This window comes from Mesoplodon densirostris, chromosome 7 (assembly GCF_025265405.1).
Source record: "Mesoplodon densirostris isolate mMesDen1 chromosome 7, mMesDen1 primary haplotype, whole genome shotgun sequence".
Lineage (NCBI taxonomy): Eukaryota > Metazoa > Chordata > Mammalia > Artiodactyla > Ziphiidae > Mesoplodon > Mesoplodon densirostris.
In genome coordinates, this window is record NC_082667.1 from 23,449,151 (window position 1) to 23,593,329 (window position 144,179).

General features: G+C 39.5%; 4 protein-coding genes and 1 non-coding gene across 12 annotated transcripts in view; 3 read left to right on the forward strand and 2 right to left on the reverse strand.

Annotated features, from left to right (window-relative positions):
- Window positions 1–23,101: 23,101 nt before the first annotated feature.
- On the reverse strand, window positions 23,102–84,121 carry IFTAP (intraflagellar transport associated protein). 5 transcript variants are annotated; one of them, XM_060103712.1, is made up of 7 exons: window positions 84,017–84,121; window positions 67,223–67,377; window positions 45,559–45,713; window positions 44,240–44,311; window positions 42,858–42,918; window positions 31,629–31,768; window positions 23,102–23,339 (listed from the first exon to the last, which is right to left on the reverse strand). In XM_060103712.1, exons 2-7 carry the CDS (start codon window positions 67,362–67,364, stop codon window positions 23,181–23,183), a joined length of 729 nt encoding a protein of 242 aa, XP_059959695.1. In that variant the 5' UTR covers window positions 67,365–67,377; window positions 84,017–84,121; the 3' UTR covers window positions 23,102–23,180. The 5 variants fall into 5 exon arrangements, with proteins under 5 accessions (XP_059959695.1, XP_059959693.1, XP_059959694.1 ...); XM_060103710.1 differs by having other exon boundaries at window positions 42,852–42,918; XM_060103711.1 differs by lacking the exon at window positions 84,017–84,121 and adding an exon at window positions 83,896–84,010 and having other exon boundaries at window positions 42,852–42,918.
- Window positions 56,320–56,427, forward strand: LOC132494558 (U6 spliceosomal RNA). Its single transcript, XR_009533134.1, has one exon. It is a non-coding gene; the product is annotated as a U6 spliceosomal RNA (small nuclear RNA).
- Window positions 84,122–84,492: 371 nt separating the features above from the next.
- Window positions 84,493–86,076, forward strand: RAG2 (recombination activating 2). The gene has a single exon (XM_060105316.1). It carries the CDS (start codon window positions 84,493–84,495, stop codon window positions 86,074–86,076), a length of 1,584 nt encoding a protein of 527 aa, XP_059961299.1.
- Window positions 86,077–98,498: 12,422 nt separating this feature from the next.
- RAG1 (recombination activating 1) lies at window positions 98,499–101,630 on the reverse strand. Its single transcript, XM_060104389.1, has one exon. It carries the CDS (start codon window positions 101,628–101,630, stop codon window positions 98,499–98,501), a length of 3,132 nt encoding a protein of 1,043 aa, XP_059960372.1.
- A 29,177-nt stretch (window positions 101,631–130,807) lies between these two features.
- The window catches only part of TRAF6 (TNF receptor associated factor 6), a 24,873-nt gene continuing 11,501 nt past the window's right edge, over window positions 130,808–144,179 (forward strand). Inside the window, exons 1-7 of one of the 4 annotated variants that reach the window (XM_060104997.1) lie at window positions 130,808–131,017; window positions 132,704–132,760; window positions 134,933–135,139; window positions 136,532–136,879; window positions 141,077–141,227; window positions 142,158–142,316; window positions 143,642–143,713. In XM_060104997.1, the coding sequence (XP_059960980.1) occupies window positions 135,105–135,139; window positions 136,532–136,879; window positions 141,077–141,227; window positions 142,158–142,316; window positions 143,642–143,713 (765 nt within the window). In that variant the 5' untranslated portion in view covers window positions 130,808–131,017; window positions 132,704–132,760; window positions 134,933–135,104. The remainder of the gene's footprint in view (window positions 131,018–132,703; window positions 132,761–134,932; window positions 135,140–136,531; window positions 136,880–141,076; window positions 141,228–142,157; window positions 142,317–143,641; window positions 143,714–144,179) is intronic. The other 3 variants (XM_060104998.1, XM_060104999.1, XM_060105000.1) reach the window with 3 other exon arrangements.

Consider the following 144,179-nt stretch of genomic DNA (forward strand, 5'->3'; position numbering starts at 1 on the left):
TCTCCTCCTTCTCCTCCTTCTTCTTCTTCTTCTTCTTCTTCTTCTTCTTTTAAAATCTATCTGCTGTTTGAAAGAAAAGCACTGAAGCAGAGAGAAAGCAAGCAACCACTGCACGCTAGTGTCTGCAGACAACCCTATTGTCAGGAACCATCAGTTCCCCAGGGGAACAGAGGAGTGGATGAGGACATCTACTGGGTCTCAATTTTGCATATGTAATTTGTGCCCATAATTATGTTGATTACTGCACGGGTCACATAAAGCTTGACCAAGCAAACAGCCACTAATTAAATGCTATGCAGAATGTCTCATTCCTGTGCAGGTTTCTATATGTGAAATATAGTCTACTGAAAAAGAAATCTCACATCAAGTGATTTTTACCTGTCTGCTCTACCTGACCTCTCTCTTAAGAGGTCAGTAAGACCTCTTAAGAGAATGGTAGACAGAGATTTTTTTTTAAGTCAACTTTCATAGAGAGAAGACTTAAAAGGACAGAACTAAATATTGCCAATAATTACTCTGGATCACATGTGTGTGTGTGTGTGTGTGTGTGTGTGTGTGTGTGTGTGTTTATGCTTTTAAGATTAACATCAACATTTATTTATTTATTTATTTATTTATTTATTTATTTATTTATTTATTTATTGTCTGTGTTCGGTCTTCATTTCTATGCGAGAGATTTCTCTAGTTGCAGCGAGCAGGGGCCACTCTTCATCGCGGTGCACAGGCCTCTCACTGTCGCGGCCTCTCTTGTTGCGGAGCACAGGCTCCAGACGTGCAGGCTCAGTAGTTGTGGCTCACAGGCCTAGTTGCTCCGCGGCATGTGGGATCTTCCCAGACCAGGGCTCGAACCCGTGTCCCCTGCATTGGCAGGCAGATTCTCAACCACTGCGCCATCAGGGAAGCCCTAACATCAACATTTAATAAGCCAAATAGAGCATGAAAAAGAGTAACATTCAGAAATCGAAATCTTAGGCGTTGCTGATACTGGTGTTATAAGGGTAAATACAAATTAGAAATAAGAAAAAAAAGCAATTCACCCTGAGGCAAAGAAAATGGAAAGACACTGTCCTCCAACGCCCTTTTTTCTTTGAGCGTTTACCTTAAAACTCATCATTGTAAACTCTTTCTCCGCCTCCTCGAAATGTATGTAAATCTTTTTAGAAGCTAAATAAGGCTCTTGCCAATTTTACAATCCAGGGATGTTTCCTCGAGGACCAGGGAGCCATCTCTTTAAAAAGTAATTATTGAGAAAGATAGGGCTGTGATTTATGTCATAGAGTGTTCTGCCTATGTTTTCCTCTAAGAGTTTTATAGTGTCTGGCCTTACATTTAGGTCTTTAATCCATTTTTAGCTTATTTTTGTGTATGGTGTTAGGGAGTGTTCTAATTTCATTCTTTTACATGTAGCTGTCCAGTTTTCCCAGCACCACTTATTGAAGAGGCTGTCTTTTCTCCATTGTATATTCTTGCCCCCTTTATCAAAAATAAGGTGACCATATGTGCATGGGTTTATCTCTGGGCTTTCTATCCTGTTCCATTGATCTATCTTTCTGTTTTTGTGCCAGTACCATATTGTCTTGATTACTGTAGCTTTGTAGTATAGTCTGAAGTCTGGAACCTGATTCCTCCAGCTCCGTTTTGCTTTCTCAAGATTGCTTTGGCTATTCGGGGTCTTTTGTGTTTCCATACCAATTGTGAAATTTTTTGTTCTAGTTCTGTGAAAAATGCCATTGGTAGTTTGATAGGGACTGCATTGAATCTGTAGATTGCTTTGGGTAGTAGAGTCATTTTCACAATGTTGATTCTTCCAATCCAAGAACATGGTATATCTCTCCATCTGTTGGTATCATCTTTAATTTCTTTCATCAGTGTTTTATAGTTTTCTGCATACAGGTCTTTTGTCTCCTTAGGTAGGTTTATTCCTAGGTATTTTATTCTTTTTGTTGCAATGGTAAATGAGAGTGTTTCCTTAATTTTTCTTTCAGATTTTTCATCATTAGCATATAGGAATGCAAGATATACCCTGAGAAAACCATAATTCAGAAAGAGTCATGTACCACAACGTTCATTGTATCTCTATTTACAATAGTCAGGACATGGAAGCAACCTAAGTGTCCATCCACAGATGAATGGATAAAGAAGATGTGGCACATATACACAATAGACGATTACTCGGCAATAAAAAGAAACGAAATTGAGTTATTTGTAGTGAGCTGGATGGACCTAGAGTCTGTCATACAGAGTGAAGTAAGTCAGAAAGAGAAAAACAAATACCGTATGCTAACACATATATATGGAATCTAAAAAAAAGAAAAAAAAAGGTTCTGAAGAACCTAGGGGCAGGACAGGAATAAAGATGCAGATGTAGAGAATGGACTTGAGGACATGGGAATGGGGAAGGGTAAGCTGGGATGAAGTGAGAGAGTGGCATGGACATATATACACTACCAAATGTAAAATAGATAGCTGGTGGGAAGCAGCCACATAGCACAGGGAGATCAGCTTGGTGTTCTGTGACCACCTAGAGGAGTGGCATAGGGAGGGAGGGAGGGAGACACAAGAGGGAGGAGGTATGGGGATATATGTATATGTATTGCTGATTCACTTTGTTATAAAGCAGCAACTAGCACACCATTGTAAAGCAATTATACTCCAATAAAGATGTTAAAAAAAAGAAAAGAAAGAAAGAAAGACAGGGCCCCTATCTCTCAGTTTCCTGGGAGGACAGGAGCCTACCTTTCGGGATTCATGTTGCAAACTTACCTCCTGTCATGAAGATATGAGAAATTTACTTTTCCTCTGGGTAAGGGCAACTAGCAAACACAGATGGTTATCCCAACTATGAGGTGAAATTAGGGCGAACTACGTGTGGCAAATAGTGCTGTCAAGTCCTCTTACTTGAGTACTAGTTATCGTTTATCTTGAGAAAGTGTATGGAACAGGTTGTATCCGCTTGGCTATATAAAATGATGAGATTTCTTTCTGTTTTTGTAATGTCTTAATGGATTGCCTGCATTAATGGATGTGCATCACGTTCTGGTTTAATGCTCATTCAGTTAATAAAACTGTTTTTATCTCTTCTATCTTTGTGGAGAGGTTTTCTGGGTTGGCAGGAGGTTTTGTATTTCCTATGTGTTTTTTTCTTATACTCCAAACTTTCTGTATTGAATAATTAGTACATTTGTGATTTTTAAAATATCTTAATGTTGCACCATAGAATTAATATAAGAATTAAACCCATCTGAATGCTATTTAATTGTCTTGAATTGAAGAAAAACCAAATAGCAATTAAACATCAGGAAGGAGGGATAATTCTGGAATATTCTGGATAATCTTTAACATGATTGATTAACTATTATAGACCTTGGTTTCTCCATCTAAAAAATGAGGATTATGTAACTCATGTATTAATCAATTACAGGTTTTGGAAGATGTTTAAACATCTTTTCAATATGTCCCAAAGTATAGTAAACCTCTGGTTTGATAACATACCTATAACTCCAGGCCCGCCTGTCATCTGTAAAAGTTTTCTTGGATGCAGTAAGTCTTCTTTTAAAACTATGGCTTCTGTTAAAAAAAAAAACAAAAAGAGTTCAGGATTTTTCCAGTGATTTCCAAAGTAAGGATACAAAATGTTTTTAAAAACAATGGGTGTCTTTGACATTGGTGTAAATTCATCCCTGTACCTTATCCACATTATCTATTCTATTTCTATCAGCAAAATATTCAGAGATTTGGTCATTGGGTATATTCAGTTTCTTTTTTTTTTACACATGTATTTTAAATCCTAGATATAAATACTTCCTATACTTTTACTTACATTTATAGAATGCCACAGCAATGAATAATGGCCTCATAATAAAGATTGATAATGCTTTCTATTGCATTAAATCTTTCATCAACCCTAAATTTGAATACCATCATGCTAAGATAATTATGAGCAAACAAACAAAAGGCTATCTGGTATCTAAGTCCCTACATTAAAACTCATAGGTAGACCTATAGACTAACCATCATATATATCTTACAAGGTATACTTTGTTATTTACACCACTTAAGATTAATGTTAGCAATTTAGCATTGACCACTAATCATACAAGAAGTCCCCAGATTCCTAAGATCTCAAGACCTGAACAATTAAGAGCATAGATTTGAAATCAAACAGATCTGGCTGAACTGTGAACTAACAGAGTGACCTTGATTAAGTTATTTAACCTCTCTGAGAAGTTTCCTCAGCTTAAAGTGAGTTACAGTTAAATGAGATAATACCCTTAATAAAGTTTAGCCATTAGAGATTGTTACATAATTGATCTGTCCAGCTCCGTCTTTCAGAGTTCTTCTTTGTAGCTGCCAGTGTTTCGGCTTACGACCTTGGTAATTTCTTGTTATCGTTTTTTAAAAAAAGAAATTAAACAGGAGAAGTTTGTAAAATGCTCTCACAAATTCTCAGGCAACCAAAAGCCAATAAAACTCAGCCTGACTTCCAAATAAAGGACAGATTTTTCAGTTTGTCCCTTTAAGAAATCAGAGCTCCGAGTCCACCACTCAGCCAAAAATAAAATAAAAATACAACTGCAGCTCACTCCTTTCAGAACGACTTATAGCTTTCAACTCAATTTCTCATTCTATGGTAAAAATCAGCATCATGACAGCATGTTTCAAATTAATTAAAAGACATTCCTTTCTATCCAATTTATAATCAAGGCAATTTACTTCCAAACATAATCAAGAAACTATGTAAAGGAAGATAAACCATATGAAGAATTTTTTCATATGTGAAGTTAATTGATTTTCATAACTTTTTTAATGTTTCAGATAAGGATTCTAAAAGACTGGGTTTTCTGAAATAACTCAGCAGAGTTTTGAAAAAAGCTCTTCAAAGGAGATTACACTTTCCACCAAAAAGAGCACCCAGGCTACAGGGGACAATGGGGCACTTAGTGAATTTGTTATGGACCTGCAGCAGCTACATTCAGAGTTCCTGGAACTCTTGGCCAGAATTTCTTTGAATAGTCAGAAGATGGCAAAAAAAAAAAAAAGGTTAAAACATGTTCTTTCAGTAAAGCTTGGAGCTGTGTATTGTAACAGGCCAGGTAGCATTATGGAGAGAAAACTGCGGGCCATGTTGGCTCGTCTTGGATTCACTGGGAAAACAAAACAAAACTGTTCACCTACAATATTCACTTCCATAAAGAGGACTGGTCCCCTCTACTGAAAGTCAAGTAAGAGCCTTATTGAGACAGCAGACACAGATGCCTCTATTGCAAATGGGGATTGTAAAAGCTTTCCCAGTCCCAGGTCTCTATGTTTGCATTTCCATGGTCCCTTAAATTTACTTCTGAGTCCTTCCAGTGAACCCCCCTCCGACATAAAAATATTGCAGAAGGGCAACATTATGGTCCCATGAGCAGTCATCACCTACATTTGCCCAATATCTTCACAATTAAGGATCCTTTTTTTTTTTTTTTTTTTTGTGGTACACGGGCCTCTCACTGTTGTGGCCTCTCCTGTTGCGGAGCACAGGCTCTGGACGCGCAGGCTCAGCGGCCATGGCTCACAGGCCCAGCCGCTCTACAGCATGTGGGATCTTCCCGGACTGGGGCACGAACCCGTGTCCCCTGCATCGGCAGGCGGACTCTCAACCACTGCGCCACCAGGGAAGCCCAAGGATCCTTTTTATCATACCCTTCCCTGAACCTCCATGGAGTCGATGTATTGAAACATCATGCTAATAACTAATAATAAGCTCATAGCGTTTATTAACAATCCTTTGTTCCCCATTTTTTTTTAATTAATGAAGGACACAGAAAATGACAATTTAAATTCTGCTCAGCACAGGATTACCAACATAACCACAGTGAGTTGATATAATCCCAGCCAAAATCCAGTAAGGGTGGTTCAGAGCCCAGACTCTGGAGCCAGGACACCTGGGTTAGAATCCCAGCTCTGCCACTTGTCATCTGCACAACTTTGGGCAAGTTATGCAACCTCTCTGTGCCTCAATGGTCTCATATGTAAACTTCTAGTAATAATAGTACCTATCCCTAGGGTTGTTGGAGAGACTAAATGAGCTCAAATATTTAAAGAACTTATAATGGTGCCTGAAATGTAGTAAATGTTAATTTATGCTAGCTTTAATTTTCTAAACAGATTTATTTCTAGAAATGACTCCAGGAAATACTTCTAGAAACTTGTGTCCCTGGATGTCTGGATCTAAGTGAAGGACTTTACATTAAGGCCTTTTAAAATTTCATCTTGTTTTCATGTGGCCACAATTCAGCTGTCACCATAGAATTAATCGCAGCTTTAATACCATCATTCTGCATCAGGTGAGGTGAAAATAATAAAAATTATCTGTAATATACTAACTGTGTTAGTTACACTAATGTTAATCATTTAAACTCTAGATCTTTAAAAATAACTATTTCTTCATTCATAAAGTGTCACTAGGACATACATATTATTTCCATTTCCTTCACTTTATTTGGAGACTCAAGATAGAAGCATTTGTCTGATAAAGGCAAGCACTTCACAGGGGGCAGAGGGGAGATAATAGGAAACAGAAGGTCAAGAAAAGTCAACTGGGGGAAATAAGTCAAAATGCCCTAAATGGACAACTATATCACTATGCTCAGAAAAAATGAACAATGCAATAATCTTAGCATAAGGGAATAACTCTGAAAATGTCAGTAGCCCAATCTTTCCAAGTGAAATGGATAACCACCCAGAGGGTGAGAGAGTTGGGTTATACAATCCCCATACCTGCCATCCCCAAGGCCATCAGCACCTGGGACACTTTTCCCAAGTACTACCTTCTAGACAGACACCACCCTCACACCCCAATCAGTTTCTAATACTGGCTCTGTGACCTTAAGAAGTTACTCTGTGGCTTGATTTCCTCATTTGTAAAATAGAGATAATATCTGTATCCACCTTATAGGGTTTTATAAGGATTATATGAGTTAATGTGGGGAAAGCTCCTAGAACAGTGTCTGGCACAAATTGTTACCTAAGTCTAAAATATTATCTCTATTTTTTTAAAAATACAGTTTCCTAAACTTCTCCCCAGTCCTAATGAGTCAGAATCTGCAAATCTTCCCTCAGGCGATTCTGATGTGGATGAGCTTTGAGAACTATGAATGGGCAACTTTATTATTTTAAGTGAGATTATCACTTAGTTATCTCATTTACAATAACTCCAAATGAGTCAAAAGGTACAAACTTCCACTTGTAAAATAAATATGTCATGGAGATGTAGTGTAAAGCACAGTGACTATATTAATAATTTTGTATATTTGAAAGTTGCTAAGACAATAGATCTTAAAACTTCGCATCACAAGAAGAAAAATCCTGGCTGTGTATGGTGATGGATGTTAATTTGTGGTGATTATTTCAAAATATGTACAAATATTGAATTACTATGTTGTACATCTGAAACTAATATAATGTTATATGTCAATTATACCTCAATAAGAAAAAATTTTAAAACCACAACCTCAAAAAACAAGGCACTTAACAGGAATAACAAAAAAAAGAATCTCCAAGTGGCCCAGGAACAGAAATATGAGACAATCTGATGGATCTAGACTAGTAGTTCTCAGCTGGGTAAGTTTTGCCACACAGAGCATGCTCGTCAATTCGGGCAGAAATTTTTGCTTGTCACAGTTGGAAGGGGAATGTTACTGGTGACCAGTGAGTAGAGGCCAGAGATGCTGCTAAACTTCCTACAGTGCCCAGGGCAGCCTCCACAGCAAAGAATTATCAGGCCCAAAATATCAACGGAGCTAAGATTTGAGAAACCCTGATGGACCAGTGCTTCCCAAACTTTTTTGTGTATACGAATCACCAGGGGATCTTGTGAAAGTATGTGTTTTGACTCAGTAAATGTAGGGGGAGAACCGAGACTCTGCTTTTCTAACAAGTGTCACCAGGGAGCTTGTTAGAATCATTCCAGGCTCCACCCCAGGACTGTTGGATTATAATCTGTATTTTAACAATTTCCCTGAGGGATTTGCAGGCACATTCGAGTTTGAGAATTGCTCTAGAAAATCCAGTCAGATTCAATCTAATCCATAAAAGAGAAAGCTATTTTTTGGACCTATTGACAAAGAGTAAGACTGGACATTATTCTCTGGGCAATTTTTTAATATTTAAATAAGATGGAAAACTACAAGGATTTTATTACATGACTTTATTAGATTTTATTATATTAAATAATAATCTATAATTATTTGTAAAAAATAATTTTATAATTATTGGGTTATTCATACATTCAAAGTAAGTCTTGGTATTCCTTAATCAAAACACTTCAAAGCTTAGAAGTGTTCTGGGTAACAGGAAGGGCAGGGGAGGGTAGAGGAGGGACAGATGGGGAAGAGAGAGGAGGATGGGAAGGGAGAAGGGAAAGAAGAAAGCAGGGAGGAAGGAGGAAATGAAGGAAAGAACAAGAGAGGGAGGGAGGAAGTAAAGAAAGAGAGAGAAGGGAAGGTTATAGAGAGGAAGAAAGGAAAGAAGGAGGGAAGGAAAAAGAAAAAAGACTGAGGTTTGGTAAATGCTCCATACAAGATTAAGCAAAATTATCTTTCTTTACTGCAGTAATTCTCAGAGGCTTTAATGTTCTCATGTGCAATATGAAATTCCAAAGGGAGGTATTATCAACATTTGACCATAGAAGCTTTTTTTTTTTTTTTTTTTTTTCTTTTTGCGGTATGTGGGCCTCTCACTGTTGTGGCCTCTCCCGTTGCAGAGCACAGGCTCCGGATGCGCAGGCCCAGCGGCCATGGCTCACGGGCCCAGCCGCTCCGTGGCATATGGGATCCTCCCGGACCGGGGCACGAACCCGTATCCCCTGCATCGGCAGGCGGACTCTTAACCACTTGCGCCACCAGGGAGGCCCTAGAAGCTTTTTATTATAGAGCATCTCAAGGCCTTGATATTCTAATGAACTCACCTTTGGAAATGTTGGTCTAAGTAAACCATTTTCTTTCCTTGAGCTTTGAAAGCACTGCCCCACTCAATCTCTAGGGACTTTTGTACCCTTAGGAACCAAAATAGGCACTAATAGATTAAAATAGCAGGTACCATTTTAACCATCTTGCACATACCAGGCACAGTCCTAGACATTTGATGTGCATTTTCTCTTGTCCTCACAACAAGTCTGCAAGGTAGGACTTACTCATTTTATACCTTAAGAAAATGAGACATAGAGAAGCTGAGAAATTTGCCCCAAACCATGCCTGCTGGTGAAGCCTGATGTGCTCACCCAGCTCCACTTAATGAAACATTGTCTTCCCTGACATGAGGGTTAGAAACCAAGAGTCTCTCACCAGATTCAAATCCTGGCCGTAGACATCTGTTCTCCTTAGAGATCTGACTTCCTTTTTGCTAGTAATTGGCCTGGCATCTGTCTCTATTTCTAACCCACATCTCCGTCATCCTCACTTTCTTGCCTTTAACATTTCTACTTGGCTCAGTGCCCTCTGCTGTGACCGACTTTCAGAGACACACCCACCTCCTTCTTTCCCACAAATGAGCCCCTCGGATGGAGACCCATGCCCTGGAGCTCAGGCTCACTCAGATCTCCCGGATGCGTTATGTCACCACTTCTAATTCCTTGCTTGGGAGGAAGTCCACCAGCAGATGAAGGTATTCGTGGACCCATAGCTCCTCTCTGGTGTTCTCCCTCCCCCATTCAGTACCTAGTAAGCTTTGGAGAGTTGGCCTGTGCTGTCATGTTGGAGAAACAGGTGGTCCTCACACTGGACTTGACTGAGCAGCCCACCTCCTCACCTGATCCTCTGCATTCATTACCCCCTTCCCACATCAGATAACATCTGCCTACAACAACCCACGATGGAGTCATTATTTTGTTCCAGGCACCATGCTAAGTGCTCATATGTATCGTCCCTTTTTAACCGCACAACGCTGTGAAGTAGGTAGTATTACCCCTACTGGAAGAAGCATACATTAAACCAATAGAGCTGACATTATTCACACGATCACCCAACTAATGTGTGCTTAACTCAAACTCTATTCCTCCTGACGCCCAAACTCATCCTCTTACCTGCTAAGCCCTGACGACCCTCAATAAAACAATTAAATGCTCATAAAATCCTACTGGAAATGGACAAAGACGGGGTGCAGACAAATCACGCCGGTCGCTTTGTTTCCTCGTGAAAGGCACCTCATGAAGTTTTCTTGGCAAATATTTCCAACGACAGATGTGCAAACTCAGGAAAGCTGTTAGAGCACGTGGTTGTATTTTTCCAGCCCCAATTTACAACTAAACAGAACTTTGGTTTATGTGAAAACAAGAGGCTAAAAATGGGTTCCCAGGCTCCAGTTTTACAGAGATATGGTTTTTTGAAGAAAGTTGGTCCAAATCACAACACTGAAAAATGAGCCTTGTGCAAAACTACCCACAAGCTCGGCTTGGTTCGGGGTGGAAAAGATCAGCCAGTGCCCTTTATCCTTAATTCTGGACCCTACGAGACATTTTCACCTCAAAACATATCCTTAGGATATGAGTTACTTATCTGTAAAATGAGGGAATGGAACTAGACAGTCTCAGAAAGTACCTCCTAACTCCATGTTTTATGGCTTTCTGAAATGCAAAACCAATTTCAAATTGCCCCTTGGGAGCAGCTCATAGAGGAGAAACAGATAAAACTGGCCTTGTTCACACATAGGGTTTCAATCATCTATTCAAGCTCAGTTTCACGCTTCCACACAATGCACACTCCTGGAATTCCTTCACTCGCTTCCTGTTTCAGCGTTTCAGAGGTTACATACATCAGGAGAGTCCTGGACATCCCAGAATCCACTTGTGATTGGAAGTAGCCAAAGCAAGAAAGAGCAAGAACCAGCTCTGTTTCCCCCTAATACCTGACCTGTCACGTGACATCACCACACTTTTCTCCTTGGAAAGGCAATGATATTGTCTATTGTCTTCAATCAGTGCTTCTTAAACTGTTTGGGTGTGAAAACTCAGTTTCGTCTTTTTGTCTGATAATTTCCAATACATCTTAGATGGCTATTTTATAAAACAGAATAAAAGTAAATCACTAGAAAAATGAAATGCTGCTTGGATGTCACAGCAATTTCAATTTGCTATAAAAGTTTCTAAATGTTTGCTCTTATTTCCAGACTTTTCTTGCCATGGACTTGTAACAAACAGTTCACAGAACCACGTGGGACTACAGACCACACAGAGAGACGTTGCCCTAAATCCCTTTTCAATTCAATTCCAGACATTTATTAGGCAATTTCTAGGTCTATGCTAGGTGCTGTGGCCACCACTGATATTTAGATGACTGGCTTAAAACCTCTTTCAGATGCTGAGATGAATGAGAATGAGGCTGGGCTATTGCAAAGTGATAGTGTAATTAAATAATCCATAGGTTTCAAATGGAAAAGAGGGAAAATAACACTTGGCTTGAGAAGTATCACAAGTCAGAAAGATGATGTTTCATAAAGAATGAAACCTCCTACAGTATCATAGTGTTATGTTTGGAAGTTCCAGACACATCTCAACCCCCCATCAATATGTTTTCTTTATCCTAGCTTTAACCCTCAGAGGTTGGAAGAGAAAACTGTGAAGCATAAACTTAGGATTCAGCCTCAAGTCTTCTCATCCACTCAGCCTCCCCGTATGTAATCCCTCACTGAGTCCCATCAACCCCATTTCCACTATAGGTCCTGAATCCATCCACTTCTCTCCACCTTTGCTATTAACACCCAAGCCACCATCACCCCCCACTTGGATGACTGCAAAACCAGCCACATAGCGGGTCATCTTGCTTCTTCTCCTGACCCCATCTCAACACCAGCAAGCAGAGTTGATCTCTTAAAATATAAAGCACATCAAAGACTTCAAAAAAAAAAAAAACGTCCATGGCTTCCTGCAGCACAGAGATTAAAATCCAACTCCCTACCATAACCTCCAGTACCATACAATCTCAGGACAACCCTACCTGCCTCAGTCATCTCCAACAAACTTTGCTTTCTCTCAAAGATTTTCTCTCAAATCTTTGCTTTCTTTTTGTTTCTCTGGTCATCAAGCTTTTCCCACTTTAGGGTCTTGTCCTAGCTACTGGCTGAAAAAAGAACACACTTTCTCCTGGTCATTGCAAGCCTGGCCCCATCTTGTCACTATGGTCTCAGCTTACCTGTAACCTCCTTAACAAGGTTTTCCCTTTTCACTCAAATGCTCTCTTTCACTTCATCCAGGTTGGCATTCATCACAGCAGTTATCAGCAATACGCATTCTGTCTTTGCTGCTGCAACTCCAGAGTGCCAGTGCCCTCCCTGCTTATCAGAGGCACTCAATAAATATTTATTGTCTGTAGGAAAACTTTCAGAGCCATCCAGGAGCTTGTGCTTAGTTGCTACCTAGTATGAAAAATAACAAATTCACTCCAAAAATCAAAAGTGCAATAAAAGAAACTGAGGGATTTGTTTGCTGACTTACTTGGGATTTAATTACATGGAGGATTTTGATGAAAAGAAGGGAAAATATTGTAGTACATTATGGTGCTAATGTGTGGGAGTTTTCATTGTTTACTCCTATCTCTTTCCTGGGGTATTATTAATGAGCCAACTATCTTGTACGTGATAATGTATTACAATGAGTTGTGTTGGGTTGTGGGTCAAGATAAAATAGCAGAGTCCAATTTAAGCAAAATGACATTTGCTTGGTGAATGGCAGACCCATTTCACGCTTGCTTCTCTTCTTCTGCACTTTAGCTGTGCTCACCCTGAGTTGAACAGAGCCAGCCTCCCTCCTGTCTAGCTGATGGGAGGAGGTAGATGAGCCAGCTGCTCAGCCATCGAATTTGACTTCTGAAAAAACAAGAATCAAGGTGGCCCCTCCAACGGCCACTCATCGCAAAGGCTCACCACCTTGCCTTTGAATGATAGAGGGATTCTTGACAGCCACCTCTGATCTTCTGAAAATACGGGCAGGTATTCACCACCTGGTTGCTCTCAGAGCAGCTCCTGGGCCAAAGCAGGGCACTGACCCCAGGGAGGTGGCCTTCTAGTTCAACAGACGACCTTCAAAAGACAGGCAGCCCCTTACGCCCACCTGCATTAACTGTCAGCTGCCCACAAGAGAGTACGGTGGTGGGAATGCCCCTCTTATCTCCGGCTTTCATCGCTGTGGCAGAGAGAAGCTGTTCTTGTGGGCCGAGAGGGATGGGTTTCAAGGGTTTCTTTGCTTTTGATGTCAACCCTTCACCACCGCAAGATGAACATGTGCCATCTGTGGTGTAGTGTCTGACGGGGGAGGGGGATGGGCAGGGAAATACATACAGATACTGGTATGTGCCACTGATGCCACATGATCCGGATGAGCCATCTCTCCCCAAAAGAACACAGGGCTCAACTTCTAGAAAGTAAGGTCTATTTACTTCTCCCCTTAGCTATGGAATGTCAATAACTTATTTGAAGCAATGAGTCTAGCTGGGGTAGTACTAGTTCACCACTGGGTTCCCCAGGATACTGCACTGACTTCTCTTTCCTGTGTCAAAACTGGCCTCTCTGTGATGTTACTAAGTATTTAGCCATTCATTTTTCTTCTCCCACATCTCATCTAATATCATGGTGAACATGTGGTAAACACTCAGTTGATGCTTAGTGTTTTCTTAATACTTTCTATTTTGATTAATTATTACTTAAAAGGTAATGACTGTCAAATTTGGGGAAAATGAACATGGGAGCACACTTTTAGCAAAATGTAATTCATTTCTCATTCTAAACTATGGTGATGGCATTGGACAGGTTATTTGTTTGATATATAGCATATTAGAGCTTAATTTCACCATAATAAGAAGTGATCACTTTGGTTACCATCTGTATAAAACCCTTTGTGATCCTTGAAAATTGAGGACAATAACTAAACAGGATATAGTAGACTCATTTAGGCCAACAAATACAGAAGCCATTACGTAAGTGAAGAACTTTTCCAGAAATACTCTGACCAGCACTGTACCCAGTCCCTGACTTGTAAGGGACTCACATTTCCTTATTGTTTTGAACACAGAAACATCTCAAGTCCAACACCCAAGCCCTCATCTGCAACTTGCACGTATTCTTCTTGTTTGTCTTAAATGAAACCCCCTTCTCCAGAGCTCTGGGCACCTGCACACCAGTAGCCAGGTGTTCAGCTGTTCAAACACGAAACATCCACCAACGTGTACCTGTCTCTGTTACACTTACACTCGGTGGGATGGGGGAAGCAGAAACCGATGCTATAGGCAAAGCTCACAGGGTAGAACAATAACAGGAATAGAGCTGAAGAAACAAATGCTGCAGGTTTTTTCCCCAAAAAAAGGTTAGCAAACTCAATTTTAGCAAAACAAAAAGGTAACACAGACTAACCAAACTGTGGATTTCATTCACATTTGAAAATAAGTTGGATTCACTGCAAAATAATATAAATATATATACACATGAAATATATATCATATATAGATAGATAGATATAAAAACCTCGAGTCATCAGAAGTCATTAGAGTCAATACATCAATAACAGGATAATACTATAACCAAAGCATTTAAAGAAAAGCATAAACTACTCTCTGGAAACTAAAGTCTCCTCAGGAATCAGTTGACCTTTATTTTCAAGCTAAGTCCTCTATAAGTTCAAGACAATGACCTTCTTAAACCCAAAGGACTTAGGAAATCATTTTTGCAAAGACATCTGATACCATGGGTTTTTTTCCCCAAAATATGCCCCAATATGTCTGTGAGTCAAATACTTTCCAGGTTTTCCTATCTTTGTGGGTAAAAATAAGAAGAATTAGCAGTGTTTTCTGAATGGTTGTTAAACACCCTAATTACTTCATGCACCATTACCACCACTTGCACATAAGCCATCCTTTGAAAATACTTCTTAACCTAAACTAAAATTCATGCTAATTTCTTCTGAGAATATAGCTATTATTAACACAATTTGGAGAGTTATTGGATTTACTTTTTTAATCTTAACAGGGATATCAATATTCTAAATGCACACAATGGAGATAATCTACTACCATCTGAAGTGGAGCCAACAACAAAAATCTCTTTAGAAAGACTGCACATTTTTATACAGATGCAAAGTATTATAATTATTTATCATGTACCATAACCTTTATTATTGACTTGCCATTATTTTGATACTAAAATGTCTTCATACATTCCTTCATGCAAAATTCACTTACATTAGAATCATATTGTTGGGTCTTTTTTTCCTCCCATTTTTGTACTGGATGGAATTACTTTTTCTGATTGTTCTCTCAATAAATCAACATTCTGGTGCAGCTTGTGCAGACATTTTGCATTTCGTTTCTTTATCATAAATTCAATGGATTAACAAATCATGACATGAACTATTTGTTTCTAAAAACAAAACGCAACAAAAGAACCAGACAGTAGATAAACGTTAGTTGGATGAATAAATCTTAATGGGATCCATTTTTGTGGCACTCTTCCTGGACTTTGTAAGTAAATGAAGCCAGATAAGAACCATAATACGTAAGAGACAGTGCTTCCTAAAGTTGCAAGAATGAATGAGATTTGGTTGTTTGCCTTTGGAGTCGGTGAGGGGGGTGGGTTCCAGTGAGGGGGGAACATGTACACAAGGCAGAATGTGACAAGTAGCAACAGTGTTACAAAGTGATATCCAGGTTCTGGGGAAGATGAAATTATACCTGGTGCATCTTAAAGGATGAGGAGAAATTCACTGGGCAGAAATGAAGGGTGACCATCCAGAAAGAAAGAACAATAAGAAGAAAAGCATGGGGCCTCCCTGGTGGCGCAAGTGGTTGAGAGTCCGCCTGCCGATGCAGGGGATGCGGGTTCGTGCCCCGGTCTGGGAGGATCCCATATGCCGCGGAGCGGCTGGGCCCGTGAGCCATGGCCGCTGGGCCTGCGCGTCCGGAGCCTGTGCTCCGCGGCGGGAGAGGCCACAACAGTGAGAGGCCCGCATACCGCAAAAAAAAAAAAAAAAAAAAAAAAAAAGAAGAAAAGCATGAAGGTGGGAGGCAACATTTGGGAACCGCGTGTAGTCAGTTTCGTCTGTATCATGGGGGTACAAGGGAATAGGGCCTTGGATGCTAAATTGAGAAGTTTTTAATAATCAGTAGGCAATGAGCAGCTAGTAGTGGTTTTGAAATAAGATAGTAACATTAAGATGAATATGAAAATGTGTAAAACAAGCCAGAATGGAAAGAATAGAGGCATTTAGAGACTAATTGGGAAGTAGGAAGGCTTCCTGGAGGAGATAAGTAAAAATGAAGTCTTGAATAATGGCCAGGGGGGTACAGAGGAGAGATTGGAACAAAAAGGTAGCACAGAGGCCAAAATAATAGCCTCTGGCAACCAATGTGGTGCCATAAACAGAAATAGGAACATCAGGAAGAGAAAAAGGGGCTGCTTTAGAGGATGGAGTGCCTAACACATGAATGCCTCGTACATTCCAAAGGCAACCCAGCCAAAGACCCAGCACCTAATGCATCACTTCCCTCTCTCAGTGTTAGGGATCCTAGAACTTACCTAGCCTCCACTTGTTCACACCCGACGCTTTCTACAACATGCTGGGAATACCCAAGTCCCTCTTGGCATCTCCAGCTCTTATGGTTCATTCATTCAGCATCATGAACACAAGTGCTTCCCATCAAGGGGCACCATGCTCATCCTTATCAAGGATAAGACGCTACCTTCATTCTCTCAATTCTAATTGCCTAGCCCTGATGCAGCTCTGGCATGCTGTCTTGATCACTCTGGATGTGGTTTCTTGGTGTTTGTTTGCTTTTCATGGAATTGGCTTTACTATTTAGCAGATTTAAAAATAATACAAAATTCAAAAGAGAAAATAATACACACCTTGCAATAAAAACGTGGAAGATAAAGTTGAGAAAAATCTCAGAAAACAGAGCAAAAGAAAACAGAAGAGTATGAAAACATTGTAGTAGCATCTAAGTTCAATATCCAAAAAACGAACATTCTAGAAAGAAAGAAAAGAGGAAATGGAAGGAAGCAAGTCACCAAAAAATAATTCAAGACAATTTCCCAGAACTAAGGATGTAGCTTTCCCGACTAAAAGGCTACTGAGTGCCCAGGAAAAAAATGAAAATAGACCTGTGTCAACACAGATCATAGTAAATTTTCAGAATACTGGGCATAACCAAATCATAGAAACTTCCAGAGAGAGAACAATATAGCCTGGCACACACATCCCTCCAGTGGTCTTCCCCCAATACAATACAGCCCTATCCCCTTTCTACCATCTTCCCCCAAATGTAAGTCAGATTATGTCTCTCCTCTGTTTAAAAACCTCTTGTGGCTTACATGACACTCAAAATAAATAAAGTGTAATGAAAATGAGGGAATTAGGCTTTAAGACCACCTCGAAAATGTGATGACTCTTATGAACATTAACATTTTTGAATGAATGGATAAAGCCTTCTGCTTTACAGACAGCTACCAAAATGGAATTTTCCTCCTTCCTACCTCTCTAAGTTCTGTTTTCTTTTTCCCTTTCCAGTTTTCCTTTAGTCATCAGTCCACACTTTTTAATGTAGAATGTTGGCAATATCAGTATTGTTATCACATGAATGGCTCCTCAATAGGGTTTTTAATGTTAAGAAGTCATAACAAGGTTTCAAAAGAACAATTGAGAAGGTGGGTCAAGTTTGCATGTGAACCAAAGATCTCTCAATTTTCCATGGAGTTATGGAAAGGAACAGATTGGATGGAACAGTTCAAGCCAATCAGGTGAGGCTTCCCAAATTTGCATGGGCCACCGGATTGTCATGAGTCTAAGAAGTAAGAATATATACCAAAAGTGCTCAGTATATGTCTAACTAAACTGCATCAATGAAATGGACCTCTGGGTTCTTCAAACTAATAAGCTCATACTTTAGGTGTGATTCATTCAGTAAATATTTATTGAACACCTACTTTATTGCAGGTCCTTTTCACGTGTTGGGGACACAGCAATAAAAAGACAGAGGAGGTACATGCCCTCTTGCAGTTTATGATCTAATAGAAGAGTCAGATAAGACACAGACAAGGTAAGGTAATAGGATAAATCAGGATGGAGTGAAGGTTATAAGAATGGGATTAGATAGGGTGGTCAAGAGAGAGACTGGGGAGACACATTTCACCTGAGACCTGAATAATGAGAAAGACCCAGCTACACCAAGACCTGGGAAGACCAATCAGAAAGAAGAGTGAGAGCAAAGGTCCTAAGGTGGAAACAAGGTGGAGTGCTTAAAAAACATAAAAGAATACGAACTGGTTAGAACATAATAAAAAATGAGGAAGAAGGTACAAGATGAGATTGGAGAGGTAGGTAGGGGCCATAGGGTGTAAGGGCTGGGTAGGCCAGGGTGAAAAGTATCTATTTCTTTTCCACATATGGAGAAATATTTTTCTAGGAAATTCTAAGATTGTCTCTTTCATGTCATTTCCCAAGCTGTTGTACTCATGTACCTTCGACCTCCAAGAAACAAGCCAATGAAATGAAAATTTTTTCTTTTTCATATTTTAATTCATCCATACAAGTACCTAGCACATAAGGAAAATTTATTCTTTTAAATGAGGCTACAGCTCTATTTCATTCATGGGAAAAGAAATTTCCTGATGAAGGAATCAAGGAAGTTCAATATCAGGTCTAAGTATTTTTTCTCCTTCTTGTGCAACTCCCCATAAGGTGGATCCTGAAGGAATAAGATTGCTTGCTGTGCCACCACACTGAACAAGCTAGGGCTGGTATTGCAGGCTTGGAGTGAAATGTTCTCCATTCAAGTTTGTTCGTGTTGTAACTGCTACATTATTTCAAGATACTTTTTTTCTTCCCTCCCATTTTGGTATATACATGCAGGAGCTTCTCCTTATCTTCTACTCTTTCTTATCCTCAATGCCACTACCTAATCCGGGTAAGCATTATCTATGAATACAAGCTCAGGCTTCTTCTAAAGGCACTTGGTTAGGGTTTACCAACCAACATAAAATAAACCATTCACATCGATTCAAGGGACCCATAAAGCTGAAAGTCATAGAGGAGTATTTGCTAGTCAGGGGAAGAGTAATGGTACAGTTGAGACAAAACTATTTCATTCAAAGGCCTTAAGGGACCCATTTTCCAGTGTCACTTTTGCTGTAATGCACAATTGCCCCAAATAATGTAGGAATCAAAAATTTCCAAAGGGGGGGACTTCCCTGGTGGCGCAGTGGTGAAGAATCTGCCTGCCAATGCAGGGGACACGGGTTCAAGCCCTGGTCCGGGAACATCCCACATGCTGTGGAGAAACTAAGCCCGTGCACCACAACTATAGAGCCTGTGCTCTAGAGCCCATGAGCCACAGCTACTGAGCACACGTGCCACAACTACTGAAGCCCGCGCACCTAAAGCCTGTGCTCCACAAGAAAAGCCACCCCAATGAGAAGCCTGCGCACTGCAACGAAGACCCAACGCACCCAAAAATAAATACTTAATTTAAAAAAAATTTCCAAAAGGAATGAAGCCCAAAATACACCAATTCTACAGATAGAACACTCTACAGTAACGTTCACCTGCCATCTACCCTGCCTAGTTAATGGAATACTCCACCAAAGTGTACTTCTTTTTGAATACTTAGTTTTGTTTCTTCTATTATAAAACTATTTAAGTCCATAGAATTGGGATGTCTTAAAGACGGTGAAGTCTTTCTTTATCTAAAATACCAAAATGCTATGTGTATATGTATTGAGTCAAGAGATCCTCTGGTCTTATGAACAATTATGTCACAATGCAGTTGTCTCCTCAAGTCAGCATGTGTATATAGACTACATGCTAAAATCTTGTTTTAACCTCACAGTTGCTCCCTCGTCCCCTCATTGCATCAATCAAAAATCCTTGCTAGTTCTACCTCCAAATCTCTAATCAAATCCATACTTTCCACATCCACTTACACTGCCTTAATTCTGGCTCTTGTCTCTCACACAAACTATTCTAATAGCCTCCAATCAAGAAGTCCTACTGATTCTTCCTGGCCAGCCTCAAATGTCACCTCCTCTTTGAAGATTCTCCAGCTCTCCAAGGCATAATTCAGTAACTCCAACTTGCTTTGCCCAGTAGCTCTTAGTACACATTACTCTTACAAAACTGATTACACTCTACTGCAGTGCTGTCAAATAAAAATACACAAGCCACATGTATAATTTTAAATGTTCTAGTAGCCTCATTAAAAAGGTAAAAAGAGGGCTTCCCTGGTGGCGCAGTGGTTGAGAGTCCGCCTGCTGATGTAGGGGACATGGGTTCATGCCCCGGTCCGGGAAGATCCCACATGCCGCGGAGTGGCTGGGCCTGTGAGCCATGGCTGCTGAGCCTGCACGTCCGGAGCCTGTGCTCTGCAGTGGGAGAGGCCACAACAATGAGAGGCCCACATACCGCAAAAAAAAAAAAAAAAGGTAAAAAGAAATTGGTAATGTTTTATTTAACCAGATAGACCCAAAATATTATTTCAACATGTAATCAATACAAAAATACAAGATAGTCTATAATTTTTCATATTAATTCTTTGAAATCCAATGCGCATTTTACATTTATAGTATATTTTAGACACTAAGTTGTCATCAAAAATAAATGATCTGTATTTAGATGTCATAAAATTTACAGCTGAAAAAGTAGATTCACATACCCAAGCTGTTCCAAATGGACTTGAGAGTTTTATAATAAGTGCACCAAATATCAACTTTGTATTTTAAATGAAAATAAAATTAACATTTAAAAATCAGTTCCTCAGTCATACTAGTGGCTAGTGACTATGATGTTGGACAGTGCAGCTCTACCATAATTATTTGTTTATACATTTGTCTTCCCCACTGTGTCAGACCATGTCTAATTTACTTGTATCCTCCCCATTGCCTAGCATAGGCTTGGCACATAAATGGTGTTTTGTGAAAGTCTTTTGACTAGACAAAGAAAAATAGATGTGGAAATCACCTGACAATAGCAATATTAAATCAAGAGCGTTTTTTGTAAGGAATATAAATGGCAGTTTTTATGAATATATACACACACACAAGCACAGGCCTGTATGAAAACTAATTAAGACTAAGTACATTTGAAATTGGTTCAGCTGGTATGGAAAACAGTATGGTGGTTCCTCAAAAAACGAAAGAGTTGCCATATGATCCTGAAATCCCACTCCTGGGCATGTATCTAGACAAAATTATAATTCAAAAAGATACATGCATTGCAATGTTCACAGCAGCACCATTTACAATAGCCAAGATACGGAAACAGCCCAAATGTCTATCAACAGATGAATAAAGAAGATATGGTGTATATATATAATGGAATACTACTCAGCCATAAAAAAGAATGAAGTAATGTCATTTGCAGCAACATGGAGGGACCTAGAGATTATCATACTAAGTGAACCAAGTCAGAAAGAGAAAGACAAATACCATATGATATCACTTATATGTGGAATCTAATATATGACACAAATGAACTTATCTAGGAAACAGAAACAGACTCACAGACATAGACAACAGACTTGTGGTTGCCAGGGTGTGGGGGAGGGCAGGGGAGGAATGGATGGGGAGCTTGGGATTAGCAGATGCAAACTATTATATACAGCGGCAGTCCCTAACATTTTTGGCACCAGGGGCCAGTTTCGTGGAAGACAATTTTTCCACAGACTAGGATGGGGGGGATGGTTTTGGGATGATTCAAGCACATTACATTTATTGTGCACTTTATTTCTGCTATTATTACATTGTAATGTATAATGAAATATACAACTCACCATAATGCAGAATCAGTGGGAGCCCTGAGCTTGTTTTCACTTGCCACTCACTGATAGGGTTTTGATATGAGTCTGCAAGCAATTGATTTATTATGGTCTCTGTGCAGTCAAACTTCTCTGCTAATGATAATCTGTATTTGCAGCCGCTCCCTAGCGTTAGCATCACCGCCTCTACTCCACCCCAGATCATTAGGCATTAGATTCTCATAAGGAGCTCACAACCTAGACCCCTCACATGCACAGTTCACAGTAGGGTTCACACTACTATGAGAATCTAATGCCGCCGCTGATCTGACGGGAGGCAGAGCTCAGGCAATAATGCGAGCAATGGGGAGCGGCTGTAAATACAGATGAAGCTTTGCTTGCTCACCTGCCCACTGCTCACTTCCTGCTGTGCGGCCCGGATCCTAACAGGTCACAGATGGATACTGGTCCGTGGCCCAGGGGTTGGGGACTCCTGATATATAGAATGGATAAACAAGGTCCTACTATATAGCACAGGGAACTATATTCAATATCCTATAATAAACCATAATGGAAAAGAAAAAATAGAAATAAAATATATAGTCAAAGAAAAAAAAGACTAAATACATTTGATTTGTTACTGATTCCTTCAATGATAAAAATTACTTCATACATACTATTCCCCCTTCGTCTGTGCCTTCACCACTTTTTCTCCTCCCTTTAAAGCATTTGTGGGTATTTTACAAAATTAGCACTTCCTAATAGTTTTTACATTCTCTAGTTTTCTTCTCTATCTACGCCTTGCCTTCTCAAATGATATTGTAAACTTCTGGAAATAAGAGATCATTCCTTGTACTTTGTAACTTTCCTCACACATGGCTGAATAGCAATAACAAAATGCAAGAATTTAATATATGACATATAATCAATTCTCAGACGCTTTCTTTTTCAGTAAAGTCTTTTCCCAATCAATCCTAGAAGCCCAACCTCTCAGCACTCACATTCATACCACTATCTCTGGATAGCTGAGACCAGTGACCTATCACATAATCAGTTCTTTGTGTTTTGCATGTTCAATTGCCCTTCCTCCCCAAGGAGGCGGGATGAAATTTCCAGTTTTTGTTACAATACCCCACATTACCTAGTTTCCGCGCTCTCATCAGATGGACCCTTCTGTGGGCATTGCTTCCTGTCCCCATTTGCCACCTCCATCTCCCCCTATCAGCCATGGATGCAGCCACGTGACAGAAGAGAACTCTGTAAGGGTAGAGGGCTCTTTGGTCTTTTTAGTCTCATCTCCCTACTGACAAATAACTCTGATAAATCAATGCACACACAAATCTCCACAAAAGGGATTATAGTAGGTATATATTTTATTCTAATGTTGCTCGAATAAGAACAAGATAAAAATAAACACGAAGATGTCTTGGTGGATCAGTCCCGGGGTTTCTCTAAGTCTGTGCTCTTTTTCTTTTGCTCACATAGCTCTTTGATGGCATCTATCTCTGCAGGAGTGAACTTGGGGGTTAGCATCACAGCGTCATAATCAAATTCTTCATCAAGTGAGAACGGCCGAACTTCATCTCCGACTATCTATAAAAGGTAGCAAAGGAGGAAAATAACATATAATCATTGTAAATGAAGATAAAGTTGAAAACATAAACTCTCTATTAATATTTAATTAAACTTTTTTAGAGTTCAGCACTCTGAGCTGATTAAGCTGTTTTTAAGTAAAGGAATAAATTCAATTATTCAATTTGACCTAATTTAAGCCTCTTAATATGCTCCATTTGTACCATCCTGCATCTGAATGAATATCATTAACTAATTCCGCCCACGGCAAGAAGAATCAGAAAGTCTCTCTTGCACACATTCATTACATTTTTACCATTTGTAGTGTTAGGGCTACAGGCATATGGAAAAACTAAGAGTTATATTCAAATGTGAGAAAATATACCTTAAGATTTTGGTCAACCTTAAGGACACTTTTATCATTTACTAAAAAAGACCTGTAGCAATAAAACATCATTTTCAAAGATAAAAATACTCTCTGCTTAATATACTTACTTCTTCAGATAATACTTAGGCCAATAACAGCAGGAATTAAAACACACAGTAGCACCCTAAATTAAAAAATCCAGGATCCTTTCTTCCTACCAATAATTTTTTAAATATTACAGAATTTATCTGCAACTCAGAGTAGCTGCAAAGAGATGTAATAATTTTGTATCTACTTATGCAAAATCTGTCAATTTTAAAGACTTCCTAAAGGAAGGCAGATTAAAAAAAGCATATTTTCCAATAAACAAAAGAGATTTAATGCCTTAAATCTCACTGTATCACCCCTTAAAACGCCTCTCCAAAAGCAAATGGTGTGTGATACAATGAAATCACCCAGCACCTCTGTGTAGCTCTCTATTATGTATGGTGATGCTGAAATAATTGAAAAGGATGGCTTATGCAAGAATGAAAAAAATGCCCTGAAGCTATAATCAGCTTTCAATATTCTTGCATGGAAAATGATCTCGTTTAGTGGCTTCTGCAATGTTCTTGAAAATGGAGCATCTAGTTCAGCAACTGTGTACTGATACCAAAGGTGCAAAAAAAAAAAAACACCCCAAAACATGAAAAGCAGGTATCTCCTATCTGTTTAGCAAGTTGCATCTTGTAGTTGGGTGTGCAGTGCTAACAGCAAACACCCAGCCATCCATCATCCTTTCTCAGTAAACAAGCACGAGAACAAATTTCAGAGACTTGCTCACTTCCTCTTTGTTAGAAAGTGTCTGTGTGCTTTCCTGACAAAGGTAATGATGGGAGCGGCCACTGAGTGAGTCCCCACCACGCGCCAGCCCCAGTACTAGGAACCGTGCAGGCATTAGCAGTAATCTTCAAACAACCCATCTTGCAAAGCTCTGAAAGGTTAAGTAACTTGCCAAGGCTACACAGTTAGTAAGGAAAAGAAGCAAGATTTGAATCCCGGGCGACCGGTAGATAAAGCTTCACCTTCGCAACAAAAAACACCAGCAAAGATCGACCTTGAAGTTTTCACTAAGCCAAGTCATAGCTCTTTGGGAGAAAAGATATTTTCTAAATAAGTTAAAAAATTCTCACAGCCTATCATAAAAAAATGCACTCGAGGATCCACATAATACCATGACTATCTTTAAAAGAGCAGCTGTACCCTGGAAGCAAATCAGTCTGCCGAGTGGCTAATCTGTCCATTTAGATAACTTTCTGAAAATTAAATTTATCATCACCACAAAGTGACAGTGGGGTAATATGGCTAAGACCAGCTTAAATGAAGAAACATGTACACAAGGACACAGTATGCTCATTTCCTGAATAGAAGCATCCTTGCCGTCTCTAACTCTATCCAGCAGTAAGCACTGAGGTTTGCAGGCCTGGTCCTGGCAGAAGACGAGAAAGAGCCCCCTATCTGCCAGTGCTTCTGTCTGAAGGGATTCTTGCTGCCCATGGACACCCAGTTGAAGACCTGCCATCCACATGTCCACCAGTTTCAGGCTGCCCATTGCACTAGGACTTTGAACCCTATCCTGAGGCCTCTAAAACCTGCCTAGACCTTACTAGCCACTCTCACTAGATGCAGTCACTTTGCCTTCACCCAGCTCCCTCTGAGGCTGGAAAGCAGGTTCAAATTAGACAAATCCCTTTGCTGAGCTAAAATCCCAGCGAGACCATCATACCATCCTCCCTGCTCCCTCACACAGCCCGAGCAACCCTCACATGCCCACCTCCCTGCCCTCTACGTGTTCACTCCGTAAACACTCACTGAGCACTTAATGTGAATTAGATACTGGGAACACAAGGATGAAAAGAAGCAAAATCTGTGCCCATGAGGTTTTATAACTTCAGGGAGAAGACGGAAGTAAATGAGTGATTTCATTATCATGCTCTATGCTCCCCAACAGAGGGATGCAAAAAGGGCTAAAGGAGCACAGAGGGTAAAGTGCTGAAGCTTAACTTACCCTCAACTGAGTATGGCCACTCTCCAGAAAATCCTACTCACCTCCCCACTCATCACCCCACTCAGGACCCACCTTTTATCAGCAACCCAGACGAAGGCTTGTATGTTGAACTTCCAGACTCTCTGACAAGGGCTAACTCCTGTGACCAAGTTAGTCCTTTCTCCCAGATAGGGTCCAACCCACCACCTTCTTACTCCTCTCCCTTCCCCAGGGTCCCCATACACCTTTCGGCCATAATATCCAACAGTATGGAACTAGAGATATAGAAATTTATCCTTAAGTGAAAAGTTTTTTATTTTCCTTTAAGTTCTTTTTCATACAGTGAAATTTTTCTCTATTGTGGAGCATGATTTCCTTCATCAGTCATTTGTTATTAACCGAAACAGCAACAAGGAATAAGTTTCTAGCTAGCCAATAAACATATGAGGCCAACACAATAATTATTCATTTACAATACACTTAAAAATATAAAAATAGGGCTTCCCTGGTGGCGCAGTGGTTGAGAGTCCACCTGCCGATGCAGGGGACACGGGTTCGTGCCCCGATCCCGGAAGATCCCACATGCCGCGGAGCGGCTGGGCCCGCGAGCCATGGCCGCGGAGCCTGTGTGTCCGGAGCCTGTGCTCCGCAACGGGAGAGGCCACAGCAGTGAGAGGCCCGCGTACAGCAAAAAATAAAAATAAAAATAAAAATAGGGCCTCCCTGGTGGCGCAAGTGGTTGAGAGTCCGCCTGCCGATGCAGGGGATACGGGTTCGTGCCCCGGTCTGGGAGGATCCCATATGCCGCGGAGCGGCTGGGCCCGTGAGCCATGGCCGCTGAGCCTGCGCGTCCGGAGCCTGCGCGTCCGGAGCCTGTGCTCCGCAACGGGGGAGGCCACAACAGTGAGAGGCCCGCATACCGCAAAAAAAAAAAAAAAAAAAATATATATATATATATATATATATATATAAAAATATACTTATAAATGTCTTCACTTAGAAACTCAGTTATTAACAGCAGCTATCACTGTTAGATTAATTCCTTAGGCAATCAGTTAAATGCTGAAATATAAAAGCAAGAAACCAAGAATAATAATAATTTCATATCTGCAATGCCAAAATATGATACTCAAGACCTTTTAAAACATTCTGGGGGTACCACTGTCTCTCTATACTGCAAGGTGGCCAGTACATCTCTGGATCAAAACGTCAGAGGAATAGTCTCCTGCAATCATTCAGATATATTCCATTCTTCCCACAAATGTTTATTAAGATTTAGGGACTGTGTAGGTGCTGAGGATACAAAGATGCAGACTTGTATGAAATCACAGAGAAATGAGATAGACACATCAACAGATCATTGTAGTAAAATGTAGTAAGTACACATGGTATAGTTAGAAGGTGACAGGAACAGAGAAGGAACACCTAACCCAGCCCAGGTTGGAAGGCACTGGGAAGGATTCAGAGGAGGCTTTCTGGAAGAGGTGCTGTCTAAGCAGAATCTTCAAGGGTAATATTATTTAACAAGGTTGAGGGAAGATGAGCTTTGCAGACAAAAGCAGGTCTCATGAACAGGCCAAGTCAGAAACAAACAGAATTTCACATATGTGTATCTGCGAGTAGTTCAGTGTTGTCAGAGCAGAAAATGTCAGGTAGAGAGTGGCAAGAGACGAAGATGGCGCCAGATCATGACAGGTCTTATATGCTACTTTTCCCAGAGATGATGAAAAGTCACTGAAGGGTTTTTTGAAAGTAGGTAGATACTTGGTATCTGTGCATTTCGAATAAATTCCTTCCTTCATTCAAATGTTAACTGAGCACCTACAGGGAGACACAGGCGTGAAGAGAACAGAAGGAGACCCTGCCCTCTTGGAGGGTGCATCAAGAAAGATCACTCTGAAGACTGAACAGAGGGTAGACTGGGAGTCAGGAGACTAGTCAGGAGCCTGCTGAAGCAGTCCAGACAAGATAATGAGAACAGGGCATTGAGAGCAGATATTTTAAAATATTAGAAAGTGAAATTAACAGCACTTGATGACTGATTTGGATATAGGAAGGGAAGAAGAGCAAGAATGCAGGAAGAGAAGTGGGTAAAGATAAGCTCAGTTTTTAACATGTTGATTTGAATGTACCTCAAGGAATCCAGATAGAATTGTCAACAGGCAATTGAACCCACAAACCTGAAGCTCAGCAAGAGGTCTGAAGCTGGAGATACAGATTTGGAGACATAAGCACAAAAGGTAGTAACCTATAGATGAAAACAGATCCAAGTATGCAAGTGGGAAGAGCTGTAGGTTTAGCATGGAACCCTGAGGAATACCAACTCCTAAGGGAAGCATGGAGGGAAAAACCCCAAAGGAGGCAGGGAAAGAACACTCAGAGAAATACACAAAGAATCTGAGAAGAGCTGGGAAGAGAGAACCAGTGGACCACGAGTGTCAGGGAAAATCAATGGTAAAAAACACAGTAGAGAGTCCCATTGAAATAAAGACTGAAAAGTGTCCTTTGGGATGACTGGCAATGATACCTTTATTCTGAATATGTCCAGGCAGGTGATTAGACCAAGGGCATTTTGCAATGAACTGAATGAGGAGTGAGGGGAAAGGAAGCAGAGTCAACTAGAGGAGTCGAGTCTGTTGGTTTCTGAAGTCTGTATGAAAAGGGAGAAAAAAGACCAGACAATAGCCAAGAGGGGTCCAAGGTAAAGGGAAGGTTGTTTTTTTAGTTTTCTTTCATTTCGTTAAGGATGCGAGAGACTTAAACATGTTTACACGTTGAGGGCAATGAACCAATAGAGAAGGAAAGAGACAATGACCCTAACCATCTTATTATACCAGAAAATCACTCCCGGTAGTGAGGAAAGTTTCCTGATTATTTGTTCATTCAATACTTATTGCATGTCTCCTATACGCAAAGCACTTAATTCGGCACTAGTTCTGACTTTTTTGCCTTTTAATTAAGTAACCTTATAGAGACACACATAAGTGAATGTAGGGTCTTCTAAGACAAGGGGCATATATGTAATTCAAAGTGAACCCTGATGTACACTGCAGTTCAGAACACATCACTGTGATCTTCAAAACGACAGCTTTTCAAATACTGTAAAGCTGCAGTTCTATTTATGCATTTCAGCTGTTGGCTACTGTGGCACACTTTGGGAATTCTCTTCTTTCAAGTTAGGTTCATTTTGAGGTTCTACGGTATAAGGCTCCAAGTTTTTTAGATTGCAAACTGAACTTCTGACTTATTTCAAAGAGCAGAATTTGTGCAATGGAACACCAAATCCCCTGCTACTAAACAGAAAACAACTGTGAATTAAGTTATTAACTTGTTATTTTTGCCTAAGGAGCTGAGAGAAACATGTGGATTTCAGGTGTCTAATTTCAAATCTAACTGAAATCCTTTTGTAGTCTCTCAGGGAATAGAATTTGTACACTATTAGAAAATTGCTAGTTTTCTTAAAATTGCTCACGTGATTTATTCTAAGAGGGACACTATTACAGAAGGAATCATTTTCATTCATCGTACCATGCAGGCAAGTTAAAGTAAATAGAACTAATGCTCAAATCAATAATAGCAGCATTTAGCTGTAGGTTATCTTACACAGTAATATGATAAATAAACTGTCTATACAGGTGAAAAATTTTAGAGTCCCATTTTGAAATGGAAAAACAGGCAATCTCCCATTAAAATACAACAAAAGTTTCTTCAGTGACCTCTTCTATATTTTGCGAAGTAGGACAAGAACTCACAATTTTTCATCTTCTTAATGTGAATTCTTTTTGTTCAGTAAAGCTGTTCAAAACTTCCAAAATTCATCAAAAGAGAGTAACTACGGCAAGAAGTTATTCACAAAGGGAAAGTGGAAGGCTCTTGAAAAACGTTTGACTGTAAGGAGGAAATGCACATGTATAAAAGCAGTGATAAAATTAGGAAAAAATTAAATGGGTCCAGTCCATATCAGGAAGTTATGGATTCTCATTAGGCAATTAAGAGGAAGTCAGGACATCCAGGATAAGTTTCATCTTTTGAGATTGACATCACAGAAAGCAACTACCATCTCTCACCCAAAATAGCCCGTTGGTAGGTCCTTAGAGGATGTATGTGCTGGAAATTGGTGAGTATGTTCTATTACCTACATTGGGTATTTTAAAATAAGATTAATACTATTAAACCAAGGCAGAGTTGGTGTGGTATTGTGATTCTAGACAGTTCTGAAACATTTCTCTAACAAACAGTGGTTAGAAATTAAAATCCCACCCAAAATATTACTCTGATATTTAAAAAGCAGCAAATTATTCATTTATGTCTCATTTTTGCCAACACAAAAATTGTTCATATCATTTTGATTCGAACATTTAAAAATTTTCACATTCTCTGGGAAGAAATTTATACTCCTTTTAAAGATACAACCATACACAGGATTTTAACTAGCATTTTACTGGCTATATGATTGATTCCAGAAATCATTCTTTTTTTTTTTTTTTTAAACCCATCAACTAAAACCATTTTGTAACAATTTCTATAATGGCACTAGGTGCCACTGACCACTGGCTGGTCCAATAATTTGTATGGTCACAACTGAAGTCAAGAACATGAACAAGTCTTTAAAAGAAACTGATTCCTGCTAGGAATCACCTTGCAATTATAGTCTCTTAATACTCAGAGAAAGCAATCTATAATTCAAAAAGCATGTTGAAAAGTGGCTATCTCTGCAAGTTTATCTGGTAAACAATTTGGGGTTTAATATAAGTCTGCAAGCATCCTAGATAGACTTCTGTGATGTCAGTGAACAAAAGTTCTATGAAAAAAGGGCAATTTAAAATTGAAATGTGTGGATTACTTCTGATTGAATGAATGCTTCCATAACATCAAGTGACAAGACTAGTACCCAAACAACTAAATAATCATGAAACACCCTAGTGTTTTTATTAGGAAGCAATAATAAAGAGCCCTTAACAACTTCCTGTGCCCGATCCCCTTTTATGCTAGAGTAATAAAGGTGATAAAGGCCACTGCCGAGCACCATCAGCAGCCTTGGCTGGTACATGTTTGTTAAGTATATGTAGATGAGTTGCAAATGATGGTGAAAGATGGCTTTCAAGTTGTGCATTTGGGAGCGTTAACATGTGGCAGATTCCATTCTCCCGTGCTGGTGAAGTGCATGTATAGATGACATTTCCCAGCCTCCCCAGGGACCAGATAGGAACATGTGACTAAGTGGTTGCCAATGGAATGTGAGCAGAGATGAAGAGCCCTGAGTCCTATGCCTTGGGGGAACTTGCTGCCCCCATGCTCTCATCTCTTGCCCCTCCAGGTAGGACAGTGACCTGACTTGGAATATGCACATGAGGACAATGTCCTGAGGTGCAGTGGAGATCCAGAGAGAAGGAACCTGGGCCCTGGTGACCCCAGGGGACAGAAGCACCTGCTCACTTTAAAGGCTCTCTACAGACTGTTACATGAGAGAAATAAACTTCTATCTCCTTTCAGCCACTGATTTATTGTTGGGATTCCCTACTATAGCAGCCTGGCCTTACCTTAACTAATGCAAAATGTTTTTAGGACCTTGGAAACAATAAAAAAAACAAAAGTGGCCAGTGCAGACTAAAAGAGAGAAGAAAACTTTCCATCCTTTCTCTTGCAGAGTCCCCAAGTAGCACTGTCCTGTAGCATGGCGAACATCATGACACAAACATAGTTTCCACGTAAAAACATAATTGCTCTGTGTGTTTAAAAGGGATTATACACATTAGAGAGAGATGGCAGTGAGAGGGACCCAATTAAGCAACCTGAACTGTAAATCTTCCCAAATCTCAGAAAAATACAGAAGCACACGGGTATAGTGGCATTTCTCTGAAAGGACTAGTTACAAAATCAAGGCAATTTCAAGAGGACTGAATTCCCTGTGGAGTACCTCTTCCCTTTGTTTGTCTGCTCCTTTTCCAGTGGGCCTTGGCTTCACTCCAGAGGTAAGAGGCTGGGCCACAGAAGGAATGTAAGAAGGAACACTCATGCTCATGTCCTGCTCCACCTCTCCTGGAAGCAGCAGCAAATCTGTCGAATACAAAATATTTCACTTGATCCCTTCACCAAGTCCACAATTGACCTAAGTCATCTAAAAGTCTATGATAGTCCAAAAAATGAGCAAATATGCTCAAGTAAAGTAGGTCCATTTCACAATGCCTGTCCTCACTTGGGAACTTGACTCAAGGGATTCTCTTTTCTATAAAATAGAAGTCGTCAGTGCATTAATTTTTATTTTATAGTTGCAATGTTACAATCCATCCAAAAGGTCTGGGAGAAATGTTGTTTTGGGAATAACTTGATCACGCCTCTCACCCTCAACCCAATTTCTACTTCTACAGGAAAATAAGTCAAGAAGATGCTACTTTTGCCTCATTTTGTCATATTTTCCTGAGGGGGTGAAGAGAAAGAAAATGGAGTGCTGATTTCATCCTGTAACAATATGGCAATATTTCAAAAAAACATATTAAAAAACAATGATGCCAGAAGGAAGGAACTTTAACTTCCAGCAGAAAAATGAAATACTCTGTCATACTCAGAATGCATGACTTACTTCTCAATGCATGCAAACAACAACAACAATGTGTTTCCGGCTTGTTTAGCAAATCACAAGAATTCAAAAGCCAATCTTGGTTTTCTGATCGATCCATTAGAAGTGGATGTGTTTCCTTATTTTTGCACGTGTGACAGAACATGGATGCATCACAGACAACTGATGACCTTCCGCAGCTTTCTCTGAAGACAGAAAAACAAACAGAAGCACAACAGGATCCTTCCTCCGTCTAAGTTTTCGCAGGACCAGAAGGGCTGCAACCAATAACTTGCAGCTGGCGCAAGATGCTGCTGCCTGCTATTCAATGATGATCCTAATTAAGACACTAATTAACTTCTCAGTGGAAGTGATTAATTAACAACAGGCATGCCTTGGTTGTTGCCAAGGGCAGCATGTATGGGGAGATAACTGAGCAGGTACTGATATTCAAAAACTGAAACTTATTTGAAATACGTCTCTCTTCACTACAGCTATTACCTTCACAAAAGACATGATTACAAAATTCTTAAGACTTCAGCAACAGGGAACATGACAAACAGCCTAGAAACTGAGCACGTGGGCAGGGGGATGGTGAAGAAGGAAGTTCTACTATGATTAATTATTGAAATCATAGAATATGACCTGATTAATTAGGAGAAATAAAAACAATAATAATAGCCAGCATTTTACATGCATTAACTCTGCCAATCCTCTCAACAAGTCTGTTATTTCCTCTTTTACAGGCAATGAGCTCTAACACTGAGAGTCACCCAGCCACCTCACTCACGGCGCCACAGCTGCAGTCTGTCTGCGGAGCCCGTGCTCCTAGCTCATGATGTCACATCATGAACTTACTTTTTTTTTTTTTTTTTTGTGGTACGCAGGCCTCTCACTGTTGTGGCCTCTCCCATTGTGGAGCACAGTTTCCGGACGTGCAGGCTCAGCGGCCATGGCTCACGGGCCCAGCCGCTCTGCAGCATGTGGGATCTTCCTGGACCGGGGCACGAACCCGTGTCCCCTGCATCGGCAGGTGGACTCTCAACCACTGCGCCACCAGGGAAGCCCATGAACTTACTTTTAAGTAAGCATTTTCATCACATATATTATTTAAAATCTATCAGATTGTACCTACAAACTCAGGGCCAAGAAATGTCACTACGATAGCACATTAGCGTGATTAGTAAGTGTTCAGGGCATTTTACAATTTTATAACCAGAAGTAATATTTATATATATATATATATTTTAATTTTTTAAAATTAATTAATTAATTTATTTATTTATTTTGGCTGCGTTGGGTCTTCGCTGCTGTGTGCGGGCTTTCTCTAACTGCGGGGAGCGGGGGCTACTCTTCATTGTGGTGCGCGGGCTTCTCACTGCGGTGGCTTCTCTTGTTGCGGAGCAGGGCTCTAGGCGCACGGGCTTCAGTAATTGCAGCATGTGGGTTCAGCAGTTGTGGCGCACGGGCTTAGTTGCCCCGCGGCATGTGAGATCTTCCTGGACCAGGGATCAAACCCGTGTCCCCTGAACTGGCAGGCGGATTCTTAACCACTGTGCCACCAGGGAAGTCCCAAAGAAGTAATATTTTTAAATTCAATAAGGTTGGTGGAAAAACTGGCTTTCTAAGATATTCCTTTATGAGTCCAAAGCTAATCTCCCTCACTGGTTAGGGGCCTGCCAACAAGAGAGGCAAGAAGAGAAAGGTTCAAGCCTCTTAATGTGAAAACCAATATCTACCATACCCATTGGCTGCCAGTGCAAACATCCCTTTGAATATGAAATCAAAATCAATTCTGCTTTCAGAGCTATTTAAAATCTGATGGACAGTACTGTGCACGAAGAGGGACAACTCTGCAATTCCTTTGCTGAAACTCTTGACATCCCTCATATGTTTGCGAAGAAGGTAGGGTTTTCAACAAAAATGGTTTATTTCATAAGAATTCCACTGCCATGGGTACAATTCTTTCAAAACAATATGACTCAGTATCCACTGCATTTCCCATTCCTGTCATTTGTTTCTCCAGTGTAAAAGTAAAATGCACAAACGCATAGCTGTTGGAGCCTAACACGACACCTTATATGTAGTAAATGCTCAGCACATACTTGCAGAAAGGAAATTAATTTCCTGCATCTCAACTTTTAAACTGAACAGCAAGTATGAAGAGTCTACCTATCCATAGGACATTGTGAATGATGCAAAATATGTATAGTCCTTTCCCTCAAAAACTAAATTTTTTTTTTACAGGAGTAGGATTTTTATACGTAAAAACAGACAATAATCAACACAAAAATTGAACTGCTTTAACTCTAAATAGGACAGATTTATAAAAGAGTGAAACCTATATGCACACGAATAGTCTGATAAGACACAAGTTATAAAGAAAGATACCTTATCTTTTAGCCATTTTATAATCACTGATGGGTTATTTAAATATTCATTCTCTCAGGGAGAAAACGATTGTATTCATTGATGGTGGGGAATGGAATTTCTGAAGTTTTCTGCAAAGCTTTCCCAACTAAAATCTTATCTTTAAGACACTTCATCTGACCTTATTGTTTCTAAAACAATTAGTTTCCTTCTTAGCTAAATACCACCATCTTGACTGATGTGCTTTGTAGAGTGAAGGCACCTCTCGAAAAACGAATCTTGATGTTGGATGGCAAGCCTGGTTGAAAGCATTTCAACCTCTTTCTCAACTACATGACAAAATGTCCAGCGTTTATATACTATGTGTTTGTGCCATTTGTCTTTCTGCATTTAGCCAATGACCAGCAAGTCAAAGGTTATAATCATGTAATTTAATACATTAAAAAGTAAGCCATCTACCTGGCATCTGATAATCTAGACAATAATAATATTTAGTCTGCCTGTCATGTTTATAAAAATTAACCAATCCATTCCTTTGTTGCCATGTAGAAATGGCCAAAATTTCCTGAAATTTCAGGTGTTCCTCAAGACCAAAAAGGATACAGATAAGAAATGCACTCAGGCCTCCTCTGCACATAGCTTCCAGCTATGATAGTTTATATCAGGTGGTTCTTGTTCTTAAAATTTTTTGAAGACCCCAAAGAGCTTTTGTTTATGGGAGTGATATCTATCAATATTTACCATATTAGAAATTAAAATTTCAAATATTTGCTTATTGAATCATTAAAATACAAATTTTCAAATATTTGATATTGAATCATTAAAATAATACTCATATATTAAAATAAATATTTTTATTTAAAAAACCTCTTTTCCAAAATCAAAGAAAATAGAAGAGAAGCATTGTTTTACATTGTCTGAATCTTTTAAATGTCTGTCTTAAATAGAAGAAAGCTGGATTCTATATTTGCTTCTGCACTGAATTTTTGGAATATGCTGTTTCAGTTGATGAAAATGAAGAAACTCTAGTCTCACACAGATATGTAGCTGGAAAGGGGAGGACTATTTTAATACTCTTTTTATGTAACTGGGGATATTATTCTTTGATACACACTAGATATTGAAAAATGATAAAGTTTTTAAAAATAATTTCAATGTGCAATATGAAAAACCCTTTCAGTAAATTTTTCATACTCTTATGTTAAAATCCATTGGTCTATCTTACATGTTGAATGGATTGCGCTCCTGTGCATGATTTTGTAACATCATATATTGGTTATTTGGAAAATGGTGGTTCACTGTGTTATGCAGATTTTTCAAATGTTGACATATTTCATTATGCAATATAAAAATCACATTAGTTAACATTACCAATTTTATCAGAAAAGGCTTTAAATATTGGGAAGCTGTCAAGCTCACAGTACTGGATATAAGTTTTCCAAAAATCCAATTTTCACTTGATCCATTGCCAATTTTATCATTGGCAATGAATACTGTCAGCTGTTGTCTTGTAGAGACGGGCTCACTTCATTCCTTTTTGAGAACTATACTTTGTCAGTCATTCTTTCAAGTAAAAACGTTGATCCATGAAAGAAAAACAAAACAAAACAAGTTCAGCACACCACTCAATTGCACAAGTGTTTTTTCATGAAAAACTGTTTTTCATTTTTTCCATGAAAAAATTTTCATGTATTTCATGTATATATGAAATATAACTGTTGTATTTCAGTATGCAGCAGAAGAGGTATACTCAAGCATCAGGGTTTAATAAAATTAATAATTTTTACCACTTCATCAAGGACATCTGCAATGGAAACTGGCATTTGCTTTAACTACAATTCAGGACAGTAAAGATTACAGTGACTACTAGTATAGTTTGGTGCTTCTACCTTGATTCACACTAAGTTACTAGCATCTTTACCCATCATTGCTTTTGCAACATCAGTGCAAACGTCAACTTATTTGACCTTCAGACCTTGGGGTTTTCCAAGGAGCTCCCAGACCACATTTAATATGAGTCTGACCCTCCCACCAAGAACATTAGAAAAGCTGAATAAATGATAAAAAATCAACTACTTAAAGGCATTAGAGAGCTACCAGGGAAGCCCAGAACTTGAGGGGCCAAGATCCTGGAGAGAAGGAAAGTAGTGAAAGTGAGTCTAAGAGTCTAAGCTGTTTTTCAACTTATGGCATTTACTGATTTGTAAGCAGAGGCTGAAACACCAAGAAGTGAAGAAGAAATAGACTAAGAGGCTGAGAAGCTTAGCAGAACTACCAACAGCTTCACAGTGCTGTGAAGATAAAAAATAGAGTTTGGGATCTCCAAGAAGGAGGGGCTGTGATTTACCTTGAAGGGCTACACCCTAGCAGTAAGCAAGAACTAGAAGTAGAGCAGCCCTCATAAAGCTGTCACCAAATCAGCTCAGTCCCATATTGGATTAAGATGACCTATGACTACTCTAACTGCTAGCAAAATGTTGAAAAGAAGATTTCTAAAACAAGATTAAGATAATCATCCAGAGCCTATGTAATATTTTATATATAATGTTCAGCATTCAAACGAAAAGTACCAGGTATACAAAGATATAAGATCAAAAGGGAAAATTAATAATATAAATGGACTCACAGGACATCTCAGTTATTGGAATTATGAGACAGGAACTTTAAAATAATTGATTAATATATTCCAATAAATATATTACAAAAATGGAAAATTTTGGCAGGGAACTAAAATCTATAAAAATAGATATTCCAGACCTCTTGAAAACTATAATAACTGAAATATTGATGGCTTTAACATCATATTTGATACAATTCAAGAAAGGATTACTGAACTAGAACATAGATAGTAGAAAATATTTGGACTGAAGAAAGAAAGGAAATAAAAAAGGATGGAAAATGCAGGAAAGAGCATAAGTGATATGTGGGACATGGTGAAAAGTCTAGGCACAGGTAATATTTGAAGACATAAGAACTGAGAATTTCCTAACATTTACAAGAATCTACAAACCCCACGCAGAACAAATACAAAGTTAACAATGCCGGGGCAGAGTGAAATTACTGACAAACAAAAACAAAGAGAAAATCATGAAAGTAGTCAAATGAGGTAAAAAACATATTACCTTCCAATGTACAACCATCAGATTAACACTTGGTTTTTTGACAGTTTTCAATAGAGAAAAAATTAACACCATAACAGAATAGAATAACGTCTTAAAAATTCTGAAAGAAAGTAATTAAAAACCTAGAATTCTCTACCCAGCAAAAATAGGGGGCAATGAAACAATAATATAATACTCGATTAATCCAAAATAGGCAAAAAATGAGTGAAGAACATATAACTGGCAGGACAAGTAGAAAACAAAATAGTAAGATAAGAGATTTAAAGCCAAATATATCAGCAGCTACATTAAATGTAAATGGATTAAACACACCAATTAAAAGATGAAGTTTTATTTGTGTGTGTGTGTGTGTGTGTGTACATGCATATGAATAAACCATATGCCACTTTCAAGAGACACATTAATGAAAACTTACTTTGAGAAAAAAAAAACTGCAAAATAAATAAAAGTGGAAATGTAAACAGAGGAAGATTACTGCCCATTCAAGGGGAAGATCAGGAAGATCAGGGAAGAGTTACTTCATGGGCAGAGTTGGCATTTGACAGTGATAATAAATCATATCCCTCTACTTTAAATACAGAAATAAAAGAAAAATCCATACAGAAGTCAAAAAGATGGGGATCAAAATATGAGCTTTATAACTAATAGAGCTGACTTTGAAAACAGAGCTTGTCCTGCAGTCACAATTTGCCCTCTTATTTATCAAACTTTCCTTCCAAGTCTAGACCTTGGACTAACCCACCTGACAGGGAGTCTGCACAGATGACATGAATCCGGCCAGGTATAAGGAGAACCTCTTCACATCCCTAGAGCCCTTAGAGTAGGGTCTCAGAGAGTGATACCTCCAGACATTTGTCTAGAGATGGTTCTCAGCTTCAAATGCATGTTAGAGTCACCTGGGAAGCTTTAAATACTGCCAGTGCCCAGGACACACACCAGACTACTGGGAAAGGATCTCCAAAGGCAGGATCCAGGTATTGTCGGGTTTTTTTAAGCTCCTCAAGCGATTCCAATGTATCTCTCAGGTTGAAAACCACCATGTAAGGCAGACCTGGGCCCCTTTTAAAGTGTGTCTACTATAAGAAAGGTGACACAGGTACAGAAGAGAGGACATACACCTTCCAAACAGCATGAACCCAAAAGAAGAAACAAAATGTCTCATCCATACACATCAGTTTTTTTCCCTAATCTCTCCAATTAGATAATGCCTTCCTTTACCCTTGGGGAGAAATAAATAGAGGAATTATTGAAAGGGTGGAATTACCATCCCAATTCTGTTCTCTTCTCAGGAATGCAGTGGAAGCATTTGCCTTTGTGGTTGATATGGCTTTCAAGTTTGAATTTAATAAATGGATAAGTTTGCACATTAAAAAAAAATTGGAGGAACAGGGATAGAGGAACATTTTGAAGCAAGGATTTTTCCCTCTCAATGATCTTTTAGTGATCTTCTAAGCAATGAAGGAATGATTTTTAACAGTCCCAAGTGGAAAGTAAATGAAATGCCTAAACTGTGTTGGCTGAAATATGCCATCTTCTCCTAGCTCAGAACCTTTACACACACTGTTCTTACACTGTTCCTATACTCTCTTACTCACCCCTCACCCAGTTAATAATTACTCATCCTTTAGATCTCAGGCTCTCAGCACTTTCTCTGATCCATGGACAAATTAAATTCCCCTGCCATATGCTCTCATGAGATCTAAAGCATATGTAATTGTATATTTGTGATATGTCTGATTCTTCCAATAAACTACAAATTTCCAAGGACAGGAACCAGATCTGTTTTATTCTTTATTTTATTCCAGGATCCAGTCACAGTTGTTAAATATCTTTGAATAAGAGTCCAGGTCATTCATAGGCTACATAAAGCCTTAAAGTTGCAGATAAGGAAAGAATTTTTTAAAAAAAGAGGGAGAGAGAGAGAAAATGATGCCTTCATTAGAACTGGGAGTACTGGAGAGATTGAAAATGAAAATCAAATAAGGCTGCCAATCTTTGAGCAGGAATCAATTGCCCATTTTCATCCAACACAATCAACCATAGCATAAGTATACCCACTGGTCAAGAAACTTGTATAAGACAGTATAATTCTGAAAACTAGGCCTCAAAAAAGTCTCTTTGACCTTCTGCACTCATCCAGAGAACATGCTGGGCCAACTGAGGGGGTAAAAAATAAAGACGACCAGAAGATTCTTTCTACTCCAATGGCCAAAGCATAATAACTAATACCTATTCCAAATAATAATATTTTCGGGTAACAGTCTGGAGCATGACAGTAACTAACCATCAGGTTAACTATCTTATCTCAAAGGAGGAAAAAATGGTTAATGTGACGTCAAATAAACACAGGGCACCAAACTCTGTGGCCAAGGTTCCCTCCAACAACTGGTCAATAGCACAGCACTGAGTTGTCTGCTTGGAAAAACTGTCTCCACCTGGGCTGCCAAAACAATAAGCCAAATACTGGGACAGAAACAAGTGCCTGAATCTTGGAGAATATTTATGAAAATGAAAAAGGTGAACAAATAAAGTCAGTGGTAGAAAAACAATATGCAACTCACTTCCTTCTTGCCCCAAGCAAATCTGTTGCTTAAACAATAACAACAGAATCTAATCAGTAAACCCCTCAGCTGCCAAAATTATATAAGCAACTTGTCTGTTTAAAATGTCACGTTTCCCATCTGATATAAATATTCGCCTTCTGCTCCCACTCCTTAAGTGTAATACAAATCAGACGCAATCTAAAATTCACCCTGGCACAACTATTTCTTTTTTCTTTCCTTTCAAATGACCCAGATTGTGCATTATGAAAATTGTGAAGCTTGGTGGTCTTTTTGGTAATTGGAATAGATCACTGAAGCCTAGGTTGCTTTTTAGCCTTGGCTTTTCACATTATTTTACACCTGAGAAGGTACTGACTACCTCATGCAAGTCCACTGAGACTTGGTTCAGCCTCAGTAAGCTTTTATACACACAAATGCAAAACTACCTGTTATCTGATTTCCAGAAAAATCATACTAGTGAGACATTTCTTTGCAATTTTTTAAACAACAGAAACAGATCTGGTAAAAAAAAAAAAAAAAAAAAAACTTAAAAGATGGTTAAAGAGGGACTTCCCTGGTGGTACAGTGGTTGAGAATCCACCTGCCAATGCAGGGGACACAGGTTTGATCCCTGGTCCGGGAAGATCCCACGTGCTGCAGAGCAACTAAGCCTGTGTGCCACAACTATGGAGCCTGCACTCTAGAGCCCATGAGCTACAACTACTGAGCCTGCCCACTGCAACTACTGAAGCCTGTGTGCTCTCGGGCCTGGGTGCCACAACTACTGAGCCTGCGTGCTGCAACTACTGGAGCCTGCACACCTAGAGCCTGTGCTGCGCAACAAGGGAAGCCACCGCAATGAGAAGCACATGCACCACAGCAAAGAGTAGCCCCCGCGCACCTCAACTAGAGAAAGACCCAACGCAGCCAAAAAAAAAAAAAAAAAAAGTTTAAAGAAAACAATGTGAAAATAATGGAAAAGGTAAGAAGACTAATTTAAAATATTGATACAACCAAAATCAGATTCGCTGGCTATGCAGGATTATGTCAGTATACAGACCTTCTCATTACTGGCAGAAATCAAGAAGTTTAAACCATCACAAAAATGTTCAACCTGTGCACTTCTGTGCCCTCCTATGAAATTAATTTTATGTTGTAAAGGTATACATGCAGACTCCAAGTATCATCCACATGAACTATATCAGAATCCCCTGGGGGTAGTGGTTAAAAATGCAGATCACTAGATGCCATAAAAGACCTTCTGAATTAGACTCTTTCTTAGGAACAGGACCCAGGAATATGTTCCCTTTCCCAAAATCACCCAAAACCCAGAAACAGTGTGCTTGCTCCACAAATGTGGCTTCCTCATAAATCCTCAGCAATCCCTTCTAATCCAATCAGAGCCTCTAAACTGCTCTAATAAAGAAATTCAGAGCTGCCTAAGGCATTAAAGTTAAGAGAACCTCTGTGATTCTGTTAGATCTCTGATCTCCCTTGAACCAAGCAAGTACGGAAAAAAATCTGCGAAGTCTACTGGTTAATAGAGTGCTTGAGTAACAGAGCCTTCAATGGAGTAGTGTGCTGTTTGGAAGCAGAAAAGAAATGTTAATTGCTTCCAATTACCAAAGCCTCTCAAATTCAGGCAAACAGAGAAGCCAAAGCAGAGGCTTATACAGTCAGTTTACAGACAGTGGCCATCCCCCAACCAACTACACCCTGCACTTTAACTCCTGTGTGATTATAAAGAAGCCCCCTTCCCCAACAATAATGACCATAATCGCTGTTTATGACCACCTAAGGACTGTAAACAACAATCAAACACCAACAACCAAACCCCCATGGAAACTGCCCCTTCCCTAACATTCAACTAATTTTGAGAATTCTTGCATATTAAATTAGGAAGGAGAGTTTTCAAAACAAGTAACTCAAATTTTGAACATATTTCAAAGCCCCTTTGAGCAACAAAGGATACCTAGGCTTACACAGAAATATTAACCAAGAAAGGAAAAGGCCTCATCTACATAAACCTCAGGGAAAGCCCCAGAAAAAACATTCACACTATATCTTTAGTTTTAATTGTTTGGTTCACATATTAATAAATATATATAAAAGCAAAGATTTGGATTTTATTTTTTTGTTTATTTTATGATCAATTCTCATAATTTTTATGATCAACTGATATTTTAAGTAGCACTCAAAAATAATCTCAATTTACATGGTGCTTCTAAGAAATAAGGGTTTGACTTAAATGACTCTGAGACAATTATCCAAAAATCAATCACATGGTAAATGGGGGGGGGAGGAAGAACACCTTTCCTTCATTTAAGACCAAAGATGTTACAACCTTCAACAAGTTTTGTATGACCTTTCAGCTGAAATCTTTATTATCGAAAAAGAGACTGCAGGACTCCAGTTTTTCCTATCTCAGGGAAAGTAGAGGTAAGGATTGCCCCAAAAAAAAGAAAGAAAGAAAAGAAAAGCTGTCTAAAGTCTTATTTGTAGTTTCAAGAAAGAGGTCAAGCAGTGTAGAAAGGAAACAGAAAGCATACTCTTACTCATTTGGGGCTTAATGTCTTCATCCAAGTCCAAATCTTCTAAATCAAGGAAGTTGTCTACCTAGAAAAGGATTAACATCATCTTTATGCAAATTAGACCTAGAGAAAAATATGCAATTAAGAATCAGTGAATCCACTTCCACAACACTCAAGTGAGTAAATGAATCTCCTTTTCTCATTAACTTTTGAGTCCCAGATAGAGACCTTTGTGTTCACTGTGCTTTCCCAGCGACATGTGAAGGAAGCACTAAATCTGGAAGTTGGCCCGGATTTCTTGGGCACCACAGTAAGATCTCTATACTGAAAGGGAAAAAACAGACTGGGAAGTTTTTGAAAAGTTTTTGTTCCTGATTCAGAATATATACCACCATCAAGACAGTCTGAAACAATGTTTCTGGTTTTTGGTTTTGTTTTATTGCTTTTGCTCCTCAAGCAAATGATGGTAGTGGGTCTGGCTATTCTCACAACAGTGTGCTTTAAATTCCAAAGAGAGAGTAGAAACTAAAGAAAGCAGGGAAGAAGGTTCATTCAAGACAAAATCATCCTGCCCCAGGTAATCACAAGAGAGGTGAACAGGGCAAAAAATCAAGTGTTCTCTCTTTTGAGCAAATAAAACTGAAAATTACTTCAACGGTAAAAAGCAGAGCAAATGACCTTTACAGACAGTAGCAGCTTTTCAATGTTGCTTTCCACTGCAAGCTGACAATGAGACATTTTAGATTAACAAAATGGTAACACTTCAGACATGAACCAATTTATCTCAGGTGAATATCAAAGAGTTTGAATAAACAAATGATTTCACCACTGGCAGGAAGGCAGATCTAGTAAAGGCATGATGTCAAAATGCCTTTTATGCTTATGACCTAAAACATGTACATAACAAAATACCGTCAAATTATAAATTTAGATCTCATCATTGGAATTCAAAACACAGCCTGGGTCTTTCTTCCCCACTCTCTACCTGCCAGACCATGGCTTGTAGCTTCCATTACTTGGAAGTACATAACTACAGTTATTTTTTGACTTCCAAGGGACAGCAAAAATTTATCTTCCATATGATGGTTTCAGTACTAAAACTTGAGAATCTGTTATATTGTCATTTCTCTTAATTAACGGTATAGTTCAAGGGGACGAGAGTCATGTTTCTCTACTGAAGCACCCCTTCCATTTGTAAAGCTTTGAGGAAAAAAGATCCAGAACCCAGGCAACCAAGGACAGTTTAAGATAATCAAACACCACGTTTTCTTTTTAAAGCATATAGACAAAATCTGCTGAATTCTCCAAATTTGTATGACAGACAGCAAATGAGTCCTGTGAGGTTTTTGTTGTTTTTATGCTCTTTCTGGGTTTTGCCCATGGAATAAAATCGAATCATGCCTTACCTTCACCTTTCCTGCCCGATTCAGATCACCTTGAAAGGAACTGCCAACTTTTTGGCCTTCATCCATCACTATCTGGGAAAACAAACAAACAAACAAAAAACATTGAGGACATATTGATGGGAACATGAAACAAGTGAAAATAAAGGAGCTGATCTTGTAGCCCTTCAGGAACTAAAATCCCCTTTCCGTTTTCTGTTAATTAGCTATGCGTGACAAACCATGACACCTTAGTGACAGCAGATTCACTAAGTCATAGCAGCCATCAGGGAATAGGTTCCAGGAGGTCTGACTTCTACTTCTGTCTTCTAGACTCATCTACAGTGTAACCTAGGGTAAATTATTTAACCTCAATTTTTTCATGTGTAAAATATAACACTCCGCACCTCATTACCCCAGCTCCCGTCCCATCCCATCCCAATGAGCCTCTGAAGGACAAATCAGAGAATGCTAATACAACATTTTCAAGTCACTAGGAAAAAATACCGTGGAACAATTCTTTGCCTCTCACACACTGGTTAAAGTCTCAATAGAAAATGTAATTCCAATTGCCAATGATGGCCAGTAGACAGTGAATCCTCTAGAAAGAAAAGTTCTTGTCCCATAATCACCTCACTGGAAATAAGTTATAGAACTAAAGAATTATAGCCCTTCGCTGTATATAAACACACTTCTAACATGGAGATTTTTCTCCCTTGCATAAAACCATAATCTCATATACAATTCTGTCCACAATATCACAGGGAATACACGATGAGATAGAAAGTAGAAACTCAAATGGCTTAATAAATAGAACAGCTTCCACTAGGATTCCTTGATAGTTAAAAACCATAGCTAAAGATAATGTGAATATAGTCTATGAAGTCTTGAAGATTAGGAAGAGAGCATCTAACATTTATTTATTGACCAAATCTTGGAAGAACCAAGGTAACATATTCTACTTTAAGTCTGAAGGACATGAATTCAGGACAGGTAAAAGAAACTCTCATTTACACAGAGAATTATAAAAAGGAACTCTTTTGTCCCAGAGGACAAGCTAAAATATAGACATAATTTCAAGAAAAATCTGTAGATGGCAGATCCTTAAGAGGTTTTTAACAAAAATTAGGGATAATTAAGTTACTATCATAAAAGTTGGCTGTTGAAATCATGAAATCTAATGATGATTTTCATTAAAGTATCCCAAAGGCACTCCTTCTAAAATTAGGAGTCTGAGTTACTGATCCAATAGCTGTCCGATGTTTCTTATTATGGTCTCTTTCTTTTTTTAAATTCATGATGAATTTTTTTTCTCTGTTTCTGTAAATGTGCTATCGTATTACCTGTTCCTCTTCTGAACACTGTGACGAAGTACGAAGAAAGACGGCTTTATTGCTAAGATGGTGATCATTTGGTTCATTTCTCTGAGTAAATTTTACTGAAGGAAAATTGTTTTCTGAAGAATTGGTTCCAAAGGCTCCTCTTTTGGTCACATTATCTGAAATGATATTAGAAAACACCCACCACATCCAGTCTAGTTTATTTTGTGTTTATTGAGAATCTTTCTTCCAAACAAAAAAAATACTTTTCAAAAAAATCTACAAACTGAATGCTTGAAGCATTAAACACTCTTATTTCTAAAAATGCATAGAAAGATAACACTATTTCATTCACTATTCAACAAACATTTATAAGTTTGTATCCAGCACTGTTCTCAGCCATTGTTAAGAGGTCAATAATGTATTTGCAAGACTCTTGGACATTACCGATCTCATTTTTTTTCTAAATTTGAGGGGTTTTTTAAAAATATGGAGGCAATGTATGGATGATTTTAGAAAATTTGTAAAAGAAAAAGATTAAAATTAGAATATCACTCATAATCCTACAAAACAGAAAAGCTGCAACAAAATTTTTTCAGTGGCTATTTTTCTCATTTTTTATCTATTCACCCATAAACTTCTAAAAGTCAATTGGAATTGTACTGTACATACCATATTATAAGTCAACTTGAGAGCAATATTTTTTCATACTATTGCGTATTCTGCATAATTTTAATGATTACAGAGAATTCCAGTGTATATATTTAACATAGTTTATTTAACCAATTCTTATTCTCAACTATTTAAAACTATAAACAATGAATACGTTTGTGCTAAATCTTTGCACATTCATGATTATGTCCTTAGGATAAGGAAAGAGTCTAAGATTCATCCTAAATTAAGAGAAAATTATAACATGATGACATTAACAGAAATGTGGGTGACAAATTCAGATGAGAGAGAATGAATTAACCTTTGTCCATGCTGTATTTGAGGTGCCAGTGGAAACTGTGAGGGAAATGTCCCAGAGGCAGCTGCAAATGTAGGCTAAAATGTGGGAGAGAGATCACAGCGATAGGTAAAGAGCTGGTAGTTGATTACACTGGGGCGGTGGTTTAAGCCATAAAATTATTTTTAATATTAGCAGCAATATTAAAATAAATAAGAGTTAACACTTACTTGAGGGTCAGACTGTCTTTTATTATGCATCTCATAAATCTCATTTAAGCCTCACAACAACCCTAGAGGTACGTACTGTTAGTATCCCCATTTTACAGGTGAAGAAACCAAGGCCTACAGAGAGATTAACTAATTTGTTCAAAGTTACACAGCTGCGGGGACTTCCCTGGTGGTGCAGTGGTTAAAGAATCTGCCTGCCAATGCAGGGGACACGGGTTCAACCCCAGGTTGAGGAGGATCCCACATGCAATGGAGCAACTGTGCCCATGTGCCACAACTACTAAGCCTGCACTCTAGAGCCCACGAGCCACAACTACTGAAGCCCGCGTGCCTGGAGACTGTGCTCCGCAACAGGGGAAGCCACCACAATGAGAAGCCCATACACCGTAACGAAGAGTGGCACCTGCTCGCCGCAACTAGAGAAAGCCCGCGTGCAGCAACAAAGACCCAACGCAGCCAAAAATAAAAAATAAATAAATAATTAAAAAAAAAAAAAAAAAGTTACACAGCTGGTAAGTAGCAGAGTGGGGATGTGAACCCAGGCCCTCCTAATCCAGCACTCACTGCTGTGCAACTTAGAACAGTACAGTACATGAATGGAAAGGGTTCTTAGAGAATAGAAGAATAAAGCAGAAAAAAAAAAGAAATTTTGAAAAGCCCAGAAAGGAGACAAAGAAGAAAAGTTTACAACAGTACAAGAAGAACCCAGGGAGCATGGCACATACTAAAACTAGAACTCCCTTGGTGCAAATGACAATAGCAAAACACAGGAATCTACTTCAAGGATCACTAGAAGAGTGACTAAGGGGCTCAAAAGAGGCCAAGCAGCAGAAATCAAGCTACTGTCAGATTAGGGCACCCTGTTCCATCCCCTTACAATACTCCACCATGGAAAGATTCTGGAGACATGGGTTTATTTGTGAACAACCTGGGAAGGTATCTAACTGAAGGGGTTACAAAACAGCCTAACCCACCAAAGTGGCATGTTTGTTTCTCTAGAGCCACTGGTTTCATGGCTTCAAAATCGGTAAAGATTCTTGTTGTTCTAATGATCTCGGCCTGGTGCAAGGCAGCCAGAATCCTCTGTTTGCTTCTGCATACCTCATCATTGGTAGAATTAAGACTTGTAGGGGGACTTCCCTGGTGGCACAGTGGCTAAGAATCCGCCTGCCAAAGCAGGAGGCACGGGTTCAGGCCCTGGTCCAGGAAGATCCCACATGCCGCAGAGCAACTAAGCCCGTGCGCCACAACTACTGAGCCTGCACCCTAGAGCCTGTGAGCCACAACTACTGAAGCTCACACGCCTAGAGCCTGTGCCCCGCGACAAGAGAAGCCACCGCAGTGAGAAGCCTGCGCGCCGCAACTAGAGAAAGCCCGCGCGCAGCAACAAAGACCCAACGCAGCCAAATAAATAAATAAATTTATTTTTTAAAAAAGAAAAAAAAAGACTTGTAGGGATATCTATAGGACATTAACACAGAAATACTGTTGGGGAGCAGAGATAAGGTAGCCTAACCTATAATACAGCATTAGCTCAGTAAGCCAGAGAGGGAAAACACAAATATTTAATGCACCACTTTTTCTTTCAAAGGGATTTATTAGCAAACACTACCAGCTCAGGCCAGCTCTCTCTACTGCCTCCTGCACCAGTACCCATCTAATTAGCTACTACTGGGACGGGTGACCCCTGCCTTGTGCCACAACGAATCCCTGCAAACTCTGATATGAAGCACTCACCTTGGCTGCTGGGGGTGGAGGGGCTGAGGGTCTCAGTCAGGAAGGTGATGGGAGGGTTACAGGAACACTGCTGGAGTAACCAGGACGATGCCAGGCCACAGAAGTAAGGACAAAATGGTCTTAGGACTTACCCTCTCTGACTTCTTCCTCTTTTACAGCCACAATTATGGCTGTAAAATCATCAGTCCTGGGGCAGAGACAAGCCGTGGCAGCAGCGTGGAGCAAGACAGGCATGGAGGTGCTTGGAAACAGGAGTGAGGAGGAATGAAAGGTTCTTCAAACTTCATCACAGTTAGAGGCAAGCAGACTTCCAGGGGCTCCCTGCCATTCCTCAGTGCCCCGTTCTAATAAGAGGCGGAACAGTTTCAGTTCTTGCTTATCCTTTAAGTCTAGCACAACCTAAACCTAGTATTTCCTGAGAAAATACCGTGTACTCAGCACAACACTACTGTAATAATCTACTGACTTACATACTTGAAAACCACAGTGATGTCTGGGAAGAACAGATGTTCCATAAGGACAAGTTCTGTTTGTTCTTATAATCACTCAGTGCACTCCTCTGCCATTTCCAATAAAACACCAGGTTATGTGACAAATAACCAGATGAAACTCCTTCAAAATAAAGAGCAAAACGTAATGAAGTCCCAGCTTCTGATGCTGACGTGGAATGATGGTTGAGGTCTCAGATCTAACACAGTTTCTTGTTTACTCTTTCAAAACTTCGTCCTTTCATAAACATAAAGCTTTCATTTTTAAAATATGGAAAGATTCAGAAAAGAACTTGTTCCCTCTCTGACTGAACCTACAGTTTAAGACTCCTTTCTAAACCTTGAAAGCAGTTTCACAAGAGTAAGTACTATTTCACTCCAAAGGCCCCGAAGTGCTTCTTACAAATGCTTTTATCATTTTTTTAAAAAACAGCAAAAAAAAAAAAATCTCTTGGCAGCAGAAGATAGGAAAAAAGTTCTTTTTCAATATGATAATGACAAAATGGCAGATGTTGGCACAGCCCAGAATCCGAAGTGGCCTAAAGTCTGATTAGAGTGCCAGATGCTGCTTCCCAGAGTTATCCTGGTGGCCATCCAAACATGCCACCCAAGTGTGCGTTTCATCTTCTTCTGTTTCTACTTTTCATCAGAGTCCTTTTCTACCTTTTCATCTTATCCCTAATGTTCCTTGCTTTGAAATAAGTGCCAGACATAATACACTTTGGAAATCTAACAGCAATATTTCAGAGAACAAGTCGGTTACTGAGACCTGAAAGAGTGTTTCTTTGGGCATTTCTGAGTCAAAACTTCAATACACATGAAACAAAGGTTTTTGCTAAAGGTTTCATTATTCTGAAGCAATGGAATTCCAATTTTCTTTTGATACCAAACAGACAAGTTTCCAACAGATCTCCCTTACAAGGTCACCAACTACACCTGCAATGTCTAATGTCAGGCCAAAGAAAAAGGTTACACTCCTGCAAAAGGTTGAAACTATGGACGCCTTGATAAACACCAATTGTAAATTGACTGTACATCTTCCAGAGGAAAGCGGTCAGTTTCAGAGAACTCGGTTTTGAAAGAAACTTTTCAAAAATTCAAATTCATTCATTCAAAGGCCAGACTAGTGTCCATGAGCTGAGAAGAAAGTTTACACTTACAGGGAAGTTCTCACAGATCAACACAACCAACATCAGAATTCATGACCTAATTCTCCCAGCAACACCTGAGTGTCTGTTCTTCTGCACCATGGTCAACAGAAATACAAATCAAGAGTGTGTTCTGAGTTGTGAAGAGATACTGAATATGTTGCTAAGGAGGAAAGAAAAATTCATGGGGGGGAAATTCTGTGCAACACTGGGTAGTTGCCAAAAACCTCCTGCCAAGAGCATAGGGGATAAGCAATCATGCTTATAACAAGACTGGGTACTTTGAAAGTCAGGGGGGTGATTTTCATATCATACTCTAGCCTAAAGCAATGTTGCTCTGGACAATATTTGCTCTTCATTTGCCCAGCCAAACTACTTCACTCCACTGCTTCTTGATCACATACTCCTTGGTATATGGCCTCCCCTGGAGCGACAGTCATTAGGATTAAATAAGCAATTTAAAAAGCAATCAATCATAAATCAGAATAAGTCCAAAGAAGCTAAATTCAGCAGACAAATGTTGTGTCTAAATTCCCTTTGCAGTGGTCTGAATTCCAACTGTTTCATGTTCTTCACTGGAAAGGGCACAGGGAGGAGAGGATTACCTTAGCCTGGCCAGTCAGGAATAATTGTACTTTCCCCGAGGCTGGATAATAATTGACTCATTACTCATAGACATAGCTCTCCAGCTGCCAAGACACAAATGCACAACCCTAGCTCAGAAAAAAAAAAAAGTGTGTCAAAAGTCCAAGATGAGGGACACAATAGCAGTAAGTTGACATTTTTGAAATGTCCAGTGTTAGGCACTCACAGGGAGGAAAAAAAAGAGTGAGGAAAGTGTAAAGTTGCTGTAAGTTTATTTTCAGGGAGAAAAGCTGAGTGGTAGTTGAGTTATGCAACTTATTCAACCCACAGGTTGTATCGTGGGCATCAACTATGTGCAAAGTGACCCAAGATGGGTAAGACCCAGTCCCTGCCCTCATGGAGTCTACAAACTAAGAAGTTTAGCCAGGTATGCAAACCACTCAAATAGAACACAACTAACACAGAGGATATAAGGGAGCACAAAGTTAGAGAAGGGTGAAATCACAATTGGTTTGGGAGAATCACAGAAGGCTTCATATAGGAATGGGGAGTCTGAGCTGGGCTTTGAAAGATGGCTACGATTTCAGCAGGTGAGCCCAGTAAGGAGGTATCCCACAAAGGGAAAACTGCACAAACAAAGCTCCCAAGGCGGGAAACACGTGGGGCCTGAGGAAGAACCACCATGTATTCCAGGAAGGCAGGAGCACATATTCTGTGATGCATGGAAGGGCTGCTATTTGCAGGGCTTGACAAAAACTCTGTACTATACCAAGGCCCTTGGGAGTCATAACTAGAGCTGTGCTCTAAGATGAAATGGATGGAATGTGGCAGAGTGGTTCAGACACTTTCATACTAGAAAGTATGGCGCTACTGTGGCAATCCAGGTGAGAAGTAAAGGGAGCCTTAGCGATGGATTTAAGAAAGGGGAAAAGAGCTCACAAAGTGGGTTCTTTTTGTGTTTCTAGAACAGTAATGAAGACACTATCTCCAAGCGGTTATGTTTCCTCCCTCTAGATATCTCAGAATGTTCACTTTATCTTCCCATGACAATCTGTATTATTCTTTTAATTTGGCATGCCCCAGATAACTTAAAAACAACAACAACAACTAAACAATCTCTGTGATGGTGGCAGTAGATATTACAGCATGCTTGCAACCTGTCAAATGGATTACATGTTGGTGCAAAGAGGCCACACATATCATCCCATAAGATAAACTCACCTTCCCAACTGCTTTAGTCAAGGCCACGGAAGGGAGCTGGTCCAGCGCGGGAGCAGATGCAGTGTATTTGAGCACAGCTTCCCTGAGCTCCCAGAATGCCTAACAGGGTGACACCTGTTGGTGACACTGTCTACACAAAGTAGGATCTTGTTTCTTTATTCTATCACTGTCCTTGTCTACTTAAAAATTTCAAGGCTATGCACGAATGGTTTATTTTCTTAATAGGAAATATTTATGACAAGCAGCATCCTCCTAGTTCTTCAGCCAAACCCAGAGTCACGAGGCCATATGCTCATCCAGTGAAGCACTCAGGTAAGGATCTAGGTATCCATGAATAGTAGCTCCACCTCTCCATAGCTTTAGTGAGGTGTATTTATAGAATTCACTTAAGTGTACAATTCAATAATTTTTAATAAATATATAGAGTTGTCCAACCATCACCACAATTACATTTTTAGATCATTTCCATCACCCCAAAAAGTCCCAGGTGCTCATCTGTAGCCACTCCCCATTTACTGTCAAACACAGGCAGCCACTAATCTACTTTTTATAACTAAAGATATGCCTTTCCTAGACATTCCATGTAAATACAATCACATGATACATGGTCTTTTGTACCTGACTTCTCTACTTAGAATGACATCTTTGAGGGTCATCCATGTTGTAGTATATATCAGTATTTCACTCCTTTTTATTGTCAAAAACTATTCCATTACCGGGATAGACCACATTTTGTTTTTCCATTCACCAGTTAATGGACATTTGGATTGTTTCCACATTTGGTACCCCCTTGATTCTAATACTGAGTTGGATCCAAAGACCGCCAGCACTAATCCAATTCCATGCGGTGCCACGACATGCTGAAATCAACACAAAGGCCAACCACAGAGTTCCAGCTTCCCTTCACACCCCAACAAGGGGAAAAATGCATACAGTAATTGAAGCTACAACTCTCATCATCTTATTGTCTCATATGGTCACAGCCTTAGAAACATGATCCTGTTTTCTTCTTCAAATGTATCTGAAATCATCTGCAATTACCTTTCTTAATTGTCCGTGCTGTATCTCTTCCCACTAAAATGTAAGCCTAAGGAGAATAGGGACCTCTCCATCAGAAACTTACTCACAATTCCTGAAAGGGAAAATGTTGTTTCCCCATTCCCAAGGACATGTAATGATTAAGACTGAAAGGTAGACTGACAGACTACACTTCACCCAGTGAGCTCACTGTGTGCTTAGCACCACACTAGGCTGGAAGACTAGGAATTGGGAAGGTTAAAGGCCATGACTTCTGCCTACGAGAAATAGAAGCTATCCCCTTAAAACTTTTACTCACTCAAAGACATAACATTCTGCATATCTTTCAGCCAGCATTTCCATGTCTAAGAATTTATCCAAAAAAATAATTAAATATGTGGGCAAAGATTTCACTACAAAGCCAAAAATGTCTGATCTATTCCCCTGAAAACTTTTACTTAATCAAGGCCTTACATTTTTTCATATCTTTGAACCAGCATTTCCATGTGTAAAAATTTATCCAAAGGCCATAAATAAGAAGGGTGCAAAAATGTAGCTACCAAAAATTAATACTACTACTAATACAGCCAAAGTCATTACAAGGACCTACAAGGCTATCCATGCCTCATCCACCCCCACCTCCACACTCCCTGACCTCAGCTTCTCCTCCTCTCACCCCTGCTCAGGCCACTCTGGTCACTCTGGCCTCCTCGTTATTCCCCAACCAGGCCGGGCACTGCTGTCACTAGGCCTCTGTACTAGTTGCTCCCTTGGCCTCAAATGCTTTTTCCTCAAGTCTCTGCAGGCTTAATTCCCTCTCTTCCTTCCAATCCTCACTCAGATTTTATCTTCCCACGGAGGCCTAACCAGATCACCCTACATAAAATTGCAACCTTACACCCCTGCTACTAGCACTCATGATCCTCCATACTCTGCTCTGTATTCTTTTTCTTTCCCAGAGAAATTACTATTTTCTAACACAGATATTTTTCTTATTTGTTGTGTTTATTGTTTGTTGTCTATCTCCCCCTTACAGGATGCAAATTCCCTGAAGATAATGATCTTTGTCTCTTTTGTTCACTTATGTGAACAGCACTTCACACATACTAAGTGTTCAATGAGCGTTAACTGTATGAATGAGGACGTGCAATATAACATCATTTATAGAAGCAAAAAATTCGAAATAACCTGTGTTCAACAAAAAGGATGACTAAATAAATAATGGCCTATCCATACAATTACATACAATGCAGTCATGAAAAATACTGTTAAATAACCAAATTTATTGACATGGAAAGATGTTCATAACATAATGTTATATGAAAAAGCAAGTTACAAAAAGAGTATATAGTATGATCACACTGTTACGAAATAATTATAATAAATTTGCTGAATATATAAATGAATGAAACTATTAGGTTGAGCCCTTACTATAATTCAGGTACTATTAATATAAACAAACATCTATGTGTATGTGTGTTTTATAGATATATAATTATTCTTTTTTTTTTTCGCGGTACACGGGCCTCTCACTGTTGTGGCCTCTCCCGTTGTGGAGCACAGGCTCCAGACGCACAGGCTCAGCGGCCATGGCTCACGGGCCCAGCCATTCCATGGCATGCAGGATCTTCCCGGACTGGGGCACGAACCCGTGTCCCCTGCATCGGCAGGCGGACTCCCAACCACTGCGCCACCAGGGAAGCCCAGATATATAATTATTTAATCCTAAGAATAAGCCTATGAGGTAGAGCCTATTACATCCATTTTATAGATAATAAAACTGAAGCTCAAAGATATTAAATAACTTTCCTAAGACCACCTAATTTGGAAGTAGCAGAGCTTAGGTTCAAATCCTGGTTGTCACCAAGTCTATATTCTTAACTAATAATTGTATACATATATAAATATTAATCAACAGAAAAATTCAGTAAGGATATATAATACACCCATGGTTTATCTCTAAGACACGGGATTATGGCTTTATTAATTAGATATAGGTTTGCCTACATGAAACAGATACCCAAAGTAACAATCAGTTAAACAAGATGGAAGTCTATTTCTCACTCATGCAATAGTACAGGTGTAGATAATTCAGGGCTAATATGGTTGTTCTGCTCCACAAAGTCATCCTAGAACCCAGGCTCCCTCTATCTTTCTGCTCTGCCGTTCCTAAGACACAAACTTTCTCCACGTAATCCGGCATGAAGCACTACCACAACCTTGCTCCAAGCAAGAGTATGAAGAAAGAGAAAGAAGCCTGGACATCTATTTCCCTCTGTTACTAGTGAAGGCGTGGTTTAAGCTACTATATCAAGGAAGCATCAAAATAGAGCAGCTGAAATAAGAATTTTATTTCTCATGTAACAATTAAGGGCAGGTAGACAGGCTCTGTTCCATGAGATGACCCAGGGATCCAGGCTGGTGGGGTTCTCTGCCATCCTCAGCACATGGCTTCCACCTTTGGGTCTAAGGAGTTGCTCTAATGACTGCCTAGTTCCTGCCAGGGGAAATGGAATTAAAAGAGTCCAGGGCACGTTTCTTAAGGATTTGACCCAGAAGTTACACATATCAGTTCCCCTCACTTCTTACTGGCACATACTTAGTCAAATGGCTATACCCAACTGCAAGGGAGAATGAGAAATGTAATCTTCATTCTGAATGACCACAGAGTAGTTAAAAATTTTACTGCTGCAGAAAGAGTATGTTTTTTGTTTTGCTGTATATGTGTATATGCATGTGTTTTGGTGCCTCTCTGTATTTTCTAATTTTCCTACCATGAACAAAAAAATAAACATTCATTTGTAGAGGTGAAAAGCATTTTCTTCAAACCCTCAATCCAGTGAAAACACATACATGCATTTCCTTCCTCCTTAAGAAGTCTTTCCTAGAAATATCAAAGAAAAATATACATATACATATACGATATTTTACATTTACTTTTTTTAATATTTTGGATTCATGTTTCCGTTAATATTTAACTTTGAGGTCCCTCTTTTAAATCATCGTTACCCCAATCATAAAATTTTACACTTGAGTAAATTTTTTAAACTTACAAAGTATCCTCATGGATGAAATACAGAGCAGAAAAGTTACCAAAAGCACAAAATTATTGGAAGGGCATTTCCTAGAAGTACGTGCAACAAGATGCCTTCATAGCCCAGGTGGTCTCCCAAGTCTCTTGCCTGTGCACTCGCTAATGGCAAAACACTCAGATACTCTTCTGGCAACAGTAGAAGTAGACAGATTTCCCTGTGATTGGGTAACTTTGGCCTGCAGACACATGCACTATAATCCTTCAGACTTGGGACCGAATATATGCTGAACCAAAGCCCACCCTAAAATTCTGTAAGCTATTATATCCTAGCCTCTGTATGAGAGATTAGCAAGATCAAAGTAAAACCATTCCTGTAGTGCTTTGCTTTGGTAACACAGATACTAAAATTGGAACAATACAGAGAAGATTAGCGCGGCCCCTGCGCAAACATGTCGCACAAATAGGTGAAGTGTTCCATATTTTTTGAAACTAGAGATTATCATATTAAGCGAAGTAAGTCAGAAAGAGAAAGACAAATACCACGTGATATCACTTACATGTGGAATCTAAAATATGGCACAAATGAGCCTATCTATGAAACAGAAACAGACTCACAGACATAGAGAACAGACTTGTGGTTGCCAAGGGGGAGGGGGGAGAGAGAGGGATGCACTGGGAGTTTGGAGTTAGTAGATGCAAACTACTATATATAGAATGGATAAACAACAAGGTCCTACTGTATAGCACAGGGAACTACACTCAATATCCTGGGATAAACCATAATGGAAAAGAATATAAAAAGAACGTATATATGTGTATAACTGAGTCACTTTGCTGTATAGCAGAAATTAACACAACATTGTAAATCAACTATATTTCAATTAAAAAATCATTCCTGTAACATGTCATGCTTTTTCACTGTCAAAGTATCTTTTAAATAACATAAAATGATGACATTAAACTAAAGTTATATTTAAAGTAAAATAATTGTTCTTACACTTTGGGTGAAGAGTGTGGACAATTTCATGAAAGCTATGGAACTTATTCCTAGAGAAATACTATATATACAAAAGCACAGAATTTTGATGAATTCATCCATCTTCCCACTTCCCTCCTTAATCTCATTTAGGGTGTTTCTCAAAGCTGGTCTGAAAGTCAAGCTTCCTGGGCTGCACACTAGAACTAGTAATTCAGAATTGGGGGATTGATCCCCAGGAAGCTGCATTTTAATAAGCATCTCCCAGGTGATTTTTACATATACTTAAGGTAAGAGTCCCAAGTAAAGATTCTGTGGAGCAGAATCTAAAAATTTAGAATTAAAAAGAAGTTTCTGATACCTCATCTTTGTCAAAGCACATAAATACCTTTGCCTGAAGGTTATGTGTAGACATATTATTTAATCCATCCACCAGAGGCCAGTGTAGGATTATTCCCTGCATTGTATAGTGTTACACTACACAATACACACTATACATAGATACTACACAATACATACTATACATAATTGGTTTTAACTACTTCAATGAAGAGGTGTGGAAAACTATACTGAAATATATAACATTTTATAAAAATATAAAATACTGTAGACAGTATTTTACATTTTTTATATTGTATAATCAAGATTTCTTTAATATTTAACCTTGATGTTCCTCTTTTAAATAATAAATAGTCCCCATAGTCATAACACTTGAGTAAACCTTTAAAACTTATCAAGTATCTTCATGTATATTTCATCTGATTCTCTCCATAACCATGAGACACCAAGCAGACAGAATTATCCCTGACTTATAGATTCAGAGAGAGCAAGTGGCAGGACTGCCGTCTCAAAGAGTTAATAAATGCCTGGACCAGGTCTTCTGAATCCTGCACTAGAAGAGCATCCTTTCCATTACACTGGTCCTGCCCACAACAAAATAAGAAATATTAAGGGCAGTATACTAAATTCTTCATAAAACTAAATTCCTCCAACCTAAGAAATTTCCCTTCACCTTGAGATCATGCCCTTCTGCCTGCCTACACAAAGATGCATCTACTCAAGACAATCTCTTTTATTCATATAGGTTGGAGAAAGCTGGAGTAATTTTCTTCTGTCTCCTTTATAAATAAATGCTTCCTAGAAGTTTTCAAACTTTATGAGGTAGAATAACCTCTTCTATATAAATCTGTAATAATATAGGACTCGTACATTGGCATATGAGAGCAATGCAAGAACAGACTTAAATTATACATGTCTTTCACATTCCCTCATTTTTTTCAGAGTGCTCCAAGACATCCCTTGAATATAAAAAAACCTTGAAGTAAAAAAAAGAAGAAAAAGTCTTTAAATCCGCTGTTCTAAGCATTCTTATTGCTCTTTTCTTAACTCGTATTAAGTGTTTATTCAATCTAAAATTGAGACTCGAAAACCAAAGGCAATATTCTGGATACTGTTTTATGCATTGCCTGAGCAATCAACCTGTAACTGTACGTAGTCTACAAACATATAGATTGCTATTGTGCCTTCACACATCTAAAGCATTTGGAACACCCAGCACACAGAAATAAATAAGAACAACATATTTCTGTCTCATTCATCTTGTAGTCCCAGATTCTAGCTCAATGCCTGAATTATGGCAGGAATACAGTCAATACAGAAATGACCTCAACATTAGCAGGAACGGGACTGACACTACAATTAGGGACTAAGCCCAACACCCCGAAATTAGATGACTGGCTATAAGTCACACAAAGCCTAATTTGGAGAAGGTGGAAAAAAAAGAGAAAATGGTACTTGATTCACAATCCCTTTTCTCTAATCAGGGATTCACACACTACAAAAACTAATACAAAGGCAGGCTAAGTCCGGAAAGAACATGAAAATGGTACAATGGTTCCTCACTGTGCTAAGGGAGCAATGGGCTGCAAAAACAGTAAGCTAACTAGTGTTCACTTCAATCTATCCCACCTGGAATGAATCCAAATAGGAAGAAAAAAGACACAAAAAATCTCATACTAGACTGATTGTGGTTGGATTTTCATATAAGGAAGATATGAGTTTGGTTAAAATAAAGTTTCCTGTTTGTATCCCTTTGGGTGTAGCTGACCATTTCAAAGAAAATATTATTGTTCTATGGCTGAAAGAACATTTTGCTAAAACCATCCAGATGTGAATATGTACCCATTCACTGAATCAAACTGACCACATCAGTTTCAAGTCCAGTAATTTAGTCTTTTCCATCAAGTATAACAACATATTGACAACAATAAGTAAAAATTAAAGAAAAATCCATATGGAACAAATGTGCATGCACTTAATATTGTTTAAATTGGCTACTTAAAGGTTGATAGTAACCATCTTAAAAGTTTCTTTGGCTACCAGTAATTCTTTGCTTGTGTTTTGGAAAATTTCAAAATTCCATTTGCGTAAGAAAGCTCACCTCTCTAATTTATATGTACATATAAAATATACTATATAATATATATGTATATGTGTGTGTATTGAAAAGTTATAAAGAGAGAAATAAAATGATTCATTTATTTGGACATAAGTCAAATTTAAAACTTCACATAATATCTTATGTGTTTTACTGAGAAAACACACTAGAAAAGGTATTTATTGCAAGAAAATATGTGTTAAAAACACTGCCGAAAATAAATGTAATGATTGTAATTCAAAATGTTGTAAATCCTTAAATACATTTTCTTTCCTTATCCAATTACACCTAAACTACAGCAGAGAAAACAAATGACTATCTATGGACCAAATATTCATGTGTAAAATGAATATGAATTGTAACAACTGCAGCTGAAGATTTATGGTAATATCTCTAAAACAAAATGGCTTGATCAGCTCAAAATCCATCATAATTTGAGAGGGGGAAATTTCCTTCTGCAACTGAACCAGCAGTTTTCTGTGTTTCATAATTTGTCAATTTGTTCCCTAAGTGAAGTTATTTAGTGATGACAAAAGAAATAGAGAAACAAATGAAAATTGCTTAATGACAGTTTGCAGATGGTCCCCCAAAGAGAAAGAACAGGTTAAACAGCTGATGATGCTTCTTCCATAGGACTCTGCTATAAAGTAGTTCACTTCATCCAATACTTTTTTCTCCTTCAGTGTTCTATGTGATATTTGATGTTATGCTGTGATAAATAACACATACAGATAGCTACTAAATGTATGATCAATATAAAACCATGAGCTTTTTTTCTTCTCCTTTTAGTCTTTTCAGCAATACCAGAAAAAATCAATCAATAACTGCTTCCTTATTCTCTCCCCTGGGATGCCAGGTTAATTAGGTGGGTTTTTTTTTTTTAATTGCCTAGTTGCTTTTCTTACCAAGTCCTCATATGATGCCTTCTACAAATTTCTCTTGAATTTAACATCCCAGTGGTCTATGTCTTAAGTTAAAGCAAGTTTACTGCTGCTTGCTGTGCTATTTTCAATAGTGCACTTTACTGTTAAACTCACATTTGCAAAAGTGCTTCCCGAGTTGCCTTTTTTTCTTAATGTGGCTAACATAAAAAAGGAAACAGAAAGACACTGCAAATGGCCTGTGAACTAAAAACACCGCTCAATATTCAGTAGGGAATTAAATGACTGATAACAACAGCACAGAAAATGTGGCTTAAGTGCCACCTGGAAGCATAAAGATGGTCAGTTCGTCTCCAACTTCCGCTGGCAGGCAATCTGCCAGTTGCAAGGGTGTCAAAACAATGCTAAGCCCGCTAGTCTCTATCTAATACTCGACAGAAAACAACTGCAAAAGGCTGCACAGCGAGGATTATTTTTTGTTGTTGTGTTTTCTTTATGAGAGAAAGCTGTTTTTATGCTCTACTGAAATCCCTTTTCTGCTCTGAAACTGGTAAGAGGGCCAGCTGTTTTCTCTATTTTTCTCTGTGGTATTTTTCTACAGCAGATTTTAAATTCATTCTTCAGATGGGGAAAAGACTCTTTTTCCCTCTTTGGAAGTTTAAAGATGCATTTCTAATGTTCAGATTCAAAATAGCTTTGGGGACCAAAATGATATGTCAACTTCGGAAACATGCTGTTTTATATGCTGTCACCAGTTTCATTTTTAATTACATTTTTCAGATGTTGTCAAGTGTGAGTGGTGATATTCCTTTGGCTGAACTGACAACTCAAAATTTATCAGTCCAGAAGTGTAAACCAAGTCCCAGCCCAAGATCCTGAGCTCCTGACAGAACATACACTCAGTAAGGGAAAAAATAAAAGGCTCCTGAAGTGAGAACTTTGAACAAGTCACTTGGCCTCAGTGGGCCTCAGGATCTCCAGGCAAAACACTTGTGACTCATCTTTGTTTCTTTCCCCTAATCCTCTGTCAGTCACCTGTTACCAAGTACTGTCACTCTCACTTGCATCGGCCCTATTTCCTTTCCATTTCCTCCTCCCCGGCCCTAGTGGAGTCTGTTGCAACCATATATGCATTTCTGCTCAGCCTCCTAGCTAAGCTAGTCTCCCTGACTCTAGTTACTTCTCTCCTTCTTTGCCTCTATTTTTCAAAATCACTTGCAGAGAGAGAGAGAGAGAGAGAGAGAGAGAGAGTGTGTGTGTGTGTGTGTGTGTCTGTGTGTGTGTGTCTGTGTGTGTGTGTTTTGAGATTCTACTATGGTTCCCAGTTAGCTAGTATATCAAATCCAAACTCGGGGCATCATGACATCGGGGCATCCTTTGGCGGGCTCTTCTTACTGTGAGTAGCCATTAAATGTGGATGTTCCTTAGGGTTTGGTCTGAGGCCCTCTTATCTGTGTTTCTGACATACTTCAATCTCTTATTTTCTTTTTGTTTCATTTATTCAACAAATATTTATTAAGCATTGAGTTATTCTACATTACCAAACACTGCTTTAGACACCAGAATAATAATGGTGAACAAAACCCCCAAGCAATCAGCCATCATGGAGCTTACACTCTGGAGAAGTACAGAGTGTAAGTGTTTTAGGGTAGCACATCCATTCCTATGGCTCACATTATCCACATGCCTGTGAATCCCAGACCTTGAGAACTGCCCGATGCTGTATGGAAGGCAGAAAAGCAAAATGGTTCAGGGTACGGGCTCTGGAGCCACAATGACTAGGCCCATAATCCAATGCCATCACTAACAAGTTACATGACCTTAGGCAATTCTGTTAGGGCTGCCATAACAAAATACCACAGCCTAGGTGGATGAAACAACACAAATTTATTTTCCCACACTTCTGGAGGCTAGAAGTCTGAGATCAAGGTGTAGGCAGGTCTGGTTTCTCCTGAGGCCCCTCACCTTAGCTTGCAAATAGCTGCCTTCTCGCTGTGTCCTCCTGTGGTGTTTTCTCTGTGGACAGGCATCCCTGGTGTCTCTTCTTATGAGGACACCAGTCATACTGAATTAGGACCCCACCTTTATGACCTCATTTAATCTTAATTACCTCTTAAAAGGCTCTGTCTCCAAATACAGTTGCCTTACTGGTTAGGGCTGCAACAGATAAATTTTGAAGGGACACAATTTAGTCCATAACAGCAATTTACTTAACCTTAAGCCTTGGTTTCCTCATCTGTAAGTTGAGAATAATAAAAATAATAAAAATTAAAATGTAGGGCTTCGCTGGTGGCGCAGTGGTTGAGAGTCCGCCTGCCGATGCAGGGGACACGGGTTCGTGCCCTGGTCTGGGAAGATCCCACATGCCGCAGAGCGGCTAGGCCTGTGAGCCATGGCCGCTGAGCCTGCGCGTCCGGAGCCTGTGCTCCACAACGGGAGAGGCCACAACAGTGAGAGGCCCCGCGTACCACAAAAAAAAAAAAAAGAAAAATTAAAATGTAAAAAAGAAATTCACTAGGTAATTACAAAGATTGAGATGACCCAGGTAAAGTGCTAAGCATAATACCTAGTACTTAACAAATGTTAGCTGCTTATCAATAAGAGAAGGTCAAACTCTCTCATGATTATTAAGATTATTAAAACCTAAGAAAAACTGAAACCTATTCAGAGGTTTTGAAACTAAGAGTTTGGGACAATCAAAGACTAGACCACCACCAGATTATAAAGCGACAGGCATAGCCATTTGTCCAGAACATTCAGACACACAATGTTCTACCTAAGGGGGAATTTAATTCAAATATTAACAAGTGTGAAGGGAGAAAGGGAGATTGAGATGACAGGATTTTTTTTTTCAAATATATGTTGAAAGAACAATAAAATGCTAAAAGCACAAAGTATTGAAAGTGAAATGAGAACGGCATAAAGAAAACAAGAAACAAAATTACACATCAAAATCAAAAACAAGATCTTTGACCTCGACATAAGAAAATAGGTTAAAGTAGACAAATATGGCAGTTGAGTAAAAAGCTATTATTATGGGGTAATATAGAAACTGGTAAATCTGGATTCTAGGGAATCTGGATCCTAGGTATTTTAAGAATGAAATGAGAGAATGAAATACAAAGTCCTATTTAAGAGTTAACCATAAAATCACAGTAGATTCATTTCAATTTCCAAAGCATTTTAAGCTGAAGTTGTTAAAATTGGCAACCTTAATGGAAATTAATCATTTAACCTAAAGCACAAAATCGTAACAATAATGGTGTGTGTGTATGTGTGTGTGTGTATGTGTACGTGTGTGTATGTGTGTGTGTGAGACTATGAGTGCTTGAGAACACAAACTATATCTTAATTGTTTTTGAATCCCTAGCATCTAAAACAAGAAACTCAGATCATAACAAGACACAGAGGATTACTGAATGAATAAATGAATGAATGCATTAATAGAAAATCAAGTATAATTATTTATATCTGTGTTTTTGTAACCTAAAGAAAGATGGAAACATAACAGATAAGGAGGAAGAAGCATTTTTTCCTTTAGACAAATAGTCTAGTATAAATTAATTATATTCACAAAGAAACTGAAAAACCAAAGACTGAAAGTCAGCCTCTTATCATTATCCACAATAATGTCAAAAATATAATGTCTTCACCGATAATGAACAAAACCAAAATCTGCATGCTGATTTTCTAATACAAATCTTAAACTCGGTCTTACTTTCTTGAACTGATGACACTAATTGAGAATTCAATTATAAATGTCTGCTTAAAACTAATAAGTAATATGTCTCTTTAAACATTTTGACAAAACACTGGAGTTATCATCAACTATGCACTGTGATTATTAAAACCAGAGCTGCTTTTTAAAAAAACTACAAAACATGGTCAACATAAATGTACTACAGTTACAGTTATGGTACAATATTAACAGTGTCCAACTGTTTTCCAAGCATCTGAAGGAGTAATGTGAATTTCTTCAATAAGTTTAATTTTTTCCAGGGAAATTTTTTTTTTTTTTGGGGGGGGGTTTTTTTGCAGTACGCGGGCCTCTCACCGCTGTGGCCTCTCCCATTGCGGAGCACAGGCCCCGAACACACACGCTCAGCGGCCACGGCACACGGGCCCAGCCGCCCCGCGGCATGCGGGATCCTCCCAGACCGGGGCACGAACCCGCGTCCCCCGCATCGGCAGGCGGACTCCCAACCACTGCGCCACCAGGGAAGCCCTCCAGGGAAATATTTTTAATAGGATAACTGACCCCTTTAACACTCTTGGAAAGAAAATGAATCCCATAAACATTCTGGCATATAACTATTATAAAAATAAATAGGGGCTTCCCTGGTGGCACAGTGGTTGAGAGTCCGCCTGCCGATGCAGGAGGCACGGGTTCGTGCCCCGGTCTGGGAGGATCCCACATGCCGCAGAGTGGCTGGGCCCGTGAGCCATGGCCGCTGAGTCTGCGCATCCGGAGCCTGTGCTCCGCAATGGGAGACGCCACAGCAGTGAGAGGCCCGCGTACCGCAAAAACAAACAAACAAACAAACAAACAAATAAATAAATAAATAAAGTGAACAGTCAGTGGAAACGGTAATGTACTTGAGATACTAAACTTACTAAAGAAATGTACATAAGTATATGTGGTGATAACCAGTTTAACACAGAAAAGATTCCACTTCATATCAGCAAAACAACCAAATACACTAAGACAAATGAAGGGCTGGAAAGAAGAGAAAACTTTGAAGAAACACCTTTCATATCTTCCATCAAACAGAACTAACAAACAGAACACACTGACTGATCAATTCTGCTGGCTATCATTCAACTCTTAGGCCTGACCCTAAGTACTATTTGGTTTTTCAGAAGGTATTTAAATGTTTCTGGGGGAAAAAAAGGACACTTACTGATGTAAGACATATTTTTCCACTCACAAATCTTTGCTGTAGGAGGAATTTTTTCAGGTCATTAGTTTATAATGTGAACTGGCGCCTAGGGACATTTTCAAAGGGAAAAAACTAGTGTGCTTGGAGCTGCAGTTTATATGACTTGTGTCATCATTTATTTCAGCTCAGTTTGGGGCCTAAAACTGAACTCAAAATGAAGTCACCACATCTGCAACAGTTTCTCTTGGCATGGAATGAGCATACAGAAATTTGAAAAAAGAACAGACCACTTATCCCCAAAACAAAAACAGCATAACCTCCTTAGAACATCCAAGTCCTTGCAAGAAGTTCTTAGTCTTTCAGAGTACAAAAATAAAGTCAGCGTTACGAATAAATTTCCAAAATAATTTGGATTATCAAAATGCCACTGGCATACCAAAATGAATTAATTCTGCCAGTTTTACCCTTGCTTCCACACCCTGCCCCAGCCATTCATACTGCCATGTTTGGCTCTGGAAAACATGGAACTAAATCATTAGGCTCAGAGAAAGCAAGATCTTCCTAAATCCATGTGCATAGACCAAAAGATGATTTGGCCATTATCAAGATTAATTTGATCCACATATCATGCCAAAATAGATCATTCACAGCCCAAGTTAACAAGAATTTCCTAAATTCTCTGTTTCCCTTAAATGTAAACAAAATAGATAAAGATATTCCCACTACCTGGCACAATAAAAGAATCAGGTTGGAATCACTTTTCCTTTTCTTCATTATAACTACCCTTCTTTTACATTTCTTAAGGACACGTGAACTAAGACTTCAAATCATGAAGTCAGGTATCCTGAGATTGTCATGACCAGATGCACATTGGACTCCACTTACGAGCTGAGTCAACAGTCTCCCGAATGTGGATCCCATGACCCAGAAAGGACCAAGGTTGAGAACAAGAACTCAATGCCTACAGGAGCCACTTAAGTGAAGGAAGCAGGCAGGGTATACACAGGTTTTTCAAGTGTGTGAGAGCCCGAGAGTGTGTCAAATGAGGGAGGTCACATGGCAAGGGCTCCTGAACTCCAGCTGATATTGCCATCGGGGAAATAAGAGGTAACCGACCTTCTCACTTAATCAGAAGAAAAAAGCAAATCAAAATCTTTATGTAAAATTTCCGACTTTTTTTTTTTTTTGCGGTACATGGACCTCTCACTGTTGTGGCCTCTCCCATTGCGGAGCACAGGCTCCAGACACGCAGGCTCAGCGGCCATGGCTCACGGGCCCAGCTGCTCCGCGGCATGTGGGATCTTCCCAGACCAGGGCACGAACCCGTGACCCCTGCATCAGCAGGCGGACTCGCAACCACTGCACCACCAGGGAAGCCCCAAAAATTTCCAACTTTTAACTGTTGGCTCAATAAAACAACAATACTGCATGAGGCAACCAAACACATCACGAGAAACACACAGCACCCTTTGGCCTTTAGGGTTTTAGTTATCACTCAGGTCTAAAAGGTTGTTCCCATTCTACAGAAAACATAGCATCATCATCATCACAACAACAACAATAATACTAATACCTAGCCTTCATTAAGCATGTACGTGCTAGCCACTATGCTAACAGTTTTACATGGATTATCTCAAATAACCTTCATCAACCTTTAAAGTACTATTATTATCCCCTCTTTACTCAGTGACCTCCCCGCAAAGCAGAAAGTGGCTATGGCAGAATCCAAAAGTGTGCAGTGTAACTCCACACCCTACACTATGCTAGATTTCTTCAATGTTTTCAGTATGCTTTTAAAAACGTCCACTTTTTTGCACTTGTGTTTCTTCAAAAATAAAATAAAGGGATTATACTAAATGATTTCTCAAGTCCTCTTTAGTTCTCTAATTCAATGGCTCTGACTCCATAATACAACTCTTGACTGGATAAAAATGTTAGTATTTACATGCATCAGTTGCAAATGCCCTGATGACAATTACCTGATCAAAGAGATAGAATGAATGAATGCTCATTCAATAGTCTTTCTGAAAAAGACAGCAAAGACCTAAAACTATAATAAAATTCATTGTCTCAACTGCTATAGAAAGTTTACTTCTCCATTTTACCTTTTGAAAGATGAGCGAAAGTGCTCAGAAATTCTTCATATGTTTGCTCGTGACAATTAACAAACTTATCCAAGACTTCTTCAATATGCCGATCTTCATCCATCACCTCCAATTCTGGTATCTGGCAGGCATTCCTATTCATGAAGCCACATTCTCTGTAAGACAAAGAAAAACATGAGCTACAGAGAGTTGTGCAGTACCAGCCTCTCCTAAAAATACTCCAGATGTGTAGGTAGAAGAATTCCAAGGCCCTAAAAGGACAAATTAAGATAGTTAGTAGAGCAATAAACCCTAGTTCAAGACACCAGAGTTTTATTCCTATCTCAACTGCTGAACTGTTAACTAACACAATTTTATTTTTGCTTCAGTTCCTCATTCCCATCTTCTTAATTCACAGGAATATCATCCCACCGTTACACAATTAGAAACCCAAAATCTTTCAAGGTAAGGTGAACTTCAAAGAATATGTCAAACAACCACCCTTCCAATGACAATAGTGGCTAATATTTATTAGTTCCTTTTGAGCACTTATTAGGTAACAGGTGCTGTTCCGAGCACTTTTATGTTAACTTCGTAACAATTCTAGCTCAGATCACAGAGCCAGTAGGCAGAAGTGTCAGTTCTAGAAGTGTGATCCTAGAACCCATGCCCTTAAGTACTTCACTATGTTTCTCTAACCATTGCCTGACACACACATACCCCTCCATACTACTGTACTACTGCTGCCGAACAGCTGACCTGTCTGTGCTTTAACACATCCAGACACTGGAAACTCTGAATGTTCCAAAGAAGCCTTTGGACAGCTCTGTTAAAGCCTCCTTCTAAGACTGAGCCTAAATCTGTCTCCCTGTACCCTACCCCAACTAGTCCTGAGTCCCTGGATGGGACTGAATAATTTCAATCCTTTTTATCCGTGATATCCTTTCAAATATTTGAACAAGCCTATACTGTCCTTTCTCAATCTTCTCATTTCATTCACTTAATTTCTTTTTCAAAACCCAGTTCAGAATTCAGTTTCTCTTTGAAAGCTTTAGCTTCCCATCTCCCATCATCACAGGAAGAGCAAATCATTTGCTCAAATTTCTGTGCTGCCTTTCTATACTGTGTCTACCGTTCCACTTATCACATTGAATTGTAAATAGCTGTATACATTTCTGTGCCCTCTATTAGACTTAGAGCCCGTAAAAGGCAGGGTCCATGTCTTTTCATAGCTCAGGAGGTGGCATAGAGCTGGCAGTCCATCAGTCTTAAGCTAAAATTACGCATGTGAGGAGGTACTATAGTCAGATATTGCTAGAAGCTGGCAAAAGACTCAACTAAACCTGCCCAACCACTATATCTGTACCTTGTATGACATGGCTTTGGGTTCTTTCACCCTTTTGATCAATCTACCTGGAAAAGATTTCACACTGCCTGCATTCCTTTAAAATATGCCATCCAGAAATGAAGACAAGGCTCCAGGTATCGTCTGGAGACAGTGAGGTTTGACTAACTCTCACATTCCAAGTGTTACACTCCTGCTTTATACCTGAAGATCACGTTCACATGCTAGGGGCCCCTTCACATTGTCAGCTCATTGACCGCTTCGCTAACTAAATGCCTGTCAGCTAAGACGCAATGCCTCAATCCCTGCGGAGTTTGAACTTTGTTTTTAGTTGTGATATTTCATCTTGTTAAATTCCATTCATTCTGTGTGAAATATGATTCTTACACAGCTTTGAGAAAAATGACTATCTACAGAAAGCAGAAGAATGACAGCCTAAGCACCCAGTGTAATTCACGGGGGATAATAAAAAGGAGGGGTTCTCTGATACTGTATAGACACCATGGTTCTTCTATTTTTCCAAAACAAGAGTGAAAATCTGGTGTCTGTTATTAACTTTATTTATTTGGTATTTACCAAAAAGCTCAGAAAAAAATAAAACAAAAATGTATTCATAAGATGATACCCAAAGTCACCTAGTGGCAGGACCTGACCTGAATTAATATGAAAGTGTTTATGACTTTTATTTATTCTATTTAAATAGTATAACTATTCATATGCTTCCCTGAAAAAATACTAATGGGCTTGCTTTTGAGGTGCTTTCCTGATCCCACTGGAGATTTTCTGTAATATGTGGCATTTGCCCTGATTACCTTTCTAAACTCCCAAAACTTCTGAATTCTGAAAGACATCTGACTCCAAGGGTTTTAAACTGGAATTGCAAAGCTACGAGAACCTCCCAAGATTGCTATGAGGATTAGATGAATATACATGGGGCCTCAAGAAATGTTAGCCATGATGATGACGATGATAATGGATCAGTCTTAGTACTCTGTCCTTTGTCTACAGGAAGACATGTTTTGACTGTGACCCCTTTGACTTTGAAGGTACTAATATTACCCAAAGATCAATCAAGAGAATTCGTGATGCATTACAACCCTAGAAAAAACATGGTATTGTAGAAGTCCAAGTGAAAATAAAAAGTGTAGCTATGTGCCAACCCAAAATGAAAGAAACTGTTTCAAGCTATTTGTACCTGAAAATTAGATATAGGAAAAAGCACCAGTTACAGTGTATGCAAATTTACCTATAATACTGCCAGGCTTCAGCAACCCATAGTTTAATATATTATGCTTGCAGTTGCTACATAATAAATAATGATAAATTCAAAGGTGGCTATTATTTTACTATCAGTAGGACATGGACTTAATTACAAAAAGTCTGCTCTTCCAGAAGTGCATCCCAGCAAGATTCCAACACTGTATTATATCGATCTCTTTCTCAAGGCTTCTCAGGTAATCTACTTCTACAGGCAAAATATCAAACAGAAGCAGCCAGATTGTATTTTATATTGCTGTAAATGCCTTCTCGTGGATGCTTTAAGGGTGATAATAGAAATTCCTTTAAACTTCCTTTGCAATTCTCAAATTGGTGTATTTTGAGTATTTAGCCTTAACACATCTCAGTTTTACTAAAAGGCAAACAATCAACAGGCTGTACACAGCACAAATTCAAAATCTTTCAATGCCTTTAATTTTATTCATGTGGTTACCAGAATACAGGAGAGGTTATGTTTTTACTGACTTTTTAAAGACTTTTGGAAAATCCAGTTTTACAAGCTGTCATTGTTTAGAGAGTTTAACAGATACCCACCTTCAAATTTAGAACTTTCCTTATCTATAAAAATAAAAATAACCTCATGTTAAAAGTCCCCAGAGGGCTTCCCTGGTGGCGCAATGGTTGAGAGCCCACCTGCCGATGCAGGGGACACGGGTTCGTGCCCCGGTCCGGGAAGATCCCACATGCCGCAGAGCGGCTGGGCCCGTGAGCCATGGCCGTTGAGCCTGCGCGTCCAGAGCCTGTGCTCCGCAACGGGAGAGGCCACAACACCGCAAGGCCCACATACCACAAAAAAAAAAAAAAAAAAAAAAAAAAAAAAGTCCCCAGAGACTGACAGAGCAGATAATCATTTACCAGACAGTCAAGTGGTTTATGTAAATCCTAGTGGTTTTCTAGAAGGAAGCAATGCTTTTTGAGTTACCACTCACATTAGTTTGTGTTTTTACCATAAAGTACTTTTCTAAAGAGAAAAAAGAAGAGAGAGAAACACACATGCTTGGACAACGGGATTCTTTGTTTTGATTTGGTGTTTTAAGGCTTAAAGCGCCACATAAAAGACACAGAGCATATTGTGATGATAACTAAAGGTATAACAACACCCACTGGTAAATCAGAAGTAACACTTTCACAGTCACAGCACCCAGCAGAGCCACTGGGAGGATGTATTGCTCTGCTTCAACTACTGAACTTCACAGGGAGACCACAAGCTTCCTTAGGAACACGGCTCTCTTCTTACTGAGTCACTGGGAGCTAGCAAGAAAGTCACATAACCTTCCTGGAGTCCCCTTTCTTACTAACAAATAACGAAACTAACGACCACTCAAGCCAGTTAGTGTCACCTGCTCTCTGAAAGGACATGTAACTAGATGAGGCTGGTACTGAACCCAAGTTTGACGGCTCACTGCTGGAAAGACCAATACTTGAGAAACAAGTGTTGGTGAAAATGGAAAAGTTGCTTTATTCAGGAGCTGATGCCATGGCTGTAATTCCCCACTGTCAGCCCTTCATTCCATTGCTATGGAATAGCAGGGATGGTCTGTCTTTTGTAACTTTTTCTAGGAGAGGGCAAAAGCAATGGTTGCAACATTGTATTATGTACTCAGAGCCTCCCTGATGGTTTAGGAGTTTCAGTTTTTAATTGATCCTCCCGTGTCATCAAGTTCAGGTCCACTTGGGGCCAGCTGGTTGAACCCACAGGACATTATCTCCACAGTTTGGGGTCATAAATCAAGGCATTGGTTTAAGATAACAATCATGAAAAAAATTAAATTGGGCTTGCTCTTCCTTTGTTTGTACATTCCCTCACTTCCCTAGTTAGTAGCTGTTTGAATCTGCTCTTTGGAACTCAGGGAATATCTAGGAGATTAGAGCCTTTTTACAAACAAGAGGCAGGCAGACATGGGGTGGGGAGGCGCATGTCTGTCCCAGGAAGGTCCCTGTAAAGGGTACCTGCTCCTTTACAGACATTATTATAAAATTTGGTATGTGGAATTATCACCATTGCTGTAGCATATCTTTGATGCTTATCTTCAGATCCCTGCTTCATGAGACTTAGCTAAACAAAACACAACTGTCAGACGAGAGTGATAAGCCTTAAGAAACAAGTCACCCTGAGCTAGTGTCCTCTCAAAGCACGTAACCTGCTTTCTAACAGCACAGAAAGGTGTATGTCTGCAAAAAGGTTTGTTTGTGTTTTTTTAAATTGTGAGGTTTACCACTGATGCTTGAAAGTAATAAATAACAACACATTTTTAAAGAGTTGTGCAGGGGCTATCAAAGCCCACATTCTCAAATTCTCATAGTTCTTCTCAATAAGAAGCTCCTGCTGTATGAAACGTAAAATGGGATATTTTAAAAAGAATTCATCTAGCCTGAGGAATGAAACCATAAACCTTGATACTTCAAAGGCTAGGTCTCCTTTTATACTTTGGAAAATGGACAAATCTCAAAAGACCAAATTACACTGTAAGGGTATAGATCTATTGACATGATAGAAGAGACCTGGTGTGAACTGATGGCTTCTGCCTTGACTGAACAACAACTATTTTGCATCCTGTAATATTTTTTATGTCGTTTAGATCATATTAAGGAGTACGAAATCCAATGACAGAAATTGCCAAAGATTCTCAGAGTTTAGAGAAACCTAAAGGTCATCTAGTCCAATCACAGAAAACAAATAAAGGAATCTGGAAAAGAAACCGTAAGTGAGGTTTTTGTCAACTAATGACTCTATTGATGAGCAGTATTATGTGGTTCTCGTATCATAAACAGTAACGAGATGCTCTTGATTATGATTTTTAAGGCATACATGAAGTCATCAGGAACTTAAATAAAAAGCAGCAATCTCACCCTGGTTGGATGTATCCATGCATCTGACTACAAGCACATTCTATACCTCAATAACATACAAAACATCTTGAGACAAAGCACACACACACACAGACACATATGCATATATACCATTGTTTTAGACATCTACCAGTAGGAACAAGAAAACAAAGGAAAAGAGGAAGGCATAAATACAAAACACCTTACAAAACAGAAAAGGATCTAAACTTCTTTACAGTTTATCAGGATGAGATAAAGACATACATTCTAGCATCTAAGAATACACAGCATTCCAATTTATAAGCTTCTCCCAACAAGCCTTTTCTAATACGTTAAAAAGCATGGAATTCTCCATTATCACCGAAAAAGTTGACCGTATAAGCCTCTGGACTTCCATATAAACTCCCCTAGGTACAAGCCTCAGCAGTGAATATTATGGAAAGCATTTGTGGGAGGCAGGAGAGGCTTAGGGCTGAATGTTGATTACAAAGCTTTAGAAGACAGAGTTGTGTATTGTCATCTGTGCAGAGGTCTCAGAAGTACGCATGTCTTTGTTTTACTTTTTCCTTGACAAAAGATCTCACCTTAAGGAAAAGAGAAAGAGAAGACACCCAGTAAAAGTTTACCAAGAAATGTTGGAACTCAGGCGTGTTGCAGAAAGCTCTGGAGGATTGGGAATAATACTGATCTATAAAATTACATGTTTAAGCAGAAACTTTCTTCTTGAAAAATTTGCTTCCCCCCTTTCCTGATCATCCATCCAAGTTACTGCAGTGGGGTTTCTTGAGGCTATCATTCATTAAGCCCTGTTGTTCATCAGCAGATTGTATAAAATCAATTTTATTTCCCCAAACTATACTCTTCCTCCAAGCTGTTTAAGTCAATCCAGAAACGTCTACATTGACTCACTGAGGCAGGTCAACTATTAGACTGTTTTCAACTACCCAGTTATTAATTCCATTAAACAAAAATGCAAACAGTTAAGCATTCAGAACTGCCTCTCCCTGCTCACCCCCTACTGTTTTTTTAAAAAGCAAATTACCTGTGGACGTGGAAGCTGAAGGATATACCAATAAGACAAATTTCAGAAAATCCATTTTTTTTTGCGGTATGTGGGCCTCTCACTGTTGTGGCCTCTCCCATTGCGGAGCACAGGCTCCGGATGCGCAGGCCCAGCGGCCATGGCTCACGGGCCCAGCCGCTCCGCGGCATATGGGATCCTCCCAGACTGGGGCACGAACCCGTATCCCCTGCATCGGCAGGCGGACTCTTAACCACTGCGCCACCAGGGAGGCCCTGGAAAATCCATTGTTTTTGAAAGCAGAAAGATACCTTTTCACTACCATTTTTTGTTTCTTAATTTGCTTTTTTGAAAAATTTAAGAGTCATGTGTAATCACAAGTCAATACCCTACCTTCACCCCCAAACAAAACTCCTACCAGCATATTAACTGACCTCTAGACTAGTACATTTTATCAAGAAAAATGTACAATACACATATTTCAATCTTATTCAAAGCTGATCTAGTCTCAGAAACGTGATCAACTACCTCAGTGAGTTACAGACAATAACAGTGAGTTTTTCAGTGAACATTTTTTCAAGGCCCCTGATAAAGCTGTGAATCCATAAGGCAGTAGAGTTTCTAAGTTAACTTTAGAGCTCTATAATCATGCAATAAGATTTCAATCATAAAAGATTTATTAGCTCAATTGTAATCCCACCTTCCCATGGGATGCAATGTCCCATTATTGCTCATTTTATCTGTACTGCATAACTACTGTGGCACAAAGGCATCTACTCTTAATTAAAATCACCCCTTTTTCTCCAGCTCCGGAGCCTGTCGGCCACATGCACCGTGCACAGCACTTTCACAAAACCAGAAAGCCTGCTTTAAAGCAACAACTGCACAGTTAGTTAGGAGCAGGTGTGGACCAACCAAACTAAATCAACTCTGCTTTTAGGAATTCATTTCCAAGTGTTTTGAAATGCCAGATCTTGCAAATAAACTGACCTTTTCATTTGACGTTCTCTTAAAAGAAATAATATTTTAAAATATATTTCTCAGCTATTTTTGATTCTAAATTCCTATGACCGTGGAATAATAAATGGGCCTTAAGAAGTAATACAGTGCTTCCCTAGCTTCCAATTTCTTTCAGCATTTTATTTCCAATTTTGCTTTGATGTACACCACATAACATACACACACACCAACATAAAAACAATTTCTTTTTGCCATCATGGTTTCTGTACTCAAAGGTAGAAATTAACATACACAAATTCCCTCCTTCTCTAAGAATAAAATTTTCAAGTGCATTTTCTTTCTAGTACAACATTGTTAAACACCTCTAAAATTTTGTTCCATTTTATTTTACAACTAAGTGTCCACCTTAATTCATGGAACATTCTGGTCAGGTGGCTGTATTTAATTCATTACTTTAAATAAAAAATGACAAGTCACTTGTCACATTCTTCTCTTGACAACCCATCATACTAACTGTAGATTGCTTCCTTCTATACGTTTCCTTTTCCTTCCTCTTTTCCCCTCTTGGCTAGTTTCAGTTGTGGCTTCTATCATAGGATTCATTCAACAAGCCAAACATCTCCCTTTCCCACACTATTTATATTATTTCCTGAAAAATCAGCCACTTATTAAAAAAGTAAAAATTGTCTATGCCTATTTGAATGCTATGAAAAGCTGCCACCGACCTCATTTCAAACACTTGCTAACCCATTGAGCAACAATGTCATTTAAGTTTTTTCTCCATTTGTAAGATGGGGATGGAAATGCTTGAGAGGTCACTGCATTTCTTAAGAAACACTGTCATGAGTTCACAAAACTGTGCTCCTCCCCTGCCCACCTCAACCCACCATGGACACACACCCCTGCAGCTATGCTACCCTTTCAAGTTATTTAACTTTTCTGGCCTTAAGCAGTTTGAATGTAGGTATAAGGGGACTGGACTTAAAGTTGCCTTCCATCTCTGACGTTCTATTTTTCTCCAATTATGCTTCTTTTTCATTCAATTACTACGTCAGTATATCCTATTACTAAGTTTTTTATCTCCTCTGTGGAATAAAAATTATTCTACTCTGTAATGACACTGACTTGTATTCTTTAATTGTCCACTGTCTTTGGATTTAAGGCGCGAGAAATCCATATATTTCGGTAGGAATTTGACTCTGCCCCTATAATTGTGATTTCTTGGTGAACTTTTAAGAACACTTTTAAGAAAGGGTGAGCATAGGAAGAATGTAAAACATGTTTATCCATGATCAAAAAGTTGCTTCGGGCTTCCCTGGTGGCGCAGTGGTTGAGAGTCCGCCTGCCGATGCAGGGGACACGGGTTCATGCCCCGGTCCGGGAAGATCCCACATGCCGCGGAGCGGCTGGGCCCGTGAGCCATGGCCGCTGGGCCTGCGCGTCCAGAGCCTGTGCTCCACAACGGGAGAGGCTACAACAGTGAGAGGCCCGCATAGCGCAAAAAAAAAAAAAAAAAAAAAAAAGTTGCTTCATCCTACTATCATGCATGTTCCTTAAGGGCAAGAGCTGAGTCTGTGATTTTTTTTTTCCTAATTCTCCGCATGACTCTATACATAGTGGATTCTCAATAAATATTGTTCATGACTTCACATTTAGTTTCTATGCTGAGGACTCTGGTAGACTGGGGGCTCTGAAGGAGATCATTGCGAGTCTAATGCTCTCTTAATGTGTGGCAAGGGCTCAGGGTTTAAAAATCCATTTCCAAATATGTTGCTAATTTCCAGCCTCTTTAGGAGACAACTAACCCATTTAGCAAAAAACTGCCTGTTTTCTGGTGTTAGTAGAATGCAAAGGCTAAAACACTTACCTAAACCTACCCCTGGTTTCTAGGTTGCATTTCTTACTTTATATTTACTGTGGAGATAACCAATATGTCAATTTTATGAGAGCTGTCACTGATGCTGGAGTTTCAAATGCCATAATCATTATACAACACCATAAATAGGTTAGAGAAATAACCCAATACTCTTTTGCAGACAAAGAAAAAAAAATCATCATGGAAGTAACAGAAGAGATGATGACACATTTTTAAGGCATGGGCCAACATTCCAAATGACAAGAATCAGCCAAACAACTGAGCTACTTGTCAGTTTTTTAAAAGTCAACCCTGAAAATATATCCTAAAATTTGGCAAAAAATGAAAATCTTCACTTACACAAATATATTTATGGCACCATCATCATTACACAAGATCTACTGAGTACACTCTTTATAACAGACTGTTTATATCCATTAATCCTCCCAGTAAGGCAGGTATCATCCCTGTTCTAGAGATAATGAAATTGAAGGTCAAAAAGGCCATTCAGCTAGTAAGTGGCAGAACTAAGACCCAACTCCAAATCTGTCTACCTCTGATCCCTGCATTCTATCATCTAAGCCACATAGAACCTGATTAAATGACCAACAATACTGAATGGTCAGATATATTTACTTAATGGAATTTCAGGCAACTATTAAAAATTTTGGAAATAAAATATACATTTCATAGTATCTATGAAATAATGTTACATTAAAGAGATAAAACAAAATTTAAATACATTCTTATCATAACTAAGTAAAAATATGTATACATTTGGATAAAAATTAGAGCGCAAAGAAATGAAAATTTTTTTGGTCAGGAAATGGGCTTAATAAATGGTATACATTTCTCTTGATGTAGCTGTTTTTAATGAATTGTTTAAAATTAGGTCAGCTACAGTAATCAAGACAGTGTGGTATCGGTGAAAGAATATACAAATAGATCAATGGAACAGAATAGAGAACCCAGAAATAGACCCACATAAGTATAGCTAACTGATCTTTGACCAAGGAGCAAAGGCAATACAATGGAGCAAAGACAGTCTTTTCAACAAAGGGTTCTGGAACAACTGGACATCCACATGCAAAAATAGAAATCTAGACACAGACTTTATACCCTTCACAAGAATTAACTCAGAGTGGATCACAGACCTAAATGTTAACAACAAAAATTATAAAACTCCTAGAAGATAACGTAGAAGAAAACCTAGATGACCTTGGGTATGGCAATGACTTATTAGACATAACAATAAAGGTATGATCCATGAAGGAAATAATTGATAAGCTGAACTTCATCAAAATTAAAAACTTATGCTCTCCAAAAGACACTAACAGGACTTCCCTGGTGGCACAGTGGTTAAGAATCTGCCTGCCAATTCAGGGGACATGGGTTCGATCCCTGGTCCGGGAAGATCCCACATGCCACAGAGCAACTAAGCCCGTGCACCACAACTCCTGAGCCTGTGCTCTAGAGCCCATGAGCCACAACTACTGAAGCCCACATGCCACAACTACTGAAGCCTGTGAGCTCTAGGGCCCACGTGCTGCAACTACTGAGGCTGTGTGCTGCAACTACTGAAGCCTGAGCGCCTAGAGACCGTGCTCCACAACAAGAGAAACCACCACAAAGAGAAGCCCGCTACAACAGAGTAGCCCCCGCTCACCGCAACTAGAGAAAGCCCGTGCAGAGCAATGAAGACCCAACGTAGCCGAATAAATAAATAAATAAAACTATAAAAAAATAAAATAACAAAAGACACTGACAAGAGAATGAAAAGAAAAGCCACATGATAGCAGAGAATACTTGCAAAAGACACATCTGGTAAAGAACCGTTATCCAAAATATACATGGAACTCTTAAAATACAATAATAAGAAGACAAACAACTTGATTAAAAAAATGGACCAAACGCCTTACTAGACACCTCATTAAAGAAGACACAGAGATGACAAATAAGCAAATGAAAAGATGCTCCACATCATATGTCATTAGGAAAATGAAAATTAAAACAAGATAACTACTACACACCTATTAGAATGGCCAAAATCCAGAACACTGACAACACCAACTGCTGGCTAGGATGTATAGCAACATGAACTCTCATTCATCGGTCATGGTTATGCAAAATCATATGGCCACTTTGGAAGACAGTTTGGAGGTTTCTAACACAACTAAACATACTCTTACCATATGAATTATCAATAGTGCTCCTTGGTATTTACCCAAAGGAGTTGAAAACTTATGTCCACACAAAAACCTGCACATGAATGTTTACAGCAGCTTTATTCATAATTGCCAAAACCTGAAAGCAACCAAGATGTCCTTCAGTAGGAAAATACAATAGACAAACTGTGGAATATCCAGACAATGGAATATTATTCAGAACTAAAAAGAAATGAGCTATCAAGTCATAAAAAGACTAGGAGGAAACTTAAATGTATATTACTAAGTGAAAGAAGCCAGTCTGAAAACTATATGACATTCTGGAGTATGCAAAACTAAGGAAACAGTAAAAAGATCAGGGGTTACCATGGATTGAGGGGAGGGAGCAACAAATAGGTGGAGCACAGAAAATTTTTAGGGCAGTGAAATTATTCTGCATGACACTATAATAGTAGATACATGCCATTATACATTTGTCCAAACCCATCGAATGTACAACGCCAAGAGTGAATATTAATGTAACTTTAGGTGATAATAATGTGTCAATGTAGGTTCATCGATTGTAACAAATGTACCTCTGGTGGGAGATGTTGGTAATGAGGGAGGCTATGAGTGAGTGGGGGGCACGAGGTACATGGGAACTCTCTGTACCTTCCACACAATTTTACTGCGAACCTAAAACTGCTCTAAAAACTTAGGTCTATTAAAAAAAAATAAGTCAGCTTTTTCATCTGTTCTCAACCCTTTGGTTTACTCTTCCTTTGATTATGAAACTTTGGAGTGGGAATGGGGAGGCTACTCCCCATTTTTAAGACCGCTGTGGAATATTTTCCTTGGCTGAGCACTTCAAAGACATTATCTCATTTAGTCTTTTTGCAACAATCTTTTGATGTAAATATTTCTATCCCCATTTCAGAGGTGGGGAAAAAGAGGCTTAAGGATTAAGATGACTCCACCTGGAAAATGGCAAAGCTGGCAGAGAAAACCAGGTCAGCTTGACTCTAAAGACCATTTTCTTAATCATTCTACTATACAATATTACACAGCAGTTCCCTGATACAAAGTTGGTGGTAGGCCTCCCATAATCAGAACTCCTTCTGAGCCTTGCATTAAAGAAAATGAGACCACTGAGGAGCAATTCACAGTCAAAATAACTGACATTCGTATTAGTAGTCTCTGCTTTAGTAAAAATAATTTCCCATTTGAATCATATAGTATTTTAAAATCATGTTAATTATTTAAACATTAAATATTAATGTTTAAATAATAAACATTGTTATTGTTTATTAATTATATAAACATATTGTTTATTAAATGTTTAAATAATAAACATTTAATAAACATATTAAACATTCTAAAATGTTTTTAATAAATCAGGATTTTACCAGTTTTTTGTGGTTTTTTTTGGTCTTTACAGATAATAGTAGATTATGTTTCCATTGTTCACCAGTAAGGAAACAGTTAAATCTTGAGGGTACACCCTGGTTGGATATCTCCCTTAACCATCTAAAGAAAAAAAAAAGGTCACAGTCAGTTACTCCCGTTAGATCAGTGTTCACTGGAACATCTGTATGCACACATACATACTCTCTTTACCGTCATCCTCTGCAGGCCACGGTCAGAGTGAGCAGTCAGTGAATCTTCCCCAAGCGCTGACATTTAATACCTGGTTTAGCGGCAAAGATTCAGAGAGGGGTGAGCAGTGCCCCTGGCCTTCAGGTAGGTCCAATAACTTCATTTCTACCAGAGCTAAAATATGGGAGCCTACGTTCAACTTTAAGGGAAAGATGCCCCCCTTCAGCAGTATGTTAGTTCCAGGTGGACTGGGTGTCCAGATGGGGAAGGGATGATGTAGAATTTGGAAAGAGAGGGGCTTTCTGGTCTCAGGCTGCTGCAAGGATTTTATTCCTGTGGCATCAGTGTTGAAATTTTAATCTTAGTGCATAAATGCTTCTCTGGTATAAGTGTCAGAAGGAAGACCTAATCCTGATTTTACTGCCAGCAAAAAAATCAAACATTGTATGCCTCAAACCTGATTAACCGTGCAAGATAGTGTTAATTCGTACACTAAAAGACTGCAGTTACACGAGGTTACCTGCTATTTTGGAGCAATCAGGAAAACGGGCAACACTGATCAGCAAGATTTAATGCTTCCGAGTACAGTAGCTTCCTTTGGAAGGAACAAAGTGTCAGTTCAGACACAGGAAACTACAAACCCAGACCTTACATCATTAGTCCTCTTGATTCTCAACTATGCCCTAGCTTCACAGTGAATAAATGAAAATCTCCCTGCTGAGGAATGTTAGCATGGAGTTGGGAGACTTGTATAAATTTATTGGTCCTATATTTCTGACCTTTAAAAAGAATCTTTAATGTGTTGACTTTGAAACTTCTTTCAGTCAAAGAACAGTGTCTTTTTTTTTCAAAATCTGCCTGTGTTTGTCTGGCCTATTTAAAGAAAATCACTTCAGTAGATTATTTTAGTTCTAGTGTCACCTTTTAAAAACTCATTTAAAAACCAAGATGGGATGAATAGAGTCATAGTAAAACCGTGGAAAATATACTATAGTCTATTCCTGTGAAGACATATTTAAGTTAGTAAAGCAAAATTGCAAAAACTAAACAAGTATGGCAAAATAATGTGAAAACACTTTCAATGTTCTTGTTCATTCTTTAAATACATAAGTCATCTGGCCATAGTTTAAAATGAATAATCTAAAAATTAAATACACAGATTCTTGAACTGTGTTAAAGAAGAGGTAATTCATCCTAACAGTAATCAACTTTACCACTATTTTTAGGGCCCTGAAATTATGAGGTGAGCCAAACAGCAGGGCACCAAAGGGAGAACAGGTCAGAAATCTTTGGGGACCCAAAATAAGCTACAAAAAGAGGTAGTATTCCTTATGTCTTGCCCAAGAAAATATTTGTTTAATCTACAATAACTGTGTTTTCACTTATGAGAAGCCAAAATCCCTATGAACTTTAAAATGAAGCCAATAGGCTACAATGAAAACATTTTACTTTTAATTTTCCATTTAAAAGCAAGTGTTCTTGTTGTATGGTCACCCCTTGGGATCTGGGACCCATTACCTCTGTAAAGCTTGCTTTCTATCCCAATAATGGTCTTCACAGGTGTTTACAACAAGCAGGCTTTGGTGCTCCCTCAGCCCAAACGTAAGCAACTCTAAAAATCATCACACATCATGCTGAGTGTAATCACGTATAGTTTTCCTTTACTAAATTGAGTGCCAACAGTACTTCCTTTCAGTTCCTATGGAGAGCATTTTCTTAGTTGCACAGATGCCTTCTCTCATGTATACCTGGATAGGCCACGAGTAAATAAAACACTTGCCCAGGTTATTTCATAAGCAAGGCAAGTTGCTGAACCTACAAACCACCATGGTCTGAGGAAGAAAAAGGCTTGCTTTCATAACCTTAGTAATAATCCTTCTCATTCACCAGTTCCTCACTTGGTTTAATAACCCACAAGATGATTATTAAAATATCACACCTTGAGGAGTCTCCCAAGTAAGCTAAACATAAGTAGAAGAGAATAATTAGCAACTAATTACACCTGATCTTCAAGGCAAACAGCCCTACCAAGATCTCATTAGACTGACCATAAACTCCACACAGTCCAAAGAACCTTTGCAGGGGGAATAAAAATAAATTACAGCATCAATTAACATTTATTCAATACTTATTATGTGCCAGCATATATGATAACATATGTGCTATGTGATTTACATGTGTCATCCCATTTATTTTCAAAAATAACTCAATGAATAGGTACTAATATTATCCCCATTTTGCAGATAAAAAAAGAAAAGAGACAAAAAACTTGCCCAAGATAGTTACACAGCAAATAACTTTTAGAGCCCAAATATGGACTCAGACATTCCAAACTTCAGAGTCTGCATATTTAATGAGGGGTCAGAGAAAGGGTAACAAGAAGAATGAAATATGTCCTGTTATTTAAACTGAACCTACCACCAACTCCTCTGTTGTATATGTTTATCCAATTCTCACTAGTCTAAAAAATTATCAGTCTACACCCACTAACCAGATTCCCAGATCCTAAAGCCCTTCTAATCATCTCCAACATTATAAACATCATCTGCCATGACTGGCAGGTAACTGCATTAACAACCTTACTTTTTGTAAGTTCAAGCATAATCGTCACAGCTATGACCTACAGTGTACAAAGCCCTGTCCTAAGTGCTTTGCATGTATTAACTTACTAATCACAACTTACATCAACCTGTAAGGTACGTAAAATTATTATTTCATTTTACAGATGAGGAAACTGAGACACAAAGAGGTTAAATTACTTGCCCAAGGTCACACAGTAAGTGACAGAGCCAGGATTTGGATCCAGCCAGTCAGCCTTCAGAGTCCATACTCTTAGACACTGTTCTATACTGTTTTTGAAGCATATTAACAATTTACTCTTAAAAGTCAAGGAATCTGTGCTATTTTGTTTCCCTTAATCTTTAGTGCCTAGGACCTCACTCCGCAAACAGGGCGTGCATTTCCCATTAAGGCTCCTGACATCTCTCCAAGGTAAGTAATAATTTTTTAAAAATTAAAATTTATCAAGCTTACTCCATCTAGTAAATACCTGTTTTAAAAAAATCATACAAATATTACATTCTGAATAATTCTGGCACCTCTTTGCTTAATGCCTGCTTACAACAGAATTACTAATTATTTCCAAGGTTCTGGGGCTGGAAAGAGAGATCTGAAATAACAGCCACTAACTCTATTTTCTTATCCAAAAAGAGGGAGGAGTGGGGGCGGGGGGAGGAAAGGAGAAGGAGAGGTGTTTAGGAAACTTCTCTGCATCCCTAAAAGAACTCTAAAAACCGGAGCAAGACCAGCTGAGAAAACAAATGGCCTTTGGCGTGGTGCCCGCTAAAGTCTCATTACTGTATTTCCATGACTAAATACAGGAGTGGTAAAAAAAAAAAAAAACATTATAAGGTAAATTCTCCCCTGCACTCCTGGTATTCAGAGACTAATCTTTCGGTTCCGCAAAACAGTCATACCTTTTTATTCTCTGTGCCCCCGTCAAACCCCCGCCCCATTAACCTAAGGAGGCCCGGGGGTGCAATTTTGAGTCGAGCTCCAAAGCTCCAAAGAAGTCCGTGAGGACACCTGGGCCGGGAGTCTCTTCGGGCTGCGGTTTCCAGGCAACCCCGCTCTGGCCACAAGCAGCCCTGCTTCCTACTGGGTCACCTGTTAATAAGAGTCCCCAGGAGAGGCTCCAACAACACTCGGGCGGGGGTCGCCTGACGCCGCTCCCGGTGCCGCAGCTTTCCCGTAACCCGGATGTTGGGTCTGCGTCAGCCATTCTCACCTCTCCTTCGCTAGTTTTACGTCTTGGCTCCCATCTAGTCACTTCGCATTTTCGGCGTCTTTATTCACAGACTCCTCTCGCGGAGCCACAGAGACAAACTATCGTAGCCACACATCCCATAGAGAACGCGTTCCTGGGAAATGTAGTTCTTTCTGCTGACAAGCGGTGAATCTTTAAGGGAAAAAGACTACAATTCCCAGAAGTCTAAGGGACGCTAGTCCATGTCTAAAACAGGTCCCAGCTTCCTGAATGGTATTGAGCTGGAAGGTTCTGTTTCTCTTTGCTTACCTAGCTGCTTGAATTTTTGCTATTTTGCGAATTCAGGCCACTACGAGCTTGTGGGACAGCTCTTTTCTTAACATGCTTCTTACGTGTGAGGGGATCTAAACACAGTGATTTTATATGAAGGGATGTATTAAGGCAAAAAAAAATTTTGTAATTCTTTCAGGTAAAAGATCTATCCACGATCAGAAAATATGTCACTACAAATGGTAACAGTCGGTAATAACATAGCCTTAATTCAACCAGGCTTCTCATTAATGAATTTTGATGGGCAAGTTTTCTTTTTTGGCCAAAAAGGCTGGCCCAAAAGGTCCTGCCCCACTGGGGTTTTCCATTTTGATGTAAAGCATAACCATCTCAAACTGAAGCCAGCAGTTTTCTCTAAGGATTCCTGCTACCTTCCTCCTCTTCGTTACCCAGCCACTTGCACATTCAAAGGCAACTTAGAGTCTGAAAAGCAACAGTACATCATCCATGGAGGGAAAACACCAAACAATGAGCTTTCAGATAAGATTTATATCATGTCTGTTGTTTGCAAGAACAACAAAAAAGTTACTTTTCGCTGCACAGAGAAAGACTTGGTAGGAGATGTTCCTGAAGGCAGGTATGGTCATTCCATTGATGTGGTGTATAGTCGCGGAAAAAGTGTGGGTGTTCTCTTTGGAGGACGGTCATACATACCTTCCGCCCAAAGAACCACAGAAAAATGGAACAGTGTAGCTGACTGCCTGCCCCATGTTTTCTTGGTGGATTTTGAATTTGGGTGCTCTACGTCATACATTCTTCCAGAACTTCAGGATGGGCTATCTTTTCACGTCTCCATTGCCAGAAATGATACCATTTATATTTTAGGAGGCCATTCACTTGCCAATAACATCCGCCCTGCCAATGTATACAGAATAAGGGTTGATCTCCCTCTGGGTTGCCCAGCTGTGAGTTGCACAGTCATGCCAGGAGGAATCTCTGTCTCCAGTGCAATCCTGACTCAAATAAGCAATGATGAATTTGTTATCATTGGTGGCTATCAACTTGAAAATCAAAAAAGAATGGTCTGCAACATCATCTCTTTCGAGGACAACAAGATGGAAATTCGTGAGATGGAAACCCCAGATTGGACCCCAGATATTAAGCACAGCAAGATATGGTTTGGAAGCAACATGGGAAATGGAACTATTTTCCTCGGCATACCAGGAGACAATAAACAGGTTGTTTCAGAAGCATTCTATTTCTATATGTTGAAATGTGCTGAAGATGATGTGAATGAAGATCAGAAAACATTCACCAATAGTCAGACATCAACAGAAGACCCAGGGGACTCCACTCCCTTTGAAGACTCAGAAGAATTTTGTTTCAGTGCAGAAGCAAATAGTTTTGATGGTGATGATGAATTTGACACCTATAATGAAGATGATGAGGAAGATGAGTCTGAAACGGGCTATTGGATTACATGCTGCCCTACTTGTGATGTGGATATCAACACTTGGGTACCATTTTATTCAACTGAGCTCAACAAACCTGCCATGATTTATTGCTCTCATGGAGATGGGCATTGGGTCCATGCCCAGTGTATGGATCTGGCAGAAAACACACTCATCCATCTGTCAGAAGGAAGCAACAAATATTATTGCAATGAGCATGTGGAGATAGCAAGAGCACTGCAAACCCCCAAAAGAGTTCTACCCTTAAAAAAGCCTCCACTGAAATCCCTCCACAAAAAGGGTTCTGGGAAAATTATTACTCCTGCCAAGAAATCCTTTCTTAGAAGGTTGTTTGATTAGTTCAACAAGAGCCTTTCAGATTCAAGTGCATCAAATTTTTAAACCTGTTTTAAAGAATCATAACAATGATAAAATTTTTTTTAATTTTTTTTATTTTTTGCTTTATAACAAATTTAATCAGTTATACATATACATATGTTCCCATATCCCCTCCCTTTTGCGTCTCCCTCCCACCCTTCCTATCCCACCCCTCCAGGTGGTCACAAAGCACCGAGCTGATCTCCCTGTGCTATGCGGCTGCTTCCCACTAGCTATCTACCTTATGTTTGGTAGTGTATATATGTCCATGCCGCTCTTTCACTTTGTCACAGCTTACCCTTCCCCCCCCATATCCTCAAGTCCATTCTCTAGTAGGTCTGTCTTTATTCCTGTCTTACCCCTAGGTTCTTCATGACATTTTTTTTCTTAAATTCCATATATATGTGTCAGCATACAGTATTTGTCTTTCTCTTTCTGACTTACTTCACTCTGTATGACAGACTCTAGGTCCATCCACCTCATTACAAATAGCTCAATTTCATTTCTTTTTATGGCTGAGTAATATTCCATTGTATATATGTGCCACATCTTCTTTACCCATTCATCCGATGATGGACACTTAGGTTGTTTCCATCTCCGGGCTAACAATGATAAAATTTATATTCCTATTTTTGTTTATTGAAAATGTCTAATGTTTTCTTTTAGTTATATGAATGAAGTGCCAGGGGAAAGTGCTTATAATACAATTCTAACTACAGTCATTGTATTTAGACCTATACAGGACCTATAACCTATATTTTGAAAATATTTTACTCAGTTATCTTAATGAGAATTTATGATCTGAATTTTTTATTCAAGGAATCTTAAACACAGAAGAAGTAATAATAATCGAGGTATGCTTATATCCCTTATAGGACTTTTGATAACAAATAATCCATAGAGCAATTAAAACAAATTTAACCAGTAAAGAAACTAACAGTCAAAGAAATTAAATGAATTATTTTGTGAACTATAGAAATTTGGTAGTTGACCAAAAATTAAAACTGAATCACCTGTATCCCACACAAATGTTCTTTGTACACCTCTAAGATGGCCACTTGACTATGCCCATGTACAGAAAATGCTATGAGGAGCTAGGTAGGTAGGTAGATAGATAGATAGATAGATAGGAAGAAATAAATAATCTCCATTGACATGAAGAAAGAGAAAAAGAATCTACATCATTTGTTACATTTTATCAAACTATCCACATGCACTTTCTTCAAAGGATCCCCCCACCCATCATATGGTCCACAGATGATGAACCAAAGCCAGGCACTTGAACCAATTCTTTGAGAGATTTAATGAAAACTGCAGTCCACTGCTTCTTAACCCTCCGAAACAGGGCACTAAGAAAGGACCACCAAATAAATCTCATGGAGAGGTTATTTCCCCAAGTAATATTGATTACTTACCCAAATAATAAAATATTAGAGAATTTGATAAATTTAACAGGTAGATGATTTTAAAAGAGAAAAAAGAAATGTATGTGTGTTTATGAGTCTAGTTAATATGCGGAGTTTGCTGTCAATTAAAGTTATAAAATCAGTGACCTTGCTAAGTTTCAATTAGATACTTGCTAGAATTGAAATTAAAAGGACTGTTAATTTTGAGGCTTCACAATATCAATTGATAATTAGATGACCTTATATACAAATGTCTTCCCTCCTGGAATATTTTTCTGGAAAAGCATTTCACTTTAGCCTAAGAGCTTAAACCATAGCCTCTTATTCATCAGTTTTCACTAAGAGTCCACAGTGTATAAGTTCTTATTACCAAATTTAGGGGAAATATGAACCATACAGGAGATGAAATCCTGGAACAAAAGTTCTTCTGCTAATAGTTCCATGTTTCAGATACTGAAATTAATTTGAAAAAATTAAATCATGTTCACTTTGTTTCCGTAATGTTGCTTGATGAATATACCTTTGAATAATTTGCTGTACCATTGTTTTGATTTTTGTGGTTTCCATCACCTATATAAAACTAATAAAATATGAAAATGTCTTCTGTTTATATTGATTTATTTCAATTATTAACATTTGTAGTTACCCAGTTGCAGGCAAAATGATACTGTTTAATTTTCTCAGGAGCTCTCTGTATTATTTTTTATCTATTAGTAGAAAGTAGCACAAGTTGGAACTGAGATATCCTCCACAGGGTTCAAAAGGGTTATTCCCTCAAGTACTATATATGTTCTCTTATCTTGACTTGTTTTCAGTGACCAAGTGGCTAAAAAATAATTACCCATATTTGTTTTGTAATCAGTGAGATCAACATATGGTAATCTGAGTGATTCAATTATAAACTCACTGGGTTCTACAGTTAAGCTCAGATCTCATTAGCATAGCTGTTTTTGGGTGTGTGTGTGTGTCAAGAGCAAGTACTTTGGTTTTACTTACCATAAATTTTTGTAAAAATAGGTCTTTTAAGTCATCTCACCAATGAGTCCACCAGATGTGATTTTAAGATAATAAGGTTTCTTTTCTACTAAGCACATGCAAACTTTCAAATGAACCACATTAGAAGAGTATTCACTTATCCCAATGATATAATGTTTTTGCCGAAAACATTTCTAGAACTCACTTTTCAATCACCATCAGAGCCTATGTTCCATTCCTTTGAAGATACTCAATAGTTAGAGATGGATTTGGTTTCTGGAAACAGACAAATGTCCCAAGTCTAGTAGGGTGTAACTCTCAGTATTATTGGCACTTTAGGCCCAAAAATGAAGTCTGAGATAACAAAATGGGTTTTCTGACATGCCTCACAAATAAGTGCTAAAGGTAAGTCCCAAAACGCTTTACACAAGAATAATATCGGGCCTCCCTGGTGGCGCAGTGGTTGAGAGTCCGCCTGCCGATGCAGGGGATACGGGTTCGTGCCCCGGTCTGGGAGGATCCCATATGCCGCGGAGCGGCTGGGCCCGTGAGCCATGGCCGCTGGGCCTGCGCGTCCGGAGCCTGTGCTCCGCAACGGGAGAGGCCACAACAGTGAGAGGCCCGCATACCGCAAAAAGAAAAAAAAAAAAAGAATAATATCAATAAAGAAGTATATGGCTTTCCAGGGTGACTATTTTAAGGGACTCTACTCATCTACAAGTACAAATGAGTTCAACGTGTTAGGAGGAGGGAAAGCATAGTGGAAAAGGAGTAGTTAGTCTAAAGGGTGAGATGAAGCTTGTCACGTTTGGGGAACTGAAAGAACATCAGTCTGGGGAACACATAGTAAACAAGAGGAGCATGAAGTGGCATAAGCATGGAGAGGTGAGCAGGGCAGGGGCCCCCAGTTTTTCATCAGTACAATAAAATCACATACAATTTCATTCCTATCATGTTGACCTGTCCCCTACTGCTTACCTCTCTGTTTTACTACTCTCTTCACACTTTGTGCTCAGTCTCCAAAAATGCTGAACTGATAACATTTCTGGTGAACAGCCCTAGTTGTTTCATGCATACTCAGGGCCTTGGGGCAACCCATTCCTTCTGCAGGGCATGCTTTCCCTCCTGCACTTTATAACACCTGCCAATACCCTAGTCCATCTGGCCCATTCCTATCCACTCTTTTTATTTTTTTAACATCTTTATTGGAGTATAATTGCTTTACAATGGTGTGTTAGTTTCTGCTTTATAACAAAGTGAATCAGTTATACATATACATATGTTCCCATATCTCTTCCCTCTTGTGTCTCCCTCCCACGCTCCCTATCCCACCCCTCTAGGTGGTCACAAAGCACTGAGCTGATCTCCCTGTGCTATGCGGCTGCTTCCCACTAGCTAGCTATTTTACATTTGGTAGTGTATATATGTCCCTGCCACTCTCTCACTTCATCCCAGCTTACCCTTACCCCCATCCACTCTTTACATCCCAGTTCAGACACCTGCTTCTCCACCAGGAAGCCTCCTCCGAACTCCATCACCTCCTTAATAGCTGTAATGCTTGCAAATCTCTGCTTATAGACTCAGAGTTACAAGAAATAAAACTGTACTTTTCTATAAATCAACTCACATTACATTATGTATCCCTTTTACTGTGTGTTGGAAATTTAGCTTTAATAAATTTAGAATTCTCTGTGTTCACCCAACTTTTTCTCCAAGTTCCAGAAGAAATATAATGCTGAGGTGTCAAGAGTAGGAACGAGTGAGGGTGAAGTATCTGGTACTTAGGGTCATTGTCCCGCCTCACTAGTTGCTTCTCAACATCCACACTCCCACCTGGCCTGAGGTTAGCTTGGAAGATGACTCCTGGGTTGTACCTCAGCCTTAATCACAAGGTATTATAAGGTCTAGAATGCTCTCTCTCTCTCTCTCTCTCTCTCTCTCTCTCTCTCTCTCTCTCTCTCTCTCTCTCTCCAACTTTCAGGTCCCTTCTGGGCTCACATGATGAGGAGATCTTTCTGCCCCTTCCTTTCCCAGCGTGGCCACAGTTCCCTTTGTGAGACCATCTAGGACTTGTCTGTTTTCTGTCTTTACTGGGTCACAGAACCTTTCCCCAAGTTTCTCTGGTTAAAAGACTTCATCATCATTTCGCCTCTAAAAGTCACTTGCTTCTTCCACTCTGCCAGGAAAGTGAGGTGCACCTTCGCTCTGCTCCTGACTTCCCCAAGCTTATCTGAGGTTTCTACTGTTCTCCCAACTCCACAGCTCAACCCAAGGTATAGGACACTTTGTAATTCCTATATACCTAGTACTTAGTATAATGCCTGGCATATTGTAGGCATTTAAATTGTCATTGAAATTAATTGAATTAAATTCTTCGGTGAGTTGCATCTGTATCCCAGTGTGGGCAGTCAAAGTGACTTATTCATTGCCTAGCTTAACACTGATATAGATATTTAGAGTAAAATAGAGTGAATAAATTATACTAACTGAATAAGCAAGAGATGTAAGAATAAATGGAACCAACAAACCTCTGAATGACCCCATAGATGAGAATAAGAAAATAAGTGTGTCAGGATAATTGACACTGGCTGTGGTAAAAAAAAAAAAAATCCCAAACACCAGTAAATTGTCACAAAGTTTATTTCTCACTCAAGCTGGTTGCAATGCAGGTTTCCCTTATTAAGCTAAAAATCTGAGTGGCATTCCTCCAAGATGTGTCCAGGGAATCAGGCTTTTTCTGTTTGACAACTTTGCCATCTTCATCTTTATCTTGGATCCTGAAGACTTCAGATACAAGGAAAAGAAAGAACATGGAGAAGGCACACCCTCATGCAAATGTTTCAGCCTGCAACTGATAGATTATTTCCTCTGACATTCCACTGATTAAAAAAACAAAAAAACAAAAACTAGTTGTATGTCCCCACCTAGATGCAAAGGGGCTGGGAAATGGGAAATATAGTTTAACTGTGTGCCCAGAAAAGGGAAATGGATGTGGTAAGCATGAAGCCAATACCTATTATAGCATATATTTAAACAACCAGATGAAATAGTCACAAGTACCTTGAAGTAATAATGAAGAGTACTAACAGAGTCCTGTTAAGGTAGAAACAAAGCTCCATGCTCTGCAGACTCATTGCCCCTGTCCGTATTATCTTGTGCTTAGACTGTTTAAACAACCTCCTGACTTGGTCTCCCTGCCTCCACCATGGCCCCTCCAATCATCTGATTGTTCTGAGACCACAGAAATCATCCCAAAATGACATTACACAGGTGAAAACTTTCCTGTGATTCCCCATCTCCCATGTGGAAAAAAGATCCAAATGCCTCAGTATTATATGGGATGATTCTCTAGGCTCATCCCTCCTCTCCCCTTACCCATTTTGCACATGATTCCTCATCAAAGCTGAACTTCTTCCATCTGGAAAACCCTTTCCCCTGGTGAATGATTACCATCCTTCAAGATTTGATTCAATTTTGAGGTTCTCAGTGAAGACTTCAGCCCAAGCAGAGCAAAGCACGCACGTTTGTGGCCAAGCCATCCCTCTTTCCCCACTGTTTGTCTTCATAGCACTTATCCACTTACATGACATTTATATGCCTGCCTTCTCTGTTTGGCAGTGGGCTCCTAGAAAGCAACTTTGTATCCTTAGTATCAAGCATGGTTTCTGTTACATTATAGTTGCTCTGAAACTGTTTCTTGAATTAAGCTCACGTATATGAACTGAAATGTACTCACTTCTGCAGTTGTCTTTCTATCTTTCCAGTCTTTAATAAATGAAGGATGAGATATGGAAATAAATCTGTGTTCTAAATATCTTGATCAGTCAAATTATCACATCTCATAGAACTTAGGAATAAAAAGTATGGTGACATTCACAGAAAGAGATGAGGTGAGGTCTTGGGTTAAAATTATTCTCTTTTCTAGTGAAAAGAGTTCACACAAGATTAGAATGGATATCATGGTATATTTAGATAGAACAGGCAGTCATTCTAATCCACAGTGCCAAGAATTCCAAATTATTTATATGCCACCAAATTCCATTCCATTATAGAATATCGCTTTTTGTCTTGGAATTTACCATTTCCCAAACCTAATTCTGTCAGGAAACATCTATTATAGCCCACTTATTCCTAAGAGAACTAATACCTCATTCTGAAAGCCAGGAAGGAAAGGAAATTTCTGTGACAAAGAAGGGAAAATGTCAGGGGAAGAAATGCTAACTTTATGAACAGGTGAGGCTGTCAAGTTGAGGATATTGCAGAATCTCCCTGCATCTTCTCCAGCCTAGAGTTGGACACAGTCACCTAACTAAGGGAGTGAGACATATGAATTAGCAGGCAGTGTGTAACCAATGTCAAAAATGTTTGAAATAGCTACTCCATCATTTAAATTTATATGCATAACCTTCTCAATCTTGGAAATCCTTTCACATTTAATACCTTCCAAAAGCATTTCACTGGTGTCCCTCTCCTGGCGTGGCATAGATTGCAACAGTTACCTGCCTCAAACTCCTCAAAGGTTTCCATTTGCACTTGGGGTAGGATCCAAAGTCTTTACCAAACCACAGAGTCCTACATGATGAGGCATCTGCCTGATTCTCTAGCCTCATGCAACACCCTCTTCCTCTCTATCTGCTTCTGCCACACAGACCTTCCTTCACTTCTTAAACATCTCCAATCACTCTCCCACCTCAGCTTTCCCATAGACTAAGTTGGCCCAGGTCTATCACCTCTCACCTGCCCTCACCCCACTCATCCTACCAGTCTCCATTAAAGGTTCCTTCTTCCTAGACCCTTCTCTGATTCCCCAGTTTAAATTCCATTGTCTTACTGTACTTTGATTGTACCTAGTACTTTTCCTTCATAACACATACTAGACTGTGGAGTCATGCATTTGTTAGGCTTCTAGTTGATTCAATGCCTACCTCCACACAGTTCTTTGTGAGCAGAAACCATCTGTGTTCACCACTATATCTCCAGCATGTGCCAAACACACATTGCCTGCTCATAGAAGACATCCTATAAATATTTGTTTTAAAAATAGGCTGGGGCCTCCCTGGTGGCGCAAGTGGTTGAGAGTCCGCCTGCCGATGCAGGGGATACGGGTTCGTGCCCCGGTCTGGGAGGATCCCATATGCCGCGGAGCGGCTGGGCCCGTGAGCCATGGCCGCTGAGCCTGCGCGTCCGGAGTCTGTGCGTCCGGAGCCTGTGCTCCGCAACGGGGGAGGCCACAACAGTGAGTGGCCCGCATACCGCAAAAAAAAAAATAAAAAAATAATAATTAAAAAAAATAATAAAAATAGGCTGAAGTAGTTGCAAAGGGTGTTGGGAATGCTATAGAAATTAGTTGGACCTTAAAGTGTGAGGAGATATTTCATTCTCAAATGCAGGGGGTAATGTTCAAATACTTGGTCAAAGGGTACAAACTTTCAGTTATGAGTAAGTTCTGAGGATCTAATGTGCAGTTTGGTGACTATACTAATGGCACTGTACTGCCTTGTACACTTAAAATTTGTTAAAAGCGTAGCTCTTAAGTGTTCTCACTGCACGCACAAGAGGTAACTATGTGAGACACTGGATGAGCTAATTAACTTGATTGTGAAAAGTATTTTACAATGTATATTTATATCAAACAATCACTTTAAATATGTACAGTTTTATTTGTCAATAATACCTCAATAAAGCTGGGAAAAAATAGTACAAGGCAAGGATAGTAGGAGTTTCTTTTAAAAATCAGTGAAAGAAGAGGGTGCTGGAGCAGGTCCTTAAGGCTACCTGCTGTGCCAAAAGTTAACTTGTTAGTTGCTGGATCTGAGTCCCTGGGGGACGGGGAGGGGCTGCAGGAACAGGGCCTTTGGGGAACAGGCTACCTACCTACAAGTACAAACATATTTCGATATTACAAAAACTGGTATGGTTGCATGGAAGCAGCCGGGCTAAATCTGTGTTCTGAGTAGGAGGGAGCTTGGAAGTCTCCAGAAAGTGGCCCTAAGTTACTTGAAATTTCACGGATAATGTAGAGATGACAGACTAGTATGAAGGTAAGATGGACAGAACTAGGGGGAAGATTGCCAAGACGTGGTTCTGCCATTTTCTGGCTGAGATAAGCTTCAGGGACCACATGTATAACAGGAAGAAAATAGCGGTACTGCCTCCAAAAGGATCCAATGAGAAAACCATATGCAAAGTGTCCACCACACTGTTTGGTCAGTGGTAGCTATCAGTACTGTTGTTGTTACTGCTGCTTTTGTTGTTATCACTAGGAAAAGAACTGGTCAAAAGAACCTGGGCTCTAGCTCACTTCTACCATTATCTGTGTGGCCCTGGACAAGTCAACTACTCTGACCAAAATGTTGGTATATGAATGTGTGAATTTTCTGGGGAACAGGGTCATATTTTTATCAGACTCTCAAAGGAGTTTCAATACGACTCATTTTCACATCCTACATTTACCTTAAGTATCTGGAACCAAATCGTCTCTCCTATAGTAGTATAAATTATACTCATTGTCACCATTCTGTTGCTTTTTATTATAAGATCACCAAATTTATTTTGTATTTCCCTCAAAAAAAAAGTTACTTCATTTTTTTAAATGTTGCACTCAATATTATTATTTGAATACAAATCACAATACTCACTATTTTCAAATTTTAAACTTTTATTTCAAATACTTAAGTCTAAAGTTATTAACAATAACTATAACATTAATAAGGAATGAAAATATTAAAATATAAAAATAAGTATTGAAACACATATTTTAATTGAAATCATTTGACAGGAAAATACAGGTCCTTTGCATCAAATCATCAAATAAAACCATTATATCCTGGTACCTGAATTTTTCCTAAAGCAAACACAAAAAGAAGAAGAAGAAGAAGAGTCTTGGAAGTCAGTAAACAAACTTTACAATTATTTGTATGAAAATAAAGTGAAGTGCGATTCCACAAAAAGAAAAATCTCACCAAAAATGAATGAGGTATATTTATGTAGATTACTATGGTTAAATGAAAAAAATAAAATAGGGACAAAATATCTACTCTTATTAAAAAACCTCTTAACATTGAAAGAATAGTACCACCTCTCATACAATAACTGAAGACACATACATATCTGCAATCAAAAATCACTTGCATCTAAATGATGATTCATTCTCCCAACCACCACTGGTGCTTACAAACTCTACCTCCTAGTTGTGTGTAATTTGAATTCTGTTTGATCTAATGCGAGACCCACAAGCTCAACCAAAAAAATCTTGATCTTCATCTATATTTTGTGAAAACAAATTGAGGCAAAACTAAATTTCAGTTCACCTGGAAGGAAAAGACATCTTTTCCTCCTGCTCTTGCTTCTTGGTACATATTTATTAATCCCAAAGCACTTTTTGGCCTCATACTGACCATTCATCAATTTTCATCAGCCTTTATCACTGGTCCCTGCAGTGCACCTCAGTGGGTTGGCAGGAGAACTTGTAGAATCAGGTTTCATGGGAGAAAAATGCATTGCACTTCTCAAGTCTCGGTCTATACTTAAAAAAATTTAAAAAAGCTCCACTCAGTGTGGTGAATTTCCCTAGAGTGTGTGGCTGCATTCACAGTGGGCATTGTCAAAAATAAAACTTAAATATAAAACCAGGGTCTAGTATATTACAATCTCAACAGTGAGGGCAAAAACAACCATAGGCAGCATTTCTACATATTGAAATTCCTGCAGCCAGATGTTCCTGGGGTTTATCAAAATGTGATCTGATTAAGGGATTATTGGGAGGGTTGTGCTATAAATCATGCTGTTACTCACATGCATTCAGCATAGTCCCCAAATGCTAGAAAAGTTGAATTTAATATTGGAAAGTATTTACATTGCCACCAATCGAGTAACAGAGTAGAAGTGGGAAAAAAAAACTACAAACCAGCGCCAGCATGCTTCACGGAGTAAGATGATTACATGAATTTAGCCATTTATTAGTGCAGAGACATGCTGTAAGGATTAAATGGGATGAAGGAAAGTCATGGCTTCAAAGCCCATTTATTTACAAAATGCAAAACTTAAACATTTTCAAGAAAAAATAAAATTAAAATATGTATATCTTTTCGACAACTAAATTACAAATGTCTTTGTAATTTATGTATTCTATATATAAAAAGCAAGAAAAACCGCTGTATTTTTTAAATGGAAGAGTACCAGGTTCAATCCCTGTAAAAGCACCAAATGCATACCATTTAGGATAATATCACTGATGCACGTTTGACAACCAAATTACAAAGCTCTTTGATATACTCTGTATGAAGAGTGGCAATTAAGGCCAATAAAATCAAAGGAAAAAAAACTAATTAGCACTAACATATCATTATGACTCACTAGCACATAAAATCCCATGCCTGCTCTAAACTGCCAGCAATTGGTAATTCCCAAATTTCTAAGGATACAGACAATAGTTTCCAAAAACTGGAGCCACCAGGGGTTTGGGAGGCTCTTGGGAATTTTGGCAATTCTTTCTTCTAGCAAAAGGCCCAAAGCACACCAAGGACTTAAAACCCACCCATCCCTGCCCCCAAGAAATGTAATCCCAAGATTACAAACTATAGTGATTAGTTGTAGATTCTAAACGAATTATATTACTGCCTTATTAAAAAAAAAAGCAAAAAACAAAAAACAGTGGTTAATTTTCGTGGTAGAAACAATGTGGAATTTGGAGACAAAAGGACTGAGTTCAAATTCCAGATCAGGTATGTACTATCCCTGTAACTTTGGACAAATCATTTAACTCTCCACCAAATCAGAATCATAACAATACCTACCCCACAGAGCTGTAGTGAGGAAAAATGAGGCAAAAATGAATGTGGAAATATTCTAAAAGTGGCAAAAAAAAAACAAACCCTCTATAAATATTAACTCTTCCACTGTACCACGAGCAGGCTCCATATAAACTTAGCAGGTGAGAAAAGTACAAAGATATCCTGCTACAAAAATCTTAATACACTGAAAGTAAACTGATCATAATAGAAAAAAATAACACATTGCAAAGGGAAAAACTCCATGAAAAGTGGATTTAGTAAAATTGACCCAGGTTTCAAATGAAGAAAACCTGGCAGAAATTTTCAGCAAGATGTTAAATCTGTTTTCATACAGTAAACAAAACCAGATTTTAATAGCCTCTGTGGCTTTGAGATTGTATGGAAAAGCATTTGGAGAATCAAAATTAATTAAAAGTAAAAAATAAAAATCATACCTGGCTACTGATAGCTAAGTAAACATCTATTATCACAAGATTTAGTAACCAACTGCAGCTAACAGTTTTATTCTCACTTTATAATTGAAAAATCCATGGTACCAGATGATCTCCTAAACTCCAAGAGTTACAACAGAGACATCATTTAAATCCAGAAAAGGACTGATTTTCCAAAAATATTCTGGATGTAGGGTATTTCTGCATAAGTATACCAAATGAAAAAATGCACCAGGAGCATTGTCAAGGTCATTGTGCCATACAAATGTAAGATATTATTATTAGAGAAATCTGAAGAGCTTTCCTGAATCTTATAGAATAAGCCAAAATATGTGAAATTTATAAAGTAAATAATTCTGCAAAAATGATATAGAAAACACATCTCAATATAAACTAGAATAACTGGGGAGGTGGTGGTCGATGGAAACCACAAGTCAAATTCCTTTCCTGCCTTCACTGGCTGTCCTTTGACAACCTTGACTTTGATTTTCACGTCACTCAGTCTCACATACACATATTTTTGTTCATCTCTGGTCCCCTGCAGTTACTCCTGTTCTCAGCTATTGAGCTTTCAAATAACTGATTTCTCCTGTTGCTTTTCTGAACTCCCTAAATGGCTCAAGCAATCAGCTCACCAGTTATCCATTCCTGACATGGGTTCAGCATCTGTGGCCTCTCCAACCTACCACCGCTTGGGTGGTGAAGCCCCATACACAGCAGTGAAGGGTACCAGGAGAAGGTCACAATGCCCCCCAGAGGAAAATTTATTTGCAAAACCAACTCATAAGTGGCTGCCCTGCTTAAAATTCCATTGAATTTTGAGATTCTGGAGAGTCCTCTAGGTCTAATGAGTCCCCTAAGCTTCCCTGTGAGTTTATGGTAAACCCTGAAGTTTTCAATGCATTATGAGCATTCATAAACTTCTGCAGGTATTTGGAGGTATACAACCAGTGATGTTTCAAGACATCTTCCATTTCGTAGTACTTGGACTGTCTGGCATTCATTTTCCGGAAGCGCCTGAACAGTTTGTTGCCAGACTCATTTCCCTCACTTGCCCAGGCCCCAATGGAGCCATCTCTCTCAATAATTTCAGGGACGTGAGCCAGGGTTTTGTGAAAATAATTGGTGATTTTGCCCTCGTATCTATACTTGAACTTGGTGGAGAGTAGCTCAGCAAAACGCTGTGAATTGAAACTATACTGACAGAGGGATTCTGGGCACTCCTTAGCAGGGCATGATGATCGCCAGACAGGTTTCATCTTCAAATAAAGGTCCATTAGTTCCCTCAGAGCTTCGTGCCTCTCCTCGGAGGGAATTAATTCACAAACTGCTTCAACCGTCTCTTTGGTCATGAGCTTCCTGGCAAAGTTGCCATTCATCCTCATGATTGGTTTCAGATTCATCTTCTTCCGGAGGTGCTTGTCCAAGGCAGCCTGCCATCTTTTCCTCTCCTCTTTGGAGGCACTGGGGTTCTTATACACCTCCCCTATCTCCAGCTGGAAAATCTTGTAGAACTCAGCTGCGTTGCCGATGTCGCAGTGGAGTGCATCTATAGAAGGGACCGTCTCAATGAAGGGTTTGGCCGAGACCCCCTTCACCCGGTCCCGCAGTTCCTCCACCGTCTCATGGTATGGGTTGGAACGCCAGACCTCATAGCGCTCCAGATTATCAACGTGGCTTCTGGTGATGGAGTGGAAGACAAGATTCTGAGAGGCTTCCAGGCGGGTGGCATCACAGAGGGTACAAATGTAGACTGAGCCCGAAGCCTCGAGGCCTTCCACTTCCCGGACAAGTTTCTCATCATACCCGGTGCCCCTAAAGATGAACTTGAAAATCCGGAGGATGCCTCCCATCTCAAGCATTAATTTGCTGCTCTTCATGGCCTCCCTCTCGGCAATGAGAGGGCTCAGGATGGCCGTCAGGGTCTCGTGGTCAGACTCATCTGCCAGCATGAGGCACAAGGGCTTGCAACACAGTTCGGAGTTAGGCTTGGCTTCCTCAAACACCTTCACATTCTGTGACCTGTGAGCGATGGTGATTTTCATGATCGTGAAGGAAAACCGAACTGCCTTTTCCGGAACTGCTGGCCCACTGCCGTGCTTCTCACCCACGTCTCCCATCCCATCACAAGATTCCTTCACCACTACGGTTAAGGGGCCATTCAGGTAGTCATCAAGGTCTTGGTCTCTCATGCCCGCCAGGATGTCTTCTTCCATGTCCATCAGAGCAGACACCAAAGCTGAATCATAGCGGAAGCGCTTGGCGATGGTGTCCACCGGGTAATCGTCCACAGAGGAGGACAGTCCAGACAGTCCATCAATAATGCCCACATCAGTGCTGGAAGACACGTTCTTCAGAGGTGGCTGCCACTCAAAGGGGTGGTAGCCCGGCAGAAGGACCTTCTCAGCGCTCCGAAGGGCATGCAAAGGCTGGAAAATCTGCCTCCCTGTGATGGCCTTCACAGTCCTGTACATCTTGTGGTACTGGCTGCAGCTGAGGAAGGTGTTGACACGGATGGCCAAGCAAACAGCCGGCTGCAGGCCGGAGCCCCGTCCCTGCATGATGGCCTCCAGCTCGTCGGCTTGTCTGTGCTCATTCCTTGCCCTCAGAGCCAGCAGGAACAAGGTCAGGCACACTGACTTCACATCTCCACCTTCTTCTTTGTCAGCGAAAGCCTTGACCTGCAGCTTGAGCTCTCTCAGACGGTGCTTCTGAGCCCTCCGGGTCAGGGACAGGAGATGCTGGCGGGGCCGGCCCCCTTTATTAATATGCACGAAAGTCTCTTTCGATTCCTTGTGGCTTGAGACGTGGTGATTATATTTTTCCAAGCTGACCTCCTCATTGCACTCTTTGGCTGGACATTTCACCATCAGGGAATTCAAGATGCTCAGAAAAGACTTCACTGGACTCTCCAGGTCAGTAGGGAAGCAGGGGTACCAGCAAGAAGGACAATAGCTTCCCATGACTCTGAGGCATCTGAGAATGCAGATCCTGCAAAATACATGCTTACAGCTGGTCTCTACAGGGTCTGCCAGAATGTGTTCACAAATCTGGCAGGAGACAGATTTCACAAAGTGCGCCGGGAAGTCCAGGGCCAGGAGCTGGGTACTGAGATGTATCTTACTGCAGCTGGCGATCTTCTTCGTCAGTTCCTTGCCGCTGATCCCGGCCTGAGCTCTCCTCTTGCGCCGACGGACTTCTCGAGCTCGGTCAATCACAGTTCTGAGTTTTTTGCTGAGCTGCGCGCTTGGCTGATGACCCTTCCTCTTGAGTCCCTGACGGGCAATGTGGCAGATGTCACAGGATGTTGTGTGGGAGGACCACTCCATGGTTGCATTCCTTGGGGAGAAAGCCTCACACGGGGCACTGCTAAACTTCCTGTGCATGAAGCTCCAGCAGTTATGGCAGAACTCAGTGGGATGAATCGAGTCCACATCGGCCTTCACATTGATCTGGAAAACCTTGGCAATGAGGTCTGGCCAGGACGTGGCCCTCTTTTCTTTCTTTCGTAAGAGGACTTGGGTTTTACCATCCACAGGCCCGTGGACTGGGTATCTCCTATTGTGCCCATCAGCTTTGAAAGGATTCCCGCAGATGCGGCAGAGATGTCGCAGGTTGGCTTGGTGCATGGCTTTGTCTCTTGCTTTCCTGTCATCGTGGGATTTCTTCAGAAACTTTGGGTGGGGCTTCAATGCCACTTGAGTCAGAGCTGGTTTCTGACCACCAGGCGTGTCCAGGACTGCTGGAGATTGCTCTAGAGAGGGTTTTCCCTCGGAGGAATCTTGCTTTTCCGCTTGAGCATTTTCAGGTGCCTTTTCAAAGGATCTCACCCTGAATAGCTTAAATTTCCATTCTGAAAATTTAATATGTGGGTGCTGGATTTCGTCTGGGGCGGAACTGAGTCCCAGGGTGGGTGGCAAAGAGACAGCCATACTGGCTGAGGTACCTGGAAACAATAAAAACAAGTCAGATTAGGAAAAAAATTGCAATATCCCACTGATGTACCTTGGAAGGAATACAAATGAGTACATTCAATTATTCAGTTATTAAATCATCCAAAAATATAATTATTAAACCTCCTTTTTTTTTTTTTTTTTTTACAGTACGCGGTCCTCTCACTGTTGTGGCCTCTCCCATTACGGAGCACAGGCTCCGGACGCATAGGCCCAGCGGCCATGGCTCACGGGCCCAGCCACTCCGGCATGTGGGATCTTCCCGGAGCGGGGCACGAACCTGTGTCCCCTGCATCGGCAGGCGGACTCTCAACCACTGTGCCACCAGGGAAGCCCTAAACCTCCTATTTTAATATACTATGTTAGGTGCTGATCATATAGCGGAGAAGAGAGTCATTCCCTGTTCTGACAGTGCTGATGGTCATTTATACCATGTATCTAATTACATATAACACCATGGTTTATTTCACATATATATGTACAAACTTATTTTTTAACTTATTATTTTTTATTGAGGTATAGTTGATATACACTATTATATATGTACAATATTATTTTCCTTCCAGTGAAACCTTAAGGTCTTTGAGGACAGAATCCTTGAGTGATTTATCTCTGTCTCCCCAAGTTTTCTAGCACACATTATGTGCTCAATAGTTATTTGCTGAATAAATGAAAGGAAAAGCTGTCTACTAAATCAAAGAAAAGTCATATTTTCTGCATTGTATCAGTCTCATTGCACTAGCTGGACAATATATTTCCAGCTTTTTAAAGCTATCTCCGGGGAGGTTGGTTGTTGATTTCTTCCCAATGGAACATAAAGGGATGATAAAGCTACAAATCCAGAGAAACTAATTACTCAGCACGTGAAAGGATGAAGTGAATTTTGAGCTTTATGAATGCATGCTAATAATAAGTATCATGGATAGTAATTATGCTTACAATTTTAATTAGCGAACGCTGCTGTAAATTATAAGGTTGTTTCTCCATTAGGAACAAAACCCACAGAACTCTCTAAACCTGCAACAAACCACAGTGTGCATGTACAAAGATTCTGAAGAATTTTAAGATGAAAATTTCAAGTATTTTCAGATAAAATTACACAGGCCATCCTGAAAGTCATTACTGGGCACTGGTCATTAGCTCTATAGTTTGTAAAAAGAAGAGGTGGGAGTAATATTTTTCTTCTTTGAAAAACATTAGCAATTATACATTCCAGGAAACCCAAGTAATCTGGCTTGTGATGTAGACATCATGGAGCAGTAGAAAGAAGTCTAAAACTGCCATATGAGTGTCTCTAGACCCAATTAGCCCAATATTCTCAAAATTCTTTAGTACACATAACTGGGAAAACAGCAACTGTATTTTCAGACTATCATCTATATTTCTCATATTTGCCTGGGTTAATGCCTTGACCTGCCAATTTTATCAAACAACGTTTCCCCCTCAATTAACTAACTAACCAAACTGATGATATTTTTCTAGTCATGTGATCATGGAGACTAATCCTCAGATGAACACACTTTGCCCAGAGGTGGGATTTGGGGTTAGGGGTGGGAGAGGAAGCCACAAGTGTTGTCCTGACAGCTGCTAACAAAGCTTCCTGTCAGATCACCCCTTTAAACCACTGACTTTTGTTGCATCTTGCATGCATTATGTTTCAGAGGTTTATGTTTTTCACAAAAACTAAAAGCCAACTTCCAGTCTTTGTTGAAAAGGAAATCCTGTTACCTTGTTCTATATGCAGAACTGTGTGAGAACCAAACCGTTCCAAACCATTTCAAAGGTCTCATTAATATCAGAAGTATTCAATATTTCATCTGCAGCCCAACCAACACCTCAGAGTTGTTTACAGTTCTATTATGTTCCTAAATTCTGTCCTGGGTCAGGGTCAAGGACTTTCCATGTCCCCTGCCCTCTGCCCCATTGCTTTGAACTCATTCCCAAGTGCCTTTTTTATTTTTTTAGGCTTTCCCTTCCCTGTCTTTTTCTGCACTAGTTCTCTGGAATTCCAAGATAATATTTTGAGTTCTTCCTAAAAAAAAAAAATGCATGACCATCTTTAGAGCTACTCAAGTTAAATACTGAACTTTCACAATGGGTAAGTCAACCACAAGCCATGTTGGGAAGCCATGTTAGGAAGCCTCCCTAGAACTGTCTCCCCTCCCTACCCACCCTCTCCTGACTGGCACTGGCCTGAAATGTTGGGTCAAAATCTGCCAAAATACATTTGTGTAACTACTCCCACGGAAAGAGTACCATCACCAAGCAGTTATTAGCCATTGACATACAAATCAAATTTATTTATTAGATTGTTTTTCTACTTAATTGCTAAAAGTTTATCCAAACTAGAAGCAAGAGGGAGTGGGGGAAATGTGTTATTTTTCTTATTTTTAGGGGAACATACACCAAGATGCTAATAGTGGTGATCTGTGAAAGCTATAGACATTTTATATTTTTATCTTTATCTATGATTTTTACTTCCTCTGAAATAAACTTCTATTACTTTTAGAAGATAGAACTTTTAATAACTAGTTCTAATAAGATATCGTTTGTCTATGTGATTAGCAAAAATTAAAAATATTGATATTAATCAGCATCAATATAGGCATGGGGATTGCAGATATCTTCATACAGTCTTGGGAGAAGTGTAAATTGGTATAATATTTCTAGTGGAAATGTGGCAATGTCTTTAAATTTTTTAAATATATATTATCTTTTGTGCAATAAATTGGCTTTTAGAAAGTTATCCTATAGAAACATTCCCACAGGTTATTCCCACAGTGATATTTATATGGAGAGAGACAGAGAGAGAGAAAGAAAAAAATTAAAAATCTGTTTAAAAGATTTGTTTGTTACTTTGAAAAATAGAAAACAGCATAAATGATCACCAATAGGGCATTATTAAATAAACTCTGGTCCAGATATACAATGGAAAACAGCACAGAAATTTTAAATTTCTATATACCTTGATACATATGTGCAATTTCTATATACATCAAGATACAAAAAGATGCCCACATGACAAAGCAGAGACCAGAACAACAATAGCAAGTATAGTAAGACTTCATTTATGTATGTTTGTATATATCTGAAAATACAGAAAATCTGGAAGGATATGCACTAAAACCTTAAAAATGTTAACTCTCTAGAAAATAGAATTGGCACTGGTGAGGAGATCTCTAATTTTCTATTTAATTCATTTTTATATCATTAGAATGTTTCACAACAAATACAGATTTTTTTTTTAATTTTTGTGATATATTCACTTTAGGGAAAAAATGTTGTAAAGGCAAGATTTCTATGTACCCATAGTCCCTTTTCCATATTTATTCCTAAATTTCCCCCCAGAAAAGTTTAAGATTTGGTTAAGCCTCAGATCTGACCACCATTCTTAGCTTATCTTTCTTTTCTGGTTAACATGTTGAAAGGGGACTGAAACATGGACCTGCAGACAACATGAAGTTAGGACTATGAAAGAGTTATCTTGTCGTCATGGATCTTTTTTTGTTTTTGACACTCAGGAATCTTGCAAATGCTTGATCTCCTCTCTTCTAACAAAAGGTCTCAGCAGTGGACCAGCCTCAGGCTCTACAAGGCGGGGTGGTTGTTGCTGGCTCAGCCCTGCTCCCATGGGCTCTGCCCTCTCAGCACTGCCATCACCTGCTATCCCAGCTACAGGGCTCCTTTTCCCCACAGGGCGTGGATTCATTTTGACAAGCCGGTCTGGGGTGGCTTGGCTGGGGCAGAAATGTCATTTGTATGAGTGCATCCTTAGTTATTTCCAGAGGTAGAACCACAACAGCAGCACCCCGACTCCTAACCCAGGCCTACACACACAGACCCTACACACACAGACCCTACATACACAGACCCTACACACTCAGACCCTACACACACATACCCTACACACTCAGACCCTACACGCACACACCCTACACACACAAACGTACTGGTACTTGGTCCACAATATCTCCTCTTAACCTCTTCAACTTGGTCCATACACAATGTTCAAGTGACTACTGTGTAGCCAAGAGTTACCCCTTATTGTCACTGTCCCACTCATTTATTCGTTCATTCACTCCACAAATACTATTGTCTACTATTTGCCAAACACCAGCATCAAAAAGCTGAAAGCATCAAAAGACTTTTTATGTCTCAGGCATCCACAAAATGACCTGAAGATTCTGGTTCTTCCTCCAGGCAACTTCTTGCTTGAACCACTTCAGAAAGAGAAGTGCACTGTCACAGCCCATGTTCAGGAATCCCATTCAAGAACGTAACCTCTGTATAGGGTCTCTACGGTGGCAATTCTCAAAATTGCCATGTATCAGAATCACTAGGGAGCTTGTGTTTAAAAAAATATCATCAGGTTCCAGCCAGTCTGATTCTCCATCTGAGATGGAGTCCAGAAATCATATTTTTTAACAAGCATTTCAGTGATCCTGCTACTAGGGGCCCACAGGTCATGCTTTGAGAAATACTGGTCTTCTGCTTAGTCCAACCTAGTTCAGGAAAGTCCTGGCAGTACTTGGCAAATACCTGAGCAAGTATACATTTCCTCCAGCCCCGGAATTTTTTTGTTCCTGATTATTTTTCTTGCCTGGACCAGCACGGTATTTTTTCCAAGGACCTCACACCTTTCCTTCTGCTGATTCATTTTACAAATCCATTCAAGAAGCACTCCTTAGGGAATTCCCTGGCAGTCCACTAGTTAGTACTCTGAGCTTCCAAGGCCGGGGGCCCACATTCGATCCCTGGTCGGGGAACTAATATCCCCGGGTGTGATGTGGACAAAGAAAAAAGGCACTCCTTAAAGGCTTCCTTTGCCTGCAGCACTCATTTACAGTAATTCAGATATTTTGCATCTTCTCTATGAACCTACAGTGTCTTCCTCAACTTGGTTTTTTGTTCCTTTCCTATTTTCGTACGTTAGAGAGAAAAACCAAATATACGTCAGCTTCCCTTGCTCCCTCCTCTCATTCCCTGCAAGGGAAAAAGCCCAAGTACTTCTAAGTAGAAACATAAAAATGTAATAAATATTGTGACTCAAGGCGTGAAAAATATGAGTGTTACCTTGCTCAGCAGGCTGCCTGGACAAAGTGTTGGGATGTCTGCAATTTGGTTGATATTACTTGATATCAAAGAGAAGGCAGAGTGTGTCCTCCTGTCTTTCAGAGCAGACTGCTGCAATATTTATCAGCCTCCACTGTCCTTCCCAGCCTCCTCCACCACACAGGGCTAACCACAAATGATGGTAGCCAATCACAGGCCAGGAGCCCCCTGCTCCAGCTGGCACCTGGCTCCTCAGGAAGCTTAGCTAGGGGACCTGAGTGTAGAACCACACATGGGTGTGTGCTGGAACACTGCCAAAGCTGCCAGTTCACTCCCCAAGACTGTTTGGTTGTAAATGATCTTGTCAACATAATTTGGGGCTTCTGCCAGGGTTCTAGAGCTCTGCGCCTCAGTTTCCTCATCTGTAAGATGGAAATACGAACTGTATATACCTCAAAGAGTTAGTGACGTTATACAGTGAGAGTTATTATAAGAAAATACTTGGAACAGTGTTTGCCTTTAGTAGGTACTCATCAAATGCTAACTATATGATCATTTTTATCATAATTTTAAAATGACCTACCTGGTCAGTTCTCAGTCAGGGAAGTTTGTGCTCCTTGTAGCAACATTACATTTACATTACTAGAGTTTTGAAGTCACAGACCAGGATTTAAATCTTGCCTCAGGTCTTGGATTTATTACTTAAACTTTATGAGGTTCCATCTCCTCATCTACAACCCAGGATTGATAATATTAGCCCCTAGTTATCCAGAGCAATAGGCCAAGCTTCCAAGTGCTTTACATATCACTTATTTTTCACAACAATTCTACGCATTTGATATTATTTTCTCCAAAGAAAAGCAACAGAAGTTTAGAGAAATGGAGAAACTTACTCACAGATATACTTCACTAAATAGTGAAGTGGGTTTCAAGGTGCATGTCCTTAACCACTTCACTATTCTGTAAAAGGAGAATACTGAAAGCCATTGGCACCAATAGTGTGAGGATGACTCAAAAATGAGTCATCAGTCTACCTAGCAAGGTCTCTGTTTCAAATCCCCTTTATAATTCTTAGACCAGCTTTATCCCCCAAGTGAAGGTGGCCTTGCTCTCATTTCATCTTCAACAAAACTGTCAAAGAAGCAGGTGCAAGGATTTCTCTGTGCTGTGCTACCCTCTTTAGATACTTCTTGTATATCCCCACTATTTTTTACTCAGGCCTGTCCAATCACAAAACAGTCCTGGGGGACACAGCTTCTGCTCACTAAGTTAAAGAGTGAGCAGAAGCCACTGCGATAATATGTGAGAGATAGCCTGTGGCTTCTAGGAGCTTCCGTTTGTTTATACCCAAGGTTCATGTGACACTGTGAAGTTGGGCAGGTGGGAGCTGAGAAGTTCCTGAAGATGGAGCCCATGTTCAAATCAGCAGGAAATAGGGTCTCTGGGATGTGGCTTTATGGGTTTTCATGTCCTCTTTGTACAAGGGGCCAAGTGGAGAGGAGTCACAGCATGGCTGACGTGGAAGAAGATTCCCTTCCCATCCATCCTCCCACACTGCAAAACCCTGCATCTCCACTGGACTCCCAGAAAGTAGAAGGGCCAGAGGTTCTTGCTTCACCTTGAAGGAAACAGGAAAACAGTAATAGCTCACAGAATTGGAACAAAGCATCAAGTCCCAGCTTCAGAGGATCAGGCGCCAGTTCCATAGACCCACTTAGAAGTTAAGTGACATTAGAGTGACCAACTGTCCCACTTTGCTTGGAAATTTCCTGGGTTCAGCCCTAAAAGTCCAAGGCAAACAGGGTCAGGGGTTCATCCTTCAACCCCAAGCCAGAGTTGGAAAATTTCTCCGTCTCAAACATTCATAAATGGAGTCCTTTTCAATTTTTCTTAGGAAAGTTAGATGTTCAAAAGACTCACTGAAGAATACACACCAGGCCATAGGGGCCAGGGGTATAAGTGTCAGACCAGATTAAACAAGAGCTTTATCTTTTTTGTATCATATTTACCAAAAATTTCTGTACTGTTTAATTTTTTATCAGTCATATGTTCCTTTTAAAATAGAAAAAAAAGATACACAATAAAATATTAATAATTAATTTAAAATGAAGCAAAATAAAATATTGGGTGCATATGAAGAAACTCTTCTATTTTTTTATATTTGAAAGTCTGGATTTTTATACATCAGATTCTTCAAGAGCAGGATTTCCCATGTTTTCTTGTCCTTCCCCATTACACCTCGGGACCTCTTTCTCCCATCCATGTTGAAATCACGTCGCTGTCCCCTGTGCCCTGCTGAGAGATGACACCTCCATTGGATTACCAGAAAAACATGCTGAGCCCCTTTTCCTGGTCACTAAAATTCCACCCACTATTCTTGTTTCAAATCTTTTCCATGTGACAGACCCCACCTAGAGCAAACCCTGACTTCCATCATGAAACAGCAAAGTCAAAGCTGCCAAGATTTCCATGTTGTTCCAAGCAAATTAAAAATAAAATATGGCTGACAGATCTTGGCTCAATTTAGCAGTAGGAAAAGGGCAAACTAGAGTTTGGATGATTTGATGCCAGGTCCCAGTGTTGAGTAGAGCCCTCCCGGCTGAGTGACTAGCTGTGGTTAATCCTAGATGTGCGGACAGGGTCTGCACTGGCCCTGCTCCCTCTGGGCACATGCACTCTGCTGTCCCTCCTTAACCTGTCTCTTCACCCAAGCCCCAAACCTGTAGGCAGGTTGCCTACACTTATTCCCCTGGGCTCTCTGCAGGCCCCTTTAAAAGAACTTTTCAAATTCAATTTCCTCCCAGACAGCCTGGAACTCCAGTTGCTGATATCAATCGAAATCTACTCCTGCAGCTGTGGTCTGAGTGTGAACACAGCATTTTGTGCTCTTATCATAATCCAGCAGATGCTGTTTACTGACACTGTGATTACATATATAAGCATGTATCTACATATTTCCAGCTCACAAAACTCTTGTCTTCTAACATCACCAAATCGAATGCCAGAGCTAGAAGGGAATTTAGAGATTATCTGACTCAATGGATGTATTTTAGAGGTGAGAAACAGTACCTGAAGGGCAAAGTGTCCTGTTCAATGTCACAGGAGGGAATTAGTAGCAAAAATAGCATCACAAGCTGGTCTCTGGAGTCCCAAGACAAGATTCTTCCCACTACAGTGAAAAGGGAGCATCCCTCCCTCGCCCACCCCATGCCTTCTTGCTTCTCTTAGCCTGGAAAGGAACTCGACTTGGCATCAAAGCAGAACCGTAACAGATCATTGCTAGATTAGAGCCTTCAGTGATAATGCAAACTTGCCACAGTGCTGGTGGTAGAAAGCGAGCATCCCTACACGCTCATTTCTCCCCCACTTCTCCAGTCTTAAAATTACTTTCTAATTAACTCAATGTGGATTATCCCTGTTAGTAAATTTTCTAATGTGTTATTAATTGCTGACAACGTCAGCTGCAGCTCTTTCGCCACAAATTCAGGAGTGCCTTGGCGGGCTTTCTGCCGTTAGCTAAGCTGTTTTCTAAACAACTAGTGCCATCATGTGGGCAAAAAAAGGCTATATCATTGAGTTATCAGGAAAAGTCTCAAGAAGTCCATGAACTAGTTCAGTAGTCAATAAGTTTGGTTCTCTTCTCTCCTCCATTTATCCCAACCTCTATCTTCCCTACCCATCCCCTCCACCATCACCTGCCTCTGTAGGAATCTCCCATAATTCCTATTGACTATGAAACAACATCAAAAGCTGAGACGGTCAAAGTAACTTGCTCAGGACCCCAGACCTAGTTAACTCTAGTCTTCCACTAAAATCAAGGGTCTAACATGGAACTCACTATTTTGCTACTGCTAACTGGTCCCAGAAAATATGTAATAAATGCCTTCTCCGCATTCCTCAAACAAGTGAAGATGTAAGGAACATGTCTTCATAAGGGAGTCTGAGGAATGAGAAGTGATGTCCAGTGTTTTGGACTCTACTAGACATCCTTTCTAAACTGGAGACATCTGTTCCATTTTCAGACCCCAAATATAGAAAGCCATTTCTTTCCTCCTCATCTCATTCAGCTGTATAAAGTCTAAGAATGAGTTCAAACATCAATGTAGAATGAATTTGATCTAAATGTCTCAGGGTTAGAATTCAATTTTGAGAAATGGGCTTTCTCAAGCCTAGAGTAAACATAACGGCCTGAAACGACTAATTGCAGGACAGCAACAGATATCTTTACAAAAAGCCAAACTGGGCAACTATCCCAAGCTCTACAGTTTGGGGGCTCCAAAAATTTCATAATTGTTTTTGGAGAGTGAGAAAGGAATACTTTTAAACAAAGGGGATTTAACTATAATTTCATTTGACTTGTGTTTCTATCTATAGTTACTATGTGGCTTAATTTTCTATCTAATGAGAACAATTGCTAAGTTTTTAACAAATTTTAATTAAAAACTATATTCCTTTTCAACTTATGAATAGTGGTTCTGGAAAGGCATAGGTAGAATCAGCTTCTAATATTTGTTCAAAAACCTGCCATTGAATTGTCGATAACATGTTTATTAAAAAAACTTTAAAAATTACTATGTGATTTAAATATATATCTGGTTATAAGTTTTTCCTGGGACATTCCTCCCTCCCAAAAAGAGTACAATTTTCAAATGTGGATAAAAGCGCCCTTTACCACTATCATTACAGAAAGAAGTTTGTATCTTTATTTCTACATCTGAAGATAGTATTACTAATAGTAATACTTTATTTATTTCATTATATAAGTTTCTATTTTAAAAAGTCTGGATTCTACTCTTTCTTGTCTACATGTCAGTTTTGAAAAGTAACTTTGGGGAATTCCCTGACGGTCCAGTGTGTAGGGCTCTGCACTTGCACTGCCTTGGGCCTGGATTCGATCCCTCGTCAGGGAACTAAGATCCCACAAGCTGCACAGCGCAGCCAAAAAAATAAAAATTAAAAATTAAAAAAAAATAATAAATTTGTTAAATAATAAAGATAAAAAGTAACTTTGCTTTGTGACAAATAAGGTGAGACCAGTGAATTCAGCTTTAACTAAGATTGGCTGTTCCTTGTATTTCTTTCGAAGAAGAATTTACCGTCATTCTCCTCAAGACCCCCTCAACATTTCTAGGATCTCCAATGCCCCCTTCAATCCCCCAAAATCACCAGCCATAACAAAAATCCATGATTATCTCTAATGTGTACATATTACATATGTTATACTAGAAAAAAAAGGTTCTTAGTAACATGATATCAGAATAGTCCTCAGACCTCCTCAGGGCCTTTGTGGCTTCTCTGTTCCTCATGGACCACAGACCATTATGTAGAGACTTGCATAAAATTCCAGGAATCAACTCCAGGTTCCGGGGCCTTTTGGTCACCTGGATACATAGCTCCCTTTCTCCAACAAAGCTATTTCTCCTGGTAGTAATCAATAATATAGTATAATGTTGAAGTAACTTGTGGTTTATGCCTATTGATCTAAAGGTAGGCTGAATTATATTCTCCTCAATTCATATGCTGAAATCCTAACCCCCAGTACCTCAAAATGTGACTATATTTCAAGATAGAGCCTTGAAAGAAGTGATTAAGTTAAAATAAGGTCATTAGAATGATCCTTAATCTAATCTGACTGATGTCCTTACAAGAAGAAATTGGGACACACTGAGGCATCTGTAAGCACAGAGGAAAGACCACGTGAGGGCACAGTGAGAAGGTGGCTGTCTACAAGCCAAGGAGAGAGGCCTCAGAAGAAACTGACCTGAAGACCCCTTGATATCTGACTTCTAGCCTCCAGACCTGTGAGAAAATAAATTTCTATTGTTTAAGCCACCCAGTCTGTGATATTTTGTTTCGGCAGCCCGAGAAGACTAAGAAAGTAGAGCTCAGTCTCTCATTTTGTACACTCCTTTCACTCATCCACTCAAGGAGGAAGAGTTTCTTTGGATGGTCAAGTCTGAGGACGCTCACTGGACCTCAGTCTTAATGAGCAAATATGGCTATCATGGCCACTATTATCCGTATAATGTTGGGCTCTGGTGTGGGGTACCCCAGGCTTTGGAGTGACATAAACCTGGGTTTAAATTCTAGCATCACCTCTTGCAAGCTGTGTGACCTTGGGCATATTTCTTAACCTCTCTGACTCCATTTCCTCATTTAAAACTGGGAATAATAATATGTACCTGGTAATGCTCTTGGGAGAATTAAATGAGTTAATACATGTAAGCTGCTTAGCACATTGTTAAGCACAACATTGCCTCAAGAACCCCCGATCCTCCCGCTCAAAACCACCCTCCCCACAACCTTTTTCATCAAAGGTAAATCCCCATTTCAAGGCAAACTCTTAACGTCATCCTTCATTTCTTTCTTTCTCTAAATCCTCACATTCAATCAGTCACCAAATTCTCATCCTATTCATTTTACTTCTTTGATCTAAATCTTCCTGTTGTTCCCCATCTTGGGTTAAAGTAAAAGCCAAGGACCTCACAAGGACTAACAAGGAGCATTTCTTCTTCTACCCACTTCACTGCAGCCACACTGGCCTCTGTGCTGGTCCTCAAAAAGTCCATATAGGCTGCCACTTGCTATTCTCTCTGACTGAAATATTACATTAGACGCTGCCATGTTAGGGCTCTCCAGAGAAAGGTATCTCCTGTAGGAGATATCTCTATCCTAGCTATCTAGGAGAGAACTTTATTATGAGGAATTGGCTCACATGATCGTGGACACTGAGAAGTCCCATGATGTGCCATCTGTAAGCTAGAGACCCAGGAAAGCCAGTGGTGTAAGACCCAGTCCGAGGGCAGGAGAAAACTGACGTCCTACCTCAAACAGTGAGAGAGAGAGAAGGGGGCGGGAAGGGAGAGAAAGTGCTCAAATTCTCCCTTTCTCCACATTTCTGTTCTGTTCAGTCCCTTAACAGATTGGATGGTGCATGCCCACCCACACTGAGGAGGGCAAGTTGCTTTATTCAGTCTACTGATTCAAATGTTTTTTCTTATCCAGCAACATCCTCACAGGCACACCTAAAAATAACGTTTAGTCAAATATCTGGGCACCTGTAATCCAGTCAAGTTGTCACATAAAATTAACCATCACAGCTGCCTTTGACTTCTAGGAACTTGCAGTCTAATGTGGAATTCAGATAAACCTGGAGTAGGGCTTCCCTGGTGGCGCAGTGGTTGGGAGTCCGCCTGCCGATGCAGGGGACACGGGTTTGTGCTCCGGTCTGGGAAGATCCCCCTGCGGAGCGGCTGGGCCCGTGAGCCATGGCCGCTGAGCCTGTGCGTCCGGAGCCTGTGCTCCACGGCGGGAGAGGCCACAACGGTGAGAGGCCCGCGTGCCGCAAGGAAAAAAAAAAAAAGATAAACCTGGAGTAGTAGGTAGGGTAGATAGAGATAATGAGATAGAGAATCAAGAGTCAAGGGATAAGAGATGTGCTTTCTGGTCTGTCACTATGGAGCTCTGTGACTTTGAACCATTCCTGTAACCACTCGAGTGAGGATTTTCTCAGTTTAGTTTCTATAAAAATGGGTAACACCTACTTTCCAGCATCCCTGAGGGATCAAATAATTAAATGAAAATGCCTGGCCCAAGACTCTGACACTTGGTAAGTACTTAATAAATATTAAGTGCTACATAGAAGGAGGGGAGGTGAGAATAGAACCACATCCCAGTAAGTTTTGGGATCTGAGAGCACAGAGTAACTTCCTGGGTTGAGCCTGGGAAAATGAGCAAACTCCCACAGTTTCACTGCTGCATGATTGCATGAGGTCACGCAGCAGAGCTGATAACACCGTATGGGGTGCTGGGGACCAGAGGTTGGAGACAAGCCACGGGTTCTCTGATGCTGGAACAGTGAAAGGGACACAGACAGCTCAAGAGAGGACTTCACCACCACAAGGAGGAGAAGGCTGAGCTAGAGTCAGATGACCGGTGATGAAAAAGAGTTACGTCTGCAGATTCTGGGATGTGACCAAGACCACACCCGACAACCTGAAGAGATGTCAGCCAGGTCCCTACCCTCCATCTCCAGCCATGATGTCAGACATGTAGTAGCCACCAAGGAAGAAGGAGAGAGAGAGAGAACAAGAGAGAAAATCACAAGGACTGGCTAGTTTCATCTCAAATGACAGGGAAAACTAGGCATTGTTTAGATTAATTTTCCTGCCTTTGGATTGAATGGGGGCTCCTAGTGGTAAGGCTGCTGGCTTCTGAAGATAAAGACATTCACTTATGTGCAACTGAACTGTGTAACTGCTCTGCACATGATTGTATATATAGTTTCCATTTTTTCATATTTTTCTATATTGAAGGTAAATAAAATTTATAACAATAATTATTTGACTGATCAATTAAAAGGGAAAAATCAAAAATATAATTTAAGCCCCAAGTTCAACTATTGACACCAAGCTCTATTGCCTTCACACAGCACTGCCAGCTCTTATGTCCCTTTGATATCACTGAAAGTACCAGGTTTCTCATGCCTCTTAATGCCATGAAGACCACACTCCCAAATACTAATATGCTTTCTCCTAGCAGAGAGACCAGTGGAAGGGTGGCTGGCCAGAGACCCTCCCTGTGTGTCAGGCATTGCCATCGTGAAGGTCCAATGCCAAGTTCTGGTTATTTCTGGAGCAGCCTCTTTTTCCTCTTGGGCATACTGGTCATAACAGGTGCCACTAGTCAATTATGTCGACTCTCTGAACTCAACCTCTCAGTGAAACATTACAAAAGAGGCCTCAGTTCCTTCATTTGTAGAAGCAAAAGGGAGGGGATGGAATGCCAGTATCTTTATAATTTCACTCTGTACCACATTCACGATTTTTGCCTTATCCAAATACCACCTGCACTATTATTTGTTTAATAGTTGTCTTTAAAGGAAGTTACCTTGTTTACTTAAATCAATTTACTTAGAGAAGGATTTTATACGTTATCAAAGGTTTGTAGCAGAAATACAAGGTAGGAAGGAAAATGCTCTCTCCGTTAGAAAGAAAGGCGAGTGAGTGTCAAGGTCTACTGGCATCAAATAGACACTTTTTCCTTCCCAAATTAAAAAGGTTTGAAAGAAAATTGGAAAAGCAATTCAGCGTTAACCTGCACCCAATGTTAATGTCTCCACCTGAAGTCATCTCGTGTGCTACCTAAACTCATTTCATGCACCGCAATGAGACTTTGTTAAACGTCAAAGGATGTGGTGTCTGAGAATCCTCCCAACTCTAAGAAGCTGAGACTTGTGTCTGTTACAAATCATTGCATACCTGTCACTGAGCAGCTGACTGCGGAAAGTCAATTTGGGAACATGCCCAGTGGGTGGCAGGATTGAGACAGTGCTGTAGATGGAGACCTTTCTTAATATAGCTCCCCTTGTTTACAGCTCTCAGCCTGCCCGGTGCGCAGCTCTTCCTCTTCATCTGCTGTTTGTCTACATCTGCCGTCTACATCTGCCTCGAGGTCCCCGAGAAAAACAACAGACCAGCACATCACTTCATGTGGAAACCAGACTGGGGGCTCCAAAATACACACATTTGTTGGAAGAAGCCCCCAGTTCCTTCACTCCTCATGGAATCTGCCCTCATCATTTAAACACAGGAAATTGAAAGGATCAAGAAGATCCCTGTGCCCTGGATCCAATTTGAGGTTTTAAACCAATCAGCCAAATCTTCAGCATTTTTAAGCATAAATAGTGTGTTAGACAGAGATTAAAGAAGCTAATAACCTGCTGCTTGCGAGCTAGCTTATTTGGGCAGATGATATTAAAGCTGTTGCTATTAATGAATGGAACAGATAAGGCATAACTGCTAAATTACATGCTAGAGACCATGAGAAATATGAAGTTTCAGAGGAGACTGAAGGAAGGCCAAGGGGGCCCTTCTTTCCCAGTGCCCACAAAATCATCCAAAATTTCAGCAGTACCAGATATAAGTGATAAAAATTAGACATATGCCAAGATCCCCAGAAGGAGTCTCTATAGATGAGCAGAATGATGATAGGGTCTGTATTAGTTTGCTGGGCTGCCATAACAAAATACAGACTGGGTGACTTAACCAGTAGAAATTTATTTCAGACAGTTCTGGAGGATGGAAGCCCAAAATCAAGGTGTCAGCAGGATTGGTTTCTCCCAGAACCTCTCTCTTTGGCTTGCAGGCCACTTTCTTGCTGTGTCCCCACATGGTCTTTCCCTTGTGCTTACAAATCCCTGCTGTCTCTTCTACTTCTTAAAAGGACACCGGTCCAATTGAATTAGGGTCCATTCACATGATCCCATTTAACCTTAATTACCCCTTTAAAGGCCCTATCTCCAAATATAGCCACATTGGCAGTTAGGGCTTCAACGTATGAATTTGGGGGGGGGGATATAATTCAGCCCATAACAGGGTTCCAATGCACTCTTCAATTTTTGCAGAGAAAATAGTCTGGAAAGAAAATAGGCAAGAAAGGGGGAGGGAGGGGAAGATGAGAAAAGGGAGGAAAGGGAAAGCTCATTGAGGATTGACCTGAAGCCCCCTTCTTAACAGCCTCAGGGATACCTTCCAACTTGGAGATGGGAAGGGAGGCTGCCATGATGAACAGGGTTGCCCAAAGCAGATAGGCAAAGATCAGGATAGAGAATCCACTTATAGAAACAGCTGTTCCAAGTATCTAGAAGCCAACTCCAAAGGCAAGAATAAAAATCCATTTCAGGCAAGCAGCAATGCACTAGCCAGGAAATCAGGCAGAGGGGACAGGTTAAGGAGCCCCTCAAAAAGCCTCTCCCTAAAACCCCTTTTGCCTAACCACAGCTTTAGAGGCATATAAAAGTTTTCTCAGTTCAATGATGGTGTATTTGTTTTACCATACTAAAAATATGTTACAAAACTAAAAGGAGCCTGCAGAATATACAATAAGCCAGGAACCTATCCCTATTTACCTTCTTATCCTGTCAAATAAGAACCCTTTAATCAAGTAAGAACAATTTTACTGAGTCTCTTTGCATTTGCATTGAAGTGCTTTAAGTTTGGAAAGAAAGCTACCATTGTTTTTTTCTTACAGGGAGACCTCATTTTTATTGCACGTCATGTTATTGCACTTCACAGATGCTGCAGTTTTTTACAAATCGAAGGTTTTGACAACCTTCCATTGAGCAAGTCTATCAGTGCCATTTTTCCAACAGCATTTGCTCACTTCATGTCCCTGTCACAATTTGGTAGTTCTCGCAATATTTTAAACTTTTTCATATTCGTTATGGAGATCTGTGATCTTTTTTTTCTTTTTTTTTTTTTTTTTGCTGTACGTGGGCCTCTCAGTGTTGTGGCCTCTCCCGCTGCAGAACACAGACTCCGGACGCGCAGGCTCAGCAGCCATGGCTCACAGGCCCAGCCGCTCCGCGGCATGTGGGATCTTCCTGGACCAGGGCACGAACCCGCATCCCCTACATCGGCAGGCAGACTCTCAACCACTGCGCCACCAGGGAAGCCCGATCAGTGATCTTTGATGTTACTACTGTAATTGTTTTTGGGATCCATGAACCACGCCCAAATGAGATAGTGAACTTAATTGATACATGCTGTGTGTATTCTGACTGCTCCATCAACCAGCTGTTCTCCCACCTCTCTCCCTCTCCTTGGGCCTCCTTATTCCCTGAGACAATTATCAAAATTATCAAAATTAGGCCAATCAATAACCTTGCAATGGCTTCTAAGTGTTCAAGTGAAAGGAAAGGTTGCATGTCTCTTACTGTAAATCAAAAACTAGAAATGATTAAGCTTAGTGAGGAAGGCATGTCAAAAGCTGAGATAGGTCTAAAGCTAGGCCTTTTACATGAAACTGTTGGCCAAGTTGTGAATGCAAAGGAAAACTTCTTGAAGGAAATTAAAAGTGATACTCCAGTGAACACACAAAGCAAAATAGCCTTATTGCTGATATGGAGAAAGTTTGAGTGGTCTGGATAGGAGATCAAACCAGTCACAACTTTCCTTTAAACCAAAGCCTAATCCACAGCAAGGCCCTAACTCTCTTCAATTCTCTGAAGGCTGAGTGAAGTGAGGAAGCTGCAGAAGGAAGGTTTGAAGCTAGCAGAGGTTGGTTGATGAGGTTTAAGAAAAGAAGCCATCTCCATAACGTAAAAGTGCAAGGTGAAGCAGCAAGTGCTGATGTAGAAGCTGCAGCAAATTATCCAGAAGATCTAGCTAAGGTAAATAATTAAGGTGGTTACACTAAACAACAGATTTTCAAGGTAGAGAAAACAGCCTTATATTGGAAGAAGATGCCATCTAAGACTTTCATAGCTAGAGAGGAAAAGTCAATACTTGGCACCAAAGCTTCAAAGGATGGGCTTTTTCTAAAACAGAAGACAAATGGGAAAATATTTATTTACTTATGTTCCTATAAGGAATTGCCTCTGTTGAACAAGCAGTGTCCTTGATGAGAAGATAAACCAAGATAAGAAGGATGTGTAATGAAACTAACACCCAAGGAGAAGACATACAATGAATACACTGGATGCCATAAGAGACAAATTTGCAACTTACTGATATAGAAAACAAACTGGAGAAAAACTCTGAGATCACATAGGAAGTGAATGCAGAGATGAAAATAATGAGGAAAAGGTTAGGGATAGATATTATAGAATAAGTGAAATAGTGAAATGAAACCCACAGAATGGTGGGTGTTCCCCCAAAGATAATTGAATCCAGTCAAATCACATGGAATAAAAGCATTACTCAAGATAGTATTGAATTTTCCAGCACTAAACAAAGCTTTAGCTCTAGGAGAGCTCATCACCATACTCTGAAACAGATAATGAACAGGGAAATCTCTTCCAAAGTATAGGCTATTAAAATGTCAACACTTAAAGAATAATAAAGATCATGAAAATATCCATTCATGGAAAAAAATTACCTTTGAAAAGGAAAAATTAAGAAATATGATCAATATAAAATGACCTTCATTATACCAGTTATGCTTTTTCCTTGATTTCTACTGTGGTTAAGATAACTCTTGCTGCCCTGCATTGGTTTATTTTTGTTTTTATTTTTAATTTACCATAGATGATGATGATGAAGATAGATAGATAGATAAATAGACAAACAGACTGACTCCATCCTTTTATCTATCTCTGCTACTTTTCTTTTTAACTTATTTTTTTAATGTGCTATAAAATATATTACACATACAGGAGAGTGCATAAAAACATTCATGTGTAACTCTCTTCCCCTTGAATTCAGATAGAACCTGTGACTTGATGTAAGCAAGGGAATATGGCAAAGGTGATAATTATGTCTTTGACTATGCTACATCATATAAGACCCTGTCTTAGTAGCCCAGAGAGAGAAAATTTTCTTCCTCGCTGGTTGGAAGAAGTAAGCTTCCACATTGCAAGAGGGCCTATGGAGAATGTCGCCAGACAGGGAAAGGCCGGCAGCCTCTCTTAACTGAGAGCAGGCCACCAGGCAATAGCCAGCAAGAAAACAGAGATCTCAATCCTATAACCTCAAGGGTCTGAATTCTGCCAACAGCCTGAGCTTGAAGCAGATTTTTCCCCAGTCAAGTTTCTGATGAAATTGCAACCCAGTGAAACTCTGGGTATGGCTAAGCCTTGCCTGAATTCCTAACATACAGAAACAATGAGATAATGCAATAGCCAAGGGGTGAAAGCAACTCTTGTGTCCATCAAAGAATGAATGGGTAAACAAAATGTGATATATACATACAATGGAATATTATTATGCAGCCTTAAAGAGGAAGGACTTTTTTTTTTTTTTTTTTTTTGTGGTACTCGGGCCTCTCACTGTTGTGGCCTCTCCCATTACGGAGCACAGGCTCCAGACGCGCAGGCTCAGTGGCCATGGCTCACGGGCCCAGCTGCTCCACAACATGTGGGATCTTCCTGGACTGGGGCACGAACCTGTGTCCCCTGCATTGGCAGGCGGACTCTCAACGACTGCGCCACCAGGGAAGCCCAAGAAGGACATTTTGACATATGCTACAACATGGATGAATCTTGATTCAATTATGCTAAGTGAAATAAGTCAGACACACAAAATAAATACAGTATGATTCTAAATACTTATATGAGGTACTCAGAATAGTTAAATTTGTAGAGACAGAAAATATAATGGTAGTTGCCAGGGGCTGGAGGAGGGGGAAAATGGAATGTTGTTGTTTAATAGGACAGAGTTTCCATTTGGGAAGAAGAAAAAGCTCTAGAGGTGAATGGTGGTGATGGTTGCACAGCAATGTGAATGTAATTAGTGTCACTGAATTGTACACTTAAAAATGGTTAAGGTTTTTCAGTTTTTTGAGCTATTGTAAATGATATTATATTTTAAATTCCAGTGTGCACAGGCTCACTGCTAGCATAATGAAATACAACATTTTTTAATGGTTATCTTATATCCTGAGATCTCCTGACTCATTTTTTAATTGAGTGTGTGTGTGTATCCTGTAAGATTTTCTACATAGATAATCATATCATCTGCAAGTAGGGACAGTTTTATTTCTTTTTTTGTGATTTGTATGCCTTCTACTTCCTTTTCTTGCCTTGTTGCATTGGCTACAATTTCCAGAACTATCTAATATAAGAGCAGCGCCATTGGCTATCCTTACCTTGTTCCCAATCTTAGGGGAAAGCATTTAGTCTTTCACCATTAAGTATGTTAGATGTAGGTTCTTGTAAACACTCTATCAAGTTGAAAAAGTCCAAAGTGCTGATGAAAGAAATCATAGAAGATGTAAATAGAGACATATTATGTTCATTAATTGAAAGATTCAACATAATAAAGATGTCAGTTCTCCCACAAATTGAAACATAAGTTTAACACAATTCCTATCAAAATCCCAGTAAAATATTTTGCAGATAGGCAATATTATTCTAAAATTTATATGGAAAAGCAAGGGAACTAGGATAGCTAAAGCAATTTTTTTAATGAAATCAAAAGTAGGAGGAACTCATCTATTTGATTTCATGATAATATATAACTACAATAATCAAGACTCTGTGGTATTATTGGAGAGATAGACATACAGATCAATGGGATAGAATAAAGGAACCAAAAATAGACCCACACAAATATACCCAACTCATTTATTTTACAAAGGTGCAAAAACAATTCAATGGAGGAAAGATAGCCTTTTAAACAAGTGATGGTGGAGTAATTGGACATCCAAAGGCAAGAAAAGAAAGTAGCAAGAAATGGAAGGGGAGGAGGGAGGAAAGAAGGAAAGAAAGAAACCTAGTCTTGCACCTTATACAAAAACTAATTCAAAATGGATCACAGTCAAAAGACTAAGAATATAATTAGAAAATAGGCAAAAGACATGAAGAGACATTTTGCCAAAGAGAATGTACAGGTCGCAACAGCACATGGAAAGGTGCTGCACATCACCAGCCATTAAGGGAGTGAAAATTACAACCACAGTAGTATATCACTACACATCTATCAGAAAGGCTAATGCAATAAACCTGAATCACACATACATTGTTGGTGAGAATGTGTAATGACAGAGCCACTCTGGAAAACTATTTGGCAGTTTCTTAAAAAACTAAAATACAAATACCATATGACTCAGTGATTGTACTCCTGGACATTTGACCCAGATAAATTAAAATTTATGTTCACACAAAAAACCTTATAGGAATGTTTATAACCAACTCCAATGCAAAAGTTTCCATACTATGTGGTTCCATTCATGTGACATTCTTGAAATGGTAAAATTATAGAAAAGGAGAACAGGTTAGTGGTTCCCAGGGTATAAGGAGGGTACAAGGAGGAGGGAACTAGGTATAGCTATAAAAGGGCAACATGGGGGATCCTCATGGTGATGGAAATATTCAGTATCTTGACTAGATCAATATCAAGATATTGTGATATTGTGCTATAGTTGTACAAGATGTTACCATTGGTGGAAATTGGGTAAAGGGTAAATGAGATTTCTCTGTATTATATCTTACAATTGCATATGAATCTACAATCATCTCAAAATTGAAGTTTATTTTTTTTAAGATTATATAATGACAAGCAAATGCAATTGCAAACTTGGGCTGGACACTGGATGGAAAATCAAACCAAAGTAACAACTCTAAAGGATTATTGAGGTAGAACTGAGGAGATTTAAATATGGTTGTATGTTAGATAATATTTATTGTACAAGTTAAACTTCTGACTGTGATAATAGCGTTGTGTTTATATAGGAACCTATATAACTGTCCTTGTTCTTAGTACACTGAATTATTTAGGGACAATATGATAATATGCAACTAGTTCTCAAGTAATTCCTAAATAAGTTTTTATTAAAAACTCTCAAATAACTAAGGGAGGTGGGAGAAGGAGGGAAAAAGAGATTGAGCAAGCCAGCCAGCCAACATGGAACATTCCTGAAAGATAAGCAAATAGACAAGAGTAATGATGAGGGAAACAGCCTCCATAATCAGTAGTTATGAACTCTGTCCCATACTAAGAATCTTTAATGTCCTATTTGCATAGACAGACACCATCTCCTTTTCTAGTCCTTTAGATAAATGCTGTAAACTTTTTATAAATCTTAAACATTTTACTGATCAGCTACTGTGACCTGTTTCAGTACCTTTAAATAGGCTTTTTCAAGTTTGCCAACTTATGTCTCCAAAGTATACCTTCCCCTCCTGTCTGGATGTCCTGGGGTCTCATCTTCCCCAGTGGAATGTCAGTAAGCTGCTAGGCAATTCCTAAAGGTGGCTTTAGATTGTACTCGTTAAAGTGTTGTGACGTTGATGAATGCAGGGACTGGGGTGTAGTGGTCCCCAGGTCTGAGCAATAAGCACTCTCCTCCTTCCAGAATGTAGTCATATAAATAGCAAGGCCATGTTTAAAAACTTTAAGTTAGTCATTTTTTTTCCTTCACGGTGGTTGCTTCAGGAAAGTAGAACTGAGTTTCAAAAATGTAAGGGGACATTTTTTGTTTTATATTTTTTACCTTCTGTAATGAATATTTTATCTTGTATGTGAGTTTTAATTTGTTTTTAAAGTTATTGGGGTATGTGTGTGTGTTCATTTGTTTTTTAAAATAATACACTAACCTAGAATCCTAAGGAGAATGAGTAAGATAATACCAAGAACTAGATGGAACAAAAATTGACAGTCTTTCTGGGAACTCATTTGAAACAGAAGTCATAAATATCCATAGCCTTTGACCTACCAATTTCCATTGAAGAAACCCATCTTAAAGTAGTTTGAAATGTGGGCAAAGATTCATCCACAAAAGTTCACTGACACATTATAAAAGCAAATACTATAATAGAAATAATCTGATATTCAAACTTAGAGGAATAGTTAATTTATTATAGATGCAGGCATTTAGATAGGAAGCTGCACATTTTTTAATATTATCTTGAGGCATTTTTAATTAATTAGGAAATGCTTGAGGTAAGAAGTGAGATAAATATAAACTATTTTATGGGCAACAGAACTAAAGCTGATGAATCATTTCCAGTTTCCGACTGTGTTCCAATTTCGAATACTTTGTTTCCTCTTTGGAGTCTGTTATTTGGCACTTTCCTAATTTAGTTTTGAGGAATGGGAAGCAGCCGCAGAGCACAGGGAGATCAGCTCGGTGCTTTGTGACCGCCTGGAGGGGAGGGATGGGGAGGGTGGGAGGGAGGGAGATGCATGAGGGAGGGGATGTGGGAACAGATGTATATGTATGACTGATTCACTTTGTTATAAAGCAGAAACTAATAAAAAAAAAAAAAAAAAGAAAACAATGCCTCTCTGGTCATGGGCAAAATGATCTCTCGTTCGGTGCTTTGTGACCGCCTGGAGGGGTGGGATGGGGAGGGTGGGAGGGAGGGAGATGCATGAGGGAAGGGATGTGGGAACAGATGTATATGTATGACTGATTCACTTTGTTATAAAGCAGAAACTAGTAAAAAAAAATGATCTCTCGTTTATTGATTTCTAGTGTCGACCCTTTATATCCCTAGTTCACTGGTGCAGAAAACAAAAAATGCAAATGACCCTTAATAAATGTCTTGAGAAGAAATTACCACCACCATCCTCAAGAAACCATTTTGGAAATCTTCCAATGTGCACATGTAGAATCTTCAAAGATCATTATTAGTTTAACAGAATTCTTACATGTTGTACCCCCTACAGAAACTCCTTCAGGAAAGCCTAGAGGATTAGCTATCATTCACAACATGAAAATTACTTTGTTATAAGAAAGTAGTCAGTCCCATGTTATTCATCAAAACAATGTTTTATTTAGAAAATCCAGAAAGAAATATATTCTGTTCTGGCAGAAACTGAGGTGAAAGTATGATATTTTTGGTAGATGAAATGCTGAAATTTCAATTTGAAACTGAAAATTGTTTCGTCTTAACAATCACAAGCCATTAACAACAGCACCATATGAAAAGGGCAAACGTGGGCAAAGGCTTCAGGAACCTGGAATGTGTCCAGGTTCTATGTGATGAAAAACTTAGAGTGACAGCATTAACCCCCAAGCACACACACACCTCCCATTCCCTTTCATAGTAAAGCAGCTTTTAATTTACTTAATTTTGTCATTGTAATAATCCTCATTTAGGCTGTTTCCAACCTATAAAAGAATTGTATATTCTCCCCAAAGCATTTTTATTGAGTTATTTGCAACAAACTACATATTCTATAAAAACAATATTATTAACTGGGACTGGCTTTCCCTCTCCCCACGCTGTCTGCCCCACAAAGGACTATTTGACTCATACTGTATCTGAAAAAATGTTTGCAATGAAAGAGATACAATTATGGAAAATAATACTGTTGCATAAAAGACATTATTTCAACTTCAATTGTGGGCAATTCAGGGAAACTAAACATTTATTTATTTAACTGTCTTTTGGGGAAATTATATTATAAAATCTAATGAGGAACACTGGAAATATATCTCCTGTTCTTCCCACCAAGCAAGCTCATACCACAGTTCTGAACACTTCCTCTTTTGTGCCTCAGATTTTCTCTGCTTCCCGCTGCCTCTGTGAGAGTTTCTACACCTGGCAACGAGCAGGAACTCACACACAAGAGACTTTTGAACTCAAGAGCCTTCCTGAATGGTAATCCTCTATTTGTTTCAAAATGTAAATAAGCCAAACGCTTAACTATACATTTTTGATTTTGTGTTCCAGTGCCATGATTAAGGTTTTGGTTTTGTTTTGTTTTTTAAGGATCCTAATGTTCTGAAAGGTTTAACATTCTTCCATTCAAACATCAACCATGCAAAAATCTGACTGAGAAATTCATTCAATATGCAGATGTTGTATAGAAGCAGAGTTAAGCAGGAATGTTGTAATGTTAAAGTATAATTTTCAAAAACTTCAGCACAAGACTGCCACAGAAATCGAGAATGAACACATTCTAAGATTTTATACAGCCCATTAATTAATGAGAGAATTAGTAAGATGATAAAGCTGGTCCAAAGGAAGTTTGGAGAAACAGAGATATTAAAGTCAGTCAAAGGAATGCGGAAATTTACCAGCTTAATAGATACAAATTAGTTAATATCCCATAGTGCATTAACCTCAGGGGGTGTGTTTTTTTACTGGATGGAAATCTATGAGTTAATGTATAACCTCAGTGTCTGGTCTCTAATCAAATAGTAAATAGCAAAGTCAAACAGGAGAATTCTCAGACATAATTAATTATTAGGCAGACATGTTAAACAATGACACTGTTGCCTTCCTCTTACTTTATTTCAGGTTTTGGATGATTTTTCTTCATAGTAATGCTTTTTAAAGTGTTTAGAAGAGACTGTACCAAGAGAAATCATAAGGTATTGTTTACCTTGGTGAAATACTCTGACCCTTAGCTCTGTAAGTTCAAAAGCTGGTGTTTTTTCCACCCAGTGTGCCTATACACTAACTCAGCTCGCAGGAAGCAAATCTACAAATCAGACAAAAGCAATTTGTTTTCATTAAAAATATAACTCATGAATAGATCCGATTCTTATATTCTATGGCTGGTACATTCTTTCCCCCAAGGAAAGCAGTAAATTGGGTCCACTTACCATCTCAATGTTGCTTGATGATCTCTAGTGAAACTAGCTAGGAAAATCTAGCTGCAATGCAGTGGAAATGTTCCCACCCTCCTCATTTTCCCAAATGAAGGGTGGAAAAACATCTCCTCCTTTCTCCAAGAGCACGAAAAATGAGTATGGCCACAGAAAGTCTAGGTTCTTGCTTGGGATTTGGGAAGAGGGTGGAGAGGAATGGTGAGTACTTTTACTCCTTGCCAGTGGGTAGGCTTTACCAAATAAAACTATGCTATGGACAATATTGGGAAATTCCATAGATTCCAAGGTAGGTTCCAAAACTAAGCTTCTGCCTCCTAGTGGTTCAGAGTCTGCTCTCAACCCAGACAGTGAAATGAGCCAAGGGCATAGTCCCAAATCCTGTTACTAGCGTCTGCAATCTCCCCAGGAACCTCTTCATATACGCTCACATGTCCACACGCCTCACTCATCTTCCTTTATTGCCCATCTCCTTCATTTCTCATCACCCATGCCCTCCTCTGCTCTGAGAACTTTCCCTTATTTTGGTGGAGCGGGGTGGGAGGAGAGAGGAAGAAACGGTGGAGGAGGCTGCCCTGAAACTTATTGTACTCGGAGTATATTCCAAGACCGGAACCCTCTGTTGGGTAACCTTCCTTCCTGTGCTCCTCTGGCTTCACTTAGCTACTGTTAGTGACCATGAAATCATTCAATAGGTAAATTGCTTTTGCAACTCAACGATTAATGACATCAGTACGTCTCCAAAACTCCTGCCTTTGAACATGGATAGCTAAGCGGAGATTTTGATCCAGGACACTTCCTCCCCCAAACTGAATGTACATGGGAGATGCCAGACTGGATCTCTTTGACCTTTTCTAGGTTCCATCATATCTAATGCCTCCTCTGACTGACTCAGTCTTTCTTGGTCTGTAATTTTATCCAAGGTTAACATATTTACTTTCTTGCCCTTCCTGCTTCTGGTGTGAGAAAGTTTCTGACTCTAAAGTGTTTTGTAAGGTGATATAGTCCATTGCATACTCTTAGGTTGGCATATGTAAATTTTGTTATGATAAGTTTAAATAATGGTGAAAGATGTAATTCTACCATAGTGTATATTTTACAAGTCTGTACATATTTTTTGACAAAACTCTGCACATTTAGCTCATTCAAGTCTCATTCCATTTATGGGGAAATCTACTACACAACCTAATTAATAAAGCCAGTCCTTATTGACAAACCATTTCAACCAATCAGATTCACTCTCCATCAGTTTTCAATCAAAATAAATCTAATAATATGCATCATGAAAACCATCTCATTTATGAATTTTAACTCTAAAATAGACATATCAGATATCCACATAGATGGGTGGATAGACAAATGGATGGATGTGAAAGAAAGGAAGGAAGGAAGAAAGGAAGGAAAGGAGAGAGAGAAATGATAGAGCACTGAGACTTCTTTTGAGTTTGTTACCTAAATAAAATAAGATGGAATCACTTAGAATATTTCTTACTGAATCTGTCCTTGTTCACGAAGAAATTCTCTCTTGCCAGCTATGAATTCTTTAATTGGTTCCTTTGGAACGCTGGAGACAACCTAGCCTAGGAAGTCACATTCTGTCATTTTCACAGCATCCTATTGGTTGTACCCTATTCATTGTGCAAGGAGTTCACATATGAGCATAAATAGCATCTTCAAGGCTGACTGCCAAACATACATGAGGGTTGTTCAACAAATATAGTTTGAACTAAAGAACTGTGTTCTACTTTTATCATTTAAAACTTAGAGAGCCGTCGTTTTTCTAAATGGGGGAAAATCTCTTACCCTCCCACCCCTACCTGGGACAGCCTACAAGGTGAACCTTATTTCAGTTTTCAAATAGAGTGTGAAAAACAGCAACCCAGAAATGATACCATGATGATATTTTTGCCCACTTTGAATACTTATATAGGACACTGGAAAATATTTTAAATTAGTGACATTTCAGGAAACATAGGTACTGTGGTTGCTGTACATATCAGATAACCCTACTGGTCAGAATATTCAGTTCCTTCCGCCTGTATAGAGCTTCCTAGTTTACAAAGAGTTTTCACATGTATGATCTCATTTGAACTAATAAAGTCTCTGAGAAGGAGACAGGATGGATTTTATTCCAACTTTACAGATGAGGATACTTGACCAGGTCCAATTTTAATAAGAGGCAGAGCCAAGAGGAAAACTTTGTTTTCTGATTCCTAGTCCAGTAGGGGTGTGAACGATCAGAAGAGACTTTAAGGAGGAATTTGCATAGGATAGGCTGGGTTGTGCGGCAGAAAATACAGCCCTAACATCTCAATGGCTCGGAACAACAGAGATCTGTTTCCTGCTCATATAAGTCCAATGAAGGTGGATTGACTTTCCAAGGCAACTGCCCTCCATACAGAAACTTAGCGATCCAGCCTCTTACAGCTGCCCCATGGTTGTCACGTGGGGAAGAGGGTCTTTCAATGAAAATCAAATGCTTTGGTCTTAAAATGACACACACCCCTTCCCCTGAACAGCCTGTGAGTAAGAACTAGTCATATGGCACCATCTGACTGCAAGGGGACAGGGTAGTGTAAGTCTCCTGCGTGCCCAGGGCATGGGTGAGCGCCAACACTCTCTACCAGTATAAACAGGGAAGAATAAATAGGATCTGTAGAAGTGGGAGGAAGCCCCTCAAGGACACGTGTGAAAATGGTGAAATACACACACAACACCTAATCTTTCTGAAAGCCCAGTGTTGGGTTCTCTCATGTACATTTTTATTAGTTGATGCTGACAACAGCCTGGAAGGTAAATATTATCCCCTAGTTCATGGTTTAGGAAACGGAAGTTCGTAGAAGTTACAAAACTTGCCCCAGAGCACATATTAATACGTGGAGGAAAGTCTACCTCCTTTGTTCTTCTTTTTCTCCATCTCTTAGTTTTATATAATGATCTCTTCACCATCACATAGGGGATTTATTTTTACAGGGCCCTGGGAATCAGTGGAGAGGGATGCACAAGAGCTGGCAATTCTACTGGCAATGTTTTATTTATTGAGCTGGGTGGTGAGCACACAGATGTGTGTATAATTCTTTTTACGTCTTAACTATTTCAAAATACTTTTTAAAAAGGGGAGGCAGAGTGAGTTTGAAAACTTGTGACAGTTTCTTATCTTAAAAACATACGTATTTTTTAACGAATATCAGCAGCCAGAAAGCAGGAAATACAGTATTGTTAACATTTATTGAGCACATACTATGTCCTGGTTTTAAATAATGTATTAACATGTACTAACTTATGTTTCCCTTCCAACAATGCTACCAGTGAGGTAGGTACTATCGTTATCCTTATTTTAATGAGATGAAAAAATTGAAGTCAGATTAAGTAAATTATTTAAAGTCAAATAATTTATAAAGGGGAAAAACTAGATTGGAATGAAGCACTCTGGTTTCAGGACATGTACATATGAAACCCAACACCCTGTAATACCTCCCCGAAGAGGTGAAGGATGAGTCAGATTTGCAGAGGTGGGCCAAAATCTTTCACGCATCTTCTTGTTACAATCCTTAGAGGTTTGCATGCAGTTAAACAGGGAATTAAAAATAGCTTTCTTGTGACGTTGACAGAAAAAGAGATCATGTGTTTGGCAGCAGTTTCAAAGAAATATTTAAATATATGGGTTTGACTGCCTTGGACTGGTTGAAGGGGAAGGACCAGGTGATAAAAGAGGGCTCTACGTATCATGTAAACTTCCTTGGAAAAGGGGGGAGTTAGGGAAGGAGTGAAGACTTTTCGAAGGTCAAGTAATCTCGCCGAGTTGGGGTTTTTCTCCTGCTCGGATTGGGAAACTATAAAAACACAGTTTGGGATTACTGCTGTTGCTGCTGCTCACTAGATCACAGTTACTCCGGAACAGATCTCACTTCAGGATTGCTGGGTAAGGAATTCCCAGGTGGGATTCGCACCCAAGCGAGGCGGAAGCGCAGCGGGAGAGCTCTAGATTGACAGCTGGACCTGCCCGCGCCTGCGCCGCAGCGCGCGCCCGTGGAGGACCGCCGCCAGGGGGCGCCCACGCCCGGCTGGGCCGCTCTGTCTCCTCCCCTGCCCGCTCCCCGCCTCTCGCTCCCCGGGGCGAGCAGAGAAGGCGGAAGTAGGGGCGTCCGCGGATGGGGCTCGGGCTCCCGCGGGAGGCAGTAACGGCGGCCTTCAGATCAAGAGACTGGCGTCCTGGCCCCCTCGGCTTGGAGTGCGGTGCCTTTCTCTCCTGGCGTCTTGGCTGAGTGGAGTGCTGCGGCCGGGCGTAGTCGGCGGCCCAGCGGACCGGAGCGGTAAGTCTCCTTCTGACGGCTCCCGGCGGTGGCGGCCTCTCTCCCCACGGGCTGGGATGCCTCCTCCTCTCCTGTTTCTCACTTGGGGACGCCGCCCCTGGCCCCTAGCTTCCCACGGGTTGGGGACGCCGCCTCCTCTCCCCTGGATTCCCACAGGTTGGGGACGCCGCCCCCTGTCCCCTCACCTCTGCTCCGCCGGCCGGTGGGGACCACCTCCCCGGCTCACTCCATCCCCCAGCTGGAATCTCGCGCCAACTGTCTCGGCCCGACTTCCCCCACCCCGCGCATTCCCCTTCCCAGAAAAGGAAATCGCCTCCTGTATTTTCCCGTCGCTCGTATGTTACCGGCTTAAAAAAATCCCTTTTAGGTTCTCAGCGACTCCCTCTGTCACTGTCATGGGAGAGATATTTTTGCGTTCCCTGTTGAACTCGGTAGACGTCCCAGGCAGCAAGTTTTTTTTTTTTAAAGAAAAGGTTCAGCTGACACGAATGTTTCCTCCCCCGCCCTTGCACGCGGCAGTTCTAGCGATTGTTCCAGACGCTGGGTTGATAAAGCTGTTCCTAGTATTTGGCTTCAGGGGAACTCCAGCTGAGTTAGGACTGTCTTGAATGTGAACAGAAAGCACCTACAAATTTTAGGAGCTTCATTCAACGTATAGTATTTGCGTGTTTTCTCTGGTTTCTCGGGAGTGTAAATCACTAAATGTCTTGCTACACAGGCATAGAAACAAGAAAAACTTGAAATTCTGAGTGTTGGCCTTGTGAACCTGACCACTGGTATTTTATCCATTCCCCTGTGATTACTAGGGAAGGGAGAAGGGGCTTTTCTGCTGTTGATGTGGGAGTGGGGTGAGGACGCTGTGGCTTCTTTTGTGACTCTAGGAAGGAATGTGTCTCAGGCCCCTGTTACCCATGTGATGATCAGAGTTTCAACCTGCACGCACTATATACATCACAGTATTTAAGAATTGTAACTTGAAGTCTTTTCTGTGACAAATTTGGATACGTGATGCTGATAAATTTTTGGCCACTTAGATTTTGAAAGAAGTTCACATCTTTGCCTCCTGGAGGAGAACAAATCATGCCTAGGAAGGGGAATGTCTCCTCAAGTTTGTGTTCAAAAATAAGGCATAGCAGTTGACTCCTTTGCAGCACCTTGGCCATTGCAGCCCTTTTGCAGGTCTTTGCAATTTTAAGAATAGATCTTAAGGATTTGGTAAATAGTTCTTGTTTCTAAAGCTAGTAGCAAATTAAAGGTAATTTCTCAGTGTTTTGTATTATGTGGTTTTACTTTAAAACTTAAAATTGACCAGTTCAAGACATAACTTACTGATTTCTTTAGCTTGGTACGTTTCTCTCATTAGCATCTGTTGATCTTAAAGGAACAAAGTTTTGTGTATCGCCCTACTCTCCCTCCCACAAGATATTTAACAGTATACTCTTTGGAGCATAATATGTAACCCCATACTAATAGGTGAATTTAAGCCATGATTTCTTATAAAGCTATTTTTGATATTCATTTTGCAGTCAAAATAAGTTGGCAGTGGTTACATCCCACAATATTTAATTAAGGCAGTGCTTACTGTACTAGATTCACAATTACAAAGAGGGAATTACAGTCATGAAGCTCTTAATGTACTAAGGAACCATTTAACCTTTGTGCTGTCTCTTCTATTAATTCATATAGAAAGCCACATGAATTCTGAATGTTAGAATAGAAAAGAAGCCAAAGAAATCTTTGAAGGTAAGAATATCTGTTTACTCTTATTTATTTTAGCTTATGTAAAGCCAAGTGTACCTCTGTAGCATCTCATGAAGTGGATACCTAAGGCACCATATGAAGTTAAAAAAAAAATACTAATAAAGCATAGTATTTTCTACACGGTTGCCAGATCGTCGTCATCTTCTTTTTTTAAAAAAATTAATTTATTTATTTATTTTTGGCTGCGTTGGGTCTTCGTTGCTGCACGCAGGCTTTCTCTAGTTGTAGCCAGCGGGGGCTACTCTTCATTGCGGTGCATGGATTTCTCATTGCGGTGGCTTCTCTTGTTGCCGAGCACAGGCTCTAGGTGCGCAGGCTTCAGTAGTTGTGGCTCGCGGGCTAAATAGTTGTGGCTTGTGGGCTCTAGAGCGCAGGCTCAGTAGTTGTGGCCCATGGGCTTAGTTGCTCTGCAGCATGTGGGATCTTCCCCGACCAGCGCTCGAACCTGTGTCCCCTGCATTGGCAGGTGGATTCTCAACCACTGCGCCACCAGGGAAGCCCCCAGATCGTCTTCTATAGCTGACACTAAGCACTTTTGGGGTTTTTTTCTTGGTGTTAATTAAAATAGTTACTCACTGTAGTTAAGAAAGTGATTTTCTATTACGTCATCACGGTCCCTAAAAGTAAAGGGAAAAAATGTTTTAACTTGCCAAAAAGAAAGAGTAAACCTAAAAATACTGAATGGCACTCAGAATGCTGCTTTAGCTTAATTTTCCCTTTGTAGTATAGTTACATGGGACTACATACTGTAGACAGAGTGACTACCTAAAAAAGTTTATTTGAAAGATGTAAAGCTTCTGTATTACTTCTTAAAGCATGAAAAATAATGGCATCTATATTTTTAAGAGTGCTCACTTTCATATCTTGACACTGCATTCCTGCAGTGGAATTCCTTTTAAGGAATTGTGACTGATTGGACAGATTTTCTTAGTAACACATTTGCTATAAAAGGTCTCTAAATCTAAAGACCTTCAAGTCTTTTGGACTGGATAGCAAGAGGGCAGTGTATCAACTATCCAATAAACTGAATTGTTAACTGGACATGGGCAGCAAAGGTAGACTTAGCTCAGGGACTTTTGCTTTTGTCTCCTGGCTAGCATTTTGATATATGCTGTACAACCAAACAAATATTAATTTCTCAAAAGTGATTTTACTTTAAAAAATTAAATGGTTAAAGTTTCAAAAGGTAACTATACCTGGAATTATCAAAGGTATATAAAATGTGTTCTCTCATACTTACTCTGCTTTGGGGAGTGGGAATTATAAAGCCTTTGATATTGGATATCAAAACATATCATATTGGATAACCAGCATCTATCAGAAACTATAAAAAGTTATATACTTTTTGACCTAATAATTCTACTTTTAAGAAATTTAACTAAGGTAGTAACTGAACACAAAAATGTATATGGGAAGAAAAATAACAAAGGATATAAACCCTAGTATAGCATTACAGTGTTATCTGTCAACAGATTTGGAGGGTATAACAGGGGCCTTATACCCCATCCTGGAGCACAGGCGTAATAACTAGTTCTGCTCTTTGCCATTATCTTGCCATCCCTTCCTTCTTATCAACTTGTTATGAGTCTTCCACAGGATTCTGCATTAGTTATAACAAGGCTTTGCAAACTGTTTTTAACTTTTCAAAAATATTATTGAAACTAAAAAAGTAGAACAAAACGTGAGTTTTTCTTTACTGATTTTTTGGAATCTGTCAACCCAACCTGATAACACTGGACAGCTCATGTTTAACAAAAGCTGTGGTCAGCATCTTAGTCTAGTGTAATAAAAATAAATGGAAAGATTTTAAGTTCAGCTTTATAGACAAAGTTATCAAAACATAGACAAACATAGGATAGTACAAATTGCACAGGCTCTGGGTGAAGTAGTCTTGGGTTCTGATTCTAACTCTGTTTCTTATTAGTTGGGTAATCCTTGGCAAGTTACTTAGCCTTTTAAAGCTTCAGAGTTTCCACTTTGATAACGGGGGGTGGGGCGGGCAATAAAATTGTTAAATAAAATAACTCTATAGAGCTACACATAATAACAACTCATTTTTACTTCCAGGCACAGTTCTAAGTGCTTTGCACATATTAACACATTTAATCCTCTCGGTAATTCTGAGGTGGATTCTTTTGTTACCTCCATTTACAGATGAGGAAACTGAAGCACAGAAAGGTTATATAGTTTGCCCAGGTCATACACCAAATGATGGAGACAAGAGTTAAACCCAGATCATCCGATTCCAGCATCTAAGCTCTTCACCACTTCATGATACTGCCTCTCCAGCCAGAACAGTGCTTCATCCTTTGTAGGTGATCATCAAATGCTACTCAAAATCTTTTTGAGAAGAAGAAAAAGGTATCTATAGTGGTAAAAAATAGAGGATTACTGTCTTAACCCCCTATTTGACATGGTGGCAGCCAGGATTTTTATATAAAAATGAGACAGGCGGGGGATACATTGTCTACCATATTGGCTGGAGGCTTACATTCTATTTTCTAGAACTCTGGTTGACGCTTGAAAAACATAGGTTTGAACTGCATGAGTCCACTTATACATGGATTTTTTCCAATAAATACTACAGCACTACATTATCAGAGGTTGGTTGAATCAGTGGATATAGAACCACAGACACAGAGGGCAAACTGTAACGTTATATGTGGATTTTTGACTGCGTGGGTGTCGGCACCCCTAACCCCTGTGTTCAAGGGTCAACTGTATATCTGGCACATAGTGGGAATTTTCTTTACGTGTAATTACCTACAAGAGAGACCTGGTTAATTAGGCTGTGAACTGCTTTTAGACCTTAGCTTCTCACTTGTAAATTCTGGTAATGGTTTAGAATTTGAAAGCATCCCACCTACCGTGAAAGCAATAGTTTTCCGTAGGCAAGCAAAACCTCACTTGTTTTTCCAGTCATTAGTAATGAAACATAGTCACTTGACATGACTGAAGGCACGAGGACATACAGATATACTTTTTCAATTCCGTTCTTTCTGTGTAATAGAAATTGCCACACTGAACATTTGGAGGTACAGTTGACCCCTTGAACAACACCGGTTTGAACTACACAGGTCCACTTAAACACAGATTTTTTTCAGTAAAGGATCTGTGGTTATTTGACTCCGAGGATGTGGAACTTTGGAAACAGAGGGCCAACTCGGATTTTCCATTGCGTGGGTGTCAGCATCCCTAACACCTGCCTTGTTCAGGGCTCAACTGTAGTCAATAGAGTTTTAGATCTAGAAGAAGAAACTGAGATCCAAATGGCTAGTTGCCCAAAATCACATATCTACTAGTTTCTCATGATCATCTGATCCCTTCTGCATTGCTCGTCCTCACACTGCCTGCTGGTCGAGCTGTTCTCTTCAGCTCTGGATACTTGAAGGAAGTTCAGCAGCAGCTGCCTAATGAACACCTGTTAGGTGAAAGGGCTCGTGCTGAGTACTGAGGAAATGAAAATTCTTGAAACTCCAGTCATAGAAACAGATATTTAAACAGATAATTATGCTAATTATTACAGTTGAGGTATGTTTCTTCTTTGAACCTTATATTCCAACCATCCTTCTACTAGATCATGAACTCCTTAACTTGTACAATAGTAGTCATGAAGCAAAGCTGAAAAAACTGAACGTTTTCTGTAAATCCTATTAACAGAGCTAATGTTTATCAACTAAAAGGTGGCTTGCATAGATAGCTATGATACGTGTGTGTGTGTGTGTGTGTGTGTGTGTGTGTGTGTGTGTGAAGGCATTTTTTGTCTTGCTGTTTCTTCAGAGCCGTCGATAATCACGTTACTATGAGTCTGCTACGCTGTGAGAACAGCTGTGGATCCAGCCAGTCTGAGAGCGGCTGCTGTGCTGCCATGGCCGCCAGCTCCTGTGGTGCTGCAGCAAAAGATGACAGTGTGAGTGGAACTGCCAGCACAGTGAATCTTTCCGGCTCTTTTATGGAAGAGATCCAGGGATATGATGTGGAATTTGACCCACCCCTGGAAAGCAAGTATGAATGCCCCATCTGCTTGATGGCATTACGGGAAGCAGTGCAAACACCATGCGGCCACAGGTTCTGCAAAGCCTGCATCATCAAATCAATAAGGTACGTGAGCATAAGATGAACCTATAACAACCAAATAGAACATTATTACATAGAACACAGGGCATCCCAAGAATAGTCTTATACATAAAAAGCTACTTCAGGAAAAAGAACACTGGACAGAAAACTGAGAAATTTACATTCTTATTCCAGTTCCTGCTGTAGTATGTAAGGTAATTACTACGTCCTCCCCTCCTTTGACCCTCAGATAAATAAACAATAAGTAGCTACTTCTGCTTAAAGCAGTTGTATTGTAGACTAGGGTGTGTCTCTAAGCTTTAAGAAAATAATTTAAAATAATGTACCTTAAATGATGATCCTAGTAGAATATGATAATCTCAACCATACAAATAATACTGACTTTATGAGTAATCATTATTCTCATTTTAGCCACATTAAATTTTGTCTGCTACCTGCTGCCCATGGACAACTGTAAAATAACCAGTATTTTTAAAGAAAGTATTGATTGATGGCTCTGCCTTCATAATATATCCAAAATTCAATCCCTGCCTCACCCTGTTCTGAATCGCCATCAGCTCTCTCACGGGCCTCCCTCTTTCCACCCTTGCCTTCTTCCAGGCTGTTCTCAATATAGCAGCCAGAATGAACCTGGTAAAATAAGTAAGATGATGTCATCTCTGCTCAGAGCATTGCAGCAGGTCATCGGGGAGTAAAAGCCAAAGCCCTTGTAAGGCCTTATATGATAGGTCCATAAATTTTCTGATCATCTCTCTATTAGGCTCCCCTCCCCTCTACCAATTCACTCTTTGCTGTTCCTTGAACTTGTCAAGCATGCTCTTGGGGAGTTGGCTTCAGCTCTTCTCTCTGCATCTTACTTCAGCTAACTGCTTAGTCAGTGCCCTTTACTCCCTCCAGTGTGTCTCAGATCTCACCTTCCCGTAGGTACCTTGGCTACCCTGTTTATACCGCAGCGTGCCTTCCCCCATCTCTCCCCACACTCTCTATCTCCCTTACCTACCTTTCTTTTTTTCTTTAACACTTTTCATATTTAAAAATACAGATAATTTGTGTTTATTGTCTGCTTGCTCACCTGGAGTATAAGCTCCTTGAGAGCAGGGGTTGAGATCTATTTTAGTTCTTGATATTTCCTAAGTCCCGGAAATAACACCTGATACATAGTAGGTGCTCAGTAAATCATGATTGCATCAACTGAACGAAAGTATATGGGGTTTCCACAGATGATTAAAATTCATCTCCTAAGAAGTAGATACATTTTACTATAATTCAAAAGTTAGATGGGAATATTTTTAGGTGACTAAGGAGTTCTATACAGGACAAAAAAATGGAAGAAGTGGGGGAATTTTAGGTTCTTCAACTAATAAGCATCTAGTCATATTGGTGAAATCATTTTTAAGTAGGTTAACTGGCTATTCACTCATCTTGTAAGTTTTTTTCTTTCGACTTTTTTTTTTTTTTTTTTTTTTGCGGTACGTGGGCCTCTCACTGCTGTGGCCTCTCCCATTGTGGAGCACAGGCTCCAGATGCGCAGGCTCAGCGGCCATGGCTCATGGGCCTAGCTGCTCCACGGCATGTGGGATCCTCCCAGACTGGGGCACGAACCCGTGTCCCCCGCATTGGCAGACGGGTAGACTCTCATCCACTGTGCCACCAGGGAAGCCCCTTCTTTCGACTTTTAAATTAACTTTTTTTTTTTTTCTTGTGGCATCTTTGGTTTGGTATCAGGGTAATGCTGGCCTCATAAAATGAGTTTGGAAGTGTTCCTTCCTCTTCTGTTTTTTAGAAGGGTTTGAGAAGGATTGGTATTAATTCTTCTTTAAATGTTTGATAGAATTCACCGGTGAAGCCATCTGGTTCTGGACTTTTGTTTGTTAGGAGGGTTTTTTTTTTTTTTTTTTGCGGTACACGGGCCTCTCACTGTTGTGGCCTCTCCCATTGCGGAGCACAGGCTCAGCGGCCATGGCTCACGGGCCCAGCCGCTCCGCGGCATGTGGGATCTCCCCAGACAGGCATGAACCCGTGTCCCCTGCATCGGCAGGCAGACTCTCAACCACTGCGCCACCAGGGAAGCCCTGTTGGGAGGTTTTTGATTACTGATTCACTCTCCTTACTAGTAATGTAGTCTGTTCAGATTTTCTGTTTCTTTCTGGTTCAGTCTTGGTAGGTTGTATGTTTCTGGGAATTTATCCATTTCTTTTAGGTTGTCAAATCTGTTGCCATATAATTGTTCATAGTAGTCTCTTTTGATTCTTTCTATCTGTGGTATCAGTTGTGATGTCTCCTCTTTCATTTCTGATTTTATTTGAGTCCTCTCTTTTTTTTTTCTTGTTAGTCTAGCTAAACTTTTCTATAAAATTTGAATTTGTGGTAACTACATCCATACTTGGGAATTGGCTTAATTTAAGTTACAACGGAGCATGTGTCTTGTTTCAAGTTGGGGGAAAAATATGTTCTCAGTGGTGAATTGGCAATATCTCTTTAGGGTTGGTTTTCTCATCCTCCACACTATTGACATTTTGAGCCAGATACTTCTTTGTTGTGGAAGAATGTCCTGGTGTTGTAGGATGCTTAACAGCATTCCTGGCCTCTGCTCACTGGATGGTGAAATAGCCCCACTTCCGCAGTTGTGAGACCCAGAGTGTCTCCAGACGTTGCCAGATGTCCCCTAGGGTCAAAATTGCCCTAGTTGAGACCACTGGTTTAGGGTATACATGAGAGCAGTGTTAAAGGCTCACCTTTTTGTTTGTCTATAATGATTTTCAATCTATATTGTATTTAGGTAGAAATAGGACCATATTATGGATCGTTGATTTTCCTGTAGGTGGAGGTGTACAGAAAAACCCAAGTGTCACCCATGCTCAGGAAGGTAGCTAATCTTTAGCAGTTTTTTAATAGCAAGATATTCATGAAAGTAGTGGAACAGTGGTCTGAAAAGGAAGTAAAACCTACAAAAGGAAGTGTGAGGCTTTTTTTTTTTCTCTCTCCCTCTAAGCTAGAAATGACCACTTACTTCAACTTTAATGTTCTTAAAGGAGTGGCTCGGAAATTTCTCATCGGTTATAGTCATTCAGAGAATCAAAAGGCAGCATCTCAATCCAATTCCATTTTCCTTTGGAGTGATTGCTAATGCGGTAGATAATGGTTTCCAGTTTACTTTGAAAGTTTCTTATTTTCTCTTAAATATCCATCACTTACGTTTGGGGAATATATTTCAATAAACTTGTTTACATCCCTGGTTCTCAAAAAATATTCGACAGTAGAATAACATCATGCAGTGTGAGAGAAGCCTTATAAAGATTGACTATCTTGGTCACCTTTTAGTTCTAAGGCATTTGACAGCAGACTCCCACTTTCAGCACCTTTACGTGCACAAGAACCACCGCTGTTGCTTTACACATAGGAGGTGTGCAACAAATGTTTGAGTGATTGACGCTCTGTAGCCTATCTGACCTGCCACATTTTGTGAGTGAAGATTGAAACATCCCAAAAAGTTAAAGGGGGATGACAGACACCCAAGCTTCCTGGGGATAGTTTTTCCCATTGTAAGATAGAATAAACCATTGGGAAGCAGGACATAGAGGTCCTTTAACTCCTGATTGCATTGTATGTACCCTAGACATAAAAATAAAGGAAACCTTTGTTGCCCATGAGCCAGTGTTGATGACTGTTCAAAGTAAACCTTAAAATGTGGCCTCGTGGGGCTACTTACTGCTAATTGGTTAATTTTTACTTATGACTAATAACTATAGACATGTTATTAGTATATTCTGAGCAGCATATAGTTAGTTACATCTCCCTAGTATGTTGAATAGCTGCTGATAGAACAGAGACCTGCTAGACTGCCAAAATTCCCATCCTTAACTTTCACTTCATTTGTTCAAAATATGATTTTATTCAATTAATTTCTCATTTTTTGGTTGAAATCTATCCCACAATCTAAAATCCCATACTAGTTTTTGATAGATAATCCATATGGTGCTGGTTGTATCCGTTTCATAAAAGCATGGTTCATAAACTGTCTATAAAAGGACAGTTTATTTTAGTGATATTATACAATATAATGTGTTAAGTTATTTTCTATAGGAAATAAGTGGAGAATTTATATGTGGTGAATTAAAGTTGTGTGTATTTTCTAACGTGAATGAATTAAAGTTGTGTATTTTCTAATGTGAATGTTTGTTTAAATCTACCAAATGTATGTATTTTATTCGTTTCTTTTAGGGATGCAGGTCACAAATGTCCAGTTGACAATGAAATACTGCTGGAAAATCAACTATTTCCTGACAATTTTGCAAAACGAGAGATTCTTTCTCTGATGGTGAGGTGTCCAAATGAAGGTTGTCTGCACAAGATGGAACTGAGGCATCTTGAGGTATTAAAGTTATTTTCTAGCTGTTAGCATATAGGCAGGGAAGTTCCTAGAGAATGGGAACTTTGCTGTGTCCATCTGGATATTGCCAGTGCCTAGCATATAGTGATTGGTTAGCAAATTCTTGCTGAATTAATACCAACGCTTTCCCTTTCATTATTGAGTGTAAATATAAGTAGAAACCAGAAATTTCTTTTTCCATCTACTCTGGCTTTGCCCCAGTGATGATAAAAAATAAATCAGTATTCTATAAGTTTTTTGGGTGAGCATTATCTGTAATAAAACTGAAGAGTATTTTAAATACAAGTGTCACATTTTAATTCCATAGCTTCATTTCTCTCATTTTGAAATAAGCAGCAAGTCACATGTAGCCATCATCTTAGCGCCATCATCTTAGCACCCTCATACTTTTTTCTCTGGTTTTCTAAATTATTCATTTTATTATGAACTATAATATAGTTCTCCTATAGCTTGAGATTAACTGAAGCCACGAGATAAAATAATTTGCTTTTAAATTAATCAATCCTTAGTGTGGTGGTTTTACAAGAAGTTAAATATTGCTTATGTTCCATTTGAAATTAAGCATTTAAAATATATTTGTAACTTGACCCCTTTACTTAGCTCCTTTTGGAGGAGCGACCTTTTCGACACTACTAAATTGATAATGAGAAAATCTGACTTCTTTCCAACTTTCTTCCCTAATTGGATACATGAACCTGAAAAGTCACATCCTTTGTATAAACTTTCAATTCACAACCATTCTTTGAAAAAAACCCATTAAAGCCTTCATATTGTGGTTCTGTGGTGTGTACTAGACAAAGTAGGTTCAGTGGACAATTCTATATAGAAGAGAACATTATATTCTTAGAAGAGATTATGTTTAGATTTCTTAAGGATTGGCAAATACTAATTGATAATTTTTTTCCATCATAGGATCATCAAGCACATTGTGAGTTTGCTCTTATGAATTGTCCCCAATGCCAACGTCCCTTCCAAAAATGCCAACTTAATATTCACATTGTCAAGGAGTGTCCAAGGAGACAGGTTTCTTGTGTAAACTGTGCTGTATCGATGGCATTTGAAGATAAAGAGGCATGTACTAACTTGGATTTGTTAATTCCACTATTATTTTTTTTTAACGTACAGTGGAGGGGGTTAGCCGTAGATGAAGATGTTAATTCAGTTCTGAGTCTGTATTAGAAGTTGTGAGAAGACTGATTTTTAAGAAAGTAAGTTCAATAAACCATTCTAGTAAATGAGTGTAGAGTTTATATTTTCATCTCTTTCTGAGAAAGCATTGTTTCTACTGCTTACCACAGTAGTAGATCTACAAGTAACAAGTTTTTAGGAAAGGTATATGCTGATCTGTTTCCCTATGTGATATTTTAATGACCAGTCTTGGATTAGAGACAAATAAATAAAATAATTACTGTGTAAGACTTATATTTTTCTCTTTAAAAAGGAGAATGAGTTGTTAAAACTTTTAGGAGATTAAATTAAATCCTACAAAGTGTGTTCCTTTGGTGATAATTCATCAAACACATTTGATGAATTCACTTTTCTGTACTTATGTTATACTTCAATTAAAACATTTATTTTTAAAAAGAAACTTTATGGCCCTTGACAGCATCATGATCATAGAATATTTTTCCCATTTATAAACTGGGATGTAGAGAGATTAAGTAATTTTATATTAATATTATCAATGGCAAAGCTAGCACTGAGATCCTAGATCCTGGATCCGTATCCTATGTCCCTTTTACTAAAATAGTGTACATACAATTTATGTTCTTTTGTAACTATTAAGATACTTCCTTAAACTGTATTTCTTACAAATTTATCTTGTTAATTTTCCCTGCTTTCTTATGAGATCAAGCATATTATGCTCATTAAGTTGATGAATTATTCAAAAATATGTCAGCTAACTTGTTAAAAAGTCTGAGGCATAATTAGAGCAAATTGGTGTCTTCTTAAACTTCAGTAAATTAAATGGACCTAACCAGAAGGGTTAATTATTTCTTAAAATTTTTTGTATTCTAGAAAACAAGGCTCACCTTTCTGGGGCCTTTGAGAACATGGGCCTCCTGCCCTAATCATGCTTCTGTTCCTTACCCTCCTGATAAGAGTTTTAATTGAACCATGCTGCCTCTGGAAGTTTTTGGAAAGGTGTCTTTGGAGAATTATAATGTTGTTAAATGATGCCCAAACAGTCACAGATGCATCTTTTGTATACTATCATATTCTTTTAAAGAGCTGGAGGGTGAGATGAATCTCATTACTACACTGGCAAAGGGAGAGAAAATAACCTTTATAGATTATTCTCACATTTTTGTTTTACACACATCAAAAAAAATAGGTTGGTGTTACCTTTTCAGGTTTTCTCACTTTTTTTCTTATATTTCTTTAATAAAATTTAGATTCATGACCAGAACTGTCCTTTGGCAAATGTCATCTGTGAATACTGCAACACCATGCTCATCAGAGAACAGGTATAATGATTCCCTTTCATAAATCAGTGTTTCCATAAATAGGTTAAAGAAGTGAATTAGGTTTTTAATTGAAAATTCAAATCAATAAGGCAAAATGAACACAGGTTGAAGAAGAATTAAAACTGTGAATTTTAAATGCAAATCAGAATCACAATGAGGTATCACCTCACACACTATCATCAAAAAGTCTACAAATAACATTCTGGAGAGGGTGTGGGGAAAAGAGAACCCTCCTTCACTGTTGGTGGGAATGTAAATTGGTGCAGCCACTATGGAAAACAGTATGGAGTTTCCTTAAGAAACTAAAAATAGAACTACCATATGATCCAGCAATCTCACTCATGGGCATATATCCCCAAAAGATGAAAACTCTTAATTTGAGAAGGTACACGGGGAATTCCCTGGTGGTCTGGTGGTTAGGACTCTGCGCTTTCACTGCCGAGGGCCCAGGTTCAGTTCCTCGTCG

Coding starts and splice junctions, on each gene's coding strand:
- IFTAP (XM_060103710.1), bottom strand. CDS start 67,364: ATGAATAGGAATGCCTGCCAGATACCAGAATTGGAGGTGATGGATGAA. Junction 44,312..45,558: donor AGTGTTCAGAAGAGGAACAG/GTAATACGATAG, acceptor TTGTTTTCCCAG/ATAGTGATGGATGAAGGCCA. Junction 42,919..44,239: donor ATCGGGCAGGAAAGGTGAAG/GTAAGGCATGAT, acceptor ATCCTTTTCTAG/GTAGACAACTTCCTTGATTT.
- RAG2 (XM_060105316.1), top strand. CDS start 84,493: ATGTCACTACAAATGGTAACAGTCGGTAATAACATAGCCTTAATTCAA.
- RAG1 (XM_060104389.1), bottom strand. CDS start 101,630: ATGGCTGTCTCTTTGCCACCCACCCTGGGACTCAGTTCCGCCCCAGAC.